The sequence below is a fragment of the Leptinotarsa decemlineata genome, unplaced genomic scaffold (genome assembly GCF_025532065.1).
Source record: "Leptinotarsa decemlineata unplaced genomic scaffold, Ldec_3_MD MMD2_tig00000505_RagTag_RagTag, whole genome shotgun sequence".
Taxonomy (NCBI): Eukaryota; Metazoa; Arthropoda; class Insecta; order Coleoptera; family Chrysomelidae; genus Leptinotarsa; species Leptinotarsa decemlineata.
Window position 1 is genome coordinate 19,680,881 of NW_027412549.1, and position 125,933 is coordinate 19,806,813.

The 125,933-nt window shown below is 35.2% G+C and overlaps 4 protein-coding genes across 6 annotated transcripts; 3 read left to right on the plus strand and 1 right to left on the minus strand.

Annotated features, from left to right (window-relative positions):
- Positions 1-204: 204 nt before the first annotated feature.
- Positions 205-2,982, minus strand: LOC111502854 (uncharacterized). Its single transcript, XM_023157019.2, has 2 exons — positions 2,825-2,982; positions 205-2,770 (listed from the first exon to the last, which is right to left on the minus strand). The coding sequence occupies exon 2, from the start codon at positions 2,763-2,765 to the stop codon at positions 1,785-1,787; it is 981 nt and encodes a 326-aa protein (XP_023012787.1). The 5' UTR covers positions 2,766-2,770; positions 2,825-2,982; the 3' UTR covers positions 205-1,784.
- Positions 2,983-3,975: 993 nt separating this feature from the next.
- On the plus strand, positions 3,976-46,616 carry LOC111502856 (uncharacterized). The gene is made up of 5 exons (XM_023157020.2): positions 3,976-4,132; positions 18,217-18,530; positions 18,713-19,159; positions 19,956-20,175; positions 46,256-46,616. Exons 1-5 carry the CDS (start codon positions 4,095-4,097, stop codon positions 46,530-46,532), a joined length of 1,296 nt encoding a protein of 431 aa, XP_023012788.2. The 5' UTR covers positions 3,976-4,094; the 3' UTR covers positions 46,533-46,616.
- Positions 22,278-26,533, plus strand: LOC141481854 (uncharacterized). Its single transcript, XM_074174141.1, has 2 exons — positions 22,278-23,200; positions 23,259-26,533. Exons 1-2 carry the CDS (start codon positions 22,639-22,641, stop codon positions 26,531-26,533), a joined length of 3,837 nt encoding a protein of 1,278 aa, XP_074030242.1. The 5' UTR covers positions 22,278-22,638.
- A 3,735-nt stretch (positions 46,617-50,351) lies between the features above and the next one.
- LOC111502857 (band 7 protein AGAP004871) lies at positions 50,352-97,749 on the plus strand. 3 transcript variants are annotated; one of them, XM_074174143.1, is made up of 7 exons: positions 50,352-50,482; positions 76,326-76,426; positions 79,057-79,212; positions 82,420-82,517; positions 86,595-86,777; positions 92,661-92,826; positions 97,456-97,749. In XM_074174143.1, exons 2-7 carry the CDS (start codon positions 76,340-76,342, stop codon positions 97,594-97,596), a joined length of 831 nt encoding a protein of 276 aa, XP_074030244.1. In that variant the 5' UTR covers positions 50,352-50,482; positions 76,326-76,339; the 3' UTR covers positions 97,597-97,749. The 3 variants fall into 3 exon arrangements, with proteins under 3 accessions (XP_074030244.1, XP_074030243.1, XP_023012789.2); XM_074174142.1 differs by lacking the exon at positions 50,352-50,482 and adding an exon at positions 66,805-67,014; XM_023157021.2 differs by lacking the exon at positions 50,352-50,482 and adding an exon at positions 66,806-67,014 and having other exon boundaries at positions 86,616-86,777.
- Positions 97,750-125,933: the final 28,184 nt, after the last annotated feature.

The window sequence follows — 125,933 nt, forward strand, 5'->3', positions numbered from 1 at the left end:
CAACATTGCATGCTTGGTTGAAGGGGCAAATATTTTTATGGTGAAAATTATTTGTTGATAGAAAGTTTCAATTCTCTTTTCTTCGTTATGATTTCCTACCACGTAGTAACGGCTACATCCATCAATTTATTATTTGAGTCGTTTAGTATTTAATAAACAGTAAATAGGGACTAATAACATGGTGAATAAGGAGACAATATTCGATTAATGGAGAAAACTGAAAAATATATTAGCTCTTCGTCAAAAATATAAACGGAAGTACATACATACTTGTACTCATGTACTCAAAATACTTAACCTACAGTAAATTTCAACAAAGATGAGTCCTTTCTGAAAAGCGGTCGATAGCAATATTGAAGAACATATTTGATTTACATGATTTGGTTCACATAATCAAATGTGAAATACAAATACTTCAGAAACAGGCTAAGCCTAATCCAAACATAGTTCTTCTGAAATAACTAAAATTTCATTTGCCAGGTAGACTCTTTTTCAAAAAATGCTCATTAAATACATACAGAAAATCAACTAACCATTCTCAACATTAAAATTTAAGGCACAGGCTTGTATGTATGGAACAATATTTCCAAAGGATAAATTATATAACTAAACAAATTTTTACAAACATTACATATGGATTACTTTACAAACATTACATTTGACGATATTCCTATATTGTTGGAATAAATAAAAAAAGCACGGTCTTCTTACTGTAACAAATGTCTGCACACACTGTCAATTCATTGAAAGAAACTAAAACAAATACACTGAATAGATTAATATTGTCCTAAAATATTATTTCATTCATTCATTATCAAATTATATTTCAACAGTACTACGATTTATGTTATGTGAAACCTTCAAACATCGAGATGAAGAAATTACTAAAAATATGGTTACTTATATTTCCACAACAATGTAACAATATTTTATTAGAAGTTTACTATTCAACATTAAGTCACAGCTTTTACTTTCAACTGAAGTCATAACTTTTCAGTCAGCAAACTATAAATGGATCGAAATGGTGTAAAAAAGAACATATTTAGTTTCTTTGTACTTCATATTCCAGCATATATCAGTTGTTGCACTATTGATTTCCATAACACAACTAAATTAAACATTGTTTTATGGCTGATTCATCCACTAAACTTCAGGAAAGTTGTCACAATGTAAATCAATAGGAGAAGTCATATACTTTCACTTTATAACTATTATCCAATATCATTTGTAAATAACTGTTCTTTGTTTATATTGGCGTTTTGCTATGATATGTGAAGTATAAGTGACATCAATAAATAAATAATAATTTAAGGCTTTTTAATCCTTATTATTACAATAAAAGTTTGATGTATGAATCAGCCATTATTTCATATGTATTCTGATCTCAAAACAGAACATGATTCAATTACTCTGGGCCTTGTGATTTTCATAAGTGAACTATATATTTTCTGCATTACGGAAAGTGAATGTAATTTGTTGTTAAGGACATGATATGCGACCTGAGTGACCGCTCTGCTGCAGCATCTTGAGAAACTTCACCTAGAGCGTTCTGAGTAAACATTTGAAAATTTGTCAAAAATATCACAAAAAATTGTTATGCTCAAACACTATTCCATTACTGAGGCCTCTACATGAGTGTGTAGTGACCACCAATTTCTATGCTTCACATCGCCCAAAAACATTATTTCTCACTATTATTCTCATTATTATGTAAGAAAAACACTTTTATACAAATAGCATACTAGGTACTATAGTGAAAACCATATAAAATGCAAAGGGGCTGATCAAAAGCACACAATATGTCTTTTGTGATGAGCTTTCATATGATCCCTCCTTTTAAACTTCTTTTTACAAATGTTACATTCATGCGATAATCCTACCGTATGTACCAGTAAATGTTTAATAAAAATAGACCTAAAGTTTTTAGTTTTGATTGGTTTTTCACAGATAGGACAGAAGTTTCTGTTTGGAGAATCAAAATACTTCTCCACCTCTTCTGGTGGGAGAATTTTTATTGGAATATTACGACAGGTTCTAGAATGACGAAGAAGATCAAGAGGATTCTCAAAAAATTTGTGGCACTGTTTGCATTTTTTATCACTATCAGTTTTGTCCACTTCTGAAAATGATATCCCATCTTCATTGTAATCATATATAGAAATATCATTTGGCTTGCTTGGTTGTTTACTGTTCATGTCTACCGTAGAGTCCTTTGGGGTTTCCAACGTTATATCTTGAAATATTTTCAAGTTTGGGTTTTCATTGTTATTTTCTGAGAAGTTGCTATTATTTTCAGTTACCCCAGTTTCCATATTGTCCTTATTACTATTATTGGTGGTTAGTTTATTGGCATGCTTTTTCTCCAGTCTATCATTAACATTATGGGTTTCCATCATTTCAGATGTATCACTACTGAAATATTCACTTGCAGCTGAACTTGAATTTACATTGGTATCATCATTGGCATGGCTTCTTTCCAGTCTATTTTCAATATTATCAGATATTTTATTATTGAAATATTTACTTGTACCACGATCGGTATTTGAATTTTTACACTTTTTCATATGGTTGACTCCAGTGAGTTTTCTTTGGAATACTTTTGAACAGTACTGGCAAGGATAAAATATTTTTCCATTGGGTGCTATGATGGGCAACTTGGTAGGTAATACTTTTGGGACAGTATCTGTTTCTGTATTGTTTTTGTTAGTACTTTCGTCACAACTTCCTTTGAATCGCGAGGAGTTTCTTGTCACCCTAGTTGACATTTTGTCTTAAACAAATTCAATTTATCCACCACATTTTGTTTACCAATTTTTTTACTCACCTCGATATGTTGAACTATTTCTCAGTTCTAATAAATATTATGAAAATGAACTAATAATTGAAAATTATTAAAACGATAAAAAACATGAAAATATACAAAATATTCGAAAGTAAACAATATACATCTGCAAATGAAAATTAAAAAAAGAAGAAGAAGAAGAAGAAACAACCAGTCATTTTGTCTTGAAGAACGGTTACTCAATTCTCAGCAAAAGGAGACCACAGCAAAAGGGCGTCGCTAGCGTCAACGCCAAACTGAGGAAAATCAAATAAATAGGTTAAATATTTGTCATACAGTACGGCACATGCAGTACTTAGAGTATAATAATTGTCTCAGCTGAAATGTTCATCTGAAAAACACACTTATTTGCTATAAATGTTCAATTTCTGTCTCCTGGAAATCTGTTCAATTTCCTGAATATATTTCTTTGCTGTTTAGGCAAAAAAGAACGAATTACATTTTTTGCCAGATCAGTCAATGTAGATGTTTTTGATCGTTATTTTATATTAGAGTATTGAGGTGGAAGTAATTTAATCATATCCCACGAAAAATAAATCGAAACAATTTTTCTGACTTGAATCCTCTGTATCATTGAGCAAAGTACAAGTTGCCATTTGTAAACTATCGGAACATGTGTTTGCAAAAACATGACTGAGCCGCAGAAGCGGTTATTTACATAAAAAAAAGAAGCAGCTTTTTTGGGCATTAGGCGCGAATTCGACAATACACCCTTGGAATATTTTTATTATACAAGTTTGTTCGATTGATGCTCTATTTATTTTGTAAAAATTTATATTGTGTATAGGATGAAGAAAATACTTTTGTTTAATTACTACTCAGTTTATTATTTGTTACGAACGGTTTCGTTGTATAACATATTCCTAACTACATAATAACGAACATAATTTTCTAAATGAAAATATCTATGGTCATTAGAATACACGGATGATTCTCCAGAATAGTCTGAAACGCATTACTTATTCTTAAAAACAAATACTATATTTCTATTCAAAATAGTTCACTTAGTTTTTATAGCTGAATTAATTGTAAAGTTACTTTGTATGAGTAGGCATAATGGATCATGGAAGTACAAAATAATAGACCAATCACCTCTTTGTTTGTATCCAACCACCCCAGTTGTCGAGAGCGATTGTTATAACCCCTCAAAACAGTTTATATTCATAGATGAGTTGCATGATTTGTCACATTCTGTCACGTGCATAAAAAGTTCCAAAAACTTAATATAAAGAAAGTGATATCATCAAATAACATGCCAATCAAAAGAATTAACAACAGAAAAGTACAAAGGTGAGATACTTATATATTAATCCTTGTATTGACGTATATATTTTTCTAATCTAGTTTTGATTGTGATGATCAAGTCAAAATAGACATTTCATTTAATATTAACTCGCAAAGAGTTTTAAATAATTTACAGTTCATATTATTAATATAATTCATTGTTACATTCAAATCAACAGTTCAAAAATAACTTTTCAAAACACTCAAAGGTGCGAACTAGTTTCCTCCTTTTCATAAAAGAGAATGTATGCATCTCCACTCACAAGCTATTTTGGTGAAATTGGTGACACGTGTTGTTCCTACGGATGATTTATCGGAAATGTTTGTTTTATTTATTTTGCTCATGTACTATTAATTTATTAGAGATTTTTTGAATAGTTGGCAAAAATAAACAGAATTTTAATACTTGTCAAACATAAAAACCACGTCTTGTCATTCAAAGTATTTTCATTCATAAAACTATTAAAACCAAAGGCAATTTCAAAACCAAAACTAACCGGAGTCAGAGACATAAGTGGTCCTTTGACCCATCAAAGAATCTCCCTGTGGAAGATGGCGGAAAGTAAATTCTTACCCCTGAGAAAAAGTGAAAGAAAAACGAAAGGAATACCATCTGTAAGATATGTCGACATCACTCAAGACTTGGGAAAATGCAAACAGGCAGCGATGAATGAAGATGAAGTTTCTCGAAAAACAGTTTCGAGTAGTCAATCCAGGAAAAGAATGCAGTTGGAATTCGAATTCGAGAAGGAGAAAATATTGGCGGGAATTGAAAAAAGGCTGATTGAACGAGAAGCAGAAATGAAAAAAGCAGTGTTGTACAGTCTGAATTCAAGCGAGTTTTCATTTTGGATTCGTTGATTGACTGTTGAGGTGTTTGCATCGTGCTGTCTACCCAGGAGTTTTTTGCGACGAAGTTGGATTCAGGTGTGCTTTTTCCTATTAATTTTTCACATTTTCTCAATCTAAAATTTCATTCTCTTTTAACATAAAAGAAAAAAAAACATTTTCTTAGTTTGAGCTAATTTATAATCATGAGTGTTCATTCGGGTGGCGGTTCCCCGCCACCCACAAAAAAATCGTTTTTGCCGGATGATAAAAACTTGAATTATGAAGAGGATCAGGAAAATATTACTTTGGACGAACTTAATGATAGGGAAGTTGAGGAAATAATGAGTTTCAGTAACTCAAGGGCAACTCATTCATCAGATAAGGAAACAGAGGACGATTATAATGAAGAAAAAAGAGAAATTATTCTTCACAAAGAAAACGACCTTGGACCTTATCTGGTGATAGTAGAGGCCAACGAGACCTCAGGCAACAATATTGGTCGATTCAACCACCTAAAGATAGCAAAAGACATATGTGATTTGAAACTTAACCATATTATTAGAATTAAAAACAAAGGAAAAAATAAGATAGGGATTGAATTTAACAATAGGCATGCAGCCAATGATTTTGTTACAAACAAAGATTTAATTGAACAAGGTTATCAAACATTCATTCCGTATAATAGAGTAACATGTAAGGGAATTATTAGAGGAATCTCAGAGGGTATTCACGAGAAGTATTTAAAAAAAATTATCAAAAGTCCATATAAAGTGTTAGGTGTCAAGAGAATGAATAGGAAAGTGGTAAAAGGGGACATAATAGAATATCATGCAACTAGTACTATTCAAATTACTTTTGAAGGCATTAATCTCCCCAAACATGTAGAAATCTGCTACATGAGCTTTAACATTATTCCTTTCATTCCACCAGTCACCCATTGTTTTAATTGCCTCATGTACGGACATACTAAAAAGAACTGCAAGGGAAAACGCAGATGTCACAGCTGCGCAGAACAACACGAGGATGAGGAGGGTTATAATTCATGTCAGTCTGTAAAATGTTTCAATTGTAAAAGTGAATATCACAAAACTCTCAGTAAAGAATGTCCGGAATTTGACAGGCAGAAAAAAATCAGAGAAAAAATGAGTCTAGAAAACCTCTCATTTCATGAAGCCATTCAATTTTTTCCAAAAAATAACCACTTTAATACTAACAATATAACTGAATTCCCTACCCTTAGAAATAGATCAGAACCTCCCCCAAACAACATAATTACTACTTCCCAAAGAAGACATATCTACCATACAAACACACTTAATAAAAGAACCTTTTCTCAAACAATCAAAACTTCCAAACTTCCAAATGAGATGGAAAACTTAAACAAATACCTAATATATCCAAATGGACAAGTACTACAACCTAAAACAGGAGTCATGCCCAACAGGACTGCTAACACAAACGCGGGAACTTCTCAATCTACTTTTAATGTTTTACATCATCCGAACGAGGAATATAATATTATTAAAAAAATGAAAGATTTACTTTCGGGACTTCCCGAAAGTATTAAACCAAAAATAATTAGTTTATTAAACACGTATGAATGGTTGAAAAATTCCCAACATCCTGACGAAACGAGTCAGGATGAATACTAATTAATTAATTCAATCTAACAAAGGGGAACTACAGGGGAACAAGAACAGTACATTAATGATAATCATTCAATGGAATATTCGAAGCATAACTAGTAACAGAGATAATCTAATTAAATTAATTGATGAACATAACCCAGATGTAGTAATACTAAACGAGACTTGGTTAAAAAAAGACAAACATTTTCAAATTAAATACTATAATATTTTCAGGAAAGACAGGAAAGATGGATTCGGAGGTATAATTACCTTGATTAAAAATAATATCAAAGTAACTGAAATTAAAATAAACTGGGACGAACAAGAAGAACATTATCAATTCATAATAACAAAAATTAAGGACATTAATATAATTAATTCTTACATAACTAGCAATAATATGCCTAATATTAATAAAATTAACCGCATGCTGGGAAATCTAGAAGGAAACATCATCTGGATGGGGGATATGAACGGACACCACCCTTTGTGGGGTAGTAGCTATACTAACAAAAATGGTAAAATTATTCACGATATATTAGAAAGAGATGACCTCGTAATATTAAATGACGGAAGTGCCACAAGGTTTTATTATCCCCAAAATAATAATAGCCCAATAGATCTCACAATTGTATCAAACCCAATCGCCCTACAATGTCATTGGAGGGTATTGGAAGATTGCGGTAACAGCGATCACTATCCCACCATGTGCACATATCAAAAAAATATTTCAGAGTTTGAACACATCAATAATAATTCAGGAAAACATAGAAATTTTAATAAAGCCAATTGGAAAGGATATTATGATACGGTTCATAATCTAATTGAAATTAATGAAAAATACACATACGAAGAACTAATAACAATCCTAAATCAGGCTGCAGATACTAATATACCAAAAAAAAAATACCACTTTCACTCAAAAAAAACCTTCGAATCCGTAGTGGGATAATGAATGTGACGAACAAATCAAAATCAGGAGGGAAAAACTCTCATTATTTAAACAATTCCCCACTCTAGAAAATTATATAATAACAAAAAAAACCATATCCCAAACCCGTAGATTTAAAAAAAAAAAAAAGATCAAGTTTTATTTCATTCTGCTCCACCCTAAATAGGGAAAGTAATATTTCTCAATTCTGGAGAACATTAAAAAAATTTGCTAATAACTCAGACACATATAGTAATAACAAGAAATTACCTAACAGTACAGTTGCTAAAGAAATTCAAGACAAACTCTCTATATGTAATATATCTCCAGAGTTCACTTTACAAATAGGAACCTCAGATTCGGATCCATTTTCCCTCCCAGAACTCAACCTCGCGTTGCAACGCAGGAAAACCAAAACAAGTCCAGGGTTAGACGGAATTTCTTACAGCATGCTTACGAATGTACCTGAAATATTCAAGATTAAATTATTAGAAACATTTAATGAAATACTTAAGGGGGGTAATATACCCAAAGAGTGGAAAGAATCGCTGATTCTGTGCTTACTTAAACAGGGCAAACCGGACGGTGAAACCAATAGTTATAGACCCATAGCTCTAACCTCCTGTCCTCTGAAATTATTAGAAAAAATAATTAAATTCAGAGTAGAATGGCAAATAGAAAATAACAATACATTATCATTGTATCAATACGGGTTTCGTAAGGGTAAAGGAATTATGGACAATATATCACACTTAGTAACATACATCCAAATAGCATTTGGATTAAACCAATCAGTCATAGTGGCCTTTCTAGACATAAAAGGAGCGTATGATAATGTAAATATACATAAACTATACAAATACCTTTTGCAGTATGGAATAAACTCAGATATCAGTAATCTTATATTTAACATATTAATGAATAGGGAAAATATAATTATGGACAATGAGGGAGAGAAACATGGTCCAGCAGTAACAACCAAGGGTCTGCCACAAGGGTCCCCACTTAGCCCTACCCTGTTTAATATTTACATTGCTTCACTTTTTCAAATAATTCCCACTCACAGTAAATTAATAGCATATGCGGACGATTTAATAGTAATGGTGAAAGGATCAGATATTTCTGACATCAATCAAAAAATTAATAAAACCCTAGATATTATCCATCAATGGATGGATTATCACGACCTGACCATTTCACACGACAAATGTGAGGGTATTTTATTTAATAAAAAAAATACAAAATAAATCTCTTAATATAAAGATAAATAATGCAACAATCAATTTAAAAAACGAGGTTAAATACCTAGGTATGATCATAAATTTCAATCTGAAATGGGATAAACATATAGACTACATTACTAGAAAAGCAAGGGAAGGACTTAATGTTCTAAAATGTTTCTGCAAAGTATGGTGGGGATCTGATCCTAAAACTATGATGCTAACTTACAAGGGACTAGTACAATCACATTTAGATTTTGGCTCCATGTTCTTCAAACCCACCACTAGAAGAAACACTCTTAACAAAATTCACAATCAAGGGCTAAGGTTAATAACAGGTACAATGAAATCCACACCCATAAACGCATTACTAGGGGAAACTGGGGAAATAAAATTAGAATATCGTCAACTCTTGTTAGCCTCCAAATTTCTGACATACAGACTGGCATGCAACTCACCAATAATCCAACTTATCACTACCCTTAAAGCAATCTGCGATGAGAAATTAGGTTACTGGAAAAATAGAGAAAAACCATATTTGGTAACAGTATTAGAAAATCTTCAACCTTATAAAACTTGGGTATACACTAATGAGATTCCTCCTTGTTTCAGCTTTAACTTTAAGACCTACACACATGAAATGACAGTAATAAATTTAAATATGGAAAAAACAAATTTTAATAATAATATGATATTTGAAATAGCCACTGAAGAATTTAAAAATCAATATAAGTTCGTATATACAGATGCATCCAAAAAGGAAGGAAAAACGGGTATAGGTATCTTTATACCAGATATAGATTATTCCTTTTCAGCTAGGGTCAACGACATATTAAACATATGTGACGCAGAATTAATAGCTATCCACGAAGGTATGATGACATGTTTAAGAAAAAATTTAAAAAAAAATTTAATACTTACGGACTCCAAAAGTGCATTAGAAAAAATCTTGCTGAAAAAGGTCACGTCCAAAATCGACCACATTAGTCTTTCGATCAGGAATATGGCATATCACGCTTCTTTAAACAATATCATTTTCAAATTTGCATGGATACGTGCATGGATTGCTTAGCAAAAATAGGAACCAACTTGAACATCCCATTAAAAATCAAAATAGACAACAACACAATATACTCGATTTTAAAAAATAATATCATAAAAAAATTTAAGTCGCTATGGGAAAATGACATAAAAACAGGTAAATCCTATAACAAAGTACATGAAAAATACCCCAGTAAAATAGCAATATTCTCCCTTCCGTACATAGATAGGAGACACATCACCACCATAATACGGATGAAAACCGGTCATTGTCATACTAAAGAACATCAGTACAAGTTAGGAATAGTTGATCACCCATACTGTGAATGCGGTCTAGTAGAAAACGTAAACCATATTTTCCTGGAATGCCCTATCAATGTTATCCCTAACAGAGATATTTATTTTGAACTTATTAAACATGGTATTAATTCCCCCTTTAACATATTTCAAGTTTTCCGTAATCTGAATATACAAATCATAAAGATTCTTATCCAATTTTTGGATTACAATAAAATCAAACTATAAACCTTTAATAAACTAAATTCCTATACTTAAATTCCTTCATATATCCCAGAACATTTTGTTTGTGTTTCTTTGTCAATCCCTAACATTCTCATAGCACGAGAAGAAGTAGACGAACAAACACTAAGAAGACGACAGCATGATTCAGAATTAAAATATAAGGGTTGTTACTGAGTGCTAACCCAGACAAGGACAACCCCCCGTATTGAGCTGGCCCCAATTGCGCCTGAACAGGAAGCATCGGCTAATAAAGAAGAGAGAGAGAGAAAGAGTTTTCATTTAAAGAAGAAAAAACGGCAACGTATAAATCATCCTTCATTAAAAACTGGGTAAATACTGTAGACGAAAATGAAGAGATTTTACAAAATGTAAATAAAGAACAGGAACAAAAATCCACTAAGGCAAATATTCAGGGAAGTATGTCGGAAGAACATAAAATGTATCAGTTTATGGCTAGACAATCTTTCAGTAAAGAACTTCCAGTATTTTCCGGTGAGCCCGGAGAATGGTTGAATTTTATACATCAATTCCGAGAAACGACAAAACTCTGCGGATTTTCCGACGCTGAAAACACTGTGCGTTTACAAAAGTGCATAAAAGGCAAAGCAAAAGAAAGTGTAAATGCGTTACTGATTTTCACTCAAGAAGTAGACATAATTATCGATACCCTTGAGAGAAGATATGGCAGACCCGACATCATCATTAAAAATTTGAATGATTCTGTAAAAAAAAATCCTGACATAAAGGAGGACAAGCTTGACACCATTTTCAACTTCTCAAATAAAATACAAAATTTGGCTGTTACTATTAAGAGTTTGGATTGCTACGATTACTTGTCTAATCCACAACTTTTAAATGAGATTATTAAAAAACTTAACCCCAATTTGCGTATGGAGTGGGGTAGAAAAGTTTTACAATTGAAATAATGGAAAAATTCAGTTACCATCACATAATTCTCCATATGGCCGAGTGAAACTAGTGAAGCAGTTACATACGTTGTTGGTCCAGAATAGGAACAGGGCAGAAAGAAGTACGTTTTTACTACCAGTCAACAAAAAAAAATAGTTTATAAATGTTAATATTGCAAAAAAAATGGATATAAAGTTGAAACATAAAAATTTTTCAAGAAACTTGATATTGGAAAACTTTGGGAGTGGGCAAAAGAAAATAAAGTGTGTTTTACTTGTCTTGGATCGTCACATCTCACACAATTTTGCCGAAGTGAGAAAAAATGTGGAATCGATGGTTGTGCTTTCAAACATAACCCACTTTTGCATAAAGTAGTGGAAGATAATTTAGTTGAGGTGGAAGAGCAATTTAATCATCATGTCAATCATTCCCAGAAGACTGAAATACAGTTAAGGATTGCTTCTGTTGAATTAATCGGTCCTAGAGGTGAATTTAATACATTTGCCCTCTTTGACGAATCATCCACCATTACCATGATCGATTCTATGCTGACAGACTAAATGGGTGCAACAGGTCCATGTGAAACTTTGAAAATCAAATGGACAAAGTCAATTACATCCGAAGATTATAATTCGAAGAAGATATCATTGAAAATACGTGGTCTAAGTGAGAGTATTACATACAACTTGAGCAATGTCAGTACCGTTGACAATTTGTCTCTTCCTGTGCAATATGTGGATGTGAAAAATCTATACAAAAAATTAATTTACATAAAAAAAAGTAAAACTATCATCTTTTCAAAATGCAAAGCCAAAAATACTCATTGGGCAGGACAATATCAGTTTAATACTAGCCAGAGAATTCCAAGAAGGAGGAATAAATAATCCCATATTGTCTAAATCCAAATTAGGATGGGTTATACACGGCAACCTCAACAAAAGTCATTTTGGCAGGGTCGATGAAGAATATTCTCTTTTTGCCAGCCACCAGCGTGAACATTTGCAAGATTTCGAGGATCTTGTTGAGAATTCTTTCAAAATTGACAGTTTGGGAGCGAAATATTACAAGAAATCACAAAATCCAGATGATGTTCGAGCGACAACAGTCTTGGAAGAAACTACTAGAAGAATTGATTTGAACAAGTGGGAAACTGGACTTTTGTGAAAGAGTGGCCAGTTCAAACTCCCAAATAGTAAACTTACTGAACTAAACCGGCTGAAAACTATAGGAAAAAAAATGGACAAAGACAAAAACTTTGCTGTTCAATATGAGATAAAGATTTTAGAATATTTGGAAAAAGGGTATGCCAGGAAATTAACCAATGAGGGAATTCAGAATACATCCCAAAATATATGGTAATTGCCTCATTTTGCTGTTACGAATCCAAATAAGCCTGACAAAATACGTTTTTTATTTGACGCAGCAGCAAAATCCAGTGGCACCAGCCTCAACAACTTTCCTTTGAAAGGCCCAAACTTGCTGAACTCTCTACATGAAGTCATTTTTAAATTCAGGCAAAGAAATATAGCAGTAACAGCAGATATACAGGAAATGTTTCATAGAGTCCAAATTATATAGAAAGATAGGAGTGCACAGTGTTTTTTGTGGAGGGGAAGAAGAAGAGATGAAGAAAATCCTGAAGAATATGAGATGGTTTCCATGATATTTGAAGCAGTTTCGTCTCCAACTTCTGCCCAATTCGTGATGAGAAGAAACGCACTAGAATTTAGAGAAGACTTTCCAGAAGCTGTAAGAGCTATTACAGACAATCACATCTGGTGCAATTAAAGTACATGGAAGAGGAGGTTTTATCATACGAAATTGGTCGAGTAACTCAAGGGAACTCTTGAAAACCATTCCAGATGAATATCGAGCTATAAATAAAAAAGACATGGATTTAGAAAAAGAATTATCATTACCCATTCAAAGGATTCTAGGTTTAATTTGGAATCCTAATGAAGACAAGTTTGGTTTTTCAACAAAATGGAATGAAGATAATCTTCAGAACTTGACCAAAGCACCTGTTGCAAAAAGAGATGTCTTAAGAACAGTGATGGACTATCTTTGATCCATTCTGGTTCTTGAGCACCTCTACAATCATAGCAAGAATTCTGCTCCAGGATATTTGGCGAACAAAAATCTGCTGGGATGATGAACTTACTGAAGATATGATGGTCAAATGGAAGAAGTGGATTGACAAAAATTAAAAAATTGACTAATTTAATCATTCCCAGATGTTACGTTTCGAATGTATTCTGTGATGCTAGTGCTCAGGCTTGCGCTTCTGTTGCTTATTTCTGTATCACCAAAAAAGAATTTTGTGAAACATGTTTCGTAATAGCGAAGTGAGTTACACCGATGAAACAGCAGATATCCATCCCTAGGCTGGAACTTCAAGTTGCAGTTTTTGGGAGTAGACTTGCAGTGACCATTAAAGAACATTATAGCATCAGAATCAATTATGGATAAAATATGTTCAGAAGGAACATTTCCAAGACGTAATCAGGTACCTGCAAAATGATAGGAAAATTGAATCCTCTAGCAAGCTCTTCAAATTGTCACCTTTTCTAGATGATGAAGGAATAATACGACTCAAAAGTAGAGTTTTGTATTCATATGATTTACCTGATCACACAAAATTTCCAATAATTCTCGAATCAACAAATTACTTCACGAAATTGCTGATTTTTTACTATCACTCAAAAGCAGCGCATAATGGTCAATAGTATGCCGTAAATAAACTGAGACAACGTTGCTGGATTCTGAACATGAGATCAGCAATGAGAAGTTGTTGGAACATATGCCAATTTTGCAAAAATAAAAGGGCAAAACCAGAACTACCAGAGATGGCACCGTTACCGAATTCTCGTCTAACCTCATTTGTTGGACCTTTCACCATAGTCGGAATGGACTATTTTGGGTCTATGAATGTTTCTGTTGGCCGAAGACATGAAAAAAGATACAGAGTAGTGTTTACATGCATGAGCACCCGTGCAGTTCATCTTGAAATGGCATACTCTTTGAGTACAGATTCGGCAATAATGGCAATCAGAAGACTAATTGGTCGTAGAGGGCGTCACAAAAATGTATTTTCCGATAATTCCACGAACCTAAGGGGAGTAGCAAACGAACTTAAGAGAGCCTTAAAAGATTTGGACCAGAATAAGTTAATTTCGAACTTAACAACTCACAACATTGAATTCAATTTCATACCACCTTCCGCTCCACATATGGGAGGAAGTTGGGAGAGACTCATTAGATCCATCAAAACTACTTTAAATGTTATTCTCAAAGAAAAATTTCCATGAGACGAGGTTCTGCAGACTTTATTAATATAAGGCGAATCCATTGTCAGCAGCCGTCCACTGGTTCACGTGTCACTCGACCAAGCAGACCAAGCCCCGACACCAAATAACTTTTTGATGGAAACATCAAGTGTAACTCAGATCCCTGGTCAAGGCTGCTGATATGGTTATCATAGTTGACAACCAGTTTTCGAGAAACACCTGGCCAAAAGATATCGGTTATTTATTTTGCTCATGTACTATTAATTTTTTAGAGATTTTTTTAAATAGTTGGCAAAAATAAACAGAAGTATTTTCATTCATAAAACTTTTAAATCAAAGGCAGTTTCAAAACCAAAACTAACCGGAGTCAGAGACACGTGTGAATCATTGTATTCGTGTCACGTGTCAGTATAAGGATGTCTGCAGAATGCGGTATAATGTCCGATGTAGGGAGACCCACTGTGATTCGAAAGTGCATATAGATTATAGCGACAAGGAGTCACATTGTCTGCTGCATAATTATTCATATCTGATCCATCTAGAGGAAATTCGATGACAACATCCAACATCCAAGAAATCCAAGCACTGGAAATTGATACATGTGTTGAATACACTGTTGCAAATAGTATACAAGGCTATTCAAATTCGTTTCTGTACATGTGAATCTCGTAAACGATAAGAGATAGAGTGTCGATTAAATTGTGGCACAGTTGCGTATTTTAGAGACCTATTCAATGATGTGAAAAAAATCAAATATAGATCTTTTGGTTCTGGAGATATATGCGAAAAATAAAAAAATCCCAAATAATTTTTTTGCCAATATCTTCTTTATTCGCCGACATATTGAAAATCTGTCCGCATTTTGCTAAGGGCTATCAGAATATGCCCATGAATCTTTTATACAGGGTGTCATCTGACTTGGGCTACCCTCATCTTCGAATTTTTAAATACGGACCTGTATTTTTTGTTTTAGTTTTTGTATCGTCGACGTTCAATTCATACTGAGAAATTTCAATTCTATATTTCGGGATGTTTCCGTAATATTTGATTATAATTGTGTACATTATTCCCTTTTAAATTACGGCCCTGGAAATTGGTTGACTGAGTTGAATAAAAACACGATAGCAACTTTCTCGTCTCCCTATGTACCGTAGAGTTTTAGGAGAGTCTTTTTTTCATTTTTAGGTACCTTTTAATACTTTTTCCATTACTCTGAGCGTTTTCTGCAATGAACTTCGAATAAAAAAACCTTTTATTATTATTATCTGAAACATATCTACATCAAAAATATATTAAATATGTTTCAATAAGCAGAAAAAGGTATTATAGCAATAATAACATCCGAAACGAATACTATAATTGTAATGAAAATTGAAATGAAGTAATTTGTATACACAAAAAAATTAATGGCGCAATAAATGTTCGAATTGGAGTCCATCCATTTTGAGACATTTTTGAACTTGTTTTTTCACTTATTTGCTGCATTGCTGTGAAATCATTCAAAATCCTCAATCTCGAGTCTTCTACATTTTCTATCTCTCTGCCAGCGTAAATCCTATTTTTCAATGTTCCCCATAGAAAATTGTCCAAAATAGTAAGATTTGGTAATCTTGCAGGCCATTTTATTGGCCCATTATTTGTCTCGAAATGGAAGGACTCCAATTCAAACATTTATTGTGCCATTAATTTTTTGTATATAAATTATTTAATTTCAATTTTCATTACAATTATAGTGTTCGTTTCGGATGTTATTATTGCTATAATTTCTTTTTCTGCTCATCGAAACACATATAATATATTTCTTAGATATGTTTCAGATAATCATGAAAGGTTTTTTTATTAAAAGTTCATTGTAGAAATCGCTCAGAGCAATGGAAATATGAAAAAATATGAATAGGTAGCTGAAAATGAAAAAAAACTCACTAAAAACTCTACGGTACATAGGGAGACGTGAAAGTTGCTATTGAGTTTTTTATTTAACTCAGTCAACCAATTTCCAGGGCCGTAATTTAAAAGGGAATAATTCACTCAATTATAATCAAATATTACGGAAACATCCCCAAATATAAAATAACATTTAATTTCTCAGTATGAAGTGAACGTCTACGATCCAAAAACTACAACAAAAAATACAGGTCCGTATTTAAAAATTCAAAGATGGGGGTGGCCCAAGTCAGGTGACACCCTGTATAAAAGATTCATGGGCATATTGTGATAGCCCACATCAAGTGCCAATAGCAAAATGCGGACTGGTTTTCGATATGTCTGCGAATAAAGAAGATATAGGCAAAAAAATATTTGGGATTTTTTTGTTTTTCCTGAATATCTCCAGAACCAAAAGAGCTTTATTTGATTTTTTCACATCATTGAATAGGTCTCTAAAATACGCAATTTTGCCACAATTTAACCGACACTCTATCTCTTATCGTTTACAAGATCCCCATGTACAGAAACGAATTTGAATAGCCCTATATAAGAATTTTCCGCTGACCTCCCAATGATTATTTATAATTGGTTGTACAATATAGGACTGAAGGATATCAGTATGAGGCAATGTCATCTAGGCATGTAATGCCTTTTTGCATGATAACTATAACCTGGCGTCGATTTCCTTCGGAAAGTCCAAGCTTTTTTAAGTTTTTCCCACTTCCCTGTTTGAAGGATGCTGTTTTTTGGAAGTGAGTCAAAAACGAGGGAGTAGAAATAGAAAGGGAGCACTTCTCTCTATCAGAATCAAGAATGGTGGTCTAGATGACACGTAACTACTTGAAAACATCTGAAGGCATCATATCAGGTGTTCTGGTGGGTCCTGCTGACCCAAATGAGTTTTCAGATGATGATTAGTTACAGCGAGATGAGGTAACTCTTAATCACGACAGACTGGTCCGAGTGTGAATAGTTGACAATTACCCAAAACGATGCATGGGCTAACTTTGTCGCTAAGAGTGACCCCTTTGATCACCTGATATGAAGCCCTTGAGTTTTTTTATGATGATTCATGAAACTTGAAGTAGTTGCAGTTTGTAGACGTCCCAAACGTTCACCGTCTCCCAAGCTCCACGGCCACGTTTTAAATTAGCTGCTCGAAATTTTACTGTGGTAATTGATGGTGCAGAGTCCCCGTACACAGAATCCAACTCATCTTTGATTTGCGTAGGCGTATTGCCTTTCAAAAACAAATATTTAATGACAGCTGGATACTCGATTTCGTCTATTTTCATAAAAAGACTCATATCAACTCACTGAAACGATTGTTTCATAACAATTGCGCGTCCGAAATGGCTGAAACTTTGGTGAGTAACTGCTGAACAATGAAATTCACTAGCTTTTATTTACGAATACTATTTTCATGTTGGGGTCGGAAATTTTTAGACCACCCTCTTATTTTTTGCAGAGTAAAATGAAAATGTTTTCTAGTTATTCTGAAGAATTTCACGAGGAGAACATTGTAATAAATCAGCTATGATTAACTGAATATTACTGGAGTTTTTTCCCAACTATAAATCGTTATTTTTAACACCTCGACACGTGTTTCGATCACCAAGTGATCATCTTCAAAGAGGAAGATTAAAACATCATGAGTATCATCATATCATAAGTATCATCATCATAAGTATGATTAACTGGTTTTTATTTTACAATCGGTATGATTTTATTTGACATGGATAATTTATTCCCTCTTTTCTTTGTCGAAAAACATTGGTAACCTTTTTTCTTTCAGAAAAACATATCCCAAGAAACTCTTGTACTCAAATTGGGAGACTAGAAATGATTCTTCAAATGTCAACGCCGTACTACATCCTGATCTGGAAACGCCCAGGAAATTCATTCACCAAGTTCCCACCAAGCCTGTTCAAGAAAGTAAAGGAGTATACAGAAAATGTTGCCTTGGTACCAATACTTGCTACTGCAGGGAAAAACCAATAAGACCACGTTTACTAAACAAACCCAATAAATGCCTTTCATTGGAAGCATTACAACGAAAACTAACTGATGACAATCTATCCAGGACATCCCTTCGGTGTCTGTGTGAAGGTAATATCTATTTTTCAGTTAATGATATAGAGTCAGAGAAAGTAGAGATATTCTTAAAGTCAGAGATGCTTAAAGAAGTATATGGATCAAAGTTATAAAAAAAATGCCATCAAGTACCTGCCGATTCCATCACATACTTCAAAAGTAGACATCTGATATTTGTACTCATAGCCTTTCTAAAGTTGTAGATGATGGGGCTTCAACAAGCAATGTTAATGTGACGGATTCAGATTTGATAAAGAAATACAAAGAAGAGCTCGAAAAAAACAGTACTTCTTTGCACATTACCAAGCAGAGAGAAGATTACAATTTGTTCAGAATCGAACAAAATGAGAAGTACTTGGATGACGTAGAGAGGTATGACCTTGAGAACGAAAGTGCAAGATATGGATTGGAGGAGAAAGATAGATACCAAGAAGATATTTTGCATAACAAAAATAGAGATAGAGGATATATATCTGGGGAAATGAATGACATCGACAGAGATGTTTTGGAAGAAGACCGAAGTGAAGATAGAGGATATATAGAAGAAACATACAAAAAGAAACCTACAAATAGGTTTGCGAAAAAGAAGAAAACGTACGGATCTGGAAAAGAAGAAGAAGAAGAATCAGTTTCAACATTATTGGGTAATACGCCAAGAATAACCTGTTGAGTATATAATAATGTTTCAGTATTTAAAATATACAGGAGAGTTATTGTTGAGTTTCAGTTGAAACTTCTCTCGAAAGTAGGGAAAAGCTCCATTCAATCAGAGTGAATTTTTCCAATAATGAATTTCAACAAAAGTCTCACTGAACTCTATAATCCTCTATAAAAATATTTCACCTATATTTAACATTGTAACTTTTTTATTTTTTGTTATTGGTACTTGTGGCCAAATACTTTTTGACTACATTTTTAATAAGGAATTTAGAAATATAAACAATTTAACAATCGATCGTGGGGGCTGATGTGAATTTTCACCGAATTTACGCAGTAACTTATCAGAGTTTACTAGAAATTTGCTTTTTCTACACCCGCATTGAGTTCTTCATTAAAATTTTGAGTTTTTCAGATTGCAGAAGGTGAAAATTCTCAGAAAGATTCATAGAAAAATTGATAGATACATATCGAACAATTTTTTAAAATTAGCTGTAAAACTGCGCTGCAAAGCGAGGGGTGAATTTTCCACTGAAAGATTTTTTGTACATCCCCTGTAGATCGAAAAAGTTTCTACTGGAGTTTTACATGAAAATATCAATGATAATATAACGATGCCTCGCCTTGTTGACTGAAATTTAAAGACATTTGAACTTTCCTTCCTTATGTATTTGAGGTGGATTTCCACATCATCAAAAGTTAACCTGTATACTATTTTTGATGGTAGAATGCTCGAGAAATTTTCAAAATTTTGATCTAGTTGATACCTTCCTCATTTGATAGGAACGAGGCAGGTCGATTCCAAACTTGGATCTAGTGGATTCCTAACAGAAGGGTTAAATATTGATGAACTTCGGAAGTTCAGGGACGATCACTATTTTGAAACACACGCAGTAGACTTTTCTGAAGCAGAAGTTCCGAAACATTCCTGTATACATCAGTTCAAACTGGATAACAGACTGTTCCCTACTCCCATAAATGCTGATTCCTACGGAAGAAGCAGGTGCGGTATAGTTTTGTATTTTCAGAATAAAATTTCATTTAGTAAGTAATTGATAACTATCAATTTGCCTTTTACAAATGTGTGAAATAATACTTCTACCATATTAGAGTACCTAAAATAGTGTATAATATTCGTACTTTCTCCTTTTGTTCAGTTACTTGATTGTCTATCTCTTTTACTCACATATCATAATGTTAAACCTGTAATGACCTTAAAACTGTAATAATAACCTTAATAATGTGTAATAACCTTAAAACTGTAATGAATGAACACCAACTAATACAATTATATCACGTTAGAGCTGAATCAAAACTGAGATAAGGTCTTTGTTTCTGGGGAATATCTGCACTAGCTGACAAAGTGTTTGAAGCGCAGAAAAAAATTATCAGATGTATAGCAGGAGTCTCTTCCAGACAAAATTGTAAAGAATTCTTCATAAAATACAGAATTTTAACCTTACCCTCACTGTTCATCTTTGAGTTGTGTATATATACAGGGTGTTCCTTAAACACATGCTAATATTTAAGGAGGTAATTCTTAGACCCATTTTAAGGAAAAAACGTCCTATGGACATATGTCCTAAACGCCTTAACTTTTGAGATACAGGGTGGCAAAGTTTTCAAAAATAATCAGTTTTTTAATAATGACTAAGGTAATTTTGTAGACATCTTTGGCATATTTGGTACATATGTTCCATGCCTCAAGGTGCATTTTCTGATGTACAATTTTCTTAATTTCCTCTGCCAGTGGCGTACGTACGAGTTTTGAAATGTATATTTTTGACGAAAAAAATACTACGCCACTGCTTTATCTTGAATTAGAAATTATTTTTAAAATCTCTATACATTTTTGAGCACATTTGATTTGCTGGGTTTTCTTTGTCCGACGCATGGTTTTCGCTCAAAAAATTAAAAATCGCTTTACTTAAGGATAAATTCCTTAAAAATCTGATGCGGTATCATGCATCGACTGAAAGCAAACTAAGAGATCAGATTTGTTGCAAAATAATTGAGGATCTAAACGGTATTTGTTTGTTGTCAGATGCACTGTTCTCAATTAAAATTACGTCATAACGCAGCACCGCTTAATAATTTTTGAAAACATAAATTTAGTTATCCTGGAATAAATGACGTGTAGCAGAATTTATTTACTGCACCTCTTGGAAATATGGAGTTTGTCGATATGTGATTTCTTTTAAAGATTAAAAGCAGAAAAAACAGCGTACCCACCATAGCAATAAAAAATGAATTCTCTGTATGTACAAACGTCAGTAGCTAATATTGATGTTGGTTTAAAGTAAGGTGTTGGTGTTAAAAACTGTCACAGCGCGTTTTGATTGATTTTGAAGTGTTATTGAAGTTATTTTGGTAGTCCGCTGTTTTTCTGAATATCAGTAAATATGGTAAATTATACGAATGCGGAAATGGCGCAAATGCATTACGTATATGGCCTTGCCGATGGTAATGAGTAGGAGATTTGAGCCGGTTCTAAGCCTCCCCCCACCACTATGACGTATTAATTGCTTTTTTATTGGTTGTTGTTTGGTGAAGTTAATGTGATGTGACCTTGAAGGGTGTGGTGTATGGATCGTTCAGAAATTTTTTTCCGGTTCTAATCCTCCCCCCACCAATATGACGTGTTATTTGCTTTTTTTTGTTGTGCAGTGAAGTCAAGGCGTTATGACCTTGAAGTGTCTGGTGCATGGATCGTTCAGATTTTTTTTTTCATATGAGATTTTGTGTGTGTATGTGTGTGTGTGTGTGTGTGTGTGTGTAAGAGAATGCACGGTACAGGGTTTCATCATGTGCTTCTTTGTCTATGTACAAACATACGTCTGCATACTTCGAAGATCCTCCAAGTAATGAATGCTCCATCGGTGTGAGGGCACCAAGTTAGTAGTGGAGTGACCTCACAGCAATAACCGTTCAACGGCTAGAGAGCGACATGTTCACTCCACGACGTGTGGCAGAGTAATGCGTATTCATCGGTCTGCTCTCACCTCCCTCGATGTAGTGAAGGATGTGACGTAACGCCCCAGACTCGCCATCAATGGTGACACGCAGGCGGGCGAGGATTGTGCTAACGTCTGTCTTCTCCGAGAGCGCAACGACAATTGCTTGTTCGGCTATCGCTCTCGAAGCAGTGAATGATGTGACGTAACGCATCACCCTACCCTCGCTATTGATGGTGACACGCAGGCGGGCGAGGACTGTGCAAACGTCTGCCCTCTCCGAGAGCGCAACGATCACTGCTTGCTCGTGCCGGCAACTGTTATCGCATCAAATTGGGAGATGGGCTTGGCTGTGACGTCAGGCATCTCTAGCGGATGCATCGATGTGTCCTTACCTACCCTCACTCTCTACGGTGATGCGCAGGCGACGTGGATTATGGTATTTAAGAAGCGGGCGAGTGTTGGTTATGTCAGTTTCCATCGAGTGAGTTAGTGAGAACATATCAAAGAAAATGTATTCTTGTGAATGTGGTAAATCTTTTACCCGTAGTGACAACCTTCGTCGTCATCAGCTCCAGAGTTGCCAAGGAGGGCCATCAGTGAAACGAGTGAGATTAGATGACGCTGCAGCACCTATGTACACATGTAATTGTTGTAATGTGATGATTCCATTGACTCAAGTGAATTCTCACAATAGAACTCTACAACATAAGAATAATACATGTGTTCAATTCAGTGATGGTGTTCAAATTATAAAGAGCGCCTTCAAACGTCGGATTGCGACATACAGGGTGCAGAGTTCCATTGTTTCCACCGATTACATGTTATTCTTTAATGAAATCAGGCAGAAAGTTATAGAATTATTGGAATCGGCCATCAGAGTTCACAAAATCATCAAAGTGAATATGGAAGTATTTGGGAGTTATATTCTACAAACACAAGACCTGAAGGAAACGAAATCATTTAATTCACAGAATAGAACAGTTGATCAATCTACTGATTTGAATTCCTTATTTGATGGATTTCGAAATGGGATTATCGCTCAAACTACAGAATTCCAGGAACGTGATTCAGGTAAACATTTCTACCAAGTTTTAATTGGATGGATTAGTAATATTGTTCTGTATTTAAGGTTGGACTTGTGAAAAAATCATGTTTCTGGAGTTGAACATTAATAAATACAGCCCGCTCAGTGGATGTTCATATGTGAAGCTGCCTGAATGTATTGAGCGTAGGAAGGCCGTGGTTAATGTCCGTAATGAAGATCAGCATTGTTTTGCATGGGCTATCACTTCAGCACTACATCCTGCAATCGATAGAACATCAGAAATTTCATCGTATCCACATTTCAGTACAGTCATAGATGTAACAGGTATGAATTTTCCGGTAAAGTTGAAAGATATTGTGAAATTTGAAGACAAGAATGATATTTCAGTTAATGTGTACGGTTTAGAAAGTAAATTCGAGAAGGGTAAAATAATGTATGAAATAATTGGACCATTACGTTACTCTCAGAGAAGACTTAGAAGACATGTCAATTTGTTACTTATCACAGATGATTTCGGTAATAATCATTATTGTTGGATCAAAGATCTTTCAAGATTAGTTTCAAGCCAATTATCGGCTCATGAACATAAGAAATATTTTTGTGATGGCTGTTTATTATATTTTTCTAATGAACAATTACTATTACGTCATAAGATAAATGATTGTAATCACTTGAGTACTACAACACCATCAACCAATTTCAAAGTCAATAAATATGGGAAAACGGTACCTGAAAATATACTAACTTTTGAAAACTTTGAGAAACAAATGAAGGTACCATTTGTAGTGTATGCAGATTTTGAATCAGTACTGAAGCCGATTCAAACCACTAAACCAAATCCTGAATACTCGTATTCGATCAAGACATTCAAACATGAGCCTTATTCATTTGCTTATTTGATTAAATGTTCATACAATGATGATTTATCAAAATTTGTTTCGTATAGGGGTGTGGATGCAGCCCAAAAATTCGTTAGCAAAATCGAAGATGATTTGAAAAATATTTATGAAAATCATCTCAGGTTTCCTATTCCTATGGATGTACAAACTCCTGAGGAAGAGGAACAGTTTGCTTCTGCCACAAATTGTGGCATTTGTTCCAAACAATTTAATGATGGCGAAGTCAAAGTGAGGGATCATTGTCACCTCACAGGAAAAAAAAGGTCCCCTGCTGCTCATTCATCTTGTAATTTGAATTTTAAATTGCCAAATTTCATTCCTATAATTTTTCACAATCTCAGTGGATATGATTGTCATTTATTCATAAAGGAATTGTATAAAAACAAAGATAAAGTGGATGTCATCCCACAAACTAATGAAAAATATATATCTTTCACAAAACATCTCTTTACACACTCCTATACGGATAAAGATGGTAGGGTGAAGAAGAATTATTTGAAAATGAGATTCATTGATAGTTTCAGATTCATGCCTAGTTCTTTGGAGAATTTAGGTGCAAATTTAACATCTGATCAGTGTATCGAGATGCGCAAACATTTCCCACAAATTGAAAATTTCAATTTGATGAGAAAGAAAGGTGTATTTCCCTATAGTTTTGTTGATGACATCGAAAAACTGAATCATCCAAGACTTCCAACCAAAAATCAATTTTATGATAAACTCAATTGTGAACATATATCAGATAATGATTATGGGAGAGCTCAACTTGTTTGGAATTTATTCGAATGTCAGGATTTGGGTGAATACTCTGATTTATATTTAAAGTCAGATGTGTTACTATTATGTGACATTTTTGAAAACTTTAGAAATATATCTGTTGATAAATATAAATTGGATCCGGCACAATACTTCACTGCACCCGGATTATCGTGGGATGCCATGTTGAAATATACTAATATTGAATTGGAATTACTAACTGATATTGATATGGTTCACTTCTTTCAAAAAGGTATTCGTGGTGGAATAAGTCAATGTAGTGAAAGGAAACATAAAGCAAACAATACATTTTTACCGGATTATAATCCAAATGAACCATCTTCATTCATTTCATATTTGGATGCAACAAATCTATATGGTCACAGCATGTCGCAACCATTACCAACAGGTGAATTTTCATGGTTAGCACCTCATGAAATTCTCAATCTTGATATAATGAATGTGGATATCGATAGTCCTTATGGATATGTATTGGAAGTGGATATACATTATCCCCAAGAACTTCATGATAAACATTCCGATTTACCATTCTTAGTTGAACGTTTGATACCTCCATATGCAAAATCGAAAGTTCCCAAATTAATTCCAAATTTAAACGACAAAAGAAAATATATTGTTCACTATAGAAACTTACAGCAAGCTGTCAATCATGGTTTGATAGTGATGAACACACATAGAGTATTGAGGTTTAAGCAATCATGTTGGATGAAGCCTTATATAGATTTGAATACTGAAATGCGTAATAGGTCTAATAACAAATCTGAAAAAGATTTCTACAAACTAATGAATAATGCAGTCTATGGAAAAACAATGGAAAACGTAGACAATAGAATTGATGTTAGACTCATTACACATTGGGAAAATATAAAAAGAACTATAGGTGCTAGTTGTCTCATATCTCGACCAAATTTTAAAAAATGCTCTATTTTCACAGAAAATTTTGTTGCCATTCAATTGGCTAGAGTAAAAGTTCATTATGATAAACCACTATATTTAGGATTTTCCATTCTAGAATTATCTAAAACAGTTATGTATGATTTTTTCTATGGATGTATCAAACAACAGTTTGGAGAAGATGCGTCCTTACTCTACACTGATACCGACTCCCTTATTCTCAAAATAAATACAGACAATTTCTATGAATTTATCAAAAATAATATAAATAAGTTCGATACATCTAATTATAAAATAGGAAACCAATTCAATATTCCAGTGACAAAGTCAGTTCTGGGTAATTTCAAAGATGAATTCCCAAATGATCCAATAATCAGCTTTTACGGTACAGGTGCTAAAGCGTATTACGTGAAATCTGTTGATGGTGAACTGAAGAAGGCCAAAGGTGTGAAACGATCTGTTATAAAGAATGAATTGACATGTGAAGACTATGAAAAAATCATTGAAGAGGGAGGTATGATATTCAGGAAGATGAACTCGTTCAGAAGCGTATTGCATGATATTTACACTGAATTGAAAAATAAAGTCGCTTTATCGTATCATGACGACAAGAGATTCATCATTCCGAATACCACTCGAACTCTTCCATGGGGTCATAGCGATATAGAATTTTATCGAAATGATCCTAATGATAACATTCGTTGGGTGTCTGAAATCGTTCATTCTTTTTCTCAAGAGAGCGCCTTAGACCAACTAATCAATTTGTTGACTGTAGAGATGAATAATTGAATTATAATTCGAAGTATTATTGCTTATTCCTTCAAACCGGAACATTCTTATTTGTGATTATTGTATTATGTATTGTATATGTATCACTTTTACCAAGTTACTTAGATGAATAAAAAATGATAAAAATATTATTTGTTTCATTTCTATTTTCCTAACCAATTACTGTAAAGTATATAACATAATGTAAATGAAAGAAATATCAGTTTGAAAAGAATCATCGTAGAGTGCACAATGTCTAAAACAATCGATAAGTTTGGTAGAAAAAGAAAATTGGGTGGTAATGTCATTCGAGGTCCTCCCGGGATTGGTTTTAAATTAACAAAAGATGGTCATTATGACATGCAAAGAAAAATATTGAAAAATATAAGCGAACCAATTGACAAGAGTGATTGTGTAACTGTATCATATCTTGAGGGGGAAATTAACGGAACAAAGGAGGTTATACTTCTAGCCCTACAAGCTGCAATACAATCCACAATAGGTAATATTGCTCGCGATGCCCGTCAAGCATTTGACGATAAAATTGCAGAGGCTCGGATAACTTTCACTCGTAAATTTGACAAACTTACAAATGATGTGGACATAAAAATGTCTGACATAACAGCGTCTACAAATAAAAAATTTGATGCTATGTCAAACATAACAGGGACTACAATGAAAAAGTATGATGTACTAGAAGAGAGAGTTGAAGTTTTGGAGAAAAGCCATAAAGTCAGGCCATCAGGTGGACTGGGATATCCAGGACTGGACATTGATCCAAATGTTAGAATAATAGAACCAAAACCAAAACCAACAGATGACGTATTAATTGAACCAACATGGTGAATTTACTCCCGCGTTAGGTTAGATTAGATTAATACATACTGTAGGTTAGGGTCATAGGTGTTAGGTTAGGTTAGGTTTCACGGCGCGCGAAGCGCGTGGGTGGGGGTGGGGGGCGGCGGGGCCGCGCGTAGCGCGGCCCCGCCGCCCCCCACCCCCCACCCCCCCCCTCCTCCCCCCGGGGTGGTGGGTGGGGGGCCACCGCGCCGGCGCGCGAAGTGCGCCGGCGCGGTGGCCCCATTACGCTCGCGCCGGCGCGCGAAGCGCGCCGGCGCGAGCGTAGCGAATTGGGGCGTAAGCCGCGCGGAGCGCGGCCCGCTTTCTTCCCACCATTGCTCACCCCGCCCACTTCCTACCATTTCTCGCCCCACCATATTCCAACCATTGCGCATGCACGCCCCCACCTCATTCCCTCCACTCCCAATGATGTTGATACCCCGAGGAGCACGTTCTTCTACATTCAGTACGACAACTCCAGTCATCTAGAGCAGTCCAGCCATACTCAACCAGAAGCAGTGTACTATACGACGAGGAGCTAAGTTTGAGTAAGTTAACAATGTACTTTAATTTTTTACATCTACTAACTTTGTATTATTTTACATTTTCAGAATGGCATCCAACACTCAGGAATTAAATAACGCTGTGGCATCCATCATGCCTATGACAGAGCAGGAGAAGGCATCCACTTCGCGAGTTAGGTGCAGATCCACCAGCCCTGACTTATTCGAGGAGGAGGAGGAAGTCAGGCCTGTAAAGAAGGTTTGCCAACGACCTGCAGCGAAGGTTGGTCCTATTTCTAAGTACCGAGCTACTTGCAATAGGACTAATCCTTATGCAGGTAGTTGGTCGACCGCTCCAAACAGCTTAAGGCCCTCCACACCACCCGCAGCAGTAGTGGAACAACCTAGGGCGCCTTCTCCGGAGGAGCCACCAGTTGTATTGACCCCATCGGAGGAGGCTCCCATCGTATTCACTCCGTCGGTGGTGCCGCTTTCGCCGATGCTGGCAACACCGGTGACGAATCCTGAAGTGTTAGTGCCACAAGTGCGACAGCCTATCGGAGAGGTTAGTGAAATGTTGGACAGTTTTCTACAGAGATGTAAGGAAGCAGAACATGCTTCTCGAGCTAGTGAGGCCGCGTTGGTTAAAAGGAAGCGCGAAATGGCTGAAATTGTTAACCGACGGAGGGAAGCAGAAAAAGTAATAGCCGAACTAGATCGGAAGTATGCATCTCTGGAGAAAAAGTGTGAAGCAGATACCTCTTCGATAGAGACTTATAAAAAGTTAGTGACTTTTATAAAAACTTTCCCATAGATTAAGTGTAAGTGTAGTAAGATTAGTTTTAGGTTAGTTAGGAATATTTAATTAAGATAGTTTTAAGTTTATGTTTGTAATTTTAGGAAATAAAAATAAAATAAAAAAAAAAAAGAAGTGAAATTAAGGGTGTACATTGTTTTGGTTTGGTACACATTGAACAATGCGATGGTTGGAGCATTTTTCTTCACTTCGTCTCATTATTATTTCCTTTTTTTATTTCAATTACAAGTTCTTCTATGCAAATACCTCACATCAATTTTTGTGTTCTCTAATCTATTGTAAATAATCTCTTGGGAAGAAAATATGTTTCATAATGAAATCAATAAGTATATTTCATATAATTCATATAGTATTTTCAATTTTCTCTTTCATGGAATATAGCTCATGTCATTTTTGAAATTCATTCCCACTTAATCCCCTCTCCTCCCCACTCCTCCCCCACTCCCTTTCAAAAGTATAAAAGTAGGAATTATCTGTTGGAATATTCAGTTGATCAGCCACCTTCAACATGGAACCTGATTCAACTACTGAGCCGTACAGTGACCCAGCGCATCAACATCCTTACTGGGCTTCTATCCATGAAGGTTTCGTTACCTCCACGACGGCACCTCACTCGATGAATTATGATGACATAATTTATGATGATCGGATACAAGTCCTTCACGTTACTGGAACCGATCAAGCGGACCTGTCTGATGGGGATTATCCAGATCCCTATGATTGGCGGAATGATTACGAATGGGATACACAGTCCGGAAACACAGACGACGACGACAGCGATGACGATGATGACGGTGACGCTGACAATGAGTCCGATGATAGTCCTCCACCATCCCCTATCCTGATTGATGAAGTCCTGAATTCAGACGATGATATGTAATCGTTTCCTCATTTCTCCCATCCTTTCTATTCCTTTCCTTTCCTTCCACGGAGTACACACTTTTTGGTTGGTGTACACGAGGCACTGCGAGGTTGGGGCAGTGTCTTTTTCCCTCTCCCTTATTAGTTTTTTTATAATAATCACTCAGAGTTTCTCATAATAATAATCACTTAGAATTTCAAGAAAATTGTCATTCTTATTGCTTTCGAATTTCAAACACTGAATTGTTCTACATTTACACTTCACCCCCTCCTTTTTTTCCAATATAAATAAAGCATCAATCCCAGTTCTATATCATTCTTCCACAATGTCGAGTGCTGATTCCACCACCGAACCGATGAGTGTACCAGAGTGTTCTATGACGAGTACAGGCCCCATCCAGGTACATGGAATAGATTCAACGTTCGATCATTTCAGTACAAATTTTGCACAAATGCTGCAACGTATCTATGATCTACCTGATGATTTCCCGGCACGTATGGAAGAAGGTATGCAAGAGGAAGTAGAGGCAGAGTTAGAGATGGATGTCAATGAGTTAGACGATCTAGAGGATAACGAGCTAGATAATTATGCTAATGATGATGCCATTAGTATATCGTCTGATTCAGATGATTATGAGGATGACATCATCAGTATATCATCAGATACAGATGATGATACAATCATCATTGTTTCTGATGATGATGAGGAGCGTTAGTCCATACCATTGCATGGATTAATAAAAAAAACAGCCCTTTTCAGGGCTACAATTGAAGACTGAAACAATAAAAAAAAATAGCTCTTTTCAGAGCTATCATTATACTTTCAAACAGAAACAGGTTCATACCATTGTTAACATTATAGTCTCAAACAAAATGTATGTATGTAAAAGTATTCATCATTATATGCATACAATGATTGACAAAATGCCAACTTCAACTTTCATTTAAAGTAGTACTCATCATATGCATAGATATTCAATGACTATCAAATTCCAAATATCGACTTTTCAGTCAAAGTAGTAATTTATTTGTCATATAATGTATAGATATTCAAAGACTAACAAATTACTTAGACTTTTATTAGTCAAAGTATTCATTTGTCATATAATCTATGAATACTTATACAACTAACTACTGTTTGTGTGAATAATGTAGCCCTGAAAAGGGCTGTTGTTTTTTTTTTGACCAGTAGGTCCACGGTTATTGTGCCACAGGTTGGACATTATTACATATAATACATGTAGATACTCGGGTGAAGTTTGTTAGTGGCCTCTCGCAAGCTTCACACCAATTCTGCCCCATTTCCATAATTGAGACAGTGTTGTGGGTGTTGACATGGGCATACCACCCTCCATTATTGTTTCTATGCGAATAAAACCGAAAGCAGCACCAACATAGTTTTTTGTTCTCTCCATCTATTGTGCTGATCAATACGTATGCATCCATTGCACAATACAAATCCAAGGGATCTTCCAGTGTCTCACTGACATTGAGCGTTCGCATACCGATCCTCAAAGCACCATCGCCTTCAGTTGTGTCAGCTTCTATCCCTTCATCATCTCCTTCTTCATCCATGACCCTCTCAAACTCCATCACGTCATCATCTTCGTCGCTTTGGTTGGCCTCGTTTTCAACTTCGTCTATCTCATCTTCATCGACTCCAACATCTTCTGCTTCAACTATCACTTCCTCTAGTGGAACATTGACATCCTCATCATCTGATTCGTCTATCCAATTGTTTTCATCAACAGCAGATATTCTATTTAATGCAGCATTTATTTTTGCAGAATTCATCTTGTTGTTGTTTGATCACAGTTGTAGAGAGTGAATGAATGAACTCTAGGTTTGCAAGTCGACTTATATAGGAGGTGATGCGACTCCCACTTGACTCGTTTAGAGTGGAATAGTAGGAGAAGTTATCCCACTATACTTTCACATGATGTTGATTTGTATAAATAGGAATCGTAGGTGTAGGAGAGAGCATTCAGAGTTTCTGTAAGTCATCTCTTAATATTTCTAATCGAATTAGTAAAATGCCGTTTCCAAAAGAGTGGAATGAAAAACCAAAAGTGTGTGTCTACCCAATGATGATTGCAGGGGCTATTGTGTGCTACTTTTGTCAAATAAGTAGACCTAAGGATTCAATCAATCCATGTACTGGTATGTGTAGTGATTGCGTGTTGCGGATTCAACTATCGCCTCCTTCTCATCCACCGAAGCGAACAAAATCGGATTATCGTCAACAACAGTTACAGTGTCTGAAGTGTTCCGAACCTATAATATTTAACAATATAGGTATCTGTAGAAATATTTGCGGTACCTGTGCTGCCGTTCCAACTCCACTGCAACGTTGTTTGCGTTGTGATACATATTCCATGAATTGTTGGAATCATGTATGCAATGCATGTAGAAGTACTTGGGATCTGTGTGAGAAGGTTGGTCAACTCTACCCCAATAGGAGAATCCATTTTTTTCAATGTTGGTGTTTGACGCACGAGCAACAACTATTGAGGAATAGAGTCAAAGAACGTTCCACATCCACAGAGACATATTAACATTTTTCATTTTATATTTTTTATTATCGTTATTGTCCTCTTTTATTAATAAATATATATATATATATATATTGAATTTATTTGTATTATTTTCCAACATTTAAAAATACATGCATGCAACACAAAGTTTTCCTCTTAAATGACAAAGATTGTTACATGCGTGAATAGTTTAGTGAGAGAGCGCATGTGCCAGTTGATGAAAGAGCGCATGCGCTAGTTTATTTTCTTCTATAAATGGTGAGGTCTCAGTAACATCATCACCTTTCCTATCCACATTCTATTGCTATCACATATCATTCCTCAGACCTTAATAATCATGAGCTCTATGCCGCTATTGATTGCTGAAGATGGTTCACCACTTGTTGATATCGATCAGACTGATTTTGAAAATATTCCAGTATTACATTTATCCAGTCAAGATTCGATAAATGATTTTGATATTAACGACTTCGTTAACTTTGCTGATGTGCCAGAACCAAATGAGCAAATTATTATTGAAAATCCGATCGTTTCGCAATTATCATCACTCAAACACTCTTCATCTACCCTTCCTCTTGGTGTTGATAAGAAATCTAGAACAATCAAGAGGAAGGTTACTAAGGCATCTTCATCGATTGTCACTGACTTTAAAGAAAAGAAAGAATCCAAAAGTGTTGTGCGACAGAAAAAACCCGCAACGAAAAGTGACAGATCGAAGAGGAAGCCAAAAGGTACTCCTAAAGAAATGAAGAGTGATTTGAAAGCTGAACCGCTATCTTCTTTCAGTCCCCTCCATCGGTTTGGGGAAATGAAAAGGAAAGCAAAATACCGTCTTGTAAAGGCACAGATGACTATTGCTGAACTCGAAAAGAGTGAGCGAGCTATTAATGCTAATAATGAAACTCTTGAAGCATTAGATGCCAAGATTGCATTAGCGAAGGTTGAATTGGCTAGAATGTCTAAAGATGCTGATGAACTCCGTTCAAAAATAGGTAAAGATAAGCAATTCCATCAACGTTCGAGAATGCAAGCTCAGGCTGAGCTTGAGCAGTCGACTAAGCTTTATGAGACGGCATTATCAGTGAGAGATAATTGGCAAAAAGAGTTGGATACTGCATTTCAAAGTGACGGCGATTAGTTTTGGGAATGATAATGTGTTTTCAATATCGTGAGTTGAAAAATATAAGCGGGAATGGAGTATACAATTAATTTGGTTTGGTATACACAGAACATTGCGAATGGCTGGGGCAATGTTTACCGCTGCAATATTTTTCAATTCACATACTTATAATTGAAATGAAAACAATAATGAACTTTAATATTACTTTATTCATAAAAGTCACTATTAGATACATTTAAACCATATTTGATTCATCAATCCAAGAATTTTGTTCGCTAGGAAGACCTAACCACTTTACATATACTTTATTTTTTCTTCTCTTCAACACCTTCTCAATCAGATATACGTCAGGATTCTCGGTTCGTAATAACTCTTCTTCGTAAAAACATCCTCTAATCGGCTGTTCATTCATATCTTCAAGATTATAAGTCGTTGGGATGGTTTTATTAATTTTAACAATCTTGAATAGCTCCGTGGTAAAATTCGCAGTGTAAGACTTTTCAAAAATATTTTTGTATTTACTTATACGTACAATATCATTCAATTGGAATTTGGGTTTACTTTGTCTTCCTCCAATTCCATTGATACCCTTGAATTTCAATTTTGTTGTTGAATCAACATTGATGGGTGCCATACCTATTGTACGATGAACTTTATTATTATATCTACTAGTTATAATTGGAAGAATATCAAGCCATTTGTGGTGACCTCTCATCGAAAATTCCTTGTAGAGCCATGCCTTTATTGTACGAATCACTCTTTCTGCTATAGCTGCCTTCTTTGTGCTGAATGTTGAATAATGATTGATATTATATTCTCGCATGAGAGATGAGAAGCTTCTATTAAAAAATTCTTTCCCTTGATCGCTTTGTATATGTTTAGGGGAAAATTTGGCTTTCTTCAGTACATATTTCATTGCATTAGTTATTGTACTACCTGTTTTATCTTTAACTGGCACAGTCCATAGATATTTTGAGTAACAATCAATTACTACAAGTATATATCGGTATCCTTCATTACTTTTTGCATAAGGTTGTAGTTCAGCTAGATCTATTTGCCATAGATCTGCAAAACCTTTGATGGTAGTTATTCTTCTACGAAAATTACGTCTTGCAGGTCTATGTAATTCATTAACAACTTGTCGTTTGATATCACTTACTTCATTAGTCATTCTATTTCAATATGATTAAAGAGAAAAAAAGTGATAATGTTACTGCATTGAATGATGATGTGACAGTGATCATTACTTATGGATATATATTAATATATTATACCTTCTTCACGTAATTCTTCAATTATTGAAATTATTTCATTATCATGTCCGGTATGTCCAGCTGACTTTGATGCTACCAATAGTCGTAGGCGAGCAACTAACTCTTTCGGTGAATTCCAGTACACATAATTCGCAGGTTTAGAATTATATGTTTTCTCCATTTTCACTCGTTTGAGTGCTCCACCAATTTTACTTCTACTCCTAATTGGATATTGTCGTGAGTCTAATAGTGGTTTGATGACTTCACGAAATTTTTTAGAATTTGTATTTTTAAAACCATTCTTCAGATGATATTGTTTATATGGAGCATTCGTTATTTTCAATATTTTGGAATATACTTGACGAGTTTCTTCATTATCAACATCTTGTGGATTCTTCAAAAAGATCATATCATATAATTCTGGACTACCTGCGCATTCATATTTTTTCACTTTATTAGCATCCCAAAATGAAATGTTTCCATCTTTGAAATGTACCACTAGACTTCCCATTTTCAGCTTTTGTGTAATTGGATCCATACGTACGCCAAATGTTCCATCATATGCTGGATTTCTAGATTTTACATTATTCAAATGTTTCATCAAAACATCTTCACCACTTTCATTCATAACAGGTGAGATGTCAGGATCCGAGGAATCGATGTGGGACGATGATGGTGTTTCGAATAGAGTTGTTCTCATATCGTCTTGAAGTGTGCTCGTGTCACTATTCACAGATGATACACCATCAAAAGATTGTTTTCTTCCTATTGGAGTACTCATGGGATAATTTGAAGTAGATTGAACAGATCCACGATTTGGTGATAACACTGCTGATTTAGAAGTAGCGTTTGATGATAAAACATTCAATGGTTTCATTATGGGCTCATACAATCTTTCAAGTGTCGAACGATTTTCAATATTATCATTCTTGATAGAGTTGAATTTCTGTCTGACAGCTTCTGTTGTCTCTACTAGTTGACGTTTCAAATTCATTTCATTGTTTTTATGTTCAGAATCGTTTTTTGTATTCATAATGCCCTTTTTAAATTATAGCTCAATTCGTTGATGAAGTGACCTCTACAATATTCAGTGATCGAATAAGTTTCAAAAACAAGATCATGGGTATATAAAACTATCGAATCCTTTGCGATATCTACCTTCATCTATTTTTCTATCCTTATCAATTACTAGAAATCCATATTGATCCTCCCAGCATTTAACACACATCAATTGGAATTGTTTGAATGTTACATCGGGTGAAACATGATCTGAATAAATGTGATGTAAATTCGTCTCATCTTGTTTGAACATTATAATGAAATTGGTATTGTCACGCACTAACTGTTTGGGTACCCGTGAATATGTCTGTGCTAGATAAAAACAATCAACATCCTTATGACGTCCCATACAGAAATATGATCTAATAATATCTTGCTTTTCACATATCACATCATCGAAAATGAAAACAGAATTAGGCTTAGCGTCGGAGGGTTCCACTATTTCTGCATTATTGCTGAATGTATAAAAACCTAATCCTTTTATAGGTTCCAAAACACTTCGCAAGTACTGATATTTAGGTTGATTGAGTGACTTCGAATAGAGATACACATTTCTAAATCTCAATCCTTGTGGATGTGTTAATAGTGATATCATTGCATTCGTCTTTCCACAATTTGAAGGTCCTATAATGAGTCCTCGAACTGATGATGGAAGTAGTGGACCATGTCTGAATACTCTTTGTCCATTCAATCCACACCCAAATTTCTCATCTAGATTATCTACAGCAAACTTTTCTTTCTGTTTTACAATGCGCATCGTGCCGTGGTTGGAGACTATATAAATGTTATTAGCTTATTCATTTCAATGTGTACCATCAAACGATACGGACGTATTGAAAGTGATCGTAAAATTAAAAGAGGTTGTGGTTTTGTTAATGATTTAATAAACAAACTTCCTTTCGAATTACATCTACCTGGAGGATATCAATACTGTGGACCGGGTACAAAATTGAAACAACGTTTAGCTCGTAACGATCCTGGAATCAATAAATTAGATATTGAATGCAAAAAACACGATATTCAATATTCTAAGCATCCATCTGATCTTGCAGCAAGACATTTAGCCGACAAAGAACTTGAATACAGCGCTTGGGATAGGGTTAAATCAAAGGACGCGAGTATTGGGGAAAGAGCAGCTGCATTACTTGTCACCAACATTATGAAAGCGAAAAGACATATGGGCATGGGTTGTAGTACCAATAAGAAAAAATGTAAGAGGAAACAATCGAAGAAAAATAATATTAAAAAAGTTGCATTTGGTGCTGGGATAGTCCATAAAGTGCGAAATGTATTGAAGAAAGCTGGAGGGAATCAATTTGTGACGAATAATAGCAAAAAAGCTATCACTGTGGCATTGCAGGCGGCACGTAAATACCTTAAAGCTGCCGGTGGAAAGAAGAAAATCCGCACACCACGCATAATTCCTGTTCCCAAGATCGGTGGACTTTTACCATTGATACCAATTTTTGCTGGACTATCCGCACTAGGAAGTTTGGCGGGAGCCGCTGCTGGTATTACCAAGGCCGTGAATTCGGCAAAAGCCAGCAGAGCGGCTTTAATGGAAGCCAATCGTCACAATAAAACCATGGAGGCTGTAGCATTAGGCAAACGCGGAAGTGGAATATATCTCAAACCATACCGTAAAGGTTTAGGACTATATTTAAAACCATACAAAGCCACAAACAAAACAAAAAACTGATTGAACCCCTACCTCAGAGGCCTCTTACTGATCTCGATCTCAGTTATTATGCACAAAAAATGAAAATTCCACATTTTCGTGGTGTTTTTATGCGTGATAGATTACCATCTTCAGGTCCAAAACAAAACGAGACAGCTATTGTTAATTTAGATGGAATAAGTGGACCAGGAACACATTGGGTGGCATATAAAAAATGTGGGAAAGAAGTCACATATTTCGATAGTTTTGGAGATCTACCCCCACCATTGGAATTGACTCGATTCTTTCGAAAATGTTCGAATGTAAAAATCAAATATAACTATGATCGACAACAGAAATTTAATACAGTTCTCTGTGGTCACTTGTGCTTGCAGTTTCTCTCTAAATAATTTTCCAAATAAAAATGGATTCAACACCAAAACTGGATCGGGAGGCTATCAAGGGAATGGGGTTTTCACTTAGAATGTTTTCAAAATATGGTACCTTGAAAAAAATGGATAAAGTGATGCTTGCAAATATGCCTAAGGAAGTGATACTTGCATGTGTTGCACATGAGATTGCATATGTTTGGGAAAAGTTGCCTAAGCATCTGCAAGATGACATCGATATAATGAAACATAGATATTGTTATGAGCACCACCACGATCAAAATTCAGATTCGGATGTTAATGATGGTCCTATACCTCGAAAATCTATGTGTTGTATTTGTAATATAGAGGATGTGAATATTGGTATCAATAAAAATGATACTTATTACAATACAACACCTTCCAAAAAGTGTAAATTGTCTCAAATGTGCTGTTGCTGTGTACAATAATAAATTGAAATGTGTTTCAAAATATTCATCAGTCATGTCACGAAAGTTCGAGCTACAAGCTGTCGGGACAAGTGTCTTGAGTGCGGATTTTTTTCCACCAATTGAATTGGATAGGAACAGTCGTTATGGATTAGGACTTTTGGGATTCTATGGATGCAATACAATCAATAATATAACTGAAGCTAATAACTTAGTTAGTTTTAGAATCAGTAATGACAACTCATCGATACCCCAAAAGTTGACAATTGAAATTCCATGTGGTGCTTACGAAATAGAAGAGATCAATGCCGTCATACAGAAACATATCATGTTCAGATTGTTTCATGATAAAAAACCAAATGATGTCGTTGCAGATGATATTTTCTATCTACACGCCAATAATAATACATTCAAATGTGAAATGCGATCCAAATATGAAATTGATCTGACACATCCAAATTCTATAGCAGAAATGATGGGGTTCGCTCATGGAATATTTCCACCAAATCAGATACATGAATCATCATTACCAATAAACATTACAACTGTGAGACTTATCCGCTTAGATTGCAATATAATATCAGGTTCATATATAAATGGTGAAGAATCTCACATTCTTTTCTCATTCGATATTGATGTTGAACCTGGCTACAATCTTACTAAAGAACCACACAGTATTATATATATGCCTGTCAGTCCAGAAGGTCGTCAATTGATTCACAACATTACAGTGCGTATTTTGGATGAAAAAAATAACCTTATCGATTTTGGAAGTGAAGAAGAGATTTTCATTATTTTGGAATTGAAGAAAATCGAATAACTGTTGTTATGGGTTTCATTTACAATAGACAAAATCGCATTGAACAATCCCAAACGAGTTGCACTATCAAAAAGAAAGGTGTGCATAAAAAGAAAAGTGTGCATAAAAAGAAGCTCATTCCACAAGTGTATGCTAAACAGTTAGCACATAACGCTCTGTCTGTGAGTGATCTTAAATTTTTGAAATCAATTGGATTGAAAGTGAGAAAATAACAATGGTGCTCGAAACAAACAGTGAAAAGTTGAATATATTCAATGAACCAGTGCTCGATCATTCTCTCATAAGTTTACATGAGCACACATATAAGCCCTATGGATCACCGCTATTCAGAAATTCGGATGAAATCAGAATTGCAATCAATAATCAAGATGTTATACTAGATATTGCCGACAGCTTCATTTACATAGAAGGTAAATTCACCCCCAAAGATGTAGCGAAAACATGCTATCTCTCGAATAATGCAATTGCATTTCTCTTTGACGAAATTCGTTATGAAATGGGTGGTGAACAAGTGGCTGTTGTTAGAAAACCTGGGATAACATCTACAATGAAAACCATGATATCATTTGGACAATCTCATGCTAACACATTATTGACATCTGGTTGGGGACTTTCACAATTGAAGCAAGATATCTTGGATACAAACAGTCATGTTTTTAGTGGAAAACTACCACTGAAATATTTGATGGGTTTTGCTGAAGATTACAACAAAAGTATCTTGAATGCCAAACAGGAATTGATTTTGATTATCGCTCGATCATTCAAAAACTCGTATATAGGTGAGGTTGATGCTGATTTGGAAATAAATAAAATCGAATGGAAAATAAGACATATTGTACCAGATGATAAACACAAGCTCAAACTTTTGAGTAGAATAAACAAAAGCGGTCTGAATGCCAAAATCAAGTTGGCGTATCGTATGTGGGACCTCTATGAACTACCATCATTACGTGGGACTTCTTCAGACATATGGGCCATCAAAACAACTAATGCATTGGAAACTCCTCGTTTTGTCATCATCGCATTCCAAAGTACTACCACATCTGAAGATAGAACACAGGATATTACAAAATTCACAACTGCTGATATCAATAGTATTCGAGTATACTTGAATTCTGAAGTTTATCCATATGAGCGTTGGAATTTGAATTTCGATAAAAAACTTGATGCTCCTGCTTATTATGCTTTTGAGAGTTTCCAGCGAAGTTATTATGATAAAGATATGAGTGAACCTCTGATGGACATTGGGCAATTTAGAGAGAATCCACTATTCGTCATCGATTGTTCCCATCAACCGAATGCAACAAAATCATCAACTATTGATATAAAGATTGAGTTTGAGACGAGGAAGACCAAGTTTCCAGACAACACTAAAGTATATGCATTAATTTTGCATGATACAGTTTTAACATACAATGCATTGGATGGTTCAGTTCATAGCAGATATTGACACTTTTTTTCACTCTATCATATACTATTTTTATGATCTTTTTTTTATTTGTAACTGACTTATATCATGTATTGTATTTTATATCATATTTATTGTTTTGTAATCATTTTCTATTGTATTTCATGAGATTTAAATAAATAAAACATGAAAATAATACAAAGTTTTTTATTTGACATTATTTATGATTTACAGGAACATACAGACTATCTAAAATAACTTCTTCCTCATAATCATCATTTTCGCGACCATCTTCAATTTCCTCTCGATTTTCATCATTCAATTCAAAGTGATGAATAATCCATTCTGGCAAGTATGGTTGGAGGCTATACAGGAATCTTCTTAGGTTCAGTTCAATCATAACCTCACAAAGTTGCCACAATTCCAATTCATTATCCAAAAATTTGTTACAAACTTCTGCACCACTCCAATACTTCTCAGCATCACGAAGGCATAATTCGATTTGTTTTTCATCATAGCATACACTCATATCATAATTGCTTGCATGTTCGGCTCCATCACCCAACACCTTCAATTTAGACGACAAATGTTGAACCGATGATTTGAGATCTACAACATCGACCCAATCTTGACTTGCGTACTGCATCCACATCTTTAAATGGTGGAACTGAAATCGAATAAAAAAAAACAATAAGCAACCTCCAATTTTTCAGTGATATAATACTCACATTCCCATTTTACTTGTAGTTACAAAGTGGGTGTATTCAACTAAGTTAGTAATGTTTATATTTCCATATAATTATCATCTAATATATGAATATTAATAAAACAATAAGAAATTCATTATAATTACTATTATTATTCAATCATATTGAATTTGACTAGAGTTAGCGTTTTCACACCAAAAAACTTTGTAAGCTATGACCTAAAGAAATTCGCTATAAATTATTACAATTATTATTCAATCATATTGAATTTAACTAGAGATCGCGTTTTCATGCCAGCAAAACTTTGTTGGCTCTGTCCTAAATACACCATCGTATATTTACCACCTGATGAGTTGATACAAGATATATCGTCATCACTGAATTGCAACGAAATACGTTTTGGTAGCCATGTTTTAAATAATTTATCATTGCTCACATCTTGCAAAGTTAATAAAATTGATTTACCAAATCGTGTAGAATAAGTTGACATATTTTTAATTACGTACACTTCATCAATTGGCAATGATGATAAGGCCTTTTGCTCTAGTATTTCAACCTCCTGTACAATCAAATTATTAATTTTATTCAAGTCTACTTTTGAAACGGACATGATGATAATATATATGAAAATATAAACAATTTCCAACAGATAAATACACTCACCGTCTTCCTTCTATTACGAACTGAATAACACTCTACCAATTGCTAACTGCTGCAGATATATTCGTCTACTGATTTCATAGTGTGCCAGGCATTTCTTTTATATTAAACAGTGCGAGTCACCCCCACCATGAAACTGTGAAAGGTTCACATTGCTAGTTGCTATCCACTACAGATGCCTGACGTCACAGCCAAGCCCATCTCCCAATTTGATGCGATAACAGTTGCCGGCACGAGCAAGCAGTGGTCGTTGCGCTCTCAGAGAGGGCAGACGTTTGCACAGTCCTCGCCCGCCTGCGTGTCACCATCAATAGCGAGGGTAGGGTGATGCGTTACGTCACATCATTCACTGCTTCGAGAGCGATAGCCGAACAAGCAATTGTCGTTGCGCTCTCGGAGAAGACAGACGTTAGCACAGTCCTCGCCCGCCTGCGTGTCACCATTGATGGCGAGTCTGGGGCGTTACGTCACATCCTTCACTACATCGAGGGAGGTGAGAGCAGACCGATGAATACGCATTACTCTGCCACACGTCGTGGAGTGAACATGTCGCTCTCTAGCCGTTGAACGGTTATTGCTGTGAGGTCACTCCACTACTAACTTGGTGCCCTCACACCGATGGAGCATTCATTACTTGGAGGATCTTCGAAGTATGCAGACGTATGTTTGTACATAGACAAACAAGCACATGATGAAACCCTGTACCGTGCATTCTCTTACACACACACACACACACACACACATACACACATACACACACAAAATCTCATATGAAAAAAAAAATCTGAACGATCCATGCACCAGACACTTCAAGGTCATAACGCCTTGACTTCACTGCACAACAAAAAAAAGCAAATAACACGTCATATTGGTGGGGGGAGGATTAGAACCGGGAAAAAATTTCTGAACGATCCATACACCACACCCTTCAAGGTCACATCACATTAACTTCACCAAACAACAACCAATAAAAAAGCAATTAATACGTCATAGTGGTGGGGGGAGGCTTAGAACCGGCTCAAATCTCCTACTGTAATGCTACAGAAGCCAGGCGCATTTATCAGGAAAGATATCCTAATCGTGCCTTACCAGATAGCCGAACCTTTTCAAATATTCATCGTCGACTTGGGGAAACTGGTAGTTTCAAGAAAGGGACTCCGGAAGGTAGACCTCGTGTAGTAAGAATTCCTGAAATTGAGGAAGCGGTGCTGCAAGAAATTGAGGAACATCCTGAGACGAGTACGAGGAAGATCGCTAGAACTCTGGATATTTGTCATCAAATTATTTGGCGTATTTTGGTTGATTTTTTGTTATATCCATACCATATTTCAAGAGTGCAGGCAATACTCCCCAGAGATTTTCCACAGCGTGTGAACTTCAGTCAGTGGTATCTACAAAGTATTGCACTAAATCCGCAGTTTGAGACACAAATTTTGTTCACAGACGAAGCAAATTTTTCTCGGAATGCCATTCAAAATTTCCATAACAATCATGTGTGGGCTGAAGAAAATCCCCATGCAATAACCGAAACCCATTTCCAACACCAATTTTCGGTTAATGTATGGGCAGGAATTATAGGTGATCATCTAATAAGCCCATTTTTTCTACCAGGACGCCTTGATGGTCGTTCTTATTTACACTTTTTCGAAGAAGACTTACCTGGGTTATTGGAAGATGTGCCACTTGCGTTAAGGAATCGAATATGGTACATGCACGATGGCGCCCCTGCTCATTTCAGTGTAATTGTCCGAAACCATTTAAATACAGTTTATCCTAATCTTTGGGTAGGTCGCGGAGGACCTCAGCAATGGCCAGCAAGATCCCCGATCTCAACAGTTTAGATTTTTTTTATCGGGTCACCTTAAAACTCTTGTGTATAAAACTCCCGTTAATACTTTAGAAGATTTAAGAGAGCGAATAGTTGCCTCGTGTGAAACTATACGAAATACGCCGAGAGTATTTGAACGGGTGCGTAATTCCATGCGTAGAAGGGCGGAAGCATGCATACTAAGTGCAGGTGTCCACTTCCAACAATTTTTATAATCAGTTTTGGTATTATTACTAATTAACAAATTTGTGCTATTCGTTTAGACTTACTGTCACAAAATAAAATAAAACTCGTTTTTGTGAAAAATTTATTTTTTTGCAGATTATGTTTTCAAATATTATTAGGGAATTGGTAATGCGTTATAAAGCAATTTTCAGATTCTCATTCATTTTAGAATTGATCTAATTTGTTAATTTGCTTTCTGTCGATTTTTATTTTTTTGAGTGAAAATCATGCGTCGGACAAAGAAATAACAGGAGATCAAATTTTCTCAAAAATAAATGAGGATTTCAAAAATGATTTTATTTTGAAAAGAAAGCATTGGCGTAGTACTTTTTCCCCAAAAATATTCAATGCGAAACCCGTAGGGATGCCACTGTTTGAAAAAATACAAATTTGTGTTCATCAGAAAATGCGTTTCGAGGCATGGAACATATGTACCAAATATGCCAAATATATCTACAAAATTATCTCAGTTATTATTAAAAAACTGATTATTTTTGAAAACTTTGCCACCCTGTATCTCAAAAGTTAAGGCGTTTAGGACATACGTCCATAAGAAGTTTTTCCTTAAAATGGGTCTAAAATTACCTTCTTAAATATTAGCATGTGTTTGAGGAACACCCTGTATATATATTTGAAAACAAAAATAACTTCCTTATGAATTTTAATTATGTATCACTCTAGGACAACAAGACAATGTTCTTTGTTTCATATTCCATTTGCCAAATATGAGGTTGGAAAGAATTCCCCAAGTATACTTGGTTTAAAAATTTTCAACAACTTACAAGATGACATAAAAAATTGCGAAAGAATAAAAATATTCAAGTCGAATTTGAAACGTTTTTTGATAAATAATTGCTTTTACAGCCTTTCAGAAATTTTCGAATAGTTTTCACCGCTTTAACTGGTACTATGTTCTTCTTGGTTTCTATTTTTATTAATATTTTTATTATGTTGATGTTCTGTTGTTGTTACTTGTTTGTTGTTGTTTGACTTCGATAATAGAACTACCTCGAAAGACAGCACGCATTTCCGTTGCCTTTCTGCATTTCATTTATCTTATTTTAGTATCTGAATGTTGGCATGTAACACAGTACCATGTGTTAAATGTAGTTATATGAGCTTGACGATTACCATACAATGTAATTTTTGTCTAAAAGGTAATAAAGTATTATTATTATTATTATTATTTTGGTTTATTATTCTACAGCATCGGGAGTTACTCACAGTAACTCCCGATGCTGTAGTAACTCCCGATGAGTTCATTTGAGATGAACTCAAATGATTTTTTCTACAGATTATATGTGATATTTTTCATGATATTACTATAATATATTTCGGGAAAATTTTCCTTTAATGTGTTATGAATGCCATTCCGTTGAAGATCATTGTTAATGATCATCAAAAATGATCTTCAAATGGCTACTCCAAAGCGATGGTAGAAAAGACTTTGGCTAAAAGACAGCAGGAGCCTCGCAAGGAAGAGAAGCCGTCACAACCAGTGCTTGCACTTACCTACATCAGAGGATTATCGGAGAGGATAAGAAGAATTGGTTCCAAGTACAACATCAGAACCTGCTTTAGATCCGGTAACACTATCCGTAGCAGCCTCACGAAAACCAGGCCACCAAACGCGGATTGCGATTCCAAGAATTGCATTTACCGAATACCCTGTGAGTGCGGAAAATCCTATATTGGCCTAAGAGGCCATTGAATGTTCGCATTGCCGAGCACAAGAGCACAAGAAACACACACAGCGAGGGGAAACCAGCAAATCAGGAATAGCAGACCATGTTTGGACCCATCAACACAACATCGAGTGGTCCCAAGCTGAGACCAAATTCAAGGAAGCGGCATACATGTTGTCCAACAACGTATTCAGCCAAGCTAGCGTAGAGATACGCAACATATGGAAACCCATCATCAAGCGAAAAATGGCCAACTCCCTCCAAACGGTCATCTCCCACTGAACCAGCGGAAAAAAATGGAAAGCGGGGATAAGTGAAAGTACTCGAACGACCCATAAATAGTCATCTCTCGGAGGAATCAGTCCAGTCATCACCCGAAGACGGTTGTAGATACTAACAATCGAAACGTCGTGAACCAACGGGGCTTGGAATCTCTTAACTTGTTATTTTTATTTTCATTTTTATTTCTTGTTATTTTTTATTTTTATCATATTTTTTGTTCAATCGTTCTATTTTTATTTGTTTATTTTATTTCACTATTATTTCATTTCAGGTTATTTTTGCTTAATATAATTGTTATTTTCAGCTATTCATTTATGATTCTTTTTTTTTAGCTGTTTCAGGGATTTTAAATCATTTTATATATTAGACAATGGAAGTCCGAACTAGTGAAATTCATCATGAAACATTGTCAATCACGTTCAAACGAATTGTATCTGCTTCTGTGGAATTATTATTATATTAATTCACATTTATTTCTCCGTGGGATTTTTTCAAAATTAAAGTTGTTATAGTTTGTCGCTGTATGCATGTGATAGATTCAATACTCAGTGAAGAGTATAGGAAGTATGGAAAATGTACAAACTATTGAGAGTAAAACGAGTGGTTGGAGAGTAGATAGTAGAGGTAATGAATACAGTATAAAAAATAGATTGATATCTGTTTCTAGGTGTTACATATGTCACAAACCCATGGAAGGGGACACTGTACAACTATCCAAATCTTACTTCAGTGAAAAACCCACTACGGCGAGTTTGGAGAATTTCTCGAAATGCTACAAGATGGGTCTAGTGCCACGAGTTATCAACATTGGTGGAGAAAGATCGAAGATTGAACTGAAACTGAGCGAGAAAAATATTCATCAGTTCGGACTGTTTGTGAGCAAATATAAAAGGCCTCAGTATACAAATACGTTTGCTCTGCGACAACAAAAAATGGCGTGCTGATTCCTGTAGATCGCGGAAGAAGAAGAAGTTATTGATTTTGTTCCTTATGTATTTATTGACCAAAATATACTCGTTTATATTTTGGATGATTATTTTTATTTACCTATACATTCACAAGAAACTACAATGGTATATATAGGGATTTGTTCATATAAGAAATATTCATAGATGAATATATAACTTCAGAGGGAGCTATTTCAGAAGTGGTTTAACTAATGATTTGATGATGTAAATTAATAAAACAAATAGTTCTTCGATGCTATATGGAATTTATCTGTTTACGAAAATTGTTTACCGTCATTTGGTAATTCATTATATGCAAGTATTCCTTTGCAAAACATATATTTTCTGAAAAATGCAGATTTGAGATTTTTCGTTAGCAGGTGATCATGTCAATTTCTATGCTCTATAAATTTCATAGTGGTAGGTTTTTTATTTTTCATAACGGACTGCGGAAAGGTGCATACTTTTGATTTATAAATAGAATCGATATCAAGTGGAACGCTATTTTCATATAGATTTTCAGTTAGTTCTAAGAAAAGTAGATGAAAAATGCATTGAATAGCTTTATTATGTACAATAATGATTAAAAAGTTGAATTTGAAGCAGTTCCCCATAAAAAATTGAATACTGTAATTTTGAATGAATATGTGAGAAGTAAATTAGCTGCAGATGCTTCGGAGTAATATAGTTTCTTATTTTATATGGAATCCCAATGACTGGAGCTAGCTTTTTTCGAATGAGATCGATGTGGATTATGTAAACCTAAAAACTAAACGCTAGTGGATCTTTCAATTTTGTTGTATCCTAACACTAATTAAGAAGTTGTTGTCTTAGAGGGTTTTTTGTCAATAACTCTAAATGACAATTTTTCATGATTCAAAATTATAAAATGTTGGATTACACAATTAATAACTCTAAAATACAAATCATGAAATTATAAAACAATAACATATATTAATTGGCGCTCTGGGGCGACTTCATTGATTCCAGTGGCGCATTTGCTTTTTCAGCTGCAGGAAAACCCGGAAAAACCTGCAGCACCACATCATCTGAAGATCTTGCTCTGCCAATGTCCTCTCTCTCTCATAAAACAAAATGTAGGGTGTCTCCAGAGGCTCCAATAAATTCAATACATCACCAGAACACTTCGTGACACAATTATCGTCAAACTTGAACCAGTCTGTTTCGTCTTTGACCAAGGCGTAATAATGACCAAATTCAACGCCAGAACCACAGTGAACAATGACTGCATAAATATTATTATTATTATTATATTAGTGGTCTGCATTTTGAAATTTTTCGATTCATATCTTTCTCATAGATAACAAATTGTTAGAGTGGAGAACCACATGTCAGATTTCAAAAATACTTCTTCAGGTGTCCCACAGGGTTCAATCCTTGGACCTATTCTCTACATAATTTACACCTCCCATTTGACAACCTTTTTGAAAAAACTCAAATATCATATGTATGCCGATGATACTCAGTTGTATTATTCTTTTACTCCTGACTCTGTACAGCAAAGCGAAAATATCATTAATGACGATTTGAATCAATTCGTTGATGTATCGAAGAAACATGCCCTGTTAATAATTCCAAATGCTCTATGATTGTATTTAGAAGGAAAGTCGCAAAGTCGAAACTTAGAGATCTGATCATAAAAATTGATGTCACTGTTTTACCGCTTGTAAATCAGGTTAAAAATCTAGGAGTTTGTATCGATGATGAACTCAAATTCAAAAAACATTCTTCAACATTGATTCAAAGAGCATTTGGGAAAATGGAAGTATTATACCCTCATAGGCATGCCTTGAGCCTGAAAACCAAATTACTCATTTGTGATTCGTTGATATTATCTATTTTCAATTATTGTGAAGTAGTGTATCATTATTTTCTAAATAAAAATGAGCAACAACGAATTCAAAGAGTTCAAAACTCTTGTTTGAGATTTTCATACGGTATCAAGAAAAGAGAACCGATTTCTCATACACTCAAAAAAGCTAGGTGGCTGAAAATGTACGACAGGCGGACTCTTCACTTTTTGACATTATTTCATAAAGTTATTGTCAATAGAACACCTCCCTACCTCTATAACAAAATATCTTATCGAACTGATATTTATAATGTGAACATCATGCACAAAATGATCCATGTTGTTAGACACTCCATAGAACTATTGAAAAGGTCATTTACATATACGATAGCTGAATTCTATAACAACCTACCACCTTCCTTTCGATCGAAATCTGTTTCCAGTTTCAGGTACTGCCTGAAAAAACACCTTCTGAAAAATCAATAATACCCGAATATATTCTATGACACATTGGCTCTTGTAGGCCATAGCTAAAATATTTGTAGTATCCTTATGTTAGTATCGATATCCGCCTCATGATGTACCCGCTATCACAATTCAAATTTTATTTAAGGTCCTTCGTTAATTTTTTTTGTTTTCCATCTTTTTCATTTTTTTTTGTAAGGTGCAAGAGGAAGAATGAACTCTGTTCGAACTTGTATCCTATTGACAAATTTGTATTTTGTTTTTCTCCATATTGTATCATGTTATTTCAGCTGTTAATGAATTCATTTATTATTATTATTATTACGTTGATGGGTCCAAACATGCTTTGCTATTCCTGATTGGCTGGAGTGCACGCACTGGTTGTGATGGCTTCTCTTCCTTGCGAGACTTTTCCTGTCTTTTAGCCGAAGTCTGTTCCACCATCGCTTTGGAGTACCCATTTTTGATGAATTCTACTTTCTTCTCGAGTACCTTCCTTCGTATTACAGAGCCCGAAAGCGCGGTCTAATAGAGTCTTAATGATTCCTAATGAGTCCATGTTTGGACTCATCAACATAATATCAAATGGGCTCAAGCTGAAATCGTCCACAAAGAGGAACACTGGTTTAGGAGAAAATTCAAGGAAGCTGCGAATATGTTGTCCAACAACGCATTTAGTCAAGTTAGCGAAGAGATACGCAACATATTGAAACCCATAATCAAGCGAGAAATGGCCAATTCTAGCCAAAACGGCCATCTCTCGCCAAAGCCGGTGAAGCGGAAAGAGGAGATAAGTTAAAGTACTCATAGTCATCTCTCGGAGGAATTAGTCCAGTCATCACCTGAAAACGATTGTGGATACTAACAATCGAAACCTCGTGAAATAACTTGGCTTGGAATCTCTTAATTTATTTTTAAATTTTTTGTTTAATTGTTCTATTTTTTACTTGTATTTCGTGTAATTCAATGTTTATATGGAAGTAGCTGCTTAGAGAAGGTTTTTCTTTCAGTTTGTGTCTGAATGTTACTTTTTTCCTTCAACTATGCATATTTGTATAGAGTTGATTTTGAAATTTATTGATTTCTTCCTGTCTTTGGAAGATTTGCACATTTTTTTTATGAAGATGGAGAAGTAGAAAGCCACAACCTTCCTTTCAAAAGTGTGTTGTATTTTAGTATCCGTTATAACGAATTCAAATAATGGTTCACCTCCAAAAAAGCACTTTTCCCAATCACCAGACATGCAATTGTCTTCTTGACGCGCGTTCCACCAGAAAGCTTTGATTTATCTCGTGAAGATGCAAACTTGGTTGGTGAAACGCGCGTCGTGAAGAGTATTGCATTTCTGGTGATTGGAAAATATGCTAATTTTGGATTCATTCTATACCAGAGGTTTCAGTTTGATCTTTCATTTGATATTTCTCCTGTGAGATTGATTAAAAAACCTTATTAGTGGTAAATGTAAATATTTCTTCGAGCGGTAATTACATGATTCACTGAATTTTGATTATTTTCCCAATGTATCCCCAATGAAAACGAATCTGGGAAATCAGATCGTCACAGTTGTTGTTTACGAGTAGAAACAAACCGGTATTTTATACCTGATAAATAATTATTCATCAGTGATTATTTGCGAGTAGAACCGAGATAAACAGTGTTGTGTGTGTAGGTGAGTGCATTTCTTTCACAATACAGATCAGTTAGCTCTGTTACGCTACCAACGCAAAGTACGGAAATCGCATTTACAAAATGCCAAAATTATGTACTTTTTAGGTACCGAAGTAAAAAATTAGGTGCTCTGTAACTTCACCGCAACTCAATACTCAAAGTTGCGTTGCTAGCATTATGTAATGCAATGAAAATAATAATGAAATAATCAATGTTGAGGAAACACTATTAGGTGCTTATTGAGTGCTAAACGGCGAGGATCGTAAAATTTTCTAATTAATAAACAAAAGCTTCCAATTTCACTAAACAACAGATCTAAGAATCAGGTCTCTTGAAGACGAGGACGAATGCTCAATCAAGTATAAACTGAGCGTGGTAATACATTGCTAATTAGGTGCTTGCAAGAAATTAGGATGAAAACGACCGTGATTAGGCGGAAAACAACTTGGGATATGCAATATGCAGTCCTGAAATGCCTGTAAACTAATTAGACAACCACAATGAAGTGCTTATTAAGTGATCCTTAGATATTCATAGTAAACCTCGATTCTATAATGCCTATGGGGTTCATGGATCTGAAAACCACCATGACTGATGTACTGAGTTTTTATAGTACGTTTCTCAATGAATAAAGGCAATAGAATAAAATGCTAATTATGTATTTATTAGATATTCATATTAAACCTAGATTGTATAATGCCTATGGAGCTCATGGACCTGAAAACCACCATAACGAATGTACTGAGTTTTTATAGTACGTTTTTCAATAAATAAGGGCAAGACAATAAAGTGCTAATTAGGTGCTCAATAGATATTTATAGCAAGCCTAGATTCCATAATTGCTATGGGGCTCATGGACCTGAAAACTGTTTTATTCGTTAGCCGAATAATGAAGACCAATATTAACATTACTTTTATAAATACAGTTTATTTTTCTGTCTTGTTTTACATCCCGCCCCCATGTTACAATCTTCCGTTCTAACTCCCATCTCTCCAGTGTTGCCAACACCGTCTAACCCTATATCACAAAATGTGTACTAATGCAACAAAAACCACCATTATTGGTGTACTGAGTTTTTATAGTACGTTTCTCAATAAATAAAAACAAGAGAATGAAGTGCTAATTAGTGCCCATTAGATAATCATAGTAAACCTAGATTCCATGATTGCTATGGGGCTCATGGACCTGAAAACCACCATGACTGATGTACTGAGTTTTTATAGTACGTTTCTCAATAAATAAGGGCAAGAGAAAAAAGTGCTAATTAGGTGCTCACTAGATATTTATAGTAAGTCTAGATTCCATAATGCCTATGGGGCTTATGGATCTGAAAACCACTATGACTGATGGACTGAGTTCTTACAGTACGTTCCTCAATGAGAATGAAGTGCTAATTAGGTACCCAAGATTCAAAATTATTTTATATTGAATATGAATAACTAACGTTTGATTAAAGGTGATTGACAATGTTTCATGATGAATTTATTAGTTCGGACTTCTATTGTCTGATATTATATAAATTACTTGAAATCCCTGAATAAACTAAAAAAAAAGAATTGAAAATTAAAGAACAGGAATGAAAACGAATAGCTGAAAAAACAATTATATTCAGCAAAAAAAACCTGAAATGAAATAATAATAGTGAAATGAAATACAAGTAAAAATGTTCAATTTGCGATATAATTTTTGGGAATTCAATGTCATCATATTGTTATATACTCAAATCGTTTGCTTAGCAAAATTTCGAATATTGTGGATTGCAAAAATCTCAACTGATTGAACTTTGGATAGGTGATATAGCCCTTGTATGATTTGAAGACTATAATTACATTAATATATTCAAAGTGAATCATCGATGGATATTTCTGAAAAACGTATGCAGCCTGTCAACAATTTTTACCTTTAAAAAACAACCGAACCATGTTCTGACTTGAAAATTTATTCAGGTGTTAACAATATTATCGAAATTCCGTATTTTTATCAGGTAAAAATAACTCTCTTCATATTCCAAGTATATATTGCAGCGTTGAGGCTTCGCAAACATGATTATGTATACAAATCCTGTAAATATTGGTATGAGATTTCCCAGAAAATGAGTAAATCAATTTTTCCACTGTAAACATTATTCAAATTTCGATCATATTTTGAATGAATGTTTTGGTATAACAGAATGTGTTTTACCATGTAACAAATCATCGAAAAGACGTATGTTTCGAAAATTTAGTCAAATAAATATCATAATCTAATATCATCGCATAACAAATGGTATCGATTTATTCGAAATCCGAAAGTAAATAATTATGGAAGAGAAAATATCTGAACTTTCATCGAGGTAGACCTTTTTTAAAGTTCAAATGCATTAGTCTTTTCCAATTTCGAAGCCAAATCCGGTTTAACTTAGTTTTAGAAATAAATACCTAATGAAAATAAAAAAATGCTTCCACAATCATATACCGTCTTGAAAATGGCCACGAAAACTCTCATCTTCAGTGAAAGATGTGAGAACTTCTTGATTAGATCAAAAGTGTTACAAAAAGTAAATCTCATAATACTGAAAATATCCCAGATGAATTTGATGTAAAACTCCCGCGAATTGTGTTTCAGTATGAATGGAACAAGATATCAAGGTCAGAGAGAATTAAGTTAACAGGTATATTTTATTTTACTCTTACCAATTCTTTCAGTTTTTCGGAATAGAAATGGGGATCTTGTGACGATTCATTTGATAGGTATTTCAATTCTCTATTCCATACTTTTTTGTTGATGGAAATCGAGTTAGCCGTTTCCAAGTTTATAGCAGCACATATGTCAGTAATGGAAAACATCAATTTGAATTCTGTATCATTTGATGATACTTAATTTTTAACAGGTGATGATTGACTGTATTGTCAAACATGCGCCAGATTAACTGACTGTTATAAGGAAACAAGTATAGCTGAGGCACCAGTAATCTAATAATAGCATTGATGATCTTCAAACTTGACTCAACCGCTGACGGAAGCACCAAACTCTTACGAAGGTTCGAAATAGATGAACAATTCAATCTAGCAGACTACTATCATAATATTCATGCAGTCATTGTTAACTGTGGTTCTGGCGTTGAATTTAGTCATTATTACGCCTTGGTCAAAAAAAAAAACGGACTGGTTCAAGTTTGACGATAGTAGTGTCACTAAGTGTTCTGACGATGTATTGAATTCATTTTAGACTCTGGAGACACCCTTTGTTTTATGAGAGAGAGGACATTGGCAGATCAAGATCTTCAGATGATGTGGTGCTGCAGGTTTTTCCTGGTTTTCTTGCAGCTGAAAAAGCAAATGCGCCACTAGAATCAATGAAGTCGCCCTGGAGCGCCAATTAATTTTTATTGTTGTTTTATACTTTCACAAATAAAGTTCATATTGGAACTAGATGGGAAAAATGGATCGATCGTCTTGAGATATATCTTCAGGCAATGAACATTACCAAAGAATCAAGAAAAACAGCTATGTCACTGCATTACATTGGAGATGATGCAAATGATTTGTATCCATCCTTACCAGAGCCACCATCTTCATCTCCCGATAATGAGTACGACAAAGCAAATTTGAAATTGTCCAATTACTTCAAACCCAAAATTAATGTTGAGTTTGAAATATATAACTTCAGACAAGCTAAATAGTTACATGGAGGAACCTTGGATCAATGCTACGATCGCTTGCTGATTTTATCCAAGAACTGTAATTCTGATGACCATAGGGAAGAAATCAAGTCTCAAATTATTCCCAGTACTAATTCCATCCTCGTCGCCGAATGTAATATTCGTGTTGGAATATTTATTGAAATTGTAGAATTACTTTTCAATTTTTGTTTATTTTCAAATTTTTCTCAATTAATCAGAAAATTGACAACTCACAGTCCACTTGACATACAATCATCTTAAACAACATATACAGGATGAAACATTACAAGTACGTAACTATGAAAGAGAGACAAATCTCCAACATTTCTTCGATGTTCCAGACCATCAAGGTTGCAAGTGATGTCCGTGTCTCCAATCAGACGGATGGCTCTTTTCTGGATATGATCCAGTAGTTTCAGGGTATGCTTTGGGGTGGAGCTCCATACATGAGAACAATACTCCAAAGAAGGTCTGATCTGAGTTTTATGAAGCATCAAAAGTTGCTGAGGTGTGTACAGTTTTCTTGTTCAGAACAGCGTCTCAAGCTTTTGAGAAGCGACCTTTGCAATGCCAGCGACATGATTTTGCCAAGACATATTGGTATCCATTTTAACATCTAACAAAATTATCGAAGCAGGAAGCGAAATTGTCTGTCCTGAGATTGTTATATCGAGTTCGGAGACATTCATCTTCTTGGAGAAAACCGATGCCTGGGTTTTGTGTCACTGAATTGAACCTGGCGACTTCCACTCCAATTCGAAACCACTTCTAGATCCTCATTAAGATATGCAATCTCCTGCTGCTGGTGAAGATGTGCCTCCGTAGCCGATGTCCTGGAAACCAAAAAGAATGACGAGACGAGTATGCTGTCGTCAGCAAAGCATTATATTGGATTGAGTATTCGATGTACAATGGAAAGAGGGTTGGAGTAAGAACTGGGTGTCATCTTCCATGCAATTTTTGATGCTTCAAAACTTATTGGAAAAGTAAAAAAGCACGAAAAGTAGGTGCTCCATTATTCAAACATTTCGAAGTCTGTTATTCTTTGCTTTTGCGCAAGTAAAACGAACCTTTTCTGGGTGGAATCGTCATGTGTGCTGGAAAGTTGATCCTGTACGACAACAGGAGAGGTTGTGGACAGTGTTTGTACACCGACGAGCCGGACCAAATCATCACAGCAAAGTCCTATTGTGAACAAATCGACGAAGTGTACAGAAAATTGTATCAGCAGCAGCCTGCACTGGTCAACAGGAGGGGTCCGATCCTGCTCCACGTTTCATACATTACTGTCCGAAAGTTTCTGCATCCCCCACCATACTCCCCAGACCTCTTGCCAATCAATTATCATCTTTTCAAGCACTTCGATAACGTTCTCACCGGCAGAACCTTCGCCATTCAGGACCAAGCAAAAACGGCCTCCGTCGAATTCATCGAATTCCGAGCACACAATTTTAATGCTGACGAAATAAATCAAATTATTTTAAGTTGACAAAAGTGCACTGATTCGAATGGCGCTTATTTCGATTCAACCAGTAACAAACCCGTTTCGGTGTTGATGCCCGGGCCGCAAAAATTATTTAAGTGTTAATAAAAAACATAATTCAAAATTGGAGATGTATTTATTGAGAAAAGAAAAGGTGGTCATAATGAAGCCAGCTATACAATATATGACCTTGTAACCTTTATAATATAAGGTTATCATGAAGCCATATGCGATGTAGACCAAATTTTGAAGGAACTAACAATGTCTTCAGGTTTAAACCATCTTGTTTCAATGAGATCTTTGATACTGTGAAGACTTTTTCGAAACTGTCAAAATCTGGCTTGTTGCTGCATGCTTACCTTATTACATTATCCAGATGAAAGTCTATAAGTTTGTTTCTGTATACATTCTATGTGTATTTTATTTTCAAAAAAGACGATTCACACACAAATGTAGACCCAAAGAATGTTAATAAGATTTGGGTTCTTCTATGGATGCTTTTATATTTTTGGGGAAATGGCTCCAAAATTTCACATATTTCCTTTTTTCTTTAAACAGGACTTCTAGGTTGGTGTCGTTTTTAAAATCGATGAACTCATCGAACAACTCTCAGTAATTACAGTTTAAAACTGATGCTAGCTCTGAAATACACACATCTGAAAAGTCTAGGGATATTTTTATAACATACTAAATATCATAAAAATAAATGCATGAGGTCGTTTAATTTCGATTAAATTGGTACACTCGACCACCCTGTAGATTTCTATGGGTTGAACAAAGCCTGCAAAAACGGTAACTAATCTTTTATCAAGTTTTTTACAAACTGTAGGTTTTCGGTTAAAATGAATAATCTGAAAGTGTCGAGTTTGTACATTCTATGCTGTTCTTGCTCAGCAATTAAACTGGAAATATTGTGCTTTAACATGGAACGCCATCACTTACCATTGGTAAGATGAATAGAGCTGTAGGGCTTCTTCAAGGTGGCATGCGACAAAATGATGTAGCTCTTCGTTTGGGGGTCTCCCAAAGTGTTATCAGTCGATTGTGGCGGCGTTTCCGTGAAACTGGCAGTCCAGCCGAACAACATTCAGGGCGAGGATGCGCTACAACTGCAGTTCAAGACCGATTTTTGGTCTTAACCGCAAGAAGACAACCGACAATCACAGCACCTGAGTTGGTTAACGTGTTGCAGCAGACTAACCAGGTAACCATTGGTCGTGATACTGTCAGAAATCGACTGCATGAAGCAGATCTCCACAATAGAAGGCCACTTAGATGTCCACCTTTGTCGAGAGGCAATCGCGGTAGAAGATTAGAGTGATGTCAAGAACATCAAAACTGGGATGCAAATGATTGGGCCACAGTTTTGTCTACAGACGAATCCAGATTTGGATTTCATCCAGATTCTCGTCGAGTAAGACTGTGGAGACGACCTGGATATAATGAACGTTTGAGACACGTCCAGGAAGTCCACACATACAGAGGTGGTACAGTAATGCTACGGGGCGGAATCATGATCGGCGGCAGAACCGATCTCGTTTTTCCAAATCGCTCCCTCCCAGCTCGACAGTATCTCGACACCATTCTTCTACCTATCGTCCGTCCGTTTGCTGGTGCTGTTGGTGAAAACTACCACCTAATGCACGATAATGCTCGTCCACATGTCGCGCGTCTAGTGACTGACTGGCTCACCAACGAAAGAGTTGATGTATTGCCATGGCCAGTACAAACACTGGACCTGAATTCCATCGAGCATGTGTGGGACATGCTTCAACGAAGAATTACTCCGCATATGGGGAACATTCACACAACGTTTCAATTGAGAGAGCTTTTAATCGCTGAATGGGCAAATGTACCTCAACAAGACATTGACAATCTCATTTTGTCGATGCACGATATATGTAGGGCCGTAATAAACCAGCCTGGAGGCCATACTTTGTACTGATTCCAATTTTTTTTGTATTATGATTTTTTTCGGGGTGCCAAAGAAGAGCCATATTTTTTTGCTTATATTTTTTGCTTATATGCGCACTCAGTATTTTTGACCATTTAATAAATTTTGTTGTAAGTTACATCCGTTTAATAATCATCCGTCAACTTTTTTTTCCCTAAAGCGATCTGAAAAAAAATTATTGCCATTTTTAAAAATATCCCTAGACTTTTCCGATGTGTGTAGTTATTGTTTCTAGATGCCAAGGATTTTCTACAAGTAACAAACATTTTTCGATATTTCTTAGCATTTGAAACCTTTTTTGAAATTGATTTAATAATGCAGTTATATAATTTAAAATTATGGATCAGTTCTCCTCAAAAATGTCAGTACGGTCTTCTCTGTAGTCCTTATCATAGTTGGAAAATTATGCAGCTGTTTGTTCTGAATTTCTTCATGATAAATATTTAGCTTTTCCTCAAAAGCAAGTACTGTATTCGCCATCAGTGAGACTATGTTATTTTCATCTTGTGAATTTCTGTCATATCACATATAAAGGCTAAAAGACACCATCATCCATCCATTTGCAATTCAGGGTACACTTTTTTATTTTGTTTTAAAAACAGTATTATTTCGTGGCGTAGAGAAAAACCTTCCCAAAACTTTTCCTCTACTAAGCCATCGCACTAAGGTATGTAGAAGGACGTCGTTGTACTCACTTCCCAGTTCTTCCAAAAGGCTTCTGAATTTTCTTGATAACAGTCTTCATCACTGCTTCTATTTCTGGATTTACATCATGCTAAGTCAAGTTTTCTTGGTGGATAATGCAATGAAATGTAATTAAATTTGTTGTATTATATTTCTTTTTAAACAATGTAATAAATCCTTCTGCTCTATGACTCTGATGGGAGTGAAATTTAGAAAATTCCACAACTCCAGGTGGGTTGAGTATGGCTGGATTAAATTGTATGAGTATCAACTGAGATGTTACAGTTCAAACAATATTCATAAAAGCGGACAAAACTTTCGAAACAACTTTATATTTGTCGAAGTCACATAAATTTTTCATTTTTATTAGCATAGTGTATTTACTCATTCACAAACATATCCTCTTAAACTATTACTTTGCAGTGATAAATGGATCTTAAATTCTGTTGATGGTTTCTACGTGTATAACTCGTCGATAGGTAGTGGTAAACATTAATCGTATTTACAACTTATATCGCTTTGATGTTTTCGAAAAGAAAAGTAGAATCCTGTACCTATCTGGGTGGATGTGTTATGGATTTTAACGATACCGCACGAACTGCTATCGAACATTTTAAGATCAGCGAAATAACAACTATAATCCAGATCAGCCATCAAAATTTTACTACTACGAAAAATAAACGAATGAATACCTTTGAAAATGATGAGGAAATGATAAATAACTCGGCCCGGGTGTGTTATCTTGTTCGTAGTGATGTAACGATCCGAATTTTACGTTGCCCATATTTCATAAAGTCGACGACATTCTATATTCTTTTGTTCCTGATTGTTTCGTTATCGAGAAAAAGTTTTTTGTCCGTCGAAAACTGACACATCGGATCCATTTTTCAAAACATCACCAAACCATGTTTATGCATTGAAACGAGGTTTTTCATTTGATGAACATTTGCAGTTTCTCTCAATTATTTTCTGCAACTTAGGTCTCTAGTATAAGTTGCGAATTTTCTTAGCTTCCGACATAATATTTATCTTCAAGATATTTATTTATCAGAACTTTTCGGTAAAAGCAATATATCTGGGAAAACATCTATAATTCTGGTGAAGAAATAAAAACACACTAACCTAGAATATTTTCATGAAATCAGTGTTACAATGAGCAATAATAAAAGAATAATAATAATTATTTATTCTCCTCTTGTTTTACATTTTTGTACATACGTATGACACAGTGCAGAAGATAAGCGGGGAAGGGGAATAAATGGTAAACCTACAGAAGATCAAGTCTGTGCGTAGGAAATTAGACGGGGGTGTTCAATTGAATCTGAAGTTGATAATGATAATATAACACAATACATTAAAATATCTAAATAAACAATACCTAAGTCAATAGTTGATGAAAGTAATATTTCTATAATGCAACATTAATTATTTGAAGGAATATAAGAAGAAGAAATATAGGAATACAAATATGCTTCACCATGTTATGGATATACAGACATATACACCCACACACACACACACACACACATATATATATATATATATATATATATATATATATATATATATATATATATATATATATATATATATATAGGGTGTAACTGAATAAGTCTAAAACATTCAAGAGATATGATTTTTCATATAAAGAAACTTCATTGGAGCATCCTTTGTTAAGATACAGCCCCTTAAAGAGGATACATAAAATTTGTATAACAATTTTTTTCACAAGCACTGAAAAAGTTACAATATTGAAATCAACCTGACGTTTTGTACTACCAAAAAGACACTTAGCCACTTTGAATGATGCAACTAATTTTCCTTCATTTTCAGTATTTTAATATTAAATGTAAGTCACACAAAGGAATTGAAGTTTTATAACTTCTTTTTGATTATATGCGAGCGCTTTCGACAGCTGGTCGTACTGTCATTATCTAGGCTCTACTCAAACTGAACGTGTCATCCTGTTGTATGTCCTTTTATACGGTTTACACGGTTTTTGATTTATTTCGTTAAATAAATAGCCTCATAAAATCCAACAAACAGATCTTTAACAACAAAACATTGAACAGATAGACAGTCGACAACCCAAAAGCACCAAAACTCAACGCACAGATAAATACATAAGGAAAATAAACCTATAAGACCGGTTATCAATTTTACAAAAGCACCTTCATACAAAATTTCAAAAATCATAGCCGATGAACTGAAAAACAAAATCAATAGGAACAACAACCACACCGTTAAAAATTCAATGAAACTCATAGACAGAATCTCAACGACAAAGGTCAGCCCGAACACTAAACTATTCTCATTCGACATAAAAAACATGTACTCCAACATACCAGTCAACGAGAGTATAAACATCATATCTGATAAACTAAAACACCAAAACATAAACAAAACCTACAGTTACCAAATGGAACATAGTCTAAATTATATAATACTCAATCAAAATTATTTCGAATCTGAAGGAAAAATTTATAAACAAACAGATGGACTAGCGATGGGTTCCCCACTATCTATCATTATATCCGAAATATACCTGCAAACCATAGATGAGAAAATCTTAACAATAATAAAAAGACATGATGAGAAAGGAGAATGGTTCAGATACGTTGACGATGGACTGTACATATCACAACACAATGAAATAAGAATAGAACAAATAACAAAAGAAATTAACGAAATGAATCAAAAACTATTTTTCAGCATTGAGGAAGAACACAACTCAAAACTCAACTACCTGGACATAACCATCGGATATAACCACAACAAAACACAATTACAAATGGGAATATATAGGAAACCTACCTTATACAGGAAAGCTCCACCATACCCGCAAGTTCAAACCATCCACCATCACACAAAATGGCTGCCTATAACGAATTCATATATAGAATGTTAAGGATACCACTCAGCAATGAAGCCCGAAACAAAGAACGGAAAATCATATACCAAATAGCAAAAGAGAACGGATACACCCAAAAAACAATAGATAAATTAAAAAACAGAATCAAACAAAAAATACAGAACAAGGATCAAGCCACCCCAAACAACACAACGATGGACAGCATTTACGAGTAGCATACCAAACCAAAAAACTTACAAACGTCTTCAAGCCACTGAACATCAACATCACATACAAGCCAAACACGAAAATAACACAAAAAATAAACAACTATGACAAAGAAGAAGACAAAAACCAAAACGGGATATACAGTATACAATGCTCGGACTGCAACAAATTCTATATCAGCCAAACCAAGAAAAAACTGATCCAAAGGTACGAGGAACGCAAAAAGGCATACATAAAAGTAATAGTATACAAATCAAACCTCGCAACACACGCCATAAAAACAAACATAATTTCCCCCTCCAGAGAACATAAAACTCATAAAACAAGTCAATAAGGGAAACCGCATGGACATTTGGCAAAACTTAAACATCGATAAATTTAACAGTTACAAATCACTTATCGAGGAACAAGTACAAATCAAAACACAAGATCTAACATTCAATATATTAAACAAATCAATACACACTCCTAAAAACAGTAAACCTAGAGAAAATTCAACACAAAGAATAATACCTGATGTAATCCAAATACCGGCAAATTTACCTAAAGTACTTGGGGTACCTGCATTGAGGCGTTCGGACCATATAAAATGACATACAACAGGATTACACGTTCAGTTTGAGTAGAGCCTAGATGCTAGATGAAGAAGAAAACCTTAGGTTCCGCGAGAAACCTTCTCGCTTATTCCACGGGCCTCCACGTATTGTGGATGATCCGCCGACCGCTGATCAGGTGGAATCCTTCTGGAAGGATATCTATGAACATCCGGAGCCACTCAAATTAGATACTACAGCCCTAGCAGTTCGAAGCTTTCAAAAGAGATCTTCGATACTCTGAGCTCAATGAACTGTATAACCCGATAACCCTGGACGACTTTCAAAGAGCTCTTGTGGGTTCCAAGAACTTTGCTGCTCCAGGCCCAGATGGGCTGAACACCTATTGGTGGAAAAAACTACCAAGCATCCACCGCCATCAAGCCAGAGTTTTCAATTCATGGCTGGACGGAGAGCAGCCGATTCTGTATTGGTTAGTCGAGGGGCGGACTGTTCGCATCTCCAAAAGTGGAGAGGAATTGCTGGATGTGAAGAGAGCCTGTCCATCGATAGATGTTTAACACAGGACTCGATACAATACTAGCGTAACCTGGATCGATTACCGCAAGGCATGTGATACAACATCGCATGAGCTCATCTTGCATTTGCTCAGATGCCTTGCGGTACCCGACAAAATGGTGGGATGCCTTGAACAACTGATACCACTCTGGCGAACTCGCTTCACCATAACATCTATTCAAGTCAGAGTCCAAATAGGGTGGGTCACTTTCAGAGGGGGTGTATTTCACGGCGATTCCCTCGGTCCCCATCTTTTCTGCATCTCACTATTACCATTATCCGTTGCTCTCAGAAATACTCGAGGGTATAACTGTAGCACCTTCAGAAACCAAAGGCACAAGGTCACTCATTTGTTTTATTTGGAATATCTTAATGTTATGAGTGTTAAAAGTAAGGTTTTATTTTGTGAGTGAATAAAATAGATAAATTCATTATTTCTATAAAAAAACATTTTGACATCTCTTGTCAGTTAACTTTTTTCAGGTTATCGCATTTGCTGTGAGGCGGCCGTATCAGGTGAGGCCGAATCACCTGGTTACCAACAAACAGTATTGTTTTCAGCTCACGCGATTTATTTAAATTCACATTTAAAGTTCTTGCTGGTGTTAAATGTCTTGCATAATGAAGAACAACAACAGTGAAAAATTGTGTATTCCTGACGATATTGAAGAGGCTGCAAAAAAAGCTTCAATTGAATTGTTACCAAAAACATGAGCTCAGTAGTACGACATCGCATATTCTAATTTTCTTAGCTGGTGTAGACTTAAAAACCGTCTTCTTAGCCTATTTCGAAGAGAAATTGAAAATATGGAACTTGTCAACTTTCTGGAGCAAGTTTTCAATGATAAAGTCAGTTGCGCTCGTTGAAAATGGTGTTCTGTATTTGTATCTGTAGAGTAGGGAGGGTGAGTGTAAGCCCACAACACTTAGGTCACATGAGACCCATTGTACATCCTCACGAGGAGTTGTCCTTATAGGTCATTGTCTGTCCTATCCTTTCTAGGAAGGTGGACAGGTCATCTAGAGACATCTCCTTTATATCGGCAGGTGTAGGCCGAGACTCGCCGAACACACCCACTCTTATTGACGATAATTCCGGGCACTTGCATAGGACATGCCTGATAGTCTCATCTTCCTGTTCACATATCCTGCATAGAGGTGTCTCCACTAGTCCCATTTTATGGAGGTATTTTCTCAGATAACAGTGGCCAGTCGGAAATCCTACTGTTAGGCGTAGATTTCTCCTGGTCATCGCCAGATATTTCTTCGGCGCCAGCTTCCCAGGATGGCCCAGGGTGATCCTGGCAAGATAGCTTTTTTTGATTCCATCCCATCTCTTTAAGGATTGAGCATGAGTGACATTTGGCTAGTTCCGCAATTGTCGAAGTCATCAGTCCGTAGGTGCCATTAGGTCCTAAAATTCTTAGTCCAGCCGCTTCCTTGGCTAAAGAGTCGGCAATGCAATTAACTGTCGTGCCCTTTAACCCACCTCAGGATAATGTTATTATCTACCGTGGCTAAATCTTGGTGGCATTCTAGTACAAGCCCTGAGATAACACGTTGACTGTTCAATACTGATAGGGCTTGTCTGCTGTCAGTGCAGAGTGCAGATCTGGAGTACACTCCACATCCTGAGCCTTCTCTGGTTTTTGAGCCGTCTGTATATATGCGTATTGCATTTGTAGCATCTGACTCTATGATCTGTTTTATTTGTATTTTGCAGAGTTTACTAAACACACATCTGGGTTCAATTGCATCACTGGTTGCCTGCAGCAGAGGTTGCGCAGTAAGCGCTTCTCGCCATAGGATCAGCCTCAATTGACTCATTCCTACTTCGAGGTTTACACCAACCGTGCGCAATCGTAACATGGCCATTAACGCAACCTCCTTAACATACTGGTCCAGAGGGGTCAGACCCGTAATTAATTCCACTGCTGCGGTTCGTGTTGTTCTCATGAATCCTGTGATGTTTAAACAAGCCAGTCGCTGTATTTGATATAGTTTTTGTATGGCCGTTGCTTGTAGAACTTTCGGTCCCCATGCAATGGCTTCGTACGTTAACATCGGTCTTATTATTGCAGTGTAGATCCAGGTGACCACACGGGGTGAAAGACCCCTTGCGCGTTTCACTCTCCTCCGACGTTGCTCATGAGCCACATATGCTCTTTTTGCTGTACTCTGAAGGTGAGAGTTCTATGTTAGCTTCCTGTCGAGGTCGTGGTGTTAATACAAGCAAATATGTCAAGGTGGTAGCATTCTTAAAGCGGAAAAATGAAAGTTATATGCCCAAAAAATAAAAAAATCTTAAGTTTGAAAAAGTCCAGAGGTTTATAAATGAGGCGCCATATGAAAAATATTTGATGATAAAAGTTGCTATTTCGGAATATATGGAGCCTGCCAGCATGAAGAGTTGTACCATTTATTAATGGAAGACATTGAATTATTGGATACATCATTGATTGTTCAAATTCCAAATACAAAAACGAAAATAGGTCGTTCTTTTTGCATTGTTGGAAAAAACATAACTATTTCACGTTGCATTATGCGCTTATGTTATCAATCATTCTTTTTTGAAATACTCAAATTATAAATGCAGTGCCAACCCAATTGGTATGAATACGTTTGGGAAAATGCCCTCTACCATTGCTGAGTTTCTGAACCTCCCGGAACCAAAGGAAAATACAGGTCACTGTTTCAGAAGGTCTTCTGCTTCTTTGCTAGCAGAATCAAGAGCAAATGTAGCTGATATTCAGAAGCACGGAGGATGGACGTCTACAACAGTAGCTGAGGGTTACATCAATCAATCTATTTCTCATAAAAATGCTATTGCCGAAAGAATAATCCCAACAGTTAGCTCCAGCGTCACAGCATCATCCTCTTCACTTCAAGAATTAAATGTTAATGCCCATGAAATTGTTAACTCAGGTAGTTCAAATGTATTACAAGGCTTTTCAACATCACAAGGTATTGATATCAGCAGTTGTTCTAATTGTACTTTTAATATTAATGTTCATAAATAATAATAATAATGTAATTAATGTATATAATACATTTGTAACGGAATTCAGTTGTATCTATATCTATTGTTTATAATAAAACTTCCTTGTAAATTGAATAATTATGTTTTGTTTATTGCTATTTGGTCGAAAAAATCGTGTTAAAATACTTTTAACACTAGCGTTAAAAATATTTTAAACACGCTACTTTGTAAACATCATCTTTTAAACAATATACAACTAAACAATTACCGACACAACATCCAACGACACCTTCTACAACTAACGTTATACCTTACATTTCAAGACTATCTGAAAAAAAATGTATTTATAAAATACCTTGTTCTTGTGGTAAAAGTTATATTGGTGAAACCTCAAGACCATTGAAAGTGCGTGAGAATGAACATCGAGATTATATAAAAAATAGACAATTGACAGGATCAAAATTATCAGAACACATTTTAAAATCAGACGGTGAACATTGGGTGGAATGGAATAGGACAAGAAAGATTACCAATGAGCCTCATTCTAAGAGACGTCAGCTAAAAGATTCAGCGTATATTCTCATGTCTGGAGAAAATTGTATCTCGAATAGCTCCTTAGAAATAGACCGTACTTGGCTACCCATCTTGAAGAAAACTTTGGATAGTGGCGAAATGGCAACAAACTGATATCGGAGAGTACCTTGTATTACATCGAATGTTTCAGTTGTTAATCAACAACATTGATATAATTTCATATTTCAAAACTTCTTTGACATCTGTCGAAGAAGTAAAGAAATAAGCTATCAAAAAAGGAATAACTGCGTATATATTCGAATTTTTTATCCATTTCTGAAGACGGAGGCAGATTTTGGCCTCCGAAACGTAAAAGATAAGTATTATTTTTTATTTTTTTTTGATAGGCAAAATTGTTAAATACGACAAGTTACTGATAAATAGAAGAATTTTCTTTGTGAAAAATACTTTGATTTTTTACGCAGTAACTTATCGGGGTAAACTAAAAAGTTTGCCCTTATACACTTTTATAAAGTTCTCCATTATAATTTTTATATTTTTTCAGATTGTGGAAGGTAACATTTACCCAAAAAAGGTCGATAAAAAAACTGATATTTTCCTCCACAAAAAATGACTTTCGTTGAATATCTTTTAATACTCTTGACAACCATTAAAATGTCACTTTCAACGACAGTTGTACAAAAACCACTTTTTAAATAATATTGAATATGAACTCAAGTACTCTTTGACCAAAACTCTATTTCATGTAAAACGAATAAACCATTGATACGATTCAAAGGTGTGAACCCATCGCTCCTGACTGAGGGATTGCGATTTCCAATGAGCGTCCTACAAATTTCGTGGATTAGTCGGCTTTCGTACCGTGAACATATCAGTTGAGTCAGTAGCTTAAGTAATCCCGATTTCATGCTCAGCTTCGTGAATCGCTGAAATTATGTTAAACAATTTTCTGTTTGTTTACACCATACGGCTCGATCTGCTCGTTTAATGTACGCCGGTTGGAAGAGAACTGACTCCGGAGGATACGAGTGTTTTTTTGAATATCGTAAGTTGAAATTTACAAGACAAATAGTCACTATACAGGGCGCATCTTGAAAAATGTCATTGATTTCAGGTGGTGACCACTTGGTGGTGACCCTGCTTCATTTTCGAGTAACGGGGTGTCACAGTTTTAGTGAAAATATTGCCAAATACACTAGAAATGAAAACTAATTTCTTTCATTGTTTGATCTAGGTTATTATGTGAGCAAGATGCTTGCCGCGGATACAAAAAAGGTAATTTTGAGCGGGAAGATTTTGAATATGTTACAGAATAACCTAGATCAAACAATTAAAGACATTCTTTTTTTCAATTCCGTACATTAGTTTAGAAGCCTGTCTTCAAAGACGTTTTTCTTTATCACTCGCACAATTTGATAAAATTTCTCAAACTTGGAGAAACACAGAGGCGAACAATGATTTTCACGATAAATATCAATCAGGTAACACTCTGTGACGATAGAAGAAACATATTTTTAGTAAAACTTTGACACTCCGTTACCCGGAAACGGAACAAGTTAGGATATACGTTTATATGAGTTATTACCACCTCAAATTGATGACATACACCCTGTATATGTTTCATCATTCGTATATTATGTGTCCCAATGAATTCAACTATATTTATATACTTCACAAAATCTAAAGCTTTCGTGTAGAAACTGTATCTACGTTCGTTGACTTATTTTATTATACATTTTTTTCTTCTGTTTCATAATACAGGCCAACAAAAAAAATGTTTTTGAAAACTTTGTTTACTTTAATAACTGATTTTTATAGATTTTCGTGTGCTGAATCCAAATCTGGTCTTAGTTTTTCTGTATCACCCATAGTTTTTGAGACATTGACTTATTTATATAATTTAAAATCTGTATGGTATATGATAAAATTAATGAAATACTATGTTACCAATATCTTTTTTAAAACAAAACAACGATAAAAACAACAATAAAAATTAATTGGCGCTCCGGGGCGTGTTTTTCAGCTGCAGGAAAACCCGGAAAAACCTGCAGCACCACATCATCTGAAGATCTTGATCTACCAATGTCCTCTCTCTCATAAAACAAATTGTAGGGTGTCTCCAGAGGCTCCAATAGATTCAATGCATCGTCAGAACACTTCCTGACACGATTATCGTCAAACTTAAACCAGTCCGTATCGTCTTTGACCAAGGCGTAATAATGACCAAATTCAATGCTAGAATCAAAGTGAACAATGACTGCATGAATATTATAATAGTGGTCTGCTAGATTGAAATGTTCATCTATTTCGAACTTTCCAAAGAGTCTCTTGCTTCCGTCAGAGGTTGAGTCTTGTTTGGAGATCATCAGTGTTATTATTAGATTGACTGGTGCCTCAGTTATACTTGTTTCCTTATAACAGTCAGCTAGTTTGGCGCATGTTTGGCAATACAGTCGATCATCACCTGTTGAAAATGTCATTTTCAGATGATTCAACAATAAGCTTTGCACGGACTCGTTATTAGTCATATAGGAAAAGCTACATGAAGTTCCAGGAATTCACATGAGTTTTCGCTACCTCTTGAACTACAACGTGAACAAGTGAGGGTTTTTCCAGCAAAAGATTTACAAACACAAGACGAGATGGACTGTACGGAATCATTCAATCCAGAGAGCGGTCAGGAGTATTGATTCTGCTATTGTTTTACTCACGAAGAGTATTTAACATAAGAACCATTTCTCAAGCTGCAATCGATCTTTCTGAAATTATATAAAAATAAATCAGCCCGTGTTAACTGGGTTGATTATGATAACTCCTAAGCGCCGTGACGTCCCTCGTTAGCGGGCTTTTTGGCAGAAACTACCTGAAGAATTTATATGACAGCCTCCTGATATGTTCAGTGACCGTCTAGACTTCTGCCAGATCGAACAGATCATTCAATGAAATGTATCTGTCACTGTTCGTGCAGATACAGAGCACCTTAAGGTGTGTATTCACCAAAAAAGCGAGCACGAGCGAGCATGAGCGAGATTTTTGTATGTTTGCTCCTGTTCGCTCATGTTCGCTCGAGTTTGCTCGACAAATTGATGTCTCGTCCACACCAGCGCGAATATTTCCAAGTTCGTAGTCGTAGTTGATCCATCTACTTTGTGCGAGCACCTTTTAATATACCGCCTTCTTCTCGATCTTTTCTAAACGCAAACAAGCATACGTTCGTCCACTCGCTAGCCCGTACTCACCAGACGATTATTGATGCAGAATTCTCGTTCACTCTTGTTTGCTCTTGTTCGCTTGTGCTCGCTTTATTGGTGAATACGCACCTTTATACTGCATCGTCTCGAGTCTACGCAGAGGAGTTCTATTGAGGCTGGAGAATACGGGATAAGCGTACAACATAGCTGCTCTGATTACTCATTTGTAAATTAGTAGCTTGTTGTTGACGCTATGCTTCGAGTTCCGTGGAATGAGCGGGTACGTGCGTTTAACCGCAGCACCCGCTCGTTGGATCGCCAAGCTCAAATGTTCCTGAAAATTCAGGCGACTATCCAGGATAACTCCCAGATATCGTGAGCTCCTCTGCTCGTCAACGCAATTACCCTTCACTCGCAACTTCCCGAAGATCTTCACGTTAGTAAATTTTTTCGTGAAGTTGACGAGTTCTGTTTTGTTAGGGTTAATCTCGGTTTTGTTACGCTCGAAGTACGCCACGACCAACCTGTCGAGGTGGATCTAAAGCTGTTGCTTCGCCACCTCGCTCGGGAACGAATGTGTGTATATCGCAGTGTCATCTATAGTCTGGTTCACATGTACTCGATTTAGCTCTTTTTGGTGACATTTTTCAGCCCTGTCCAAAAATTACGACAAAGGTGTCATTCGATTCGTATTTTTGCCTAGAAAGTTCAAGGAAAGGTCCAAAAACGCGCAGATAAAAATTACAAAAGTTATAAACAATTGAGTGAAAAAAAATGGGGCTTTAGTTTTTTCTTAATATTTCGGAAAATTTTCAAAATTTTGGAAATTTGAATAAAGATTTGAAATGATCAGTGAATTTGCATAAAAAAAATCCCGACTCCCGAAACTGTATCTCGATTATTTATAATTTTTACAGAGCCCTGAAAATAGAGCCAAAAGCGGGTAGTCTGGCTTCCGCGCGCCTTTCGTCACTCTGACATGAAAACAAAAAAAATTATTCAAACATATCAAATGTGAATATTAAGAAATGAAAAAATTCATGTAATGTTGCGATATATCAATAAACAATAATCCGTAGTCAAAAAATTTTTATCCCAATTTTAACGTCAATTATAAATTTGTTAGTTAATAACTTTTTCTGAGTTGGAAGTTAATATAAAAATCCCTATAATTATTAAACTAAAACCCTGGCATTTTTTCCTTTGGTGAAGTTATCCTTAATAGGCAAAAAAATAGATTACCGTTGCCAAAATAAAGAAAATGTTATTTTCTATTTTTTTATTAACAATTGAAAATTATAATTTTATAAAAAAATACATTACAAATTTATTTCTTCTAATTCTTTATTGTTTCAATGTCTCATGGCTAAAAACCAATTAATGATATTTTTTAAAAATTTTTTACAGCAATTGTTAATACATTTATTATAAACAAGTACATTGTTTATAAGCAATTCAAAATTTTTTTTTGCATTATGTTAATTGAGAAAAATCATGATTTTTAGAAGAAAAATGGTTTCTTAAAAAATGTCTTTGTTAGTTAACAATCGTTTTTTGCAACTAAATATTAAAATTAAGGGAACCCTTTTTTTATCATAAATTCTATTGTTCTTTGAGGTTTTGAAAAAATTGTGAGCATGGGAAATTTAAAGAAGGTTAATGAGTAAACTCATTAAAATTAAATTAACAGAATGACTGATTGCTTCATTTAATTTTCTTAAACTCCATACAAATATGACAATCAGTGGATGTTAATAATCCTACAACTACTAAAAGTGCAAGTAATAGAATCCTTACTATTTATTCATACATGACACGAAGTTTATGTTGAAAAGACTTAAAAAAAATTCTTTTTTTAATAAATAACGATCAATAATTAAATAAATAATATGACTACAACTTCAGTTAAAGGCTTATATTGTTAATAAATTCATAATGAACAAAAAAGACTTGGGAGCATATTTATCATAACTGCAATAGTTTGAAAGTTATTATAATTATAAAAGCGAAGGAGCGAATGAAAAAGACAAGTATCAAGATATCACATTATTAAAAGTTTTATAAAAAATAGAATAAATGAAAAAAAACACATAGTTACTTTTATTATAGAACAAAGTATTGAAAAAAATTGTTTATAACAATTTTTTTTAAAAATAAACAATTAAAAGAAGAATAAAAAAAAGTTATTTCAAAACCTCAAACAACAATAGAATTTATGATTTAAAAAAAACGGTTCCTTAATTTTAATATTTAGTTGCAAAAAACGATTGTTAATTAACAAACGCATTTTTTAGCAACAAAGAAATTTTTTTAAGAAACCATTTTTTTCCTAAAAATCATGATTTTTTTCAATTAACATAACGCAAAAAAATTTTTCGAATTGCTTATAAACAATGTATTTGTATATAATAAATTTATTGAAAATACCTGTAAAAAATTAAAAAAAAAATATTAATAATTAGTTTTTAGCCATGAGACATCGAAACAATAAAAAATTAGAGGAAGAAATTGTTTTAATGTATTTTTCATAAAATTATAATTTTCAATTGTCAATAAAAAAATAGAAAATAACAATTTTTTTATTTTGGTAATCTATTTTGTTGCCTATTAAGGATATTTTCATCAAAGGAAAAAAATGCCAGGGGTTCAGTTTAATAATTATAGGGATTTTTATATTAACTTTCAATTCAGAAAAAGTTATTAATTAACAAATTTATAATTACCGTTAAAATTGGGCTAAAAATTGTTTATCTGCGGATTATTGTTAATTGATGGATCCCAACATTACATGAATTTTTTCATTCCTTAATATTCACATTTAATATGTTTAAATAATTTTTTTTGTTTTTATGTCAGAGTGACGAATGGCGCGCCGAAGCCAGACTACCCGCTTTTGACTCTATTTTCAGGGTTCTGTAAAAATTATAAATAATCGAGATACAGTTTCGGGAGTCGGGACTTTTTTTTGCAAATTCATTGATCTTTTCAAATCTTTTTTCAAATTTCCGAAATTTTGAAAATTTTCCGAGATATTAAGATAAAACTAAAGCCCCATTTTTTTTTCACTTAATTGTTTATAACTTTTGTAATTTTTATCGGCACGTTTTCGGACCTTTCCTTAAACTTTCTAGGCGAAAATACCAATCGAATGACACCTTGATCGTAATTTTTGGACAGGGCTGAAAAATGTTACGAAAAAAAGTACATGTGAACTAGACTACTAGGCAAATACCCACATTCTTTCTCGGAAACATCGGAAAGTCCCCTGCGGGACACCTGCTTTTTTTGGATAATTCGCAGATGTGGTTTGGTCCACTCTTACACGAGAAAGTTCGGTTGCTCAGGTAGGATTGAAGAATCCTAATCACAAATAAGGGCATGCCTGCCGACCAAATCTTGGCGACAAATCCCTTTATCCAAACTCTGTTGAAAGCTCTTTTAGTTGCCAACAGGACCATAAGTGTATTTCTTCCCTGGTTGAAGGATTTCTTCACCCCGTGAATTGGTAGTGATGGTGTTAATGTACGCACTGTTCGACGTTGGTTCGCGAAATTTCGTTCCGGAGATTTTCGCCTCGAAAAAGAGCCCCGAAGTGGTCGACGTACAGTTATCCAGGACGAGGATTTCAGGACCCAGGTAGAGACTGGCCTACCACAAGCGTTGCGTGGGATAGCGGAAGAACTGGGTGTCAAATTCCATGCAGTTTTTGATGGTTTAAAACGTATTGGAAAGGTCATGTCATGCTAGAAAAGTAGGTGACCCTCGATTTGACAGATCGACAGAAATTGTCACGTTTCCAGGTTTGTTCTTCTTCGCTTCTGAGCAACCAAAACGATCGGATCGTCACGTGCGATGAAAAATGGATCGTCTACGACAACAGGAGACGTCCAGGACAGTGGTTGAATACCGATGAGCCACCCAGGCACTTCCCAAAGGTGAAAACTTACACAAAAAAGACTTTGTTACTGTAATCATTACAACTTTCTGCAATCGAAAATTGACGATATGTACAGGGTTATTCACTATAAATTACCCACCCCTTATCATCGTTATTATTGCCTACAGAAAAAAAATTAAAGGTAAAAATTATGTGCTTTTGACAAAATTTTGATAAAATGCTTTCAAAAATATAGAGGCGTGCAGATTTCAGGGGATACAAATTTTTTAATATTTTTTTCAAATCTCGAGTGGCGTACCTCAAGGTACCGTTTTAGGCCCAATACTATTTTTAGCATATATTAATAGTTCAAGTCGCATAAATAATTTCAAAGGGCACCTCATATCATATGCTGACGATACTGCAATTATCTGTACAGGTGATACATGGCAACAGGTATATAAAGTAGCAGAAGAGTGTTTGGGTAAAATACAAATTTGGTTAAGTAACAATCTTCTCAACCTTAATGTTGAAAAATCGAAATTTATTACTTTCACTCTTCTGAGAAACTTCCAACCTGTCCAACAAAAAATTTATTTACTTATGCCAAAGTGTTCTGAAACCATTTGTGAATGTCCATATATTGAAAAAGTAACTAAAGTATTTAGGAGTTGTAATGGACCAACATCTGAGATGGGATGAACATTTGCAATATATAGTGAAAAGACTTAGACATCTTAGCTATAAAATGTATGAACTCATAAAAAAAAGCTTAATTATTGTTTACAAATCTCTTGTTGAGTCAGTTATACGATATTGTATCACAGTGTGGGGTGGAATGTTTGAGAATGTGCTAAATATTGTACAGGTGCTCTAGAATACAGTTTCAAAAATAATGTTGAAAAAAAACAGACATTTTGATACAGAAAAACTCTATTCTGAAACTAATCTGCTTGATATAAGAAGTTTGTATGCACACCAGTGTCTTATATGGATATACTCAAACAATATCACTTATTCTAAGACAAATACAAAATACGCCAGAAATGTACATAATTTATCCATTGATATACCCCTTTACAAAAAAAGTCATACCCAACGTTCAGTCTACTATTTCGCTCCAAAACTGTATAACATGCTCCCCCTTGAAATAAAGATACCACATTTTTAAAGTATAAAAAATACAAAGGAATTCATAATTGTAAATAATACCCGTATAACATACGGGTATTACCCAAACATACCCAATAACCCAGAAATATCACTCAGTAAATTTTCTAATCTTCCAATGTGTCTTTCAGTGTATGTGTACCTATTTCCAATATAATGTAAACCTAGATGTATAGATAATTATAGGTACTTATTCTCATAAAATATACTAGCTTCCTCTGTCTATTCACTAATACAACTGCAACAGTTATTTAATCTTCTATTACTTTTGTGCCTGATATATTTTTAAAGTACTTCCACGGGGAGACAGACGGAAGCACGTTACAAGCCACCTGCGCTTAGGCTGCTTTCCTCAAACTCCTAGTGGTCCTAACCATAATATTATTAAATTGTATATTAACATATTCCAAATAAAATTGAATTGAATTGAAAAATTGAATTGACAGGAGTTACCTATCAAGAAATACTTATCCCAGAAGTAGAAAATATTCTTATACAAAAATTTTCGGAAGCCGAGCTTGCCAATATGATTTGGATGCAAGATGGGACAACATTTGAATAATGTATTCCCAATATGGATAGGAAATAATGGAAGCATCAAATGGCCACCTAGCAGTCCAGACTTGACCCCTATGGATTAATTTTCTGTGGATTTCTAAAAGACATTGTTAATAACGATAATAATAATAATATTCAATTAATTAAAGAAACGATTCGACGTGAAATAATGAATCTGAATGTCAAAAATAAAGCAATTTCCGATGCACTTATAGATATAAGACGTTATCAATTATGCATTGACAATAATGGTGGGCATATTGAACATCTGTTATGACTTATCATGTTATTTAAATTTCCTAAATAAATTTTTTGTTTTCTATTTTTCAATATTTGAAATTTTTCTTCCTCACCTCTGTTAACTCAAAAACGTTATAAGATAGGGGTAACATATGGTATATTTTTGAAATCAGAGAAAAAAGACCATTCCAAAAATTCAATAATACACTGGGTGTCCCATTTGAAAAAAATATTAAAAAATTTGTATCCCCTGAAATCTGCAGGCCTCTGCATTTTTGATAACATTTTATCAAAATTTAGTCATAAGCACACAACTTTTACATTAAACTTTTTTTTCTGTAGGCAATAATAACGATGATAAGAGGTGGGTAATGTATGGTGAATAACCCTGTACCTACCGAAAATTTCGTCGACAGCAGCAGCCGGCACTGGTCAATAGAAGAGGTCCGATCCTGCTTCACGACAACTCCCGTCTGCGCGTTTCACAAACCACTATCCGAAAATTGAACGGATTAAGCGTCGAAGTTTTGCCTCACCCAACAGAATCTCGGGACCTCTCGTCAAAAGACTACTATTTTTTCAAGCACTTCGGTAACTTTCTCACCGGCAGGGCCTTCGCCAATGATGACCAGGAGAAAACGGACTTCCTCGAATTCCGAGTACATGATTTTAATACTGATGGAGGTAATCGACTCATGTTACGTTGGCAAAAGTGCACTAATTCAGTTTGAAGAAGCCTCATTAAAACGGACAAAAGTTTTTGAAACGACCGAATGAATAACAATACTCTCAACATTATTCTAAGATGAAAATGAAACAATTTCACTATCATAGTTTTCTAAAACGTTCCATTCGAATTTTTTTTCGCTTCAAATGTACATTTTTAATTATTCTAAAAATCTTTCTTGTTTGTTCAGAACAAATTGATTCATGTTTACGTCAACATAATTTGATTGAGGTTGTGCTTGCTTCAAAATTCATATCCACAGTTGACATGTCACGAAACCAACAGATGGGACCGCAGCGTGAGAAAATCATCATCCCAAAATCAACATTGTATGAAACAGTTTGTGTATTCCAGCGCTGGAAAACTCGAAATATCTCAGTTTATTTAGATTGATAGTCGTTAATAGTTTTACTGGAATGAGTGATACAAATGATGTTATGGTTAGCCACATGTTTGACATCGTGAGAAACATTGGTGAATCTCTGTGAACGGAAGGTTCTTGTTAGAGTTGACTGCCCTAATGGCCTCTTTAATAATGCAGTTTTAATTCTTTTAACCGACATTTTTGTCATCAATTCCGTTTTTTTTTTCAGCGAAACCGAACATAATGTCCTGCGTGGAAATAGTAGCGACTGTTGGATCAGTAATACTCATGATCGTTACCTTACCATTTTCCCTGTTTTGGTGTTTTAAAGTAAGTGAATATGTGCAAAGCCGTAGATACTCTATATTCATTTTCAGCTTATCTTTTTCTCGAAATTGCCACTTTATTTTTGATACGATTTTTTTTCTCTAGATAATGAACTCTAAGGAAAAGTTGATATTTTGAGAAATTGTGTAGGCCTCTTCTACGCTTACTAGAATCTTATTAAATTCAAAGTCACATTGCTTTCTATTACATTCTGGTACAATAATATAACCATCAGGACAGAGCAAAAAAATATTAAATTCGTTCAGAAATAAAGTACCTTCGTTTTCAAAACTACAACAAAATGGTCCATGTCCTCCAATTCATTACTTACCTAAACTATTTCAAATGTAAGAACACATGTAACACTTGAAGAATCTGTAGGAAATTTACCAGCAAGATTTCCTGTTTGTCAAATATTTGTAATGACTAGTTTTTTCGAGAAAGATAAATACTTCCGAACTGGAAAGTAATAATGTCGGCAGAGACAATTCCGCTTTCTGCTTCAATAAGTTTGTTGGGGGTTGCAATGGACGCCAATATGTCTGGTACAATCAAGTCTTTAGAATTGCAAAGGCTGCTTCTCAAAAGCTTGGAATACTGTTCCAAACTAGAAAACTATACACACCTCAGTGACTTTTGATGCTTTATGAAGCTCAGATGAAGCTTTCTTTGGAATATTGTTCCCATATATGTAGCTCCGCCACTGAGCATATCCTGAAGCTGCTGGATGCCATCCAGAAAAGAGCCATCCGCCTGATTTTGGAGACAGGAACATCACCTGCAACCGTGATAGCCTGGAACATTGAAGAAAAATTGGAGATTTGTCTCTCTTTCATAGATATTTTCAGGGGGCGTGTTCAAGTGACTTGGCACATTTGATTTCACCTAAAGTGAAAAACGCGACGGACTGTGACTGCTCATCGTTTTGAGGTTCAACTCACTGTTCAAGAAGTCTTTCATTTGGAGAACTGCATTTATGTGGAATGAACTTTCTGAGAACGTTTTTCCAAATGAATTGGTTTTGAAACAATGTTTGAAGTTGCAGAAGATATTTCATTTATATTAATTAAATCAATCTACTTGTGTTACATTGGCAAAAATGCAGTGATTCATATAGCGCTCATTTCCATTGAATTGAATGAGTTATCAATGAGATATAACAGTTTAAATTAGACTCATAAAAATGTCTAAAAATTTCGAAACATCCTAATTGTATGACCATTAAACATACACCAACTTTCAACAGTATTAAAATTTGATTGTGAAACTTATTGAAAAAATAACATATCACGTATATGTTTGAAGGTGGTTGGCAATGTTTCGTGGTGTATTCCATCAGTTCGTACTTCCATTGTCTAATATAATATAAATTGATTTGATAACCCTGAAAAAATAAAAAAGATTACGAAAATAACAATTTTATTAAACAAAAACTGAAATTACAAAGAAATAACATACAACAACAACCAAACAAATAAAAATTGAAATATTAATGAAAGCTGGGAAAATTGAAAAAAATCAAAAATATCATTAACAAAAAATGAAAAAATAAAAATTAAAAGATTTCAAACCAAGTTATGTCACAACGTTTCGATTGTTAGTATCCACAATCGTCTTCGGGTGATAACTGGACTTATTTCTCCGAGATCTGACTATTTACAGGTCATTCGACTTATCCCCTCTTCCCTCTTTCCGCTTCATTGGTTTTGATGGGAGTTGACCGTTTGACGGAAGTTGGTCGTTTTTCGCTTGATTAGAAGTTTCCATATGTTACGTATCTCGACGCTAGCTTGACTAAATGTGTTGTTGGACAACATATACACGGCTCCTTTGAATTTTCTCCTAAACCAATGTTCCTCTAAGTGCAAGATCTCAGCTTGGGACTACTCGATGTTGTGTTGATGAGTCCAAACATGCTCTGCTATTCCGGATTTGCTGGTTTCTCCTCGCTGTGTGTTTTAGAGGAGAAACCAGCAAATCCGGAATAGCAGAGCATGTTTAGAGTCATCAACACAACATCAAGTGGGCTCAAGCTGAAATCATCCACAAAGAGAAACACTGGTTTAGGAGAAAATTCAAAGAAGCCGTGTATATGTTGTCCAACAACACATTTAGTCAAGCCAGCGTAGAGATACGTAACATATGGAAACCTAATCAAGCGAAAAACGTCCAACTCCCGCCAAATGGTCATCTCCCGACGAACGGTCATCTCCCGCCAAAACCAATGAAGCGGAAAGAGGTAAGAGGGGATAAGTCGAATGACCTATAAATAGTCAGATCTCGGATGAATAAGTCCAGTTATCACTCGAAGACGGTTGTGGATACTAACAATCGAAACGTTGTGACATAACTTGGTTTGAAATCTTTTGATTTTCAACTTTCCCATTTTCATAATATTTTAAAATTTTTCAATTTTTTCAGCTTTTATTTTTATTTCAATTTTTATTTATTTGGTTGTTGTTGTATGTTATTTCATTGTAATTTCAGTTTTTTGTTTGATAAAATTGTTATTTTTGGTTAATTTTTTTAATTTTTTTCAGGGTTATCAAATCAATTTATATTATATTAGACAATGAAAGTCCGAACTGATGAAATACATAGCACACATAATTGACATATTCTATATTTTCAAGGTGGTTCAAGAGTATGAGAGAGCAGTGATATTTCGATTAGGCAGATTACGTTCCGGAGGTGCCAGAGGGCCAGGGATTTTCTTCGTTTTGCCATGTCTGGATAGCTACTGCAAAGTTGACCTACGAACGATATCGTTTGATGTACCTCCACAGGAGGTGAGTATGAAAGTTTTGATCCAATAGTAATGGTGAATTAACATCTAGGCTAAAAAGTCCTGGGTCTAAGAAAAAAGAAACACGTTTTTTAACGTAATCTGCATCGAGAGCTACACAATTATTCCAGCGCCGCTCTAACATTTCAATACCTATGTAGTACAATTTAACTTTTGCCCCGAAATAGGCTTTAGTTTCAGCAATAACCTTCTCATTCGAGTGGAATTTCTTACCGGTGGATATTTTTTGAGGTCTGCGAACAGCCAGTAGTCACTGGTAGCCAAATCTGTCGAATATGTTATATGCGGGAGCAATTTGAAGCCCATTCTATGCAATTTTGCCATCGTTTTCATTGATTTGTAATACTGTGCATTGTATTGATGAAGCAGCACTTCATATTTCTACAAATGGGGTCATTTTTCCGCAATTTCGACCTTCAAACGCCCCAATAACGCTATATAATATTTACTGTTGATGGTATTCCCCTTCTCAAGATAGTCGATGATATTACACCATGCATATCCCAAAATACCGAGACCATAACCTTTCTACCTGATTGTTGTGCTTTCAGGCGCTTTGGTCGAGGTTTACCAGTTGCTCTCCACTCAGATGACGATCGTTTTGATTCCGGAGTGAAGTAATGGGTCCATGTTTCGTCCATTGTCACATATCGACAAAAAATTCCGGTTTGCCATGTTTGAACCTGGCCAAACACTGCTCAGCATCATCAAGACGTTCTTATTTTTGGTCAACAGTGAGATCGCGTGGCACCCACTTTGAACAGAGCTTTCTCATAGTCAAGTGCCCATGCAATATAAAGCTAAAACGTTCTTTACAAAGTCAGATAACTCACGCAACTTCACCACTCGATCATTCAAAACGATTTTGTGGATTTTTTTGAGTTTTCTGGTGTTACTGCCTCATTTGGACGTCCTTTGCGTTCTGCATTATCGGGGTCTTTATGACCACGTTTGAAGTCAGCAAACTAACGTCTAATGATTGTTTTTGATAGAGCGGAGTCCTTATAACACTTTTCAAGCCATTGCTTTTCAGGAGATCATTATGAGATCATGAGGATCTCCTCAGGACGCTAACTTGGTTAGCGAAACGCGCGACGAGAGACGCTAATTTTTGGTCTAGTGTTGGGAAAGTGTTTTCAATAGACTAACTTCATCATTGGGTGCGAGGGGTTTGGTGATCCAACTAATTTACCAAATGTCGTTTTTGTTGGGAAAGGGATCAAAAATTTTCATAGATGAACCATTTCGTTTTTTCCAAACTATCGGTTGGATTTAATATAGTCCGAAACGTTGGCAAGAAACTGAATTATTCAACTATGAACACTTGTAACAAAAACAACATTTGACTGATACTGTTAGTTTGTTAGAAATCAAGTTCTTTACAAGTATCCATCGATGGTTCTCTTTCGGATACCTTTACCATCACCGCTGGTAACCCCCAGAGACTAATATGTTTATAACGCTTTTTTTACATTTACGATCTATTGCCCACGACAGCACACCCTTTTTTTCCTTTTGAATGTCATCTTCTGTCAATGTACATCGGCAATAACGAAACTTTTTATATCTGATGATCTGTTTGAAAAATCTGTCTGTTCAAAATCTGTTTTTCCGTTAACCGTTAACCGTTTCCGTCGCACCCCTACGAACGACAACCTTCAGAAGTCGAAACTTGTGCGAGGTAAACACTAACGAGGTCTTACCTTTCAACGTGTGATTCCTAACACGGGTTGGACGATAGCAAGTGAAAATCGCGACTACAGGTTGGGGCTTGAACCACCGACCAACACGGCGGTCGATTTCAGTGCGTGAACAAAGCATCCTTGTCGAACCGACCGGCTACTAACTGACTGAAATAATTTACCTTAGGGTGATGTAGAATTTGAGGTTAAATGAATCCAGCTTCATATTTTCCCTAAGAAGGTGAATGTGGCAAAAAACAATGTTGATTTGAATACCATTATTTGAATTGTAAGGAGTATATTTTCAGGAGAGATCAATTTTTTGAAAAGAAAGGTTGTGGATTTCTACTTCTCCATCTCTATACAAAAAAAGGAAAAATCTTTCTAAGAAAGAAGCAATCAATTCCAAAAAATTATCCAACGAATTTTATATAGTCCATAATGTTTGGTATCAGACACTGTAAAATTGTTTGTGGAGTTTACGTGAACCAAATTTCGGATATGCGGTTGGTTACCTCGTTCACAGGTAGATGGAGCGATGACGAATCTGATGCATTTTGTCCGTTTCAGCCAAGTTCAAGGAATGATACACTGAAGGAATTCGATTTTCAATTATCGGAAATCATCGACTTTATTTTGATGATAGACACAACCTCTGTCACTGACGAGTGGCCAAACAGCCTGAAACCGGTCTGCAAGTGTGTTTTAATAATTAGAAATATATTACGGAATAACTTCAGTGAAGAATTCTGCACTGACACCTGTCGGATATAATCCAACGCCCTTCGTGGTATTAGCCAGGGATGTAGTTGTTTTTTGATAGGTGTCAGTCCATTAACCTACAGTGTAGGGAGTTGAGACTGGCCTGAACGAATTGTTCTTTTAGATGATTTGATTTATAGCCAGTCTTCAAGTATGCCCACTGACTATATTTGAAAAGTTTTATTTATCAGATGAACTTTTATGGTTTCGAAATACATTGTTGATTGAATTATTTAACTGGATTTTTTTTCTCAACTTCAGAAGGTAAAAAATATTTCGAGAAAAAGAAGAGAGGAATAGAGAAAAAGAAAGTAAGAAATGGGATATAGAAAGGGAGGGAGGAATAAATATGAAGAGAGAGGTGTTAAATTCTGCAGCTCTCTAGACAGTGGCTTGTGAAATTATTCCTGATTGGAAAAACAGTTGTATTCGAAAAATCTGATCATTTATTGGATTTTGAAATAATACAAATCGTTTTTTACTATATCTATTCTTCTTCGAGCAGTTTTCAGAGAACTACGAATTGAGGGAATACGTATATTCTAATTTTTTGGAGAGATTATTTCATTTTCCTGGAGATTTTTATAAGGAATATTTAATGATGAAATGATTATGATGATGATTATGTTATAACCTCAAGACAATTTTGAGGTGGGTATATGGTAGTCGAATGTTCAAAAATTTTGTGAGATATTTATTTTATTATTGTTTATTTTATTGTTATATGAAAGTTCTTACATTTACAGGCTCTCACGAAAGATTCAGTAACGGTGACAGTAGATGCTGCGGTTTACTACAGAATCCAGGATCCTTTGAATGCTGTGGTGAAAGTTTCAAATTACAGGTAAGAAGTGGGAACGAAATGTGTTAAATATCAAGGAACACATGTCAGGTGAAATTTTTTTCTACAAAAACTACAAATGTTAGGTAAAGATAGATTTCAAAAGTAGGAATCAAATTATTATCTATCCCAAATACTAAACACGGCTCATAAGTAAATCTTTCATGCGATGCTGTTTGAATATGAATTTCTCTGTTATGAATTTTACTTGAGTCAATCACAATCCCTTGATGATGGGAAACGACGTTTTTTCTTGTCATTTGTGCTTTAGTTGAATGAAAATAACAATTTTATTAGAATTTTTGGTATGGAAAACAACCCGTAACCCATTTTCTGCACTTTCTCTATAACTAAAATGACGATTATAATACAATCACTTTTTTATAATGGAAAACGACGTTTATTCTTGTCATTTGTGCTTTTTTTCAATAAAAATTACGATATTATTAGAATTTCTGCTATTGAAAACAAAACCCGTAATGCATTTTCTGCACTTTCTATATAATAGAAATAATGAAAATGATACAATCACTTTATATAATAGAAAACGATGTCTTTTCTTGTCATTTGTGCTTTTGTTGAATGAAAATTACAGTTTTATAAAAATTTTCGCTAATGAAAACAACCCGAAACGAATGTTCTGCCCTTTCTGTATAATGAAAATAATGAATATAATACAATCACTTTTTATAACGGAAAACGACGTTTTCTCTTGTCATGTGTGATTTCGTTGAATGAAAATTATGATTTTATTATAATTTTTGCTTTCGCCGAAACGCCGCACTTTCTGTATGATGATGAAAAGTGTTTTTTTTCATAAATTTTCCTTCGAAATCCTAAATAATCACATTTTTGAAGAATAACCTACATTTTTCCAATGAAAACGATAATTTTTTTCTTAAATTTCTCGTCGTCGAACCTAACCCAACAAGTCACCAATCTAACTAACCTTGTCCCTGCCACCCCAAATTAGCCTAACCTAAGTCACCCCACTCTCGTCTATCCCGAAACCCACCCCAACCCACCTGGGGAGTGAAAAATTTTGGACTCCGAAAAACCCAGAAAAACACTTTTTCCGACTAATTGGACTCTCAGGAATATTTTGCAATACGCTTCGGATCTTAAATCGTAAAAATTCGACATTTCACCAAGAGTGTATTTCGAAAACGAAGAACTTATCTGGAAAGCAGTTATCGCTATCGTATTGTACGCCTCTTAAATAGTCCCATGGAACACTCAAATCGAAATGCCCGGGTGCTATCAACCTAACCTAACCTAACCTTTTTTTTTGATGGGGTGGAAATCCACATGGACACTGGCCGCTCGGTATCCATCGCTTTCCAGTAGTGCCGGACTCCTACCGGCTAAAACCACCCTAAACCCTCTCCCGCACCCGGAGCTATCCAGTAGGATATTACAGGTGCGGGCGGTTTATACTTTGATCTTTGTTTGCTTTCTATTTATCATCTCTGATTCCCTAGGTTGCGAGCTTGTCTTTTTCTTTCTTTCCTCTCTTTGTTTTCCATTACCTCTCTGATATACCTGGCGCCTTCGGCCCATGATCTGTGGCTTCTTACCATCGTCTCCAATAGGTTTTCTGGTGTTATCTGGGCTCCGAAATAAGTCTCTAAGCCCATTCTCTGGACGTGCCACCTGTCGCACTCGAAGACTGTGTGCTTCGGATCGTTCCTTTCCCCGCAATATATACACAGATCGTTTCTAGATTTTTCGATCCTCAAGGTGTACGTTCTGAAGGACCCATGTCCAGTCAGCGCCTGCGTGACATAATAGTTCAAACTTTTGAAGTCGCATGTCAACCACGATCTAATATGTGGTATGAGGCATTTGGTCCATTGGGCAGTTGAATGGTTCCTCTCCAATCTGTCCTGCCATTTATTTACAGTAGTTTCTCTTTCTCTAATTTTGTCTGCCTCGGTGACTCTTTCGAAATTGTCCAGGCGTACTCTTTCCCTAACCAGTAGATCAATTGGTGGTGTTCCCGGTATAACCTCTATAGCTTCTGCTGAAACTGTTCTATATGAGGACGCCACTCTGATTAGCATCCTCCTTTGCGTCGCTGTAACCATGTTTCTATATTTGTTCACGTCCATCATCCGTGCCCAAACTGGCGCAGCATACAGCAGGATGGATTGGACCACTCCATATAACACCTTTCTTTTATTTGGTCCTGGGTCCCTTATGTTTGGCAGTAAGTCACTTGCCTGTCTGCTTCTCGCACGTCCTTTTAATGTGTTCATTAAAAATGGTTTTGTCATTTATCCATATGCCTGAGTATTTCATGTATTTCTTTGGGGTGACTATGGTTTCCCCCATGACGAAAGTCACTCCTTCTCTCTTCCTCGAACCTTTGACAATGATGACATCTGTTTTTTCTATGGCGACTTCTAGGCCACTTTCACCTTTCCTTCGTCTCACCTGTTCCATTAATAGGGTAGCCCTCTACATCATCTATTCCTTTGTATTTGCGCTGATGGTCAGCGCTAGGTCGTCAGCGTAGGCTTGTCTCTGGCAGTCTGTTGGGAACTCAAGTAGCAAGACCTCATCGTACAGGATATTCCACAGGGTGGGGGCGACGATCGATCCCTGTGGAATCCCCTGCGTCATTTCTTGCTTGTGCTCTCCACTTTCCAGGCTGTGGTCTGACAGGTATGCCTGGATTGTATTTATGAGGTATCTGCTAATATTGAGGCGTCTAATTCTCTCTATAATTTTTCCCCACTTCGCAGTGTTGAAAGCGTTCTTAATGTCTACCGCGAAAATAGCGTTCCATTTTTTTTCACTGAATCTTATTTTGTCCAGTGCCTGTTTCGCGGCAGAGACCGTGGATTTTTCTGACCTGAAGCCGAACTGGTTTGAGCAAGTACCCCTAGCCTCGTCCAGGATGGTTTCTAATCTCGCCTTGATGAGATGTTCGTACATTTTTCCGATTGTGTCTGGGAGACATATTGTTCTATACTTGTCTTTGCTCCTAGTCAACCTAACCTAACCTAACTTAACCCAACCTAACTTAACCTAACCTAACTTAACTTAACCTAACCAAACTTAACCTAACCTAACCTAACCTAAGCAACCTAACCTAATCCAACTTAACCCAGAACCTAAGCCCACGACTTGTAGAATGACTCTCATCAAACATGTTGGATTCTGTTACAGATTCAATTTTTATGTTACTGACTGTCCTGATATTTTTTTATAATAGTTTCTGTTTCATTATGTTCTTCATTTAGTTTTTGTAACTGGATATTTATTGTTTCTCATTTTTCCAATATGTGTGATTTCAACTGAATTTTCTTTTGTTTCATGTTTTATATGTAAAACACATTTTCTAGTGCTGTTGTCTCAATATTGTCATGATTTTCATTCTCATTTATTGATGTATTCATGTTATTTTTGTGAAATTCAATTAGGTTTCTTAATATTCTTTCCACTTCATACCCATTCGGGCTCCTCAATCTTGTCTCTCAAGAAATATACAATTTCTAAAAAATTATTCACATCCTCATAGTATACATTGATTTTATTAATCTTCGTCTTCATATTTTCTCCTATAATGAATAGTTTCTACTAGTTTCTTCATTCACAGCAATTTTTAACTTTGAATAGAGACTGTTCAAAGTATTGAGAACATGAACAAGTTTCAAACAATAATAGGGCAACAACCAGATGAAAAAAAAACTAATCAATATAGTGAAAATCATAAAATAAACTGTATTGATTAGTTTTTCCATATGGATTTTCATTAAGTATCGGCCAGTTCTATTCAATAACCAGATGAATATTACTAGAGTTTTTTCCCAACACCAAATCGTTATTTTTAACACCTCGACACGTGTTTCGATCACCAAGTGATCATCTTCAAAGAAGAAGATTAAAACTAACAGTGCATCATAAGAACAACCAGATGACTGAAAATTATATAATTTTGTAGCAGTTCTTTATTGGATAATGATTAAGGATTGCATTTAATGGTGTACCTACAGCAATACATTACTGGAATATATCTCTAAAAATATTTCAGACAATTTTATTACCTTACAATCTTGAATGAAATTTCGGAAGTTTTTCTGTTTGTGATTGCAGTAACTCCACCAGACTACTAGCTATGACTACATTGAGAAATATCTTAGGAACCCGCAGTCTCGCTGAGATCTTGTCTGATAGAGAGGCGATATCGCATGCCATGCAAACATCATTAGATATTGCAACAGATCCATGGGGAGTGAAAGTTGAGAGAGTAGAAATGTAAGTACACACCCGCATGATCAAATAGAAGAGGGGAAACAAAAGTCTTGCAGATAGTCAGCAGACTAACAGTAGAGTACATATTTCTTTTTATATAAGGAGTAGTGAATCAAAGAATGTGAACTTGAGTGCTTAAGTTAATGCTAGAGTTATTCCCGTTGTTTCCGTTGACTTGGTTTCTCTAAAATGCTCATTTCCAGAATGCTGTGTATTCCAGTGTCAACCATAGTCTGTTGCAGTCTACATTAAATTGATTTGTGCAATTGGCAATATGCATAAGTCTATATGTAGGAGGAGGTAGATCTAGAAGGATCTCAATGGCTGCTGACGGTTTGGTATTGATGGCACCACTGATGATCAGACAAGCCTGTCTCTGTAAGCCAGAGAGCTTCGCTTGGGCCGTTTTCTGTAAAGCCTTCGGCCACCAAGCAATTGCACCATAAGTGATCATTGGTCTGACAATCATAACATAAATCCAATGGATTTGTTTGGGACCTAAACCCCATGATCTACTACAAATCCTTCGACATGTCCATAGAGACAGTCTGGCTTCATGCTAAACTTTTTCCAAGTGAGTGTTCCATTCAGGCACTAACCGTGAACAACGTCCATCGTGCTTTGGAGGGTATTACTTACCTTTCCCGACGTGGACCTTGCCAACATGACAGGGCAAGGTCCACAAGCATAAGCTTGTAGATCCACTATTCTTCTGTCGAGGGTCATCATGCAGACTATCCATCAGGAGCGATCTTAGAAGGGGAGATAGTACCCCATCTTAAGGGGAGCTTCTGATGACCCTGAACCTAATGGCCTTGCCTTGAAGAGTCTTAGTTGCAGTTCTGTTTACCAGCATGGCATAGATCCAGCCAGTTATGGTCGATTATATACCTCTCCTAGCCAGTGATGATCCTATAGATTCAGGTAGTGCAAATGCTCCTTCAATATGAAGAAATACAGCAACCGCAATCTCCTTGTTGTCAAGGGATTGGGACAATTTCTCTACAAGGCTGTTTAATGCTAAATCTGTCGATTTGCCGGTTTGATAAGCGTACTAGTGGTTATTGAGGGGGGATGTATTTATGTGTGATTGATGACTTGTTTACTTTATGGTAATTCATGATCACTTATGAAATTAATAAAAAACTTTTGTCTAAATACCACTGGTAAATTTTATTTATACGACCGGTTTCGGGTTTGATCCCGTTATCAAGTATAAAACTGAAATCTGAATTTGGAAATATCGATTTTATTAGAATTTTCAGGTATGCTACAAAGACAGGTATTTGAGGGACAGGATGCCAACTTAAATACCACCCTGAAAATTCTAGGGGTTGTTAAACTTATAAATTCAAGAGAGGAGACATATATAAATCAAGTTGCTCGTTTAGGGGTATATGTTTCTGGTTTTTAATTGATTTGTTACTTTCCATGGCTTTCAACAAATTCATTTTTCTCCCTTTATTTTTTCATTCCATCCCGTTTGGGTTTTGCATTAAACAGGGTTCTACCTAAATTATTATTACTTGTGAAAGCTGTTGAAATTTTGTATTTAGAGAAATAATTTTGAATATTTTCTGAAAGTTTACCTGAGTAATTGATGCTACTGTACTTGACTATATTGTGTTTTCGGCAGTTTGGGTATAATTTGCTCATAAGTGTTTTGTGAGTTTTACCTGATATCGTCTTTTCTATCAGGGAAATTGGTACCTGATTGTTCACTTTGCTTAATGATTTTTATTTTATCTTGGAAATTCTATTCCGGTAAAGGGATTGCGAAAGCTCTGTGTATCATTGACCTAAACGCGGCTAACTTATGTGAAAGTGGACTGAAAGAGTCAAAGGGAATTGTACAATCTCTGAACGTGTTTTTCCGGTAGATATTGAATTGAAAACCATTAATAACTCTTGAAATATTCAAATCTGAGAAGTTTAGCACCTTGTTTTGTTAGATTTCTACTGTAAACTTAATTTTGTTATGCAGACTATTGAGAAAATTTAAAAATTGATCAATTTGTCTGTTTGAACCATCAAAACCAACCAGTACATCATCAACATATCGGAATTAAAACACAATATGTTTCTGTGAAAGGGGGGTATTAAGGATGCGGATGTTTTCTAGAGTGTTCATGAAAATGTCTGCCAGTGAAATGTCTTATGGTGAGCCCATAAGGATATATTTGCGGCTTTCATAAATGCCATCAGGTTGCTCAACGTTCGTCTATCATCACATAGATTTTCTTTCATTGCCCCATTTATATTATGTTGTCTCCTGGTTTCTTCATATTCTGGACATTCTACAAGTATATGTTGTACCGTTAGTATTGTTTGGCATGTAGTACAGAGAGGTTGTTGTTATTCTAGGAGCAAGTAGAGGTGTGTTATTTTTGTATGGCCGATTCGCAGACGCGTAAGAACAACTTGTTCTTTCCTGCTCAATTTCAGTGGTGAGATTCGCTTATTCACACTTGGTTTCGAGCATTTCAGTTTCGCATCAGTTTCATTCCAAAGAGTCTGCCAGTCAGATACTTCTTTGGTTTTATTAAAATTCTTCAGAGTTAGCAATCATTCTAGCTGCCTTATCCACATCTTCGTTGTTCTTTATGCCACAATGACTAGGCACCCACATGAAGCTGACAGTTCCACCGTTTTCCTTCATAATATGAATTCTGGCATGAATAATCCTTGCAAGGGGGTCAAGAGTAAATTTATTTTGGAATGATCTTATGGAACTCAATGAGTCGGTACAAATTAGAAAATGAGTTTCGTTTCGTCTTTATTACCAGTCTTTATTATTCACAGAATAATAAAGACTGGTATATAGCGTATAATTCTGCTGTATATACGCTGGTTGTTGAGTGCATCGACCAGCTATGAAGGTGTTTATCTACAAGGAATGCACAGCCCACCCCATACCCGGTCTTTGATCCATCAGTATATATTTTGCAGTAGTTTGAAAATTTACTGATGTTATTGTGATAGATCAGTTTGTGTTGTTGTGAATTCAATTCTGACTTTTCCATTTCACTTTCCGAAACATTGCAGTATATATCAGCTAGTTTCCATGGAGGGAACTCCGGGAGACCGAGCGTGAAAACTCTCAGATCTGGGATAATACGTTGTTCTTTTATGCGTGCACCTGTTGGTCTGGTTGCCGTTGGTTTCTGTAGGAATAAATCATGGGTTTTGTTATTGGAGAAAATATCATAATTAGGGTGGTTAGGTTGATAGTATATTTTCACAGCATAGTTTGCAAGAAGTCTATTTCTTCGAAATTCAAGAGAAGGGGAAGCAGTCTCACAGCAGAGTGTTATTACAGGACTCGTTCTGAAACATCCCGTTATCAATATCAGAGGATTATTTTTAAGTTTCTTCAAAGTTTTCAATCGTTTTGTTCTGGCCGAGGAGTATACTATACTACCATAATCCATTCGAGAGAGAATAAAGCTGTGATAAATATTCAGCAGAATTTCATGGTCTGCTCCCCATTTGATTCCTGCAAGAGCTTTTATGATATTCAGTGGTTTCTGGCATCTTTCCATCAAATTATCTATGTGAGCTCCCCAATTCAGTTCAGTATCATCCCCAAGAATTTTATTTTGTTTTCAAACTGTATAGGTGTTCCATTCATGTTGAGGTTGGGATTATTATGAAGTTTTCGCTTTCTACAGAAGTGAATCGCCTTTGTTTTGCTTGCTAAGTATTTGAGACCTGAACTGTGTGCTCTGCTGTGAACCTCATTTATGGTGTTCTGAAGTTTCTCCTCAGCATCAGAAGTGACTGAATACGAATAGAATATAGCTAGATCATCTACATATGCAGTTATTTTCACTGGACCTTCTACTACTTCTATTATGCCGTTTATGGCAACTGCAAACAGAGTGACACTCAATGTAGAACCTTGGGGTATACCGTTCTCCATATCTCGAGGGTTTGATATAGCTTCTTGAATTCTAGTCCAGAATTTCCTGTTATTGAGAAACTGTTGTAGGAAAAGCGGCAGATAGCCTCTGAATCCCCATTCATGCAAAGTTCTCAGAACCCCATATCTCCACGTGAGATCGAAAGCGTTTCATTATTATATTTGGAGAAGTTTTGTTTCAGACATGTACCAAGGAGATTGCAAAATTTGGTAGTTATATATGGATTTATATGACTCTTATCTAATATGTATTTCACCAGGGGAAGACATTCGTCTGTTGGGATGTTGAGGAAACATGTTTTTTTACGACGAACGATACTAATTTGATATTATTTTTGATATTCAGATTTGATAAATTGTCAGCTAGGTCGACTGAATTTAGAACTGTGATTGAAGAATTAGAGAGGTCTCTGAATCTTGAATTTAAAAATTCAGACGACTTACTGGTTGGGGCATCTATATATGATACCACGGGTCTGGCTGGCTGGATGTCCTTCTTTGTGGAGTTTGATTAATCCATACAATTCTGGAGGCTGGGGGTTCATGCATATTATCTTTTTTATATCCCATGGAGTGGAAAACAAGATTTTTGATTACTCCATGGCCTTCTTAGCTTGCTGGGAATACATTTTGGTGGGATCATTTCTTAAAACGGTGACATCTGATATATCCACCACTTCTTGCATTTTCGAAAAGTACTCTTTTTCTTTTAGACATACTATGCTGTTTCCTTTGTCTGTTTTGGTAAAAATGAGTTTGTTGTGGTTTCCTTTTTCCGTTAAGTCCTTTAAAGTGTCTTTGTTTGTGAAGGAGTGGGTTATCCAGTTTGTTGGCTTTGTTTGAGATATCTTGTTCAGCTTGTACCCCTATAATGTCTTTCCTGTTCTTGTTGTCTGCGGGAGGGGGGGCGAATTTCGGCTTTTTCTCTAGCAATTCCCTTTCTCCATTATTTAAATCGGTATTAGTTAGGTTGACGAATCTTGGGTAGAATGTCTGATCCGAATATTGAATGTTTTGTTTTTTCGTTAGAGGTTAACAACCCCTAAAATTTTCAGGCTGGTATTTAAGTTGTCATCCTGTCTCTCAAATACTTGTACTTGCAGCATAGCTGAAAATTTTAATAAAATCGATATTTCGAAATTCAGATTTCAGTTTTATACTTAATAATGGGGTCAAACCCGAAACCGGTCGTATAGATAAAATATACCAGTGGCATTTAGACAAAAGTTTTTTATTCATTTCATTTAAGGGAATGCATTTAATGTCACTCTCCCGATGTATCCGTCTAGTAACCTCTCGAATCCTTTCAACAGGAAGGATGTGAGGTCGATTGGTCATAACGATTCAGGATGTGAGTCTTTGTTTAGGTATACATACCACCCTTGCTGCCAACCAACTGGGTAGTATATAGTTCAACGTCAGACTAGCCCTATACAATTTTATTTCCAGTCCGTTATGAAGAAGAGCTGGAAATATACCATCCTCTCCAGGAGATTTGAAGGGCTGAAACGACTTGATATCCCATTCAACTGCCGGTCTGTGATAACCTTCTTGACGACCTCCCAATCGTTCTTTTTTGGGCGTTTAGCGCCCTCGAAAATGGGATGTCTGTTGTTATCAAGAGTCAGATTTCCAGGAAAGTGGTTATCTACCAAAAGCTTTAACGTTTCTTTACTAGATGTCGTGAATGTTCCATCGGGTCACTTATTGGCATTCGTATTGCTGAATAAAAAAGTTTTCACTAAAAACTAGAAAATTATCCATGAAATTTTGAGGTATTGTGGTATTACTTTCTTTCCAAAGTAGGTACAAAATGTGGAAGTGTTTTTACAGCTTCAATTTTGTTTTGAAGGATACTTTTGGCAAGACAAGAAACAAAACTGATTTCCATTAAAAATTCTGAATATTACGTATGTTGCGTCAACTGGTCTTGTTTTGTTATCTCTATTGATTTTTATTTGAAGAAAAGACGTTAGCCTTCCACAACAACTTCAAAGAGCAATGGCAGCAGAAGCCGAGGCTTCAAGGGAAGCGAGAGCAAAAGTAATTGCCGCTGAAGGGGAAATGAAAGCTTCAAGAGCACTCAAGGAAGCATCCGACGTTATAAACGAAAGTCCAGTAGCATTACAGGTAATTTGTTGATTTTTACATTACAAAGATCGCTTAGTAGTATTAATGCCCGCGGCGTTAATTGAAATTTTTTAGCTTGGTACATAGATTGAGACGTAGATGTTTGAAAATTGAAAGGAGATACTTTAGGTCACTTGAAATTAGGTGACAGTACTATACAGGGTGTCTCAAATAAAATTCCGCATGCATATATCTGGAAAATGAATGAGAATATTCATATTTCGTGAAAGCAGATGATTTTGATATCAGAGGTAATATACTCTTATTAACGTAGAGTTCCAGCACTAGGCGTCATCCGTTAGTGCGTCGCGACACCGACACCAATTTTTTTTTAAGTTGTAGCCCAGATTTTTCATTTTGTTTTTGGATTCTGCATCAAATTCTGAATTTAGCCATATAGCTTACACGTAGTTTTCCTTGAATATTCATGAAGAAAGGCAATTTTATCGCATACGAGGTTCGACTATTGAATAAGGAGTTCCGTGGTGGCCGTAGTAGTGGACGGACGTGCTGATAACGTCCGTCCACAAAGAAGGTACGCGGATGCCATGTGTTATCGTGGGGCTCCGTTTTGTGTTGTGTTGTATTAAAATTGAAATGTGGAGTGTCTGAAAAAGTGATGAATAAAGGACCCCTTTATTCACGCCGGTATCCAGGCCGGGGTGGTTCGGATAACCACGTAAAGGGGGCTATATATGTGAAAAATTACCAAAAGGTCTCCCAAGTAGGAGGCGACTTCAAAAAATGAAATTGTTTTTATGTTAAAAAAAACTGGTGTTTTTTTATATATAAAGTTAGAAAAAAATGGGTGGCAGCATTGCTTTGTGCAAGACCGCTGCGCCCCCCTACGAAGCTCCTGTTAACCAACAGGAGGAGCATTGGTCATATGCGCCTGAAGATAGGAAGCAACGACCATCTAAAATAGAGAGAGAGAGACTATTAAATAACGAGACTGATTACGAAAAAGGATTTTATTATAAAAAATTATTCTACATTCGAATGCTCTCCTTCAATATACTCTCCACCCCTCGACACACACCTTTCCATATGTTTTTTCCATTGATCGAAGCAGTGCTGGAAGTCTTCTTTGGTGAGGCCTTTAGGAGCTCTGCCGTTTTTTGCTTTTCCGCTTCCATTGACTCAAATCGTGTCCCTTTCAAAGCAGATTTTATATTTAGAAACAAAAAGGAAGTCGCACGGTGCTAAATCTGGCGAGTACGGCGCGTGTTCGAGCACTGGAGTGCGTTTATCAGACAAATACCGCTTCACAGATAGCGTGTTATAGGCAGGTGCGTTGTCATGGTGCAAAATCCACGAGTTGTTCTGCCACAACTCGGGCCGTTTCTCACAAACTCGTTCTCGAAGTGTTGTCAAAATTGGTAAATAGTGAGCCTGGTTGACAGTTTGACCCTCTGGAACCCATTCTGTAATCACGATACTGTTAATGTCGAAAAAAGATGATCGACATTGTCTCAAATTTTGATTAGGACTTCAGTTTTCTGAACGGGGTTGAGTGAGGATTTTAAAGATCTTTGAAATGATGTGTTACAAGATAGGGGGTGTCTTTTAACATTATTAAGTGGGGGTAGCTAGGAGTGAGGGGGTTATACCTAAAATACCATTGGCACTGGTTTTAAACTTCCCCCTCGATATCTAAATTGACGTATTTTTTGCCTACGGCAAATTCTCCCTGCTAAACGAAGTACTAGGGTGGGAAGTTTTGAAATGAAAGCACTGTATACATAAACTTTAAGTTTAACAAGTTGAACAATTTCGATATTGAATAGTTCAACATAGATTAATTTATCACTTCTGTGGAGCGTCCTGAGACGCACACTTTTTTTTATAGTGAACGACGATGTTCGATAGTAATTTCAATTACTGACTGAAGAGTTGCTGGAATATTGAACTGAATGAAAAACCAGTAGGGGCTCTGTGAAGTATATAATAAACATATATTATGTAACGAAGAGAATGCTTGGATTTCATTCACAATACCAACGAAGTGTTGGTTGATTCTTCAGGAATTTTGAAGGGTGAAATCGAAAAATCTGATTGAACCATTGCAAATCCAGCGATTTCGAATGAAATGAATTTCAAGGTAATTGATTGTTACCTTATTATAGCGATCGATTCGAGATTTCCATTGGGGCTCAGCTATAAATTGATATAGGTGCAGCTTAATGTCGAGCTAAACTATTATTGATCAAGTTAGCCGTGTGCTCTTTATAGTTATTAGCGGCGGCAGGATTATTCAACTTTGGTAACGTAATATGGCCCAAAGTTTGGTCATAAATTCGTTACCAAGACCGGCATAGATAATTTCGGATTCTAATCACACAATTGTAATACTCAGAAGTAGGCCAGTTCATAGAGATTTATGAATTTGATTCACTGAAACGGAAATTTCATACTGGGCTATTTTATTATAATTTCAATCTAGAAACTGAACGGTATTACTGTTTGGTAGTAAGGCGATCGAGATTTCTTCTGAAAAATACTTTATATGTATATATAACTATATATATATATATATACATATATATATATATATATATATATATATATATATATATATATATATATATATATATATATATATATATAAATATATATAAAATGAATAGATAAGTACTCTTTGATCATTCACATATTGATTTCAATTTAAGAGCCACCGGTAGACAGCTGTTTCAGCATCGTCAGTACCGGGCAGGCGGTCCTCGATTGAAGACAAAATGAGAAAAACCAAGAAAGTACTTGATTGAAAAAAATAGCTGCGTAAACGCAAGCGAAAAATAAGTGGAACTACCTATTGGTGTGACACCCAAGTCAACTTGCCAAGTTTTTATGTCAGTGTTGGTGGCTTGACCAATCAACCGACAACTGCGGTAGCAGAAATTTGGGAAGCTAACCTAAAATGCCATCGGAAAACAAATCCACATGTTTCTAGAAATGATATGAAATCTAGAAAGGTTAATGCAGTCAAGCTGCTGGAAAATAATTTCATGAAAATCAAAAAATAAATAGATAAGTACTTTTTGATCACTCCCATATTGATTTCAATTTAAGAGTGTGCGGTTCTACTTAGAAGACCTAGAATTCTCAGGCTACATCTAACATAACCACGTAGGCTGATATAGCTACCTGCGTGACATCCGGATCCAGGATATAAATATGAATAGAGATTTTATCGAGTGTGCATGATACAAATTAAAAATGAAACAATTCGTGAATACAACACTCCAAAAAAGGGGGGCAAACCACAAATGTGTGGTTGGCTCCTGTTGTTGACTCCGTGCGTTTGTGTTGTTTCCTGATTTCGGCAAACAAGTGTTGCCCATCTTTACACTTGGCTGCACCGCGCTGATGAGGCCAATAGTCAGAAACACGTGTCCTCGGTTTGTCCCCCTTTTTTGAAGTGTTGTGTCCACGAATTGTTATATATATATATATATATATATATATATATATATATATATATATATATATATATATATATATATAGGCATTGCCCGGTACTGACGATGCCCAATAGGCTGAAACAGCTGTATACCGGTGGCTCTTAAATTGAAATCAATATGGGAATGATCAAAGAGTACTAATCTATTCATTTTATATATATATATATATATATATATATATATATATATATATATATATATATATATATATATATATGCTGCTGAGTGAATTTTTTTAATGTCCAAAAGAGTGTAAGTGGAATTTTTCTAGGATTGAAGGATGATTTTTCTTCCTTTTTCAAGAATTTGGCATTCAAATCATTATGTTTCTGTATTGCATAGAAATTGTAGAATTTCGGCAACTATCATAGTTTCGATGGAAAGAGTGATAACTTCATATTCATCATTACGAAATTTTCACTTTCAATACCACTAGGGTCTAAATTATTATCAGAAATTTGATCAAAGTCACGAATGAAGGGAGGTGTGATGTATAATTTCACAATAATGTGTTATATGTTATTCTGGCCTCTTGCTGATTCATTTTGGAAATTTCTTTTCTCTTGAGGGATTGAATAAAATCTATAGAGTTCAAAAATCATTCATCACGTACTAAAGAGCCTGAAACTCCCTGCCCACAGCAGCACGGTTAAAACTAAAAGTTACGTGAAATTAACACAAGAACCATTGCTCAGCGTCAGTAGCATCTGAAAAAACAAAAGTTGGCACATTATTCTTTCAGGTCCGGAATCCTTTTGGAACATACACCAATGAAATATCTTGAAGTTGATTTCACAGGACATGGAGGCTTTACAATAACCTAAAACCTACCATAAACCACATCGGTCCTCAAAGGCAACATAACCCATGCCATCGGTCTCTGCCTGATTTATGCGCCAGAGCCATGGAAAATGAGACGTTTCGGATGCTGTTCAAATCAACAAATTGCATCGTCCCTTTCAAATAAAAAGAGTTCCCTTTGGATTTTCTAGAATTCTTATAGAAATGAAGGCCCACCAAAATATCGCCCCATGACATCAAATATTTTTTGATACACGGTACACATGCATTACAATTCCCTTAAAATATACATTATTGATGATGTTTATCGAGAGCATCCACTGCTTCTTTGAAATGAGTAGAAGATAATTGTATTTTCTGTTTCTAGTTGAGATACCTACAAACTCTGAACAATATATCAGCTGAGAAAAATTCCACCATTATATTTCCACTACCGATAGACCTGATCAGCTACTGGGTGGACGTGAAGAGGCCTCAACGGAACGATAACAACCGAGATACGTCTTGATGGAGTGATGATGAGTTCTAATGATCACAAGAGACTAGATGTTGGATGCGATTATGTGAAAAATTTGAGATTGTAAACTTTCGATTCGGAAATTGGTTTCAACAAGTTCTATTAAATTGTCCTTTTTAATAAAATGAAAACAATGTTTGAGAAGTTGACAGTTAATTTACTCCATGTCAGGACACTGAGAGTTGATAAGGTTAGATGAAAAGGATCTGTCACGAAATAAATATTCTATTTCTCAGCATATCCTCTGAATCTTTTATATATTGTTTTTGATATTATTTGGAGAAATACACGAGTTGTGTTTGACATATCCTGAAATAAAAAATCTTTCCATATTAGTCAAATATGGAGGGGAAATTTCGCCCAGATATTTCACTGCATACAAATGAAACTCGGACAGTAGATGCCTTTCCCTTTCTTCAGAAAGTTTCTGAAACTACCCCTATTTTCTTTCTCAAATCTTCAAAGGCAGTTGTTGCTTACCCAGTAAACTGAATGTTAAGAGTTTAACTTGATATGGAACTTTCCCAGTTAATCTTCCTTTGTCAGAAGTGATAGTCATGTTTGGACTATATTGACTGAATGTGATATAAACTTATTGCTCTTCATGTGTTTCATAATTATTGACTACAGTGTACAATTAAACTCAACGTCATTTCTCTGCTGGACTGACGTTACAACACAAACACTTTAACTATCGCCTCATTATATCTCTTCGTACCGCACTTTCAAGTAGACTTCCTCGATCTGCATGTTTATGTATGGTAATGGAAGTCTCGCGAAAACAATAGGAAAAAAGTTAGAAGTCTCTCGAAGCGACGTGACTTCTAGAACAATCGTGAAGCGCAAGTCAAGTGTAGCGCGATTTTGGCCAAGTTACAATCGGTTCACGGCGACCAGCGGCGGCCGGCGTCATTTTTCTTCCAGGGGATGATTTACAACAATGTTCTCATATCCATTGAATATCACACGGTTTCATTTAATTGACCGATATCTTTCTTAAAAACTGTTAGAATATACCGGGTGACGTCGAAATCATTGAACACAGCGACATTCGGTGGTTTGTGAGGTAGGAAATTTGGAACCAGTTATGGAGATAACTTATGTCAAACTAGGAGAAAATAAGTCAATCAGTTATTGGAAAAGAGTTGCTGAAGTACCTCAGATTATTTTTTAATCACTAGTTTTCAAGTTGATAATCTTCCATAATCTTTAAAATTAAAAACTTGACCAACAGAAAATTTGGTGTCATGAAGGCAATCTGAATAGTTCACGCTAATCAAGATATTGCCCAATATGAACCAAGAAAGGGTCCAAATTGTCAATAATTTATGAAATCTGTATAGAAATTAAATGATCAACGGAAAAAAATTCTATACTTACCTTTCCTTATATGACGTTTCGGAAAACTCTCATTCTCCGTTCTCAAAACACATTCAATTCAATTGTGAGGAAAGCTTCAATCAGAAATAAGGATATTTCCTTTGACAAACATGAACACACATACAGGATGTTTTCCGGAATTCGATTCAGGTTTAAATTTCCATTTTCAACATCTTGTCTTAGCAGTGGTTATCACTTCCACAGATTTGGTTGAAACCCGCTAAAAGAATTCATCTACAATTCATTGTGAGATTTTTACTACAAAGTTTCACAAAAAAGCAACGAGTATTTCGCTATGCAATATCTTCTTCAGACGTGTCTTTACTCTGGATTCTTTGAGATTTCCCATTTTCTCGTGAGGTGTCTTGGTGACAATGTTTCTTCAATTCTGTTTCATTGCATGATCATAAGTTCAAATTACAATATGTTCCGATATTTCTGATCCTCTTTATTTTCACGATGTTCCTTTTTTCTCATATCCAACGGTCTTAATGTTTCGCCTATATAGCGTACACTAGGAATACACTTTTCCGTTTTTCAACCATTATTTCAAGATTTGTTCATGTCAAAAGAGGTAATTGATTCCTCTCCTACAAGTAAAGCCTTTCAAAGACTAATCAAATTATTTCTTATTATACGTTTTAAGTAATAACAAATCTCTGATACGAGAGAAAACACGAAAATGTATTTATTTTCCAACATAATATCGTTTTCATTATTGCTCGTCAAAATAGCCATTAACTGCCGACATAACTTCTTCATCGTTGAAAAATTCCGGCGGGGCTAAATCAGGTGAAAAGGGTGCATGTGGTAGCAATTCTAGCTTCAATTCATCAATTTTGGTCATTGTGATAATGGATTGGTTAACTGGTGTATTGTCTTGATGAAACAACACCTTCTTCTTAGCCAAATGCGATCGTTTTTGCTTGATTTCTCCACTCGAATGTTGCTATAAGTTTTCATAATACTTGCCGTTGATAGTTTTACTTTTTTTAAGATGGTCAATGAAAATTATCCCCCACGCATCCCAAAAATCCGATGACATGACATTGCCTGGAGATGAAACGGTATTCGCCCTCTTCGGAACAAAACGTATTAACATTTTCATAGTCCAATGAAATTCACTGAAAGTACGATTCAACATAGTATGAAAAAATTCAAACTATTACTGCGAAAAAAGAATATAATAATAATAATAACGTTTATTGTGCAAAAACAAGTTTTATACACGAAGGGAAAAGGGTTAGCCAGAGGCTATCTTCCACCCGTCCCATAATTGAGAGAAAAAAAAAATAAGTATACAGTAAGACTATAAGTAACAGTTACAATAGACACAAAAATAATATAAAAAAAACTATTATGGAGATAATATAAAAGATTACAATCATTTTTGAACATCTAAGAAATGAATTTTCAAAGTTTTTTTGAATTGTTATATAGACAAATGAATATACGGTAATACATTATTTAGATATTTCGGTCCAAAGTAAGAAAAACATCCCTCAAATTTGGTAGTAACATGATATGGAATGGTAAATGTATCTTTTCTTAAATTGATAGAATGATTATCAGATCGCTTACTAATTAATCTGAACAAGTAATTAGAAGTTTTGCTTTCCAATAGTTTATATAAGAATTCAGTTATGAGATAACGAATTCTAAACTCAATATTCAGCTGATCTAATTTCAATAAATATGTAGTTACATGATTACGGTAGTTTATGCAGCACACAAATCTCATACAAGCATTTTGTATGCGTTGAAGTTTGTGTTTATTATAGTCTGGCAAGAAGTTGTAATACACTGAGCAGCAATACTCAATATGGGGATAAATCAAGATTGAACTAATTTCAGTTTTGTTTCTGGAGAAAGCGGGAACTTGAACTTGTATAAGGATTTCAGTTTAAAAAAGCAAGTTTTGTAAATGTGTTCAACGTGCTCGTTGAACGAGAGAGTGTTATCGATATATACTCCTAAATTTTTTGCTGAATTCACCCAGTCAATCGGTTCATTGTCAAGAAAAAGATGGAAATATGTTTCAACTTCATTTGTTTGTAGGTCAGATCCCAAACATAGGGCAACTGTTTTATTTGGATTTATTCGAGGGCCATGATTTTTGGAAAATAGAAGTGTATTTTCTAAATCTAAGTTCATCCTGGTGATAGCATGGTAAATATTATTAGATTAACTTGACAGATCATCAGCATATAAATGTACGTCGCACTGGGATAACGTGGCAGGAAAGTCAAAAATGAAAAGAGAGAACATTAATTGACCTTCTGGTGTACCTTGTGGTACACCAGAAGAAGTTTCCTGAAGAAATGAGCATAACTGATCATTATCCAGTATAACCCGTTGAGCCCTTCCTGTGAGATAGCTTCTCACCCAATTTAAAGAACTGCATTCAAACCCAATGTATTTTAGTTACTCAGCAATATTTTGAAGTTTACCAGATCGAATGCTTTGCTTTGATAAAACATAACCAAAAATGAGACCATCGATTTGTCTCTAGAAGGTTATCATTGATAACCTTCAACAGAGCAGTGTTGGTACCGTGTTTCTGTCGGAATCCAGATTGCTACTTCTGGAAGTATGTTAGCTGTATCTAAATATACTTTGATTTGTTGTGTTATTATTTTTTCAAAAATTTGTGAGAATGCTGGTAAAATACTTATTGGACTTAACTCGTTGAAACAGGTGAGTATAGGTATTTGGCAATTTTCCAAAGATCAGAAAAAATGCCTTGCCTCAGAGACTCTTCAAAAATATGTTTTACTTCATCTATGCAATGTGGAACGACAAATGAAATCATTTTAATATTGATATTATCGATACCGAAAGCATTTGATTTTATTTTATTGATAGCTTCAAAGATATCCTCATTAGATATTTCCATAAACGAGAAACTTGCATTGATATTGAATCTGTTATTACTAAAAAATAATAAGGTATCACTGTTAATTGTAGAATTTCCAGTAACATTAAGAAAAAAGTTATTAATTTCTTCTGGATTACGCAGTTCTTGCGGTAGACTGTTGATTTGTGAAGAACGCTTTGTATTCACGCCCCAATATGACAGATTTTTCCAAATTGCTTTAGAATATTTTTAATTTTTGTTCAGAATATATTGCATATATGCTGTTTTTTCGCGTTTCAGAGCGTTATTAACGTAATTCCGTAGAGTTACATAATACTTCCTTGAAGCCGGTGTTCTCAAAGTTAAATATGTTTTATGAGCTCTATCCCTGGTTTGCATCATGAGCTTGAGGTTGTATGTGACGTAAGGCAGAAATTTCTGTTTGCAATTCAACTTGCGGAAAGTTCACTTTAGAGTTCATGTTTTGTAAATTAACAATATCACCCCATTACATATTCGCAGCGTCGTTATAAAAATTAGTGAAATCGAAGTTTTCGTAACTTCTGAAGTATATTAAGTCAGTAGGTAATTGTTCATTTCGAAAGCTGGATACGGAGCTGACCATTAGGTGGTCTGTAATATCATTCATATCAATAGTATTAAAACTTGTTACCAGTAATTCCTTATTTATACAGATGACATCTATGAGACTTTCAGATATATTAGTAATACGAGTGGGATTCTCTACAATTTGACACAAATGAAAAACAGAAAGCAAATTGATGAACGATTGAGTATCGTTAGAATTTGGATTCAGGAGATTAATATTAATATCACCCACTAAAATTATAACCGTCGTTTCCAAGTAAATTTGTTCTAAAATTTCACATAAATCATTGAGACATAAATCAACACTAGTTCCTGGTGGACGATATACAGTTCCGAAAGCAATTTTATATTCATTTACGTGAACGATGATCCACAACTGTTCCAAGCCATGAGCAGTGATGCCTGAGTGATACACTTTATATTTGAGAGAGGACTTCAGATAAATACAAACACCTCCGCCTCTAGTATTGCGATCTAGCCGTACCAAGTTGAATTGAGGAATTGAAACAAACTTTTCAGGGTTAAGCCATGATTCTGTCACACCAACAATTGCAAACTCATTTTCAAGTGTGATGTCTTTGAATATATCAAAGCAATTATTTAAGGAAGGTATATTCATTTGACCAATTTTGAAATCTAATAGTTTTTTGAGGAGGCGATGGTGGGAATACCATTTATGTATCTAATATATATCTTCATTTCCCTTTTGCTTGCGTTCGTTCAATTCCTGCAATATCTTTTTCAGGTAATCTCTTTGAAGTTTTGTTTTGTCTGTGTTGATTTGAATGTTTATATTTAGATCTTTCAATTTACGCTTATTTTTCAGAATAGTAATTACATCTTCTTTACTGTTGAACGTTACTTTCAAAGGTGGAGGGTCGACCCCATTCCTTTGGTCAATTCGATGAGTAGTAATATTATTGGTGCCTACAGTTGGTGCTATGGTCTTGATGATTTTAATAGTTTTGTTCGAATTGGGGTCTTGATCATCTCCTTAAGTTTGTATATAATTAGATTTTTTTCTCTGCGCTGTCGTTCAGATACTTCGTTTATTATAAATTCTGTAGTATCCTGGTTTTTATTTATTTTCAATTACATCACCTCCTTTTGCAGACTTTTCACAAGTTCACTTAACTCCTTTATAGCTTGAGAGAGTTCTAGACAACTTACACAATTTGTACCTTCAGTTTTTTCCGTACCTCCGCCTATGCATTCTTCGCATTTATAAACAATTCCTGGAGTATCGCTAAATAAAGCATTTTGCTCTCTAGAAAACCCCAAATATCTGGTATGAAAAACTCGAGTACAAAAACCACATTGAATGCTTGGTGATTTCTCACCTGATGTTTTTGTGCATCTTTCACATTTGTTTGACATTTCGATGAACTTTACAATTTCAACTGCACGTAAGAGGAATGAATAATTTATACTTCAACTACACTGATGGATGCTTCACACTAAAAACTAATGGAGATCCAATATTCACTTATTTTTGATAAATATTAATAAGAGAAACTTGAATTTATTGAAGAGCGATTGAAAACACGTCTAGTATTAACTGAATTTCGAATACAGGAACAAACGATCTATAACAGAGTTTTCACTCTCATTCAATAGTAGGTTCTCCGAAATGAGTAATTTCGATCATGTTCAACCGGCTGTAGGACATCCTTTTTCAAGGACTCGTATTTGAATAGACCTGTTTCAGCATTTAATCGTACGATTATTATCATTTTATATCTCCTGAAAATCATGAAGTTAACTTATAAGTGGACTTTCCAAAAAAGCCATATTTGACTCTGATTCTATTAAATGTAATTCCCACCACCAAAATAAATCCCGATTATTAATCTCCGAGCACAATAATGACGGCAAAAAAGATTACATAAGTTTTCAAAGGGAGCGATAGAGGTCAAAAAGATAATAACTTGTTATCTCCAGGGGGTAATACGTTTTCAGGAGGCCAGAAAAGATGACAGGGAATGGCATCGGCTAATAAGTTATAGCTTGTTGCACGCTACGAACTTTATGGGCGTTTTAATAAGGTGGTTGCTACCGACGGGAAAAACAATTTCGTTGAGAGATGACTTGATACGGAACCTGACCTGGATGGGCGATTAGCATGACCAAAAAAAGTCTTTCTACTTTTCACCATTTTCACTAGTTATTCGATGGATGTTTCCAATTGAAGATTTGACTGGAGAAGAATGAATCAACGTTATCCTCCTTCCATTTATCTATTTTTGTCCAGCCACTCAATGAATCGGATATTTTTTTACTATTGGAAATTCGAAACGATTGATACTCCCACTGGTGTCGATGTTGTGAACTAGAAACGAGTAGGTATTTTTGTCGGTGTTAGGATTTTGAATAATTTTTTCAAGTGGATGAAGATTTGTCCGTTATCACTTCTACTCGATTTAAATATGAATGAATCGAAACCCTCTATTGCTGTTTTCATAGACCTAAGGAAAGCTTTCGACATTATCGACCACTCTTTCTTATTGAATCTTTTGGACGACATGGGAATTGGAGGTATAGCGAATAGTCTTTCCAAAAGTTATCTTTACAACAGAGAGCAAAGGGTTAAAGTGTGCAATCATATTAGTGGAGAAGAAATTATTACATGTGGTGTGCCCCAAGGGACGGTGTTAGGACCAATCCTATTCAATATTTACTTGAACAACCTTTTTCTACAAGACATCAATTCCAACATTCTGAGTTTCGCCGATGATACTGTGTTGTTTTGCGAAGACGAAAACTTGTTTGATTTGAAATAAAAATTAGAACATGATCTTCATCAAATCAAATTGTGGTTTGACCACAGACTCTTATCTGTCGGATATAATCCGACGCCCTCCGTGGTATTAGCCAGGGGAGCTGTTGTTTTCTGATAGGTGTCAGTCCATTAACCTACAGTGTAGGGAGTTGAGACTGGCTTGAACGAATTGTTCCTTCAGATGATTTGTCTTATCTAGTAACTTTGAGAAAACCTATTACGTATCATTCAGTAGTTATGACGACTCTCTACCACAATATGACATCAAAATCTCCAATACGGAAGTCATCAAACCCACAAAGAAAATAAAATATCTTGGAATAATTTTAGACAGCAATCTCAGATGGAACCAGCACATAGGCCACATAGTTAAAAAATTACGTTACATACTTCACAAATTCAAACAGATATCAAACATACTCAATCAAAAACAGAAAACTATGTTGTATATAAGAGTTTAGTAGAGTCCCATCTGATATAAGGTACAATTGGTTGGGGTGGAGTGTCGAAAACGCATCTATATTATCTTCATGTAGAAAAGATTTATTAGATGAATCCTACGGAAAGGTTACGACTACCCAGACAGCTATCTCTTATAAATATTACTGCTGTATAGCATAAAAACAAAAATAATTGAGTACCACAAATATGCTATACGTGGGAATCATAGTCATACCAGCTCAATCAGTTATTTTGGACCAAAAATCTACAGATTTCTTCCTGAAAATTCAAGATTCAAATCAAATATCAAAAAATTTATGACAAGGATATGACAGAGACACATATACAAATATAAATTTAAATAATTACTTCCACGATTGTAGATATATATTGTGTATTGATTTGTTTGTAGTCTGGAATCCTTATGATTAAAATCTCTATATCCATTGTTTGTTTAGTTTATTTATATTCTTTTCAAATGTGTCTAGTTTATTATATGTTTTTATCCATACTTAGTACCCATTCAATGCATTAGTTAATTTTTAATTCTTCAAATCCTGCTCAAATAGGTCCACTTTGAACTTATATTCTTATTTATATCTAGTGATTATTCCAATAGATTGATTGGTCTTATTCATTTATATTCTGTTCAAATGTAGCAACTTTAAATTTATATCTTAGTACTTAATTTAATGCATAAATCTCATTCAATGTCAGATTCAGTATTCTCATTACTTACACACAGGCAGATCATTTTGCCTCGTAAGATGTATTTTATTTGTTCACTGTTCATTTCTATATGTTCATGTATATTCACCGTGAACAATCTCAAGAAAGTGAATGAATATATATTATTTTTGTTATTAGTATCACCTCATTCTGGAATCCTCATCCTCGTCCAAGACTGACAGTAAACAAATCTAAAGCAAATGAACTTCAAACGTTCAAGCATAGCCCACTGGCTAATAAGAAAGTTTTTCTTCCTTATGCAGAGGAATCGGGCAAATTACGGATATGTAGTTGGTTAGTACCTCGTCCACTAGATGGAGTGACATTTTGTGATGTTCGCTCTAACTTCGGAAGAGGAATGAAATACTCTGAAAGAATTCCGATTTTCAATTGTGGAATATCATTGACTTTAGGTCGATGATGGTCACTATCTTGCACTGATGAGTGGCTAATAAGCCAGAAACCGGTCTGCAAGTGTGCCCGTTTCAAAATTGAAGGTCGACTCTTTTAGTTGTATTGCCAATTGCATATGCAGGAAATTTTCTGAGAAGATTCCCAGCACTGACGCCTGGCGGATATAATCCAACGCCCTTCGTGATATTAGCCAGGGGAGTAGTTGTTTTCTGATAGGCCTCAGTCCATTGAACCTACTGTGTAGGTATATCGAGACTGGCTTGAACGTTTGAAATTCATTTGCTTCATTTTTGTTTACTGCTGCCAGTCTTTAAGCATATCCCACTGATTAATAAGAAACAATTCCCTTCAGTTCTCTTATACTAATCTTTCGAACAAAAATGCAGTTCTCCCATCAGGAAACTCATGTACTCGATTCCGTGTGAAGTTCCAGTTGTTCCCAGAGCCAATATATGTAGTTGTAGTGTTCTTTAATAAGTTTGTCGAGAAACTTCTAAAATGCCCAGAGGAGCAGTGCCGTATAGGTTTTGTTGGTGTAATGGTGGTGGAAACTTCTCTGGTGCTTGTTACTTCAAAATTATGAAACATGAAACCAAGTTGATCATTTCCTCACAAGAACGTTATATATATATATATATATATATATATATATATATATATATATATATATATATATATATATATATATATCCTAAATGTTCAAGGATATTTGACAAAATTATGGAAGCTTAGCTGATGATCTGCTTCGTAAGAAACATTCTTGAAAGTTTATGTGTAAGTTTCATAGTCCATTATTGAGAGACGTATATTAGTCCATAAAGAAAAAACATCTGGGTTGGAAAACCTGAATTATTATTGAATAAATACAGCTCTTAACAATTGAATGATGATCATTATCATAAGTTTCATTATTTACAACAGAATTTTTGACGATTGAAAATATGAAACTGTATTAGAAGCATGTCTTAGAATAATTCGATGTTGCCCAAATCACAAGGTACTTTGTATAGTAATGTATGGACAAAACACAAGTACTATAGGAAAATTTTTAAGGCGCTCTAAAAGCGGTGCCTGTACAGAGGTACGTTGCATTTGAATCGCTGGTGGCTAAATCCATTTGGAAAAACGTTCTCAAGGAGTTTATTCCGTATAAACGCAGTTCTTAAGAATGAAAGAGTTCTTGAACAGTGAAATTCGAGGTGTACTGACTTGAACCTCAAAATGATGAGCAGTCACACTGCGTCGCGTATTTCTGATATGTACCGCTCTTGGTGGAATCAAATGTGCCACGTCACTTGAACACCTTCCATTGAAAGTCTCTAAGAAAGAGTGACAAATCTACAACCTTTCTTCTGTGTTCCAGACTATTAAAGTTGCAGGTGATGTTCGTGTCTCCAATCAAGCGGATGGCTCTTTTCTGGATGAAAGGTATGCTTAAGAGCGGAGCTCCATACATGAGAACATTCTGATATGAGCTTTATTAAGCAGGGGTTCCCAACCTTTTTGCACCTGCGTACAACTTGACTTTTTGAGAAATATTGGCCTACCACCAGACCTAAATATTAATATAATATAATTCAATAAACGTATAATATTCACTCTTCTAAAAGTGTTCAAATGCCTTTTCAATCAAATTCCTGAGAAAACTTTATATTTAATGGTTAGATATTTGTTTATTAATAACATGTTTATATTGAAGGAGGAGTAAAAAGATCAAAATGGTATTAATTCACAGTTTCATTCACTACCCATAGGTCTAAAAACATACAAATAAAAAATTATTAAAAAGTCAGCAAAAAATTAATCATCATACAAAATATACTTTTATAGTCTTCAGTGCGAAACTTGTTGTTGTTTGTCTGTGATTAAAATATCAACATTAGGAGTAATGGAACTTATCTTCACTCTTGAATTATCTTCAACACTTATTCTGCTTCTATACTCATTTTTTATGTACAAGAGTTCACACAAGTAACTCGTAACAAAATAGAAGAGCTTGCGGGAAGTGCAAAGGGTACTCAGTTTTACATCCGATCCAGAAATTAGTTGAAGATTTCTCTTTAAAATAATCTTTCATGGAACTGTCTTCTGTGAGGTCAATAAAACTTTCTTTTAGTTCCAATTTATTTGGTGAGGTTCCCGAGAAAGAATTTCTGATCCAGTCCACTTTTGAATAATCTCCAGGGTAATACTTCTCAAAGCTTTTTTCAAGACCTTCCAAGTGAACAATGATATCTGCAACCATAGCAGGCATTGGAGACATTCAATTTTCTTCAAAAAATGATGATAGAGTGGGGAATGCAGATAAATTCTCCTTCTGTATATTTGAACAAACCAGGACTAACTTTCTCTTGAAGGAGTTTATTTTGTCACTGACTGTGAAGGCTGTTGTGCTCGGTCCCTGAAGTCCCAAGTTCAGTGTGATGAGTTTGTCAAAAATGTCAGCTAAGTAAGCCAATCTTAACAACCATTCTTCATCAGCAAACAATTTTCTCACGTCATGATTTTCTTCACTTAAAAACATGAAAACTTCTGATCTCAGTTCAAAGAGACGGTTCGAAATTTTCCCGCGAGATAACCACCTCATTTCTGTATGCAGGAGTAAAGTTTTGAATTTGCTACCCATTTCTTCACACATCAAGGAGGATATTCTTGTGTTTAGAGCCCTTTATGAAGTTAATAACTTTCACAGCATCTGATAGAACGGAGTTAAGGTTTTCCGGCATACCTTTAGCAGCTAATACTTCTCGATGGATGACACAATGCTTAGTTTTGCATTCAGGAGCAACTCCCTTCTTTTTTGCTGCTAGCTCTGTCAATTTTCCTGACATAGCTTTTGCCTCATCTGTACACAAGCCAATACACTTGGACCAGGGAATGCCTACTTTAAATTACCTTAAAAATGAGTTCCGCTGTGGTATTTGATTCAAGTGGCTTGCAGAATTTTTTTTTATCACCTGCACCATGTTTGTAACATGAGTGCTTTCGTCAACTTGAAGTGTAAAATAAGTGCATTCTTTGAGTTTTAAAGTCAATTGTTCTTCAATATTATTAGACACATCGTCAATTCGTCTGTATCGTGCCGATACAGACGGCAAATTGAACCACCAGTAACAAATGAAGCAACACAATTGGCAATTCTGGGCCATGTTGAGCTTGACCATACTTTGAGCACAAGAAAATTAGCATTTGTTTCCGGGGTGTCACGAACTATAGCAGGGGAGCCCATGATGCAAAATCGGGATTTACTCGAGCGTCATTGAGACATATTAGGTTGCAAAACTTAAATGATAAGAAGACAAAAATATTATATGATATATACCTTTAATTCGGTGGGGGAAGCGGCTATAGAATTTTAAATATATAAAAAAATACTGTTGCATGGACATACTCGAGCGCGTCAGATATTGATAGCATTAATGTCTTACGTATATAATGTTGGTATGTTAATCTGATCGTTTGCATGATGTGGGTGGTTGTACGTAAGGGTTAAAAGTGAAAAGGAAAAAAAAATTAATCGAGCGCGTCAGATTTTCTAATGGGGTGTTAAGTGCAATGAAAAAAAAAGTTCTCATTGAATAATCTGACGATTTCTATCTGATGCAAACTCGCGGCCATTATTATAATGTACAAAAAAATTCGCCGTTTTGAAATACTCAAGCGCGTCAAATTAAGATATATATGGTTCATCTTTATGTTCTAGACGTGCTGTCTCTTAATAATAATAATAATAACAGGTCTTTATTCATCATAATAAAAAAAATAAACAATAGAAAGATATGATGAAACATAGTATGATGAATGCGCGAGGTTCAGCTATTATAGCTGAAATCTGAAATAGCTGAAATAATCTGACGATTATCTAGAGAGATTCGCTTAATCTGACAAAAACAATATTTTTTAAAAAAAATTTTAATTCATTAGACTTAATTCATTGAAAAGCTCAGGAAATAGCATGCAAATGAATAAGTGTATGTTTTTTAAGTAGAATACTTGTATTTATAAGAAAATAATTAAAAAAAAATGCTCAAAAAAATTTAATTTTTTAAAATCAATTGATTAATTAATGAATAAAAGAGAAATGAAACTTTCTATGTTCTTTGCCACTTTTATTTGTAACTAACGTTACTGCAGTTTAGTCCTATAAGGACATTTTCAAACTTATATATTGTATAAGTTATATTTGAAACTTATATATTGTATAGGTTTGAAAATATTCTTATAGGACGAAACTGCAGTAACGTTAGTTACAAATAAAAGTGCTAAAATACATAGAAAGTTCCATTTCTCCTTTCTTCATTATGATTTCCTACCATGTAGTAACGGCTACATCCATCAATTAATTGATTAATTAATCATCATCTTCATCGCGAAGAAGTCTCTGTAATCATCTGTGATGGCGTCATGGCAACAGAATTCAGAGTGGGAACGGAGTGAGAGAGTAATAGATAGAGAAAAAGTGAATGAAGAATAGAGGAATAGAAACTCGGAGAGGGAAATATAGGTATCACACAGCTGCACGCATTAAACTTCATCGACGAATATATTTTTCCTTATCCTCGAATTACGTCACTCTCAAATTGTCAGATCACTGGAATATACACTTTTGAGCAGGTATTTAACTCACCCTACCTTAATCTGACGCGCTTGAGAATTTCTTATATATGGGGCTCATATTTGGTGGAGGTACTTAAACGGGTACAAGGAATCCCCCTGTATATTAATCTGCCACGCTTCAGTAAATCCCGAAATCCTCGCTTGGGCTCCCCTATTATAACATTTGGCGTATTTTAAAAACCCACAAAATGCATTCTTACAAGATTAAATTAACGTAAAAACTGAATGAAGATGATTTCGATCGACGCTTGCAATTTTCCGAGTTGGTTAGTGAACGAGCGGTGGAAAATCCACATTTTGTTTTCAACATTTGCTTCAGTGATAAATGTTCTTTTTTTTCTAAATGACACAGTTAATCGCCATAATTGTCGCTATTGGGATGATTCATATCCTCACATTTTTCATAAAGTGCATACTCAACGCCCACAAAAATTAAATGTATGGGCTGCAATTTTTGGTGACCGTATTGTTGGCCCATTGTTTTTAGAAAGCAATTTAACCGGACAAATGTATCTAGAGCTTCTGGAAGATACTATTAATCCCCTTCTCACTGATATTATTGAAAATGACCACAATTATCGTGAGGATCTGTAAATATTTCAACAAGATGGGGCTCTTCTGTACTATGCTCTGCCTGTTCGGCAGTATTTAGATCAGACTTTTCAGGATCACTGGAATGGGAGGCGGGGCATTATCGAATGGCCACCACGATCACCAGACCTTTCGCCAATTGTTTTCTTTCTGTGGGGTAATTTGAAAAGCAGAATTTACTGTATTCCTCCTGCATCACTCGAATATTAACGGCAACGAATCACAAATGAATGTCGCCAAACCAGTCCAGAAATGCTCCACAATGTTCGAGAACGTTTCCAGCATAATCTCTATTATTGCATGGAAGCTGGAGGTGCCCATTTTGAGCAAATGCTAACATGAGAATAAAGTAAGTAATTTCAACTCTAAATTTAATATGGTTCATCCGAATTGAAAAAAATCTTCCAAACGATGTGCAACTCGCCCCCAGTTCCCTATTACAATTCCAAGGGTTGTTCACCCTTCTGCTTCAGGGTTGAAGTGACGACGCTGTGAATGGAGAAAAAACTGTCCCTCTCCCAATAAAAATCGACCTGTCCGAGCGTTTTTTAGGATTTGCAAGATTAGTACCCAAAACCTCCATGTCAAGTTTACGATGGCTCATCCTGTATAAAAAACAATAGAAGGTGTATAGTGTATAGAAATGTATATAAGTGTATAGAAAGTGTATGGTTTTGGTCTACTTATCATTCTATTGTATCCACATAACATTCTTCAAAAATTTAATACTTGAGAAATGTTCAAAAGTTCAGTTGGAAATTTTTCAAAACAAACTCCAAGATGAAAAACTCATAGAATAAAACAAAATGCAAATTCAAGCACTCATTCCAGCTGGAATGAATGATCATTAATTATTTCCCCCAGAGGATTCCATTGTCGGACATTTTCGGCTTTCAATGCCAACTTGGCCATCTTCTGCGATGACTTTTATGATTCAGACGATTATAAATCCACTTCAGTAATTAGACTTGTCAACTTCTGTTGGTACACCTGAACAGAGCTCGGTAAAGTTGGGACACGACCCAAATTATAGGCATAAATCTTGAATGTGACAACAGATGTTCCATTTCCATAATCCTAGTTTGTTTTGTCAATCCCGGCGTTCCTTTTGTTTGATCATAACACGGCAGAAGCGGGTCATTATCTGATGGTGTTTTTGACTTTCCACATTATTTCTGCAACGAGTTTTTATCATGTATTCTCGAAAAAGTTGTCATAATAAATTAAAGTATAATTTTTGTGAAACTCACATTTTCACTGTTATTTGTAGAACTACCTATTGACTACTCTTCCTGCTGTTACACCTGTTTGGAATTATTGATTATGACTGCGCGAGACTTTAACTACCTATATCATGAGTCACAAATGTACCTTTTTGGTCCATATAATGATAATAATGATAATGTTTATTCCAGAAAATGAAATACATATGCATATAAACAAGCCGTTGAAGCTCATAGAGATTGTGCATGATATAAAAATGCATGTGGAACAACAAACTAAGTTAAGACATTTTGTGCGAGATGACAGTAAAGTAAAAATACAAATTACTAGCTGTTGCCCGTGGCTTCGCCCGCATAGAATTTGGTTTGGTTGAACAAGTTACAATATTTTTTATCAACCGAAACTTCAGGTTTCCAACTTCAAAACTAAGGAAATTGAGCACAATATTTGAACCCCTATTTTTCTATCTTTGTGGTGGAAATTCCTGATTCCTTTTCTTGTTTCCTTTCTCATTATTTAGGCTATACAAAGTACCCACCTGCATATTTCAAGATTCTTGGTACAGTAGCTTCGACTGTACCTCAATATTAGAGTGTCAGTCAATCAATAGGTACATACTTATACAATACTAGCTGTTCCCTGCTGTTTTACCTGCGTTACCGTGGGAACCTACCCTATGTGTTATTCCAGGTCATGATCTATCTATATACCAAATTACATTTGAATCCGTTGAGATGTTTAGGCGAGAGAAACTGAAAAATGTAAATACATACATTACATTCCATCCATCCTCACAAACTTTACGCGTATTTCATTTCAATTCTTTCAGTTTTTTTGTGCTGCTGCTATTCAATATTGTATAAGTGGATACCTATTGATTGACTGACATTCTTATTTTAACGTACAACCTAAGCTACTGAACCTAGAATCTGGAAATATGCAGGTAGGTTCTTTGTATAGCGTGAAAGAGAATCAAAAAAGGAAATCAGGAATTTCCACACCCAAAGGAAAAAATAGAGGTTTTTTCCAATATCTCATGTATGTCATGATAATGAACTAAAATTTCAGTTCTCCCTTAAATATGTTATTACTTGTAAGAGAAATTGTTTCAAATGGAACTTCTGCAAAATTACGAGGAAAGTCGTAAACCACCATATCCTCAAATATTTGGAAGGCTTGAACATCCACAGTGCTCTATACAATTTGCTGATGACACATCTTTTACTGTCAGTGGTTCGGAATATGAAACATTGTCAGTAAGAGCAAATCATGCTGTATCCAACATGCAAAATTATTGTTCTAAGAATGGCTTGATTCTAAATAATCTTAAAACCAACAACATTCTCTTTACAATTCAGGAAACTGATTGTAGTGTATTGGTTAGGTCTGAGATTGAAAGTATTGAACAGGTAAACTATAAAAAATTTTTAGGAGTTTTTATTGATTCCCAACTCAATTGGAATCATCATGTTGATTTCATACTGAAGAAATTAGCGACACATTGTTTCGTTATATGGAATCTGCGTAATTTTGTGTCTATTGAAATTCTTAAAAGTTACTATTATGCAAATATTTACTCTGCCCTCAATTACTGTATTATTTGTTTTGGCAACTGCAATAGAATTAGTGACTTATTAATTTTCCAGAAAAACATTATCAGAACAATTTGTTTTAAAAACCACTCGATTCCTGTAAACCACTATTTGCGAAGTTGAATATATTAACTGTTACTTGCATGTATATTTTTAATTGCGTAATCTACGTTAACTCAAATTGCTCCAAGTTTCAGAACACAGATGATACATGTCTTCTTTCGGGCTTCACCTTGAGAAAAAACTATAACATTTTAATTTCTAGTCATAAGTTAGCCAAGGCGACTAATGGACCTCATATCATGTCAATAAAACTGTACAACAAGCTCCCAATATCCATTAAAAAAATAACTAGTGTAAAGCTCTTCAAACAAAAAGCTCGGAAACTATTATGTGAAAAGGTATTTTATTCGCTTGATGAATTATTTCAGTATGATTTGGAATTTGAAATTTTAATTTTTGTATCCCTTTTATGATCTAAATGTTATATAATATGTCATATAATTATGATGTTTTATGATTGTGACCTCATTGTAATTGTACTGAGTTATGTGACTTTTTCCATGCCTTCCCTAGGTCTACGGAAATAAAGATTTTTTGATTTTTTTTTATCTTAACGGTTCATCAGTAAGGCTTTCGGAAATAAAAATCAACAGGCAATCTTCTATTGTATGTCACCTATATTTGGAATAATGCAATCAAGAAACATGGAGAATCAAGAGCTGTTGCGCTTAATATTTCTACGGCTTTTGACTGTGTGTGGCATAAGGGTTGCAGGCTTCGATGTGTATGGGTCTTCAGCTTCTTGAAAGAGCGTCCTCTGCAAGTGGCCGTCGATGGATATCTCTCGAATACTTTCACCACCAACGCTGGTGTTCCCCAGGGATCTAAATTATTTACAACCCTCTTTTTATTGTATATCAATAATTCATTGGAAAAAACCATGCATCCAATATACTGCTTTGCTGGCGACAGCACACTTGTCTCTTCATTCCATTTGGATTCCAGAACATCGGCTATGGAGGCCTAGGTTCATAAATTACGCTCGACATACATACATTTTCTGCACGACCAGTATATTTGATGTCATCTAGATACAGATATATCTAGAACACGATAGAAATACATCAAGGCTGCCGTGAGGCTGCGGAAACATAATAAATCAAGATGTGATGGAATGAATGTTACCATGGCAACTTAGTCAATGTTTTGAAATGAGATTTTATAGGCTAGTAGCTACATTTGCTGTCAATTTTTGTGATAACAGATAATTTATTAGTGATTTTGAAATGGATTAAGCGACGAAGGAAGTGTGAATTGTACTTCACCAGAAATAAGTAAAGCAGCTGAGGATGCGAAATTGAGCTTCTTGCTATGTAAATACAAGAAAGTATACGACAAAGTGTACGAAGAATTCGTGAGGTAGTGCAAGGGGAATGATGTAAAAAATAAGAACTATACAGAGATTGTACTTCTTGCCTTCGTACCTCAGAGCATGTCACCATTTTTTTTTTAAATGTGTCACCCTATATTGTTTCGCATTATCAGATGCCAGCCACCCTGAATAACTTCTGAGATAATGATTTGCAGGAAAAAAACAGGTTAATTATATAGGAGGCCACATTTTGAAATATTCGATCTAGAGACAAATATGGAAGCCATAAATCAGAAAAAGAGATTTTTTATTAATTCATTGAGCAAAATCTGATGAATGAGAAGAAACAAATTTTCTATAGTAAATGTTCAAAAACGTTTCCACCAACTTTCATATAATGGTACAAACGAGCTTCCATTTGCCACCCTCATATGGTTGAGAATCTTGGGAGTTATTTCTCTGCAATGCCTTTCATACACTTTAGAATTCAAATGACCCCATAGGATGAAATCTACAAGAGTGAGATCCGGAGACCTTGGTGGCCATTGTGTAGGAGTTTTTCTGCCAATCCAGCAGGAAAATGATCATCCAAAAATTGTCGCACTGGAGCTGCATACTGAGGAGGTGCACCATCCTGATGAAAATCTATTTCGTTTTCTAATAAATTTATTTCCTTCTCAATTGCCCTATTGATGCACGGTATTATTCGATTCTCCAACATATCCAAATATGTATCACTTGTCAAATTATCATCGATAAAAAAGGTCCTATGACGTGGTCACCTAAAATTCCTTCCCAAACATTCAGTTTTTAAGGTCGTTGGGTATGAACTGGAAGGTATAAATGAGGATTCCCATCACTTCAATATCGACAATGTTGCCGATTCACCTTTCCATTCAAACTAAACGTACATTCATCCGAAAAACAAATTTTATACAAGAAATTCTGATGCAAGTTGATCCGTTCAGTGAGCCTTTCACAAAACCCGATACGTCTATCGAAATCATCTTCGTTCAATTCATGAACTAGTCTAATCTTATATGAATGAAATTTGTACTCCTGAAGGATCCTGAAAACATTTGTATGACTATTTCCTGATTCTCAAGATAACTCAGTAAGCAATTGCCAATTTTCCATTAGTCCAACGTGCCCTGAAACTACAGTACAAATAGCTTCATCGTTGACAACTCCTGAACGGTTATCTTTTTTATTGTTAACAGATAGAGTTTTCCTAAATTTGTTCAATAATTCCGAAACGTATTTGTGTTGTACATTTCTTCCTGGATGATTATCATTGAACATACGGGCAGCAGCTCTAGCACTATTTCCATTCCGGAAGAACAAACTCACTATTTCAATCCATTCTCGAAGAGTATAAACCATTGCTTTTCAAGAATTCACAGAAACACCAAATGTTATTTCACCCGGTAGGTAATCGTTATTGTAGAATGAGACAAATACAATATATCATATCAATATCAAATTCAAACTCAACTAGGCAAAATTAGACTTTTTTGAAGTATACTTCACAAAAACACCTATAAAACCTAGGTAATAGATTGTACAGAAGTTCATTCAAGGTGGCTCGTTTTCAACCCAAATAATTTTTAGCTTCCAAACTATATATTCTACTTTGTTCCAATCTGTTCATCATGGAACATACGATAATGCAAAAAAATTGATCCATTTAAAAAAATGGTGATATGCTGTGGGGGTGTGATAGGGAAAGTTAGATCAAATGTGAATATGGCAAAATGTGTCTTCCCGTATACTTTTGTAGAGGTGTTTTTTTATTTTTCCTGAAAATTATTGGTCCAAAAGTTATTCAGTTTGGTTCGTTTTCAACTCAAATTATTTGTAGCTCCCGAACCATAAGCTTCAGACCATATGTTTTATACTTTGTTGAACTTTCCTCATCATGGAGTATCTGATAATGCGAAACAATACAGGGTGATCCATTAAAAAACATATGGTTGACGTGTTTTTTATTTTTCCTGCAAATCATTGTACTAAAATTTATTCAGGGTGGCTCGTTTCAAATGGAATGCACTGTATATTGATCCATATACAACCGTAAATAATACTAGATGAATTTTTCTCAAAACGTATGTTTATCCGGTCAAATTAGACTAAAAAATAAGAGTGAAGGTAAATAAATTTACAACAAGCTGCAAATGCGTGTAATTGTTGAAAACAGTTTAAAATAAGATTTTGAAATTCCGAATGATTGCGATGCTTGGAAAAAAATTATTCGAAGTCAAAGGTCAAAAATCTCGAAAAAAATTGTTTTTTGCGATTTTCAGGAAAACGGTGTGTTCAATCATAAAATAATTGCAAATAAAAATTGTAGATCATAAAATTCTCTACAAAAAATGTATCAGTACTTTTTTTTATTACAGCCACCGTTTCTGAGATACGACGAGACAAATAGTTGTAAAAGTTGTAATCGATAATATCGGTTCATTTCAATGTTGAAGGATAAGTTTATTGGCGAAAATATATTGGTTAAACAGGCTAATAACGATGCCGACGTACCGATTATTGAAACAGCTATGGAGCAATTTAATTTGACAAATACAACTATTGTTGTTGGTGAAGATGTAGACTTATTCGTACTTCTTACTGCTCGAACTCCACCTGAAAAAACTATTTTCTTTCTGAAGCCAAGAAAAGCTCAAAGTCAAACCGAAATATATTCGTCAAAAAGTTTATCTACTTTTGCAAAGAGTCAAAATCATGTACTATTTTTACACGCAATAACTGGTTGTGATACGACGTCTGCATTTTACGGGAGAGGTAGAGCAACAGTCTTTTAAATGTTTGAAAAACAAGATTTAGTACATGTTCAATATGTTTTCAGAAAAAGTGATTCGACTCAACAAAAAATTATCACCAAATTATCACCAACAGGATTCAGTTTCTTCTTCCTAAGTACAAAACTCCGAAAAAACCATCTGCTTAGATAAGTATCGATATTCATGTTTCGTAAAAAACACTAAAAATAAGAAACAGATGCAATTAGCTTGTCTTCCTCCAACCTCAGTTGCTGCTCATCAACATCTTTTCCGGGTATATTACCAAGTTCAAGTGTGGCTTGGTTATCATCTAGACCCAAAAGACTGGGGTTGGAAGTTGGTCGACAACGCATTAGAACCTATTCAGACTTTACTCCCACCTGCGCCGGAAAAACTACTGAACACAATTTTTTGCAACTGTAAAAAGGGATGCAGCGCTAAGTGTGGTTGTGAAAAAGTTGGACTGTTGTGTTCTCTGGCATGTACACATTGTCAAGGCCAGTCATGTTCTAATGCTGAATCACCAATAGGATTCAATTGATACCAACGAGGAAACATGCGATACATCACTTTTGACGCAGTTTACCTACACCCAGGATGAGCATCAAGAAGAAGAAGATCGAGAAGAAGGAGAAGACCAAGAAGAAGAACGAAAAGAAGAAGTATTTGAAGGTTATGACTCAGATGAATACATTTTTATATTTTTTAAATTTCAATCGCTTTTTTAATTTCCAACCCTTCCTAATATATTTTAATATGCAAGTTTTTAATTTGACAGAATCACAACAGACATGTGGAATATGCCTACTGGGAAAACCACGTTAAAAAAACGCGCTAAGTACACTACCTCATAGGTGGCGTGGAAACGTGTGCATATAATGGCAATTACAACTTTTACAACTTTTTGACTCGTCGTATCTCAGAAACGGTGGCTCTAAGAAAAAAAAGTATTGAAACATTTTTGTAGAGAATTTTATGAGCTACAATTTTTATCCGGAGTTATTTTATGATAAAACTTACCGTTTTCCTGAAAATCGCAAAAAAACATTCATTTTTCGAGATTTTTAACCTTTGACCTCTAATACATTTTTTTTCCAGGCATCGCAATCATTCGCAATTTTAAAATCTTATTTTTGACTATGTTTTGAACAATTACACGTGTTTGCAGCTTGTTGTAAATTTATGTACCTTCCAATGTATAGATTGACCGGATTATGTCGCTGAACAACTCAGCACCATCTAGCAGAAGGAATATATCAGCATATGATGATGATCATTGACTGATCTACTGAAATAACCCAAATTTAATTAAACTGGTGTTCATCAACATTTTAAAGTGAAATCCTCATTTCATTATTTCACGACGGCACCCCTTTTACATTCCATGAAATATAATGAAAGATTATATGGCAAGGGAACTAATAAAACATGAATGAAATGTGTTGAATATTACATTATTATTACAGTTGCCCCAGAAATACACAAATCTCATAATTCATGCAGACTTGCCACTATCCTGCATTTCACAGAAAACATATTGTCTGCTCCCCTAGTTCCGAATATCAAATGTATTCAGTCTGTATTCCAGATAAAACATCATTTGATGTGCAAACCCGGCGGAAACTCCTATCAGGATTTGGGAGAATCGTATAAACAGATTATCGGTTGCAGCTGCTTAAACATGGCTTCCTGATACTTCATGTAAATAAATCTGGCAACGGGATCCCGAATGGAGGCGTATATATTTGGTATTCAAATTCTAATAGACGAAATTGTCATTTTGTGTGCGACAAGATCCACGGTAATCTTATGGCGAGAGGCTTTGAGAAATCAATTATGAATATCTGATTTGAAAATATGAATATATTGAACAACCGTGCTGGAAATCGCACGTTGAAAGGTTGGGACTCGTTAATCCATAGCTAGCACAAGTGTCAACTTCTGAGAGAGTCGTTTGTAGGAGAATGATAGCTGGTTGACGAAATACATATTTTCAACAGTAACAATCAATCAATCAATCAAAATATACTTTATTGCCGAAAAAACTCTTGTTTTGTTGACAAAGTAGAATATACATGTACAGAAATAAAATTTAAGCAAAATACACACAATTATGTAAAATATAAATAAAATAAAAATAAAATTGTTATACAGCGTGACTCACGTTTCTGGAAAACGCAAAGCATGATTTTTCTGAAAATCACCTCTCACATTTCCTCACCTGTTCTATCGATCTAGAATATTTTCAGCATTACGGCGTTGCCACTTCCATCAAAAAGTCCTAGCAACTTTATTTTTTTAAATGAAACACCCCGTATATCAATACATTTTTGGAATCGCTCTGGTGTTTTAATACTTTTTTGTTAATAATGTCCTATACCTATCTCTATCTGTTTTCGAGATAAAAAATAAATTGTGCTAAATATGGTCCAAAACATATCCTTAATTGAAATTAAGTACTTCAGTACTCTCAATTCATGAAAAGTTGATATTTTGATGGTAGTTTGGACAAACTCGAAATATCCAAATAACACCAAGAAATCGACTCCATATCATACAGGGCGTGCTAAAATTACTATTATTTCCATTGTGCATAAAAGTAGTCAAAAGTTCATTTTCTCAAATGAAACCCCCTGTATATTACTAGTTAAATTGAAAGACTGTGAAAAATTGCTTCAAGATGATATATCATGTCCCTATACCTAAATCGTCAAGTTTTCTCAATAAAGTCGCTTCTTCTAGAAACATTTTTTTTTTAGAATTTGGATTTAGGTAGCGGTGGAATTATCAAGCTTATAGCAGTACGATTACTTTTATAAGTAACTCACAGAGAGTTATCGACGGTGTTTCGAATCATCTTCCAAAATGAGTGCAAATATCGATTATTCAAACGAAGTTCTTATGAAATTATTTATTATACACGGACAGTGTGATCAAATCATTGCCAGAACTTGTAGAAAATTCAACCAAATGTATCCTGCATTATCATCAATGAACGAGAGGAAGTTTGTAAGATTACAAAATAATTTCCTCAACTATGGCTCCATATTAAAAGCGCCTTCAACATTACCAAAACCTGTTACTTCAAATGAGAACAATACTGTTAACGTTTTGGCATATTTTTATGCATATCCATAAGCTTCCATTCGCAGTGCAGAAAAAGATTTAGGTGTATCAAATGCTTCAGTACAACAAATTTTGAAAAATCACGGAATGCATCCGTATAAATTTATCAAAGTTCAAGCTCTAAAAGTAGAAGACTTCGAACGTAGAATGCATTTTTGTGAATCCCTTTTGATTCATACACAGGAAGATCGGGAATTTTTGTCAAAAATAATTTGGAGCGACGAATGAAAATTTATGTGGGATGGTATTTTCAATAGAAGGAATAAACATTTTTGGGCTGATCGTAATCTTCGTGTTACAAAAGAAATGGGTTTTCAAGATAAATTTGACCTGAATGTTTTCTCTATTATGAAAAACAATAAAATTAGCTTTTTTATTTATGAAGACACACTGAATGCAGAGAGGTATCTCCGATTTTATTGAAAATTTGCCTTTAGAGGAATATAGGCATTCGTGGTTTCAACTGGATGGAGCGCCAGCTCATTCCACCCAGGAAATTTCCAGGAAACTTGACGAACTCTTCGACCATCGTTGGTTTAGGCGTTTAGGGCTGTGGGATTGGCCACCGAGATCACCTGATCTCACGCCACTTGACTTTTTTCATGGGGTGTTTTAAAAGAAAGGGTATACAGTACTCCAGTGCCTACCAAAGAAGAATTGTGACGGCGAATAGTGCGGAGTATTGAAGATCTGGATCCCCAGGAAATTGAAAAAGCAACCACAAGTCGCGTACAAAAAAATATTTTAAAGTGTTTAGAATGTAATGGACAACATGTTCAGCATTTATTGTGAAAATGTGATATTTTGTTAATACAATTTTGTTATTTTGAATCATCCTATTCTGTTATTGTTTCAGCCCACAAAATCTTACTTTTCACCTAGAAATTACTGATTTTTGGTACAGTTGTTCCCTGGAAACTTTGAGCGATAGTTAAGGAAATTATTTTGTAACCTTACAAACTTCCTCTCGTTCATTGGTGTTAATTCAGGATACATTTGGTTGAATTTTTTACACGTTCTGACAATGATTTGATCACTTTGTTCATGTGTATAATAAATAATTTCATAAGAACTTCGTTTGAATAATCGATATTTGCATTCATTTCGATGATTCGAAACACCGTCGATGACTCTTTGTAAATTACTTATAAAAGTAACCGAACTGCTATAAGCTTGATAATTCCACTGCTACCTAAATCCAAATTCTAAAAAAAATAATGTTTCTAGAAGAAGCGACTTTATTGAGAAAACTTGACGATTTAGGTTTAGGAATTACCGAGTAATATACAGGGGGTTTCATTTGAGAAAATGAACTTTTGACTACTTTTATGCACAATGGAAATAATAATAATTTTAGCACGCCCTGTATGATATAGAGTAGATTTCTTGGTGTTATTTGAATATTTTGAGTTTGTTCAAACTATCATCAAAATATCAACTTTTCATGAATTGAGAGTACTGACGTACTTAATTCCAATTAAGGATATGTTTTGGACCATATTTAGCACAATTTATTTTTCATCTCGAAAACAGATAGATATAGGTATAGAACATTATCAACAAAAACGTATTAAAATACCAGAGCGATTCCAAAAATGTATTAATATACGGGGTGTTCCATTTAAAAAATGAAGTTGCTAGGACTTTTTGTTGGAAGTGGCAACGCCGCAATGCTGAAAATATTTTAGATCGATAGAACAGGTAAGGAAATGTGAGAGGTGAAATTTTCGAAAAATCATGCTTTGCGTTTTCCAGAAACGTCTAACCTACCATCGACCGTGAGTCACGCTGTATAAACAAGCAGTATATAAACATATACATTTATCAATTATACATTTTATTCAATAGAATAAGTGTCAATAAATAAATTAAATATCAATTATAAAACGTTATTTGAACATTTTGTCTGTTCGAGTATGCTATACAGTACCCGCAATAAATTACAGATGACAGTTCACAATTTCACTGGAAGTTGTCATTGTAAAATTTTCGTAAACTCTAGTAGGGTCTGCTCGCGAGAAGTTTTTTTATGTATTTTCTAAAGCTGTCAATACTATCGTGGCTATTTCTAAAATGAGACGGTAAGAGATTATACATTTCAACACCGTTATATAAAATGGAGTCCTTTACTAGGGATGAAGAAGGCAATGATGATTTAAAATTATTTTTAGATTTTAGGCGAGTGCTATGACACGAAGAACTATATTAAAATTTTGACCTATGTTTGTGTATAAGACACGCAGTTTCCAATACAAAGAGAGCCACAACTGTCAATATATTTTTTTCTGGATATAACTGCCTACATGAATTGCGCGGCCTTAGTTTGAATACATATCTAATGTCTCTCTCTTGCAGTTTAAGTACTGAATCTAGAAGGCTAGAGTTACATACCCCCCAGAAAGGAATGGCATATCTCAGTTGAGATTCCATTAATGCATAATATGCGTTCATAGCCGTGGCAGTATCAAGTTCCCTTGAAATTATTCTCATTGCATAGCACCCTGAGGAGATTTTATTCTTCAATTGGTTGACGTGGGCTTCAAACTTCAATTTACTGTCAAAAATTTTTGTGCAATCTTCATTTTCAATCTTCTCATTTTCTAGAGGCATATCTTCTAAAGAACATTTGAAAGTTATTATATTTGTTTTTTTTATATTGAAAGAGAGAAGATTCGAATCGCACCAAGACTTGATTACATTAATATCTCTGATTATCTTATTATTCAGATCTTCAATAGTTTTACTATGCCATAAAATGGTGGTGTCGTCCGCAAATAAGGTAATTTTTCCAGAAGTGTTTATACACAGTGAATCATTGATATATGCAAGAAAAAGAGTGGGTCCCAAAACCGATTCTTGTGGCACTCCATAATCTATATTGATATATTTTGAAGTTATATCACTTTTTACGACTTGACTGCGCCCAGTTAGGTAGGATTCGAACCAATCCAAAGTAACTCCCTCACAGCCGTAGCAATGTAGTTTCCGCAAAAGTATTTCGTGGTCTACACACTCGAAAGCCTTTTTAAGGTCACAAAATACTGCTGCAGCTGCATCTCCGGCGTTTATATCTGAATATACCTCATACAGGAAGAAAAAAATTGTATCGGTGTCCTTTTTAGCCTGAAATCCGAATTGATTTTCTTTGATGATTTTATGAGCAATAAGGAATTCATTGAGCTTTTTTTTCACTGATTTTTCAATTTTTTTTGCTAGGGTCGGGATAAGTGATATTGGACGATAGTACCTCATTTTTCAAAAAGACAGCGTCACCTCTCTCCAGATATGATAATGAACATTGATTCTTCGAGGATACGTCAATTAGACTGGGGTTCGGTGTTTGATCGTCTGATTTCAAAATGTACACACATCGGAAAAGTTTAGGGATATTTTTAAAAATAGCAATAATTTTTTTTTAGATCGCTTTAGGGAAAAAAAGTTGACGGGTGATTATTGAACGAATATAACTTACAACAAAATTTATTAAATGGTCAAAAATACTGCGCATATAAGCAAAACTAAAAAAAAAATATGGTTATTCTTTGGCACCTCAAAAAAAATCATAATACAAAAAAAATTGGAATCGGTACAAAGTATGGCCTCCAGGCTGGTTTATTACGGCCCTACATCTATCGTGCATTGACAAAATGAGATTGTCAATGTCTTGTAGAGGTACATTTGCCCATTCAGCGATTAAAAGCTCTCTCAATTGAAACGTTGTGTGAATGTTCCCCATATGCGGAGTAATTCTTTGTTGAAGCATGTCCCACACATGCTCGATGGGATTCAGGTTCGGTGA

Excerpts from the sequence above, each read along its gene's own strand:
- LOC111502854 (XM_023157019.2), bottom strand. The coding sequence starts at position 2,765 with ATGTCAACTAGGGTGACAAGAAACTCCTCGCGATTCAAAGGAAGTTGT.
- LOC111502856 (XM_023157020.2), top strand. The coding sequence starts at position 4,095 with ATGCCAATCAAAAGAATTAACAACAGAAAAGTACAAAG. Across the intron at positions 18,531-18,712 it reads CCTTCGGTGTCTGTGTGAAG|TTGTAGATGATGGGGCTTCA; the intron begins GTAATATCTATT and ends GCCTTTCTAAAG. Across the intron at positions 19,160-19,955 it reads ATCAGTTTCAACATTATTGG|GAACGAGGCAGGTCGATTCC; the intron begins GTAATACGCCAA and ends CTCATTTGATAG.
- LOC141481854 (XM_074174141.1), top strand. The coding sequence starts at position 22,639 with ATGTATTCTTGTGAATGTGGTAAATCTTTTACCCGTAGTGACAACCTT. Across the intron at positions 23,201-23,258 it reads ATTCCAGGAACGTGATTCAG|GTTGGACTTGTGAAAAAATC; the intron begins GTAAACATTTCT and ends TCTGTATTTAAG.
- LOC111502857 (XM_074174142.1), top strand. The coding sequence starts at position 66,957 with ATGTACGCCGGTTGGAAGAGAACTGACTCCGGAGGATACGAGTGTTTT. Across the intron at positions 79,213-82,419 it reads TTGATGTACCTCCACAGGAG|GCTCTCACGAAAGATTCAGT; the intron begins GTGAGTATGAAA and ends TTACATTTACAG. Across the intron at positions 92,827-97,455 it reads AAAGTCCAGTAGCATTACAG|TTGAGATACCTACAAACTCT; the intron begins GTAATTTGTTGA and ends TTCTGTTTCTAG.